Source organism: Dipodomys merriami, unplaced genomic scaffold (assembly GCF_024711535.1).
Source record: "Dipodomys merriami isolate MVZ:Mamm:240054 unplaced genomic scaffold, mDipMer1.0.p SCAF_12, whole genome shotgun sequence".
Taxonomy (NCBI): Eukaryota; Metazoa; Chordata; class Mammalia; order Rodentia; family Heteromyidae; genus Dipodomys; species Dipodomys merriami.
The window spans coordinates 39,730,670-39,843,658 of record NW_027202493.1 but is presented as its reverse complement, the minus strand read 5'-3'; the positions used below and the strand labels follow the sequence as shown (position 1 = coordinate 39,843,658).

The window sequence follows — 112,989 nt, the reverse complement described above, 5'->3', positions numbered from 1 at the left end:
TAAATGGGAAGGGTGGACAGGATGAATTTGGGGAAGTAATGGAGTGAGGTTGGTGAGGGTTCTTCGTATGCTTGTATGGAAACGTCACAAAGAACCCCGCACACACAATGTGTGCTAACAAAAACTTTAAAAAACAGTAAAAATTGCAACCTACAACATGTTGGAAAACAGGGACAGACAAAAGATGGGAGTATGAAGAGCACAGCAGAAGGCGGGCTGTTCAAACATGTGACCGGACAAATAGACCAACAGAACTGGCTTAAATAATTTTTAAGGGGGTATGATAGACGACTTTGCGCCTGAAGGCAAATATGTTCAAATATCCAAGAAAGCCAAAAAGCTATCTAATTTCTGTTCTACTTGGTAGAAGGAAAATATATATCCAAAAGCTAACGGGGTTAATAGATCAGAATGGTGTGGCTTTGGTTTTGTTTGTTTGAAACGTTCCCATTTTCCCAGTGAGTTTGGAATGCACTTAGTGGATAATTTTGCTGTGTGGGGAGATTTTGTTTTGTTTTTGGTCATAAAATGCTAATGGTTATGGTTTGCACCTTCTGAGAACAGAGCAGTTCATGTCTCCTCTGTCAGTTAAGAGACCCTTCTTGGAAGAAAAATAAAGTCATCAAAAGACAAAGGGTATCCTGCTAATCCCAGCACAGTTTGGCAGATTTGGAAACAAAATACCATTAAGAGTCCTAACCAGCCCCACCATGTCTGGAAGTCTGATGGCCTCCGCCTTCTGTCTGCCCTCTACAAAAAGAGTTTATTTGTTGATGTGTTTTCATTTGTTTTCAACAAGCTTACTTCTCTTCTCCCACTACAATGCCCTGTCTCTCCACTCACACATCCATTAAGGTGCCAGGGTCCTGCTGCAGGGGAAAGCACAGGGTGCCCTGGCCTTTGATCTTTGCCCTTTACCCTTGCTCCTGATTGGCAGGTGAATCACAGCTGGGCTCCAGACTTCACGGCTACTTGAACATTTCTGCCAACAGCCAGAGTCTGTGGCATGTCAGGAACTGAAATGAGAAGAGCAGGCCATAAGAAGGGTTTGTGTCCAGAGAAAGTCTCAAAAGCTTCTTACAGAACATGGTGGTGAAAGGCCCTAGGGACAGGCTCTTGTTTGAACAGTAAGTGCAACTAAATGGAAGGAGAGGAGGTTTTCCTCCAGGGCAACCAATCCCCTAATAAACGGCCTGGGTGTCACAGTGTCTAGAGGACCGGGGATTCAGTGGTCCCTTGATGGATGTTATTGGGGACACACGGGTTAGAAAGGTGGGAAAAAGCCGGGCGCCGGTGGCTCACGCCTGTAATCCTAGCTACTCAGGAGGCTGAGATCTGAGGATCGCGGTTCAAAGCCAGCCCGGGCAGGAGAGACCGTGAGACTCCTATCTCCAATAAACCACCAGAAAACCGGAAGTGGCGCTGTAGCTCAAGTGGTAGAGCACTCGCCTTGAGCTGAAGAGCTGAGGGACAGCGCCCAGGCCCAGAGTTCAAGCCCCACGACCGACAAAAAAAAAAAAAAAAAAAAAAAAAGGTGGGAAAAAGACTGGTTTCTTTGTCTTGGGGTCACCAACCTGCTTCTTTGCCCAGGTCTGTCTTGGTTGTAGTAATGTGGCCGCCTTGTACTTAACTCCGATCATAAGGCTGGTTGGACAAGAACCTTTCCAGTAGGCTCTGTAATTGTTAGGGAAGGAAGAGCTGCCCTCAAATGCCCTGAGGCCGACGCAGCTGCACCCTCCCACTCTGCCCCTTCTGACCACTGCTCCCAATTTCTCCTCTCTCAGGCTCCAGCCCAACTAGCCTCCTGACTGTAAGAATCCATCCCAGCCACCCCAGGGGACCATGCGGAGGCCGGCACAAGAGAAAGATGACAAGGTTTATTAGCCGGGCCATGTCTCCCCAGGAAGAGGGAGCAGTAGGGTCTGCCCCTATCCAGGTGGTAGCTCTAGGGCTGGATGGTGAAGTCAGGGAGGAAAGTGGGAGTGGCCAGCTCCCCTGGTGGGAACTGTAGGGGAGGGGGGAGCTCAGGTCTGGGTGGGGCTAGGAGCTACTTGCTTCCATGGAAAGTCAGTGGGAGTGGCTGAGGACCTGAGGTGGGCAGAATGCCAACTCTGACTCTCAGTTACTTGACCTCCTATGAAGGTCCTCTATGACAGCAACGCAAAACCAACACTTCTACTCCCCCAGCACCTCTACACTTCCCAGCACTTTCCATCCCCTTACTCTGATTCCCTCCTCCCATCCCTGCCATGATGCTTACAACCTTCTAGCACATTCTGGATACCTTAAATCCTCTGTGAAGCTCTCTCCATGTAATCCACCAGACATGTTTTCTATATTTGTTTCCATGGAGTATCGCAGTGCTGGGCAGAGGTCTGGACATACGGTAACTGCTCAGTAAATATGTGTGAGGTGAATGGACATGGGGGCGGAGGGAGCCCAGGCGGTGACTGATGAGCATGCTTCATGCTGCTGTTGGGCTGGAGGCAGGACCAGGACCCAAACTTCTTGCTTTGAGATAAGGAAAGTAACGCAGCATTGTTCTAAGGGCATAGGGATGGCTTGTGTGAGCAGCTCTACTCTAATCCCTCTTAGCTCACATATCCACCAAGAACAATCGAAGAAGCTACTTTCATTGTCCTCAGTACAGAAAGGGATGTGGGGAGGTGCCAACACCCATCCAGACTAGGGAGCTGGTAAGCTGGGGTCAGGCCAGGCAGCTGACCATCTGCTTCAGCTGTCTAAACTGGCCACTGTATGAAGCCTGAACTGAGACATACTTTAAATGTAAAAACATACTACACCGCAGAGGCTTAGTTGGGAGGGTGCTGGTAGCTCTCCCCTGTAATCCTAGCTACTTAGAAGGCTGAGATCTGAGGATCAAGGTTCAAGGTCAGCCTGGACAGGAAAGTCCATAAGACGTATCTCTAAATAATTAGCAAAAGACTGGAGATGGAGCTATGGCTCAAGTGGTAGAATGCTAGCCTTGAACACAAAAACTCAGGGACCTTAAGAGTATAGATGCTGAGTTCAAGCCCCAGATTGGAACGCACCCCACCACCCCACACCCCAAAACAAAGTATGGGGAAAAAAGTGAAGAATCTTGATTTGTTTATGGATTACATGAAATAGAATATTTTGAGTATATTGAGTTCAATAAAATACATCACAATAGTCTCTCCCGGCCACCCCCAAGCCCCACCAATACCTCTGTGGCTTCATTTTTTTCCCAGGTGCGATTACCCATAGTCAAAAATATTAAATGGGAATTTCCAAAACTAAATCATATGTCGGCTTGCATTTGTACTCTTTTCTGGGTGGTGTGGTGAAGTCTTGCTGCCTCCTCCTCTCTGGTGCAGGGAGTCAGCCGTTGGTCAGCGTGCCCATGCCGTGCACACAACCCTCCTGTCAGTCACTCCATGGCCAGCTGGTGTCAGGTGGACAGTGATGGGGTGGCAGGGCTTGTGCAGCCCTGACAGAGCAGCCTGACTCGACTTCCCCTTGTTCACCTTCATCTTGTCATGAGTGCACTGAGCGGCTCCTGTCACTGCATGGAGGCTGACTATGACAAAATCTCCAGAGAGTTTTATCAGAGTGTATTCTTATTATAATGTTTTGATTAGAGGAACTTGTACTCTATTTTTACTATGGCATAATGTTTATTATGTGTTTTTAGGATTGGTCTATTTTATTCTTAGTTGTTGCTAATCTCTTACTGCACTTGACTTAAAAAGACATCCGTGTTATAGGCATAGTATAGTACAATAGACACAAGGCTCAGAACTAGCTATGGCTTTTTGGCATCCATCAGGATCTCTCGCTGTATCTTCTGGGCCTGGGTGAGACCACTGTACTGGATTTGTGCTATGCTTTTCTCTTTGAAGTGGACATGTGGGTGCAGACAGTTTTAAATGGCAGGTTGCTCTCATTTCTACTAACTGGGCTGCAGCTGCTGCACGGAGCAACATCATGGAAGCATGGTAGGATCCAGACCTGGGTGGATCCCAGACCCAGGGAACGATTCTTCATTCCCCAGCCCTCCAGGTCATTCATCATGCGCTTTCATCTTGCAAAGTGCTGCTCAGGACCAAGAGTGAGCAGAACTTCTCCTAACAGCCAGATTCAGCTTTGCAGCAACTATGACTTCTGCCCGCAGCTCTCCTCCTGGCTTTTGTGGTATGCAATGAGTTGTAAAATACACACATGCATATGCATTTCTGCCCAGGGGCTATAGTTTGCCTGTCCTAAGTGTAGACCCTCCCCTTTGTGGAGCCTGTCAGGAGAGGACCCCCAGCCCTCCCCTTCCCTTCCCTCTAGAATGTTCACTGAGCTAGACTCCTTTTTCCATCTCCCATTGCATGTTGCAGAGGATCCTGAAATACCCCTCTCCACTCTGCTCCAGGCCAGCCTGGAAGCCATTGTGAATCTTCTAGAACCTGGAAGCCGTTGTGAGCTCTTCCTGTGTCACCTCCACTATCTGGTGAGTCACCGACTAAATGTTGGTTCCATACCTCAACTCCTGTCAAAGTCAGTATTGTCCTCACCTCGCACTATTTTCTTTTTTTTTTTTTTTTTTTTTTTTTTTTTTTGTCGGTCATGGGGCTTGAACTCTGGGCCTGGGCGCTGTCCCTCAGCTCTTCAGCTCAAGGCGAGCGCTCTACCACTTGAGCTACAGCGCCACTTCCGGTTTTCTGGTGGTTTTATTGGAGATAGGAGTCTCACGGTCTCTCCTGCCCGGGCTGGCTTTGAACCGCGATCCTCAGATCTCAGCCTCCTGAGTAGCTAGGATTACAGGCGTGAGCCACCAGCGCCCGGCAACCTCGCACTATTTTCTAACAGTGGGGCAGCCTCCTGCCAGATCTGGAGGCCGACCACCTCTGCCCTTCTCACCTGCCCCAAGAGTGAGCTTACCAAACTCCCCGGGCTCGGGACCTTCTCTGACTACAGGGCCAGCCCTGGGGCCTGGTCCCCCACCTCATCTCCAGGCACACCCTCAGTGCCTTCAGTCACACCCACTCCCCTGGAGTTCCGGAACAGGCTCTAGTATCCCGTGGAAGGCCTCTGTCCATGCTATGGCCTCCACCAGCCATGTTCCTCCCTCCTGGCCTCTCAGAAGGCTGCTCAGCCTCGAATCTTTAACTCTAGCATTGCCTGCTCTTGAGAACCTCGCTGCTGGTTTCCTAAAGCCATCACAACAGAAATACTGCAAACCAGGTGCCTTCATGCAACAGAAATCAATTCAGCTCTTATAGATGGGGGTGGGGCGGGAGGCTCCATCCATAACAGGACATCCCAGCTGGCGGAGCCCTTGCCTTCTCTGTCCCCCAGACCTAGTTTTATAGTATTTGTGATTATGTGCCTGTCACCTATCCTCCGTTCTACCTCCAGTGCTCCTTAAGAAGAGGGACCATGTGTCTTCTGTACATCTTTGTCCATGTGACCTTGAACCTTACGCTATTTGGAACAAGCACCTGACCGAAAAGGCAATAGGAAAGGCTGGCCCTGGAGCCCTGCCGCCGTCACTTCAGATGTGTCCTTCACACCTCTCTGCACTTCTGTCTTCTCTTCTAAAAAGACAGCTGCCGGCCTGGCCTGCCTCATTCAGAGGGCTCCAGTAAGTGATGGAGTCTCTTCAGAGCTACACGTCTCGCTCTCTGTAAAAATAGAGTGGATTTCATCCCAGTTTTCCAACCCAAGATTTGATTTCCTAGTCCTAACAACCTTGCTTTGCTTGCCCCAGCCGCTCTGTCAGGACAAGGCCCCAGCAGGACATCAGGGTATCCCGATGAGAGAAATGTGAGACCCCAGGTCCGCCCACCGTCTGCTGGAGAAAGAGAGAAGGTGCCACCTAGTGGCCTCCTTGTTCTCCCCCCCACACACACACTCGGTCTCTTTCTCCCTCTTTCTTTCTCATTCCTTGTAGCATGTTTATAAGTTTAAAATGTAATTTTAAGGTATGTGAAAAGCATGGAAGATAAAATGTAGTAAACTGAGGGAAAAAAGGATAATAGATTAAGTGCAAAAATACATAACTAGAAGGAAGATAAGAATAAGCAACAGGAATCAAGAAATCACCAAAACCTAATCAGGAATCAACAAAACCTAAAGAACTTTGAAGAGGAAGTGGCGCTGTAGCACAAGTGGTAGAGAGCTAGCCTTGAGCTGAAGAGCTGAGGGACAAGCGCTCAGGCCCAGAGGTCAAGCCCTACAACAGACAAAAGAAAAGAAAAGAAATGTTGGCCGGGCTGAGATCTGAGGATCACGGTTCAAAGCCAGCCCTGGCAGGAAACTCCGTGAGACTCATCTCCAATAAAGCACTAAAAAACCGGAAGTGGTGCTGTGGCTCAAGCAGTAGAATGCTCGCCTTAAGCTGAAGAGCGCAAGGACAGCGCCCAAACCCAGAGAGTTCAAGCCCCATGACCGAAAAAAAAAAAAAAAAAAGAAAAAAAAACTTTGAAGAACTATCATTCTTCAAAGAAATTGATTTAACAAAAACAAAAACTTGGGGCTGGGGAGGTGGCTCAGTGGTAGAGTGCTTGCCTTGCATGCATGAGGCCCTGGGTTCGATTCCTCAGCACCACATAAGCAAAAAGAAAAAAAGCCGGAAGTGGCGCTGTGGCTCAAGTGGTAGAGCGTTACCCTTGAGCTGAAGAACTGAGGGACAGCGCCCAGGCCCAGAGTTCAAGACCTATGACCAGCAAAACAAAACAAAACAAAAAAAACTTGAAGCAAATGGTTCAAGAAAAATAAAATCCAGAAAGCATAAATAATATTAGGTCTAAAAAGAGAGAGGTTACTACGTATAGAGCAGATATTTAAAAGATAAAGAGAGCTGTGAATATAATCCTGACCCTCCATAGAGAAGCTTGAATGACACGATGAAAGCCCTTTGCGTCATCTCAGAGCCGGCCTGGCCAGGAAGGGAGACTGCTTGAGATTCTGGAGGGTATTTGAAGGCAGAGCTAAGAGAATTTCTAGTAGATCTTTAGGAAGAGATTAAAAGCCAGAGGCAGTGGGAAGATGGCCAGACCTTTTCTGACACGGGCAGACTGAGGCTGTGGAGAAAAGGGAGGTTGCTGAGGAGAAGTCGCATCCCCCTTACACCTCTCAGGGGACCATCATGGAAAAGATAGGCCGGCAGTAGTGTTTTCCACTTGTAATCCCTGATGCTTGGGTGGTAGAGATAGGAGAATCATATGCCAAGGCTGGCCCGGACAGTGTTAGAAAGACCCTATCTCTAAAATAATCACATAGGGGCTGGGAAGGTGGCTCAGTGGTAGAGCGCTTGCCTTGCATGCATGAGGCCCTGAGTTCGATTCCTCAGCACCACATAAGCAGAAAGAAAAAAGCCAGAAGTGGCGCTGTGACTCAAGTGGTAGAGTGCTAGCCTTGAGCTGAAGAGCTGAGGGACAGCGCCCAGGCCCAGAGTTCAGGCCCCAAGACCGGACCAAAAAAAAATAAAATAATCACATGCAATAAATAAGAAACATGGCTCAAGTGGGAGATACTGGGTACACACACACACAGAGGCAGAATCCTTTGATGGGGAAGACAGTAGTAGCTGGAGAGAGGGCAGAGCTGTGTGTGAGTGAGTGAGGATAGCTGTGGACAGAGAAGCAAAGTCCACAAGGTCACAATGCCAACCACACCAGATATGGTGAGGAGGCTGAAAATGGAGATCCAAAGCCAGACTGCTCAGCCCTCCCTTCATGGGGGGAGACATCTTCCCTGAGTCTCACATGCAGGGAGAGGGGTCAGATTTCTGTATCTTCCTCCTTTTAGAAAAGCCATGAGCCCTGTCAGGAGGGGCTTCTCCAGACCTATTTAATTTCTCCTTGAGGTCCCTATCCCATACCATGGCACTGGGACCCAGGGCTCTCATTAACATCGGAGTTGACCACATACCAGTCCACACCACGTGGGTGCTGTGGGTGACTGCTGCTGCTAGGGTTGAAGGGGCTTGTCCCTGAACCTCCCTTCCTCTCTTCCAGCCTCTGGCTGGCTGGCTACTTAAAATAAATCAAGGGTCCACTTTGGGCTCTCCCAAAGGAGCAATGGGCTGAGGGTAGGGCGGGATTCGCAGCTGGCCCCACCGGCCTTGTGGTGCTGAGCTGGCTCTGGCCACGCAGGAACCTCATAAATACCAGCAGCTGGCATGTCCTCAGCCAACCCTGAGCCACCTGGCAAGCAGCTGGCGCACCTTCTGGACGAGTGGCAAGGCTCACTGGCCAGGATCCTGGAAGCCCGGCTCTGCCTGCCAAATGCCAGCCCATCTCTGCAGAAAAGCTCCCATTTTTGTCTGCTGTCCTTCCCACCCCTCCCCACTTCCATTCCATCCTTGAGACAAGGTGGTCAGAGCTGGCCCAACCCAAGTGTCTGGAAATGAGGTTCGAACAAGAGTTTTTTTAATCTTCCCCCCCCACACACACTAATGACTATTCTCCATGAGAATTCCATTTCCTCTCTGTAGGAGGCTTTCTGCACAGAGAGGGCGAGAAAGAACTCAGGGACAGCAAAACTATCCTGTTCGCCACATGTCTTCAGACCCTGCCACCCCATGTTCGGTGCCTATTCCAAATTGCTAGAGTCCCTCCTTGCCCACCTCACCTGGCCTGTTCTCAAAGGTTCCATGACTTCTCCTGAACAAGGGCCACACATCCCCTTACCCAGACGGCTATCACTGGCCCCTTCTCCCGGCCTGTTCACCCCCTGTCTTCCTCTCAGCCCCTCCTTACCACCTCCAGCCCCTCAGATCTCTTCTCACTGCCATAGTGCCAGGCAGTTTGCCCTGAATTTTTTTTTTTTTTTTTGGTTGTAGGGCTTGAACTCTGGGCCTGGGCACTGTCCCTCAGTTCTTCAGCTCAAGGCTAGTGCTCTACCACTTGAGCCATGGCACTACTTCTGGTTTTCTGAGTGGTTTAGTGGAGATAAGAGTCTCATACTGCTTTTTTTAATTTAATCTATTTCATATTTAATATCTTTTTGATTGATTGTCTCTCCCAAATCAAAATGTGAGCCTCTTGAGGACTTTGTCAAGTGATACTAGTTTCTAGTACCTTCCACCTCCTTCCCAAGGCAGAGCATTCTACATGCACCTGAGTGCATGCCTGCATGCCCGCATGAATGTACACACATGTGCACACTGGTATTCTAGGTGCCTGGTGAGAAAACTATTCAGAGGAGAAAATCTTGGCAAAAATACATATTCTGATAAAGGACTTGTGCTCTAAGTATACAGAAAATGTTTAAAACCCAACACCCAACTTGCAAATGGGAAAATGATTGGGATACTTGCCCAGAGAAGGTGGACACAAGATGCACAACAAATGTGAAAAGATGCCTCACACCCTGTTAGCAGAGAACTGAAAACTGAACAACAATAAGACAGCATTGCACACTTGGTACGCTGGCCCAAATCCAGAACACTGACCACAGCAAATGCCGGCGAGGGCGTGGAGGACCAGGAACACTCGTCTGCTGTTGGTGGGCATGCAAAGTGACACAGTCCCTTTGGAAAATAGTTTTCTGCTTTCTCATAAAACAAAAAATTCTCCTACCCATAAAGATCCAGCATTTGCACTCCTTGGTACTTACCCAAAGGAGTTGAACACCTACCATCCACACAAAGATCCATGCACAAATGGTTATAGCATCTCTGTTTATAATCACCAGGATGGAGAAGCAACCCAAAGGTCTTTCAATAAGTGAATAGATAAAGCAGGACACACCACACAGTAGAATGTTAGTCAATAATAAAATATGGGTTACAAAGCTGCATTTTTCTAAGAGAAAGAACCCAGCCTGCAAAGACTACATGTTTATGATTCCAGCAAAGTGACATTCTTCAGAAGGTAAAACCAGACCACAAAAAGGTCAGAGTTTGCCACAGTTTAGGTTGGAGAAAGGATCAATAGATGGAACTCAAGGGAAATTTATTCTATTTTATACTTTATTCTATTTTATACTTTTTATTCTGTATACTCTATATTTTAATCTATTCTGTATAAGAAGTAACGATGGATACATTATACATTCATCCAAACCCATAGCACACAATGGACAAATTATAAACCAGAGTGTAAATTACAGACTGTACTTTAAAATAATGTATCAATATTGCTTCATCAGTTGTAACCAATATACTTCCCTAATGCCAGATGTTAATAAGAGTAAATTACTGTATAAAGGGCATTTGTAAGAGCTTTGTACCTTCTGCTCAAGTTTTCTTTTAACCTAAACTTCTCTTTAAACAATTGAGTCATAGCTAGAAAACAAGTTGTCCATTTGAGGTGATTATGTGTCTAATAAGTAACTAATTACAAGTAAATGAGTATAAAACCAGCTGCACTTGCTGTACACCAGACTCACTCTCAGAACCTCACACCTATGACTTTGTTTCAGCCTTACAAGAATTCTGAGGTGTCTCTACATTTTAAGGTGAAGAGTTTGAGGACCAGAGAGTAGCATGGCTGGCTCAGTTCCAAGGTTCAACCTTGTGTGTGTGTATAGTGACAGTATTGGTGTTTGAAAATGAGGGACAGGGTGCTGACAGGGAGCAGGAAAAGGCCAAAGGGGAGAACTTAAAAATCACAGACCATACACTCTGTGAAACTAGACTCCGTGCTGAAAGAAAACCATCTTGGATGGTAGACATCACAGCCAACCTTGAAAGCTGCATCCTGACACAACAAAGCAATTAAATAGTCCTTGAAGAATCACTCTAGCGATTCTAATGTACAATTTCTCTAGTGATTGTAAGCACCCCTCAGAGGGTGCAGAGTGCATCAAGAAAAGCCCATGAACTGCAAATATCCCTTAAGAAGCCCATGCTCCCTCTTGAATGTATACCTCTTCTTTTAATACAACTCTCTCCCAGTTCCTTCTTTTGTCTGGCCTTGGATTTCTTTCTCTGATGGTGACACACACTGGAATCTGTAGGTGGAGATCGCTGTCTGGTCTCTTGGGGACCTTCCCAGCCTTCCCAGGACCTACCCAGGTTGCTCCAATTGTACTGACGCCCGTTCAGCTTCAAGATGGCAGACGTACTGGGTGACATCGGACAGAATTGGACTTTAACCGCGCTCCGACCCCAGAAGTTATTGCAAGGCAAAGTAGCCAGTCCAAGCTGAGGACGGCAGGACAAGAAGGACGGCTAGTCATGGGACCTAAAGCCACAGAGGGCTTTTCCTTCCGGCTCCTCATTCTCTTCCTTGTCTGCTGTGAACATCATCTTTGTGTTAACTTTTTGTCACTGTAAGGAAATACAACAACTTAAAGGAAGATGAGGTCTCCAAAGTACCGGTCCACAGTCGTTGGCCACATTGATTCTGGGCCATTGATGAGCCGAACAATTTGGTAGTGATTTTTCACCTCCTGGCAGACAAGAGCAAAGTGCAACCCTCAAAATACAGTCCTCAAGGGCATTACTCCCCCAGTGATGTACTATAGCTAAATCCACTTTATCAGATTTTCTAGAACCTTCTACAAACAATGCCATCAACTGGGACCCAAGCTTTCAATACAAAGGGGAGACAGTTCATATCCAACACCTAACATCCTTGCCTCGCTTTCTTCATTTGAGAAGACTGTGAGAGTCTGGACCTCTTCTAAATAAACACTTCCATACCATTACACAAGGCATTAAGGATGATTAAACTCTGTCTAAAGGCCAAAGTCCTGGTACATGCTTGTAATCTGGTAATCATGGGAGGAAGGTGCAGGAAGATTAGAGTTCAAGGCCAACTTCTACAGAGTGAGACTTACTATTAAAAAAAGATGGGGAGATGTAACAAGTGGTTTTCTTATCTGAGTGAAATGTGAATGTATACTTCACCCAGAAATTTTAATGTAAAGTGTTACATTTCCCAGAGAAAAGGTGGCTATGTCCTAACCACAGGACTACAATGGGCTACAATGGGGCTTGTCCCACAGATTTGGATTCCTCTTGGTCTGGCTTTGGTCTCCTTGCTGCTCCTAAACTCTCTGAGGATCCATCCTCCAGGGGATAAAGTTCTTTGAGCTGCAGGCTCCATGTCTTCTGTCAATCTCATGCTTTTATCAGACTTTCTGTAAAGTTTCCTATTCCCCTAAAACACTGCTGGTGTGAGGAAGGCTCGCTGCTATGAGGGTCAGTGACCACTAGGGGGAGAGGCCTCCTAGCAGGGCGCTGTCCTCAACCCGGAAGCCTGCTCTGTAAAAGGAGCCCTGCATGACAGAAGGCCGTATGTAGATGAGAAACAGCAGCAGAAACAAGGCTGGTCAACACAGCATTGCTGGAATGTGTGATGTGCACATCCATAAGCGCCTTCCCAGACCAGGTGAGACAAAGCCCCTCAACCCTTTGCTAAAAATCATCTACAAGTCACCATTACCAATAGACCAGCCCCGTGTGTGGTAGAGCATTCCTAGAATCCCAGCAGCTCAAGAAGCTTAGGCAGGGGGACCAGGAGTTCAAAGGCAGCCTGGGTTCCATAGTAAGACCCTATATCAAAAGACTAAAAACAAACAAGCAAAAACCTACCCAACACAGAATAGACCCACCAGAGTATAGTTACTTAGTTGCTTGGTTTCTTTTGTATTTTAGTGAAGATCTTCAGTTGTGTTTTTGTTGTTGTTGTTGTTGTTGTTTTGTGCCAGTACTGGAGCTTGAACTCAGGTGCTGGGAGCCTTCTGTGAGCTCTTTTGCTCTAGGCTGGTGCTCTAACCACTTGAGCCACACCTCCACCTCCAGTTTTTTTTGATGGTTGATTAGACTTTCCTGCCTAGGCTGGCTTCAAACCTCTGTCCTCAGATCTTAGCCTCCATATTAGTTACGAGGACAGGCATGAGTTACCTGCACCCAGCTCAGCTGTATGTTTTTAAACAATTGTTTATCTCCATTCTTCGGGTCTATTAGTATTCTTCTTCTACTAGTATGCAGGCTCAGGCTCTCTCTACTTTAATCACGGCTTAGAGGCTTTCAAGTGCTTTCAGCTGGATGCCAATTACAAATTCTGCCTGCCTGCAGCTGGCTTCCACACTGGCAGCAGATTGAAGTACTGAGTGTAGGGTTAGCCCAGCCAATGGAATACCCAGGGGTCAAGGAGGAACTATCCCAGTATCCCATGGAGTGATGGGGAGAAGTTGGGGAGATTTGAGAGTCATACCTTCCTCTAGCTGTGAGGGGCTTGTGCAGTAAGTGTGCTGGCCCTGGGACTTGAATCCAGGACCTGGGCGCTGTCCCTGAGCTTTTGTGCGCAAGGCTGCTGGCTCTCTGCCTCTTGAGCCACAGCTCTACTTTCTGGCTTTGGATGGTTGGACTTTCCTGTCATGATCCTCACTCAGCTCTCCGCCCTCCCACCCCCCAGTAGCTAGTTTTTCAGGTGTGAGCCACGGGCGCCCGCCTGAGCCTCCCCCCACCTTTAGAGTTACAGTGTTTCGGCCCTGAGAAGTTTTCTAAAAGCAGTCCGCAGCTGAGATCGGCTGCTTCCCCACGGCGAAGCCTTGGCTCTGCTTGATAGGCCCTGCAGTCTGGCCTTAGGACCAACCCTCAGGAGCTGCTTTTTCTCCAGCTGCGGAAACCTGGGGTTGGGACGAGGGTGGGGGTGGGGGGGAAAGGGAGGTGCTGTCCCCCACTCCCCCAGGCCTCCCAGTTCAGGCCGGTTCCCCCCATACCCCCGCAGAGTCCCCGGGGGCCCAGGGGCGCCGCCTCCCCGGAGTTCTAACAAAGGCTGCTGAGGCCGGGCTTCCATGCGCGGCCGCCTTCGGGGCGGGGAAGGGGCGGGGTTTGCCGCCGGCCCAGGTTAAAAGGGAGGCGGAGCGAGCGACTGGGCGAACTCGGCGCAGCTTCCCTCGAGGCTCCGTCCCGGGGCGCAGGAGCGCAGGGGCGATCGGCGCGGAGAGGGGCCGCCGTGGGGAGCCCAGTCCCTGGCCGCCGCGGACTCCTGCCGCCCAGGTAAGAGCGCTTCCCCCGGAGGCCGCGGGGCGACCCGGTGCGTGTCCCGGCCGCCTCCCGTCCCGCGGGGCCGCCGCTGCCCGGCTCGGATTCTTGGGATTCCTGGGGCTTCCTGGGATCCCGGGCTTCGTGCTTAGGAAGCAGTGAGGACGTGAGGCGGACGGCTTCCTCCTCCGACGGGGCGCCCGGCCCGGCCCGGCCTTGATCCTGGGCTGGAAGCTGGGCGCACGGCTTCCAGGGGCGCGCGCGCCCGGAGCGCCCCGGACGCGAGACGGGGCCGCATGGGGTCGCAGGACTGGGAGATGATGTCCCCTTGGCTGTGGTTCCGGTGGTGAGACGGGGATGCGCTCGAGGTGGAGGGAGAGGGGGGACTCCTGGGGAGCAGCACCCCGTAACCCCAGAGCGCACAGCCTGCGACCGGCTTTGGTACCAGGACACTTGTCCCGCCGTTACCCGCACCGGCGAACCCACGGGTGGGTCGTGTGTGCCAGGTCCCCCCACCCCACGAGACCCCCTTGGAGTTGAATCCTACTCTAGTAGAGTGAGCCCCAGGAGCCCACAACTTTCAGGCCCCAAACCACCCCCAGTCCCAGGCAGTATCTGGGGCTCCCCTGCCGTTGCTCGTCGTTGGATCCGTGCTGGGAGAGAAACGGTCTGTCTTGACGGAGACCACAACCCAAGCAAAGCAAGCAACAACTGGAGGGGGGAGGGGGAGAGGGAGTCTGGATGGACAGACAGCTGAGCCTGGAGGGGGACGGGGCTGAGGGAGTTACTCCATGTAGTAGGAAACCACTCACGCTGAGCGCAGGAAAGATCTCCCTCCGCCAGAACATGCCTCAGATTCGTTTTATCCCCCTCACACAGAGATGTTAAAATCAGCCCAATCTTTACTTTTTCCACAAGAGGAAAATGCTTAAGGTCCTGGCTACTGGGATGGGCAGTGTGGATAGAATCCATCTCTGCTTCCTTATTCCCGAGCCTGCCTCTCCCAGGGAATCTCTCATTGATGATGTGTGTGGGCCCTGGGCTTGATCTCAGGCACTTGTTTGTGCTCTTGCTCTGCTTGCTGGCTTCCAGTTGATGTCCTATCAACCACTCCAATCCGGCGTTTTGTTGGTAGATTGGAGATGTAATCCCAAGAACATTTCTGCCCCAACCGGCTTGATCCTCAGATCTCAGCCTCCTGAGGAGCTAGGATTATAGATGTAAGCCCCTGGCACCCCATTTTATTTATGCCATCTTGTGTACTCCACTTACGTGGGATGGAAGATAAAGAATTCATCTCTCTGGTCAGTTCCTGGATGAATACCTGACTCACTGGACAGACCCTGCGTGTGTGTGCATGTATGTGTGTATGTGTGTGTGTGTGTGTGTGTGTGTGCATGTGTGTGTGTGTGTGTGTGTGTTGGTCCTGGGGCTTGAACTCAAGGCCTGGACTTTGGGACTCAAGGCTTGTACTTTATTACTGGAGCCACAGTTCTGTGGCTCTTTTCTGTTTTTGTTGTTGTTGTTAATTGGGCTGCCTGGGCTGTCTTTGAATCTTGAGCCTCAGGCCTCAGTCTCCTGAGTAAGCTAGGATTATCTCCTTTCCTGCCTTGTCTTTCCCCCTTCTCTGTCCCCAGTGTGTGGGATGACCATGACAGAATGCATGCGTCCTTTGGGACCTGCTGGCTCTCGGGGCTTTCCTCAAGTGGACCAGCGCTCAGTGCTCTTCGAGCATGCCTGCATGCATTTGCTTGTCTTCTTGGGACTTTGTGTAACTCTATCTAAGGTCACTTAGCTGTTAGTAGCAAGCCAATAGGAAACTCTGATCTGAAGACAGAGCCTGCATTTGTCCTCACCTATTACCCGCCATGTCAATGCTCCCAAGACACAGTGAGTGTGTCCCTGGGCCCCTTGCCTCACCTCTCACGATGATTTCCCAAGCCCATGCCCTCTGACCTCTGGATGACCGGCTTGGGAAGTGTTGTGTGAGGGAAACATTTTCTGTCCTCTGCACCTGACAATCAGAAAGCTCACCAATATCCTAGAAAATTCTGCACCGTTTATAGAAATTACTTTATCCTGAAAAATTTCCAAATATACACGAAAAGTCGAGCTTTACACAGAATGAATCCTCGATACTTCTCACTGGGTCTTAGCATTTACAACAATGTTTACAAGCAATGTGTTCGTCATCCTCCCCCCACCCCTCGTTGGTCGTGGGGCTTGAACCCTGGGCCTGGGTGCTGTCCTTCAGCCCTTCAGTGCAAGGCAAGTACTCTACCACCACAGCACCACGGCTGGCTTTGAACTGCAATCCTCAGATCTCAGACTCCTGAGTAGCTAGGATTACAGGCCTGAGCCACCGGTGCCCTGCTCCTTTTCCTTTTTTTATTGATGCCTGACACCGTCATGTCACATCTCTATATATTTCAGTGTGACAGCTGAAGGTAGTAAATAATTATGACACCATTATTACACCTAATAAGCAACATTTCTTTGGTCTCACTTTTTACCCAGTGTATATTCTAACGTTTTCCATCTTTCCCCTAAATGTCTTAGAGGTGGAGCTGAATCCTGTTGCATTGTACAATTTCTTTTGGTCTTATTGTTATCTGCTTCTCACCAAGTCCCACCACAGAGCGAAGGGAGCTGAGATGCGCGTTTGTTTTACAGTAAGGATCTTGAAGAGTTGAAATGTTGACTTGCCGCTGATTGACTTGGTGGCTGGTGAGTCAGCTGCTTCCTGAAGAGTCCAACTTGGCTTTGCTCCTTTCTCTGCACTTGCTATCAGAGATGCTTTTGTAACCATTTAGCACTTGACATCAGCAAACTGAAAAAGCAGCTTGTGGCTTTCATCTAAAGTGTTTCATTTTCGTTTTGGTTTTTCTTTTTTTCTTGGTACAAGCAAGGGTTTGAGCTGAGGGCACAGCACTCACGCTGCCCACTAGGCAGGCTCACTTACTACTTCAACCACTGCTCTGGTGATTTTTATGATAGGGTTAGTTATAGTACTGCTGCCCTACTGCCGTTGTTATTGTTGTTGTTATTTTTGCCATGGGCTAGCCTGGACTATGTTCCTCCAATTACACTTCCTGCTGTAGCTGGGATGATGGACAGGCACCGTGGTCTAGGTAGCTGTGATGGGGTCTGAGGAACTTTCTTGCCTTAGACCGGCCTCAATTTGCAATTCTCCCAATCTCAGCCTCCTGAGTAGCTAGAATTTTAGGCATGAGGAGACATTGTGCCCTGCACAGCCAAAAAAAAAAAAAAAAAAAAAAGATCCTATCACTTGAAATACTTTTGGTAATATGGTTAATAACAGTTAATCCCCTGTGCTTGTGGGCTCTGCATTTTCAGCTTTGACTAATCAGGGATGGAATTACTTTTTAAATCTGGAAAGTTCTAAAATTTGCCATGTACTGTGTGCTGTGGTACGTCCATGAGAATGAAGTGATGTGTCGGCATCGTATTAAGTATTGTAAGCAATCTAGGGATGATTTAAAGCGTCAGATGGCACATATGTGGGTTATGTGCCAACACTGCCATTTGTACAAGGGATTTTGGTCTTTGAGGCAGGTCCTGGCCTCAGTCCCTCATAGAGGCTCAGAAACAACTGTGTAATATTATTTGCAAATGGCAATATGTTTGCTCTTTCTTTTTTTCATTGCCAGTATTCATGCCAGACAAGCATAGACAGCTACTCTAGTTGTTACCAATGAGTTGATCAGGGTCCTTGTGTCTACTCAGATGGAAATCATTGAGTAGAGATGGGGAATTCTTCCAATATTAGTAGCCCTGAACTCTTTTTTTTTTTTTTTTTTTTTTGGTCCGGTTGTGGGGCCTGAACTCTGGGCCTAAGCACTGTCCCTCAGCTCTTCAGTTCAAGGTTAGTGCCCTACCACTTGAGCCACAGCACCACTTCCAGCTTTTTTCTTTTTGCTTATGTGGTGCTGAGGAATCGAACCCAGGGCCTCAGGCATGCAAGGCAAGCACTCTACCACTGAGCCAACTTCCCAGCCCCAGCCCTGAACTCTTGAATGCCCTCGGGCTTACAGGCCAGGCTGACAGATTCACAGGCTTATAGCCTCCTAGCTCTTGAGAACTAGATATTTAGCGCTTTAGGGCATAGACGCTGGAGACTTATGACCTGGTAACCAGGCTAGAGGCTGGGTGCTGGGTTCTAACTGCCAGCAGCCCAGCCCTGGGTGGTGATAACATCCTTGGCTCTAATAGCAGTGCGTTTACAGCAGCAGTGAGTGCTAGCGAGTGCTGCAGCTCCTAGATCTTGCGAATTTGGACCCTTGGCCTTTACAGCAGGTGGTGTGGCAGCTCCCAGGAACACTTGCAGAGACCAAGGACTGCAGTCTTCCCGCTCCTGCCTTCTGCACCTGGGCACTTAACCTGTTCTCACCTGCTGTATCCCTCCACCACACTTCAGATTCTGGAACTCTTCAGCCACTGTGAGGTTGACGGCCGCTGCCGCTGTACTGCTGCTGCCCCACTGCCACTGTTGCGTCTGAATGTAGCCACATGAGCTCACTAGACTTGGCATTACAAGGAAAGCTATTTGGGAGAAGCGTTTTGTTGGGCCTAATGCTGAACGCTCATAGACATCACAGGAGGATATCTCTTGCCTGCTTGGCAAAGTGAGCGAAACAGCCTGGTTATATAGCCAGGAGGACAGGTGTGGCATGGTCATGGCATGCAAATAGAGGATTGTATTTGCACCAACCACAGCATGGCTCCCAGTTTCACCAGTTATGGGCTCTGTGTAGGGACCAATCACAGGCCGCCTGGCATGAGGGCTAACAACTAGTCCCACCTTGCACCAGTCACTAGCTCCTAGCACTCCTAAAGAGTGCTCCCTCTCCCATATTACATGAGAATCACTGAAAGCGCGTTGCAGCCTCCCTTCCCTGGAGTGCTGTCTTCCAAGGCTGGAACATGTGTGAAGCATCGTGACTGGAGCAAGGCCTCCTGGAGCAGGATTCATGGCTTCCATTGCAATGGTCCCTACCGCTGGTGTGCTTTCAGAGTAACAGAAAGTGTCCCAGAGGGCTGGGGTGTTGCCATCGGAAAAGGGGCTGCTTGAATGGCAGCCTTTGGGGAAGGCTGATAGTAAAGACTCAGAGCTCAACAAAGCTAACATTCTCAGCAGCTCGAAACAGTGCCTAACAGCACTTAACAACACTTAGCCTCAGCTCCAGTGCCCTAGGGAGACAGGTCTCACTCTGTATGCCCCAGACAACAATTCTCCCTGCCACCCTTCGTGTGGCCAGGATAATGTTAGCCTTATCTTCTGCAAATACAGTGACATTTCCCTACAAAGTGTACACCTCGTGAGAAGGTAACATGCCAACCATTCGTGAACAATTTCATGTGTAGTTTCTTTATAGTGTCTTTATACATGGATCCATGAGTCTTTTCCACTCCTACCCTTGTCCTGATACACCATTGGTGGACATGGCTTTTCGGAGGGCAGGATTCAAAGGTAGTCTTCCAGATACTTTTCTAAAACATTTTGAACTAAATATAAGCATAAAGTTGAATAACATACACTTTTTGCTCCTTTTTTTGGTAGCATAGACTACTATTAAATTCCTTCCTTCCCTCTCGTCCTCCCTCCCTCCTTCTGAACTCTCTCCCATCCCTCCCTTTCCCTCCCCTCCCCTCCCCTCCCCTCCCCTTCCCTTCCCTCCCCTTCCCTTCCCTCCCCTCCCCTCCCCTTCCCTCCCCTCCCCTTCCCTCCCCTTCCCTTCCCTCCCCTCCCCTCCCCTTCCCTCCCCTCCCCTTCCCTCCCCTCCCCTCCCCTCCCCTCCCCTCCCCTCCCCTCCCCTCCCCTCCCCTCCCCTCCCCTCCCCTCCCCTTCCCTTCCCTTCCCTTCCTGCATTTTGCTGGTTAGTTGGAGATGGAATCTTGAAGATGTTTTCTGTGAGGTTGGCTTTGAGCTTTGATCTTCTAGGTCTCCTTTTATAGCTAGATTGCAGATAGGAGTCACCAGCATCTGGCTTAGATTTTTTTGTGTGCTAGCTCTGGGGCTTGAACTCAGGACCTAGTTGTTGTCCCTGAGCTTCTTTTGCTCAAGGCTAGTGCTCTACCACAGTGCCACTTCTGTTTTTGTTCTTAAGTAGTTTACTGGAAATAAGAGTCTCATGGACTTTCCTGTCCAGGCTGGCTTTGAACCGCCATTCCGAGATCTCAACCTCCTGAGTAGCTAGGATTACAAGTGTGAGCCACTGGTGCCTGGCTAGGATTTTTTAAATGCAGCTATGTGAGTCCATGCTTAAGCCCAGAGGAAGTGCTCACAAGGAGCTTGAATGGTATTCTAGACTAGGAAATGGCACATGCAATAGGAGGTGCAACCAAATGCACACCAGCCGGTTGGTGGGTCGGTGAGGAGGTGTGGTTAAAGCTCAGCGTCGCAGGCTGACGTTGGTCCTTGTTATGCTGAAGAGAGCAGAGCCCTCCTATCGCTGGCAGCATGAGCCATGCCATGTCTGCAAACGCGGTGAATACTAGCATGAGTCTGAGAACAAGACCCCGAAGAGACTTAGCACCAATGCTGATCAACACAAAGGTCCTGAGAAAGCCCATCCCCTCAGTAAAGAAGAAGCACTTTCAGGTGAATTCAAGCAAGGCACAAAGCATGATGAAAAGAAAAAACAAAACAAAACAAGAGTTTATTCAGGTGAAAGTGTGGAACGCTGCAAGGTGGCAGGCTCCAGCAAGGCGCCAGAGCCCTGACACCGAGTTTGGCTGGGGTTTTATTCCTGGAAGGGTAAGGGTCGGGCTACCTGCCTCTGGCAAGAATTCTGGTATGCAGGCTGACTGATGTGCATCTGCGCATGCCCACTTCGCTGTGGCCACTTGTGCACCGACTTGTTATAGACATGGAGCAGTCTCCATCCGAGGTCCTGGGCACTGCAGGCCAGAAGGTCACCGTAGGGTTATAGTTCCTGCCCTCTGCCTGTGTGCACTAAGTGATTGGGGTGGGGGGAGCTCTGCCATATAAACCTCTAGGTGATCAGGACTTGGCACTAGCTCATCGGGCCCCAGGAATTTTACCAGCGTCTTTCTTAGCCCTTTTAGGTGAACTTGCTACTAGAGGGTCATTTCTTTGAAGGTCAGGAAAGGCTGTCCTGTGGGCAGATCCATGTCCATTTCCCTGGAAACCCAGGGAGCTTCAGCTTGCTGTGTGCCTCACCTTTAGCCTCTGCAGGGAACGGCCTGGTCAAAACAAAAATTCCACTCAGAGCCAGAGGTGGACTGTGGGGAACCTCGATTAGTCACAACAAATTATGCCGACAAAGGCCTCTTTTGGGAGGCTGAAAAATATTCAGCTTGGTCTGGCTACCTTCTTCCCACCTCATTGTCCTCCGCACATTCCTGCGCTTGACCAGCAGTAGCTGCACTCAGGAAGAATCCTTGGCCAAAGGGACCAGGCAGGCCTGGCCAAGCCTGGTGTCAAAATGTCCATTCTCAGGTGGTCATCCATGTCCCAGACATGTCCCATTCACCCGACAAGGCTCCTGCAAAGGAATATGCTTCCTGTGGCCATGGCAGAGCCCAGGATCCTACTCCATGGTGGGCCTGAGGCCCAGCAGGAATCCCAGAATCCCAAGCAGGAAGGATCCTATGGAGCACCCCGCTCACCCCCAAGTCTGAATCAGGTAGAGATGTCAAGTAGAACGTTCTTTCTGGTGAGAGACTTCTACTGAGCTCCAGGCCCCACTGCCCTGAGCGAGGGCCCCTGGCTGTTCGGAAAGTATCTTTGCTCAGGTGACTTCTACATGGACAGAAGGCCTTGTGGTTAAAGGGGAAGAAATGATTCCCAAGAAAAGGGCTAGAGCGGCCCCAAGGAAAATCTCAGTGCTCAGGCTTTTAGGGAATGGGTTTTTATCATGTTCCTTCTCAGGCAGACCTGACACCACTGTGGGTAAGGCAGTTAACTGATGACAGCTGAGACGTTTTATTTCTTTTCTTTTTTTTTTTTTTTTTTTGGTCGGTCGTGGGGCTTGAACTCTGGGCCTGAGCGCTGTCCCTCAGCTCTTCAGCTCAAGGCTAGCACTCTACCACTTGAGCTACAGCGCCACTTCCGGTTTTCTGGTGGTTTATTGGAGATAGGAGTCTCACGGTCTCTCCTGCCCGGGCTGGCTTTGAACTGCGATCCTCAGATCTCAGCCTCCTGAGTAGCTAGGATTACAGGCGTGAGCCACCAGCGCCCGGCTTGTTTTATTTCTTTTTATGCTATTACTGAGGCTTGAACTCAGGATCTGGGTGCTGTCCCTGAGCTTTTCCCCTCAAGGCAGTAGCGCTCTACCACTTCAGCCACCGTTCCACCTCCAGCTTTTTAGTTGTTCATTGGAGTTAAGTCTCACAGCTTTTCCTTCCTGAGCTGGCTTCAGGCCTGGATCCACAGATCTCAGCCTCCTGAATAAGCAGATTACAGGCGTGAGCCACCAGCACCTGGCTCAATCTTTTTACAACAGTTTGAACAAGTAAATATGTCTTATTTTTCCCTGAAGCAGTTGTATTTTGCATAGATTGTTGCTGTTTTATAGATGAAATACTAAGACTTAGAAAACCAAAGTGCTCCTGAGGTACCTGAGCTAATCAGTGGTTGAAATGAGATTCGATCTCTGTGCCACGTGACTAGAGAAGCCCCAGTCCATGGCACTCCCATCAATGGATAGGTAGCCAGCCTTCCTGCAATTCATGGAGGAAAGATGTACCAACGGGCAGCAAGTCCTAGCTACATGGACAAATCTCTCCCACTCCATTGGGGTGTTCATTAGCTTCAGCTTGCCCCACTTCAGCAGCAACAGGCTTAAACTGTGGGACCACTGTGTCCTCAAACAGATTGAACTGAATGAAAGAATGTGGGCAACCGCCTAGTCACAAACCAGCCTGGTGAGAAAACACATTGGAGACATATTAAGCCCTTTCTGATCTGTGCTAGTCCTAGCCAGCTCCTTGGCAATCCTTTGCTTTTACCCATCTGTCAGCTACCTCTGTCCCTAGGGTGTGGACCCTGGTATTGTCCAGCACAGAAGTGCTCAGGCCTCCCTGGGAGGGGATGTTTCCGTGGAATATTCTCCTAGGTGGGCTTCTTCTTGTGAGACAAATCCCCGCCCCTTTACCCTCCTTCACACACATACAGGCCTGGGAAAAGTTCAGTCTGGCTGTGTGTGTGTGTGTGTGTGTGTGTGTGTGTGTGTGTGTGTGTGTGTGTGTGTGTGTGTGTGTGTGTGTGTGTGTGTGTGTGTGTGTGTGTGTGTGTGTGTGTGTGTGTGTGTGTGTGTGTGTGTGTGTGTGTGTGTGTGTGTACCAGATTCGATCCCATCATTCCATGTTTTGCTAGAAGGAAATCCTTCTACAGTTCACCATGTCTGACAAATTAGTTTTTTGTTTTGTGTTTTCTTTTTGGTCGGTCATAGGGCCTGAACTCTGGACCTGGATGCTGTCCCTCAACTCTTCAGCTCAAGGCTAGTGCTCTATCACTTGAGCCACAGTATCACTTCCAACTTTTTCAGCTTATCCGTGGTACTGAGGAATCGAACCCAGGGCCTCATGAATGCAAAGCAAGCACGTGTGTGTGTGTGTGTGTGTGTGTGTGTGTGTGTGTGTGTGTGTGTGTGTGTGTGTGTGTGTGTGTGTGTACCAGATTCTCTGCCTTCGTCCCCTGTGTTCTGCTGATCCAGTTGGCAGACTCTGTTGCTTGCACTCAAGGTCAAGATTCTGGAATTCCATGTCCTGGGGTGATGCAACTTCACTGGAACAGAGAATCCATCCTCTTATATCTAACCACTCTCCGGACTAAGACACAGATTTGTGTCTCTAAGGTCCTTCCTTTTCTTTTCTTTTCTTTCTCTCCTTTTCTTTCTCTCTCTCTTTCTCTCTTTCTTTCTTTCTTTCTTTCTCTTTCTCTCTTTCTTTGCCAATACAGAGACTTGAACTCAGAGCCAAGGTCTGTCCCCTTTAGCTTCACTGCTAGCTTTTTGCTGCTTAGTTGGTGGTAAGAGTCTCAGGGACTTTTCTGCTCCGGGCTCGCTTTGAACTTCAGTCTTCAGGGCTCAGCCTCCTGAATGCCTAGGATTACAGGCATGAGCCATAGGCACCCAGCTATTGATTTCTTTCGTGAAATAAAAGTCTCTGACCAAGGACGGGCAGATTAGGTTATGGAAAAGACAGAGGCATCTTCCAGATGTCCTCAGCTGGCCAGAAAGGACAACAGGAAACATTCACTCCCAGTCTACTGTGTTCAGGCATCAGAAAAGGCTGGAGACCTGGAGTGCTTCTGGTGGGAGTGGCGGGCCCAGTGTACACAGGCCACACCCAAAGCTGAGGCTTCCACTAGCCCCCTGTTATGCCTGGAAGACTTTTCCTCCTGTGGGTTTGGATAGATGCCAGTGTGGAAATAAAAATCTTACAAAAACAGCCAGGCGCTGGTGGCTCACGCCTGTAATCCTAGCTCCTCAGGAGGCTGAGATCTGAGGATCGCGGTTCAAAGCCAGCCCAGGCAGGAACATCCATGAGACCCTTATCTCCAATAAACCAGTAGAAAACCAGAAGTGGTGCTGTGGCTCAAGCGGTAGAGCACTTGCCTTGAGCTGAAGAGCACGGGGACAGTGCCCTAGCCCAGAGTTCAAGCCCCACGACGACCAAAAAAAAAAAAAATCTTACAAAAACAATAAGAACAAGTAGAAAAGGGCATGAAGACATCCCCAAAGCCAGCAATATGGGCCACAGAAATGCTCTGACTTTCTGGTAACCAGAGTCATAGTAGTTAAGATAAAATACCACTTGGTTATTTTATTTTTAGGCATTTATCTGAAGATGACTCACACTTTCAGTAACAGATATTTCCACTTTTACAATGTGTACAGCTGTGAAAGATGTAGAAAGGTGATTGTGACCAACCTGGTACTGGTGGCTCATGCCTGTAATACCAGCAACTTGGGAGACCTGAGGATTGAAGTACAAAGCCAGCTAGGATAGAAAAGTCCCTGTAACTCTTAATCTTCAATTAACTAACAAAAAGTCAGAAGCAGAACTATAGCTCAAGAAGTAGAGTACCAGCCTTGAATGAAAAGATCAACTGAGATCACCAGGGGCCTGAGTTCAAGCCCTAGTATTGGAACAAAAAAAACGTGATTTGGATAAATCATCTGACCAAATGTTGTATAATCAGAAATGATTAAAGAATGGTCAGTGGATGTATTTTCAATATTCCCTACAACAGAAAAAGCAGTTTATGAAGCAATCTGTAGAAAATGACTCCAATTTTAAAAAGTAAATGTGTACAGAGAAAAGACTGGAAGGCTATTTAATAAGCCTCCAAATGCTAAATTTGATAGTAGTTTCTCCCAAGAATATTATTACAAATTACTTCCTTCCTTTTACCAGTTTGTGATTTTTTTCTGATTTTTATTAACAACTTGGGTAGCTTTTACAATGAAGTAGAGGTAGGGATGAGGAATCATTGAGGCTATGTGTGTGTATGCGTGTGTGTGTGTGTGTGTATATGTGTGTATGTGTGTGTGTCCCCATGTGTCCATGTGTTTGTCCGTCCATCCATCCATCCATCCATCCATCATGGGGCTTGAACTCAGGTCCTGGGAGCTGTCTCTGAGCTTTGTTGCTCAAGGTTAGTGCTGTACCACCTGGAGCCACACCTTCACTTCTGGTTTTTAGGTGGCTAATTGAAGATGAGTCTCATGGACTTTTCTGTTGGGGCTGGCTTTGAACCACGATCCTCATTTGAGTCTGGTATATTACAGTCTCCCCACCCCTCAACACACACACTAGATTTTTGGCAACCTCAGCTTATGACGACGATGATGATGATGATGATGATTATTATTATTATTATTATCATTGTATTGAAGAACAAGGACTGGCAGCATCACTGAATAAGTAGAGTACCTGCTAGCAAGGACAAAAACCTGAGTTCAGACCCCCATACTGCCAAAAGAAGTTTAAGAAAAGTAATGAGTATCTTATATTTTTAAAAAAATTCCCTTTTCCATACAGTACCTGAATTACTGCATTGCTATTGGTGTGCTCTGGGGCCAAGATTATACAAAATAATGGTTATTTGGACAGGAAAAGGATAACCTATCGGTGATAAGATAAGCTAGGAGATACGCAATATCCAACTAAGTAACTAATGGCCATGCCCTTGATAGCGCCCAACACCCGGCAGGAGAGATAAAGGTACGATTCACTTACAGGTACAGAAGACAGAGCTTGGTACCTGAGACAGGAGCACACAATTTCATCATAGAATTGCTGTACAATCCCAAACAGAAATTGTTTCTTTCTAGAAATTTTCAGGTTGACCCCGTGTAACTGAAGCTGCGCATAGGAAGGCATCCCTGTTGATCAGAGGGGATGTCTTATGATGTTAGTGGTTATAAACTATCTGTTTAACTTGGCAATTTTTTATTTTTTTTATTTTTTTGTCAGTCGTGGGGCTTGAACTCTGGGCCTGGGCACTGTCCCTATGCTCTTCAGCTCAAATCGAGTGCTCTACTACTTGAGCCACAGCGCCACTTCTGATTTTCTAGTGGTTTATTGGAGATAAGAGTCTCACAGGGCTGGGAAAGTAGCTTAGTGGTAGAGCAGCTTGCCTTGCATGCCTGAGGCCCAGGGTTCAATTCCTCAGCACCACATAAGCAAAAAGAAAAAAGCCGGAAGTGGCGCTGTAGCTCAAGTGGTAAAGCGCTAGCCCTGAAGAGCTGAGGGACAGCGCCCAGGCCCAGAGTTCAGGCCCCATGACCGGACCTCCCCAAAAAAAGGAAATTGGTGGCCAAGAGGTTTGGGAACACAGAGACTCACGGGACCAGAAGGTTAGGTAGGAAGGGAGATGGACAGGAACATAGACCTAGAAGAACTTTCCATGCTAAGCCAAGGAGGGCGAGATGGCTGAGCATGTTGCCAGGGTCTGTGGCCCAAATCCTTCCCTAATGACCCTCTCCTTCCTCTCAGGACGTGCCTGCTGCTTCTCCTGCCTTGTCCCCCACCTGCTCCGGCCACAGGACAGGGATGGAGAGGCAGCTGGGCCCCCACCTCTGCGTCTGCTTGGCTGTGCTCATCCTCCTGCCCTCCCTGAGCCTAGGACAGTACGAGAGCTGGCCTTACCAGTTCCAGTACCCTGAGTACTTCCAGCAACCGGCCCCCGAGTACCACCAGCCCCAGGTGCCCTCCGACGTGGTCAAGATCCAGGTGCGCCTGGCAGGCCAGAAGAGGAAACACAACGAGGGCCGCGTGGAGGTCTACTATGAGGGCCAGTGGGGGACCGTGTGCGACGATGACTTCTCCATCCACGCCGCCCACGTCGTCTGCCGGGAGCTGGGCTACGTGGAGGCCAAGTCATGGACGGCCAGCTCCTCCTATGGCAAAGGAGAAGGTACATGGCTCTGTGTTCAAGTGCAGGTTTAGGACCAAGTGTGGTCTTGGGCAGGTTAGGCTACAAAGGAAGCTGTCATGGCTGTCGGAATACATTCCTGAGCCATGGAGGAACTGGGAGGGGAGGCCCCTGGCAGAGGTAGAGAGAGCACATCATCCTGACCTTCCAGGACCTGCCAGGGTGAAATGCTCAGGAAGCCAGGATGACTGGTGACCCCATGCAGGGGACTCTATGTTTCCAAGCCACATATCCTGGCCAAGGGCTACGCCAGCATCCCAGGGGAAGTCCTGCCTTAGGCCAGATCCCCAAGGCTGAGCATCTTCCTCCCTCTCACCAGAGCGCCCCACAGGCTGCTGTTCTACCCGTGTGGACGTCCTTGGGTTTGGTTTTGTTGTGTTGTGCCAGTACCAGGGCTTGAACTCAGGGCCTCGTATTCTTGCTTGGCCCTTTTGCTGAAGACCGGTGCTCTACCACTGAGCCATTCTTCCACTTCCAGCGTTAGGCTGATTAATTGGAGATAAGACCTTGACAGATGTGTCTTTCCTTGGCTGGCTTTGAACCCCAATCCTCAGAACTCAGCCTCTTGAGTAACTAAGATTACAGGCATGAGACAATGGTGCCAGCTCGATTTCACTGGAATTCATTGGGGGTTTTTTTGGGAGGGGTGGCGTGAGGGGAGCTTTTTTGTGGGCTAATCCTGGGGCTTGAATTCAAGGTGTGGGTGCTATCTCTGAGTTTCTTTTGCTCAAGATTAGCACTCTACTACTGGTAACTCCACTTCTGGCTTTTTGGTGGTTACTTGCAGATAAGAATCTCATGGACTTTCCTGCCTGGCCTGGCTTTGAACTGCAGTCCTCAGATGTCAGCATCCTGAGTAGCTAGGATTAGAGGTGTGAGCCACTGGTGCCTGGCTGATTCGTTATTTTAACACTAACATATTCTCAGGAACAGAGCTGCTTCAGCTTCCTCACCTTTGATTCGCTTCTTCTTTCCACCCTTGTTAGATTCAAATCAATGTATCCAAAAAGAAAGAGTTGTAAGAGCTTGGAGAAAGGCCCTGAGTTCAAGTCCCAGCAAGTTCATGCATACATGTGGGTGCACACACACACACACACAAACACATAAACACACACATATACTAGGAAAGTTCCAGAGGGAGCCATTGGATCCAAGATGGCTCCACACCCCGCTGTCCCCTATTCTTAATCTTGAACAGCCTCCATAGCCTTGATGGGCCAAGGACTTGACATTCAAGTGGAGTTTCATTTCTGATCTTTCTCTTCCAAGAGGTCTGTTAATTTGCTCACACACTCTTAGTTTGTCAGCGCAGGAAGTCAGTGAAAAGAATAAAATTAAATCTTGCTCCTATTGAATGGCTGCTTTTGTCTCAACGTGAGCCTCATCTTGTGCCCTGAGTGCTGCTCTCCTCGAAGCCAGCTGCATCTCGCTGCCTGGACCCACGCCGCATCCTCATGGGCAGACCTGGAAGATGGCTGTTTAGAAATCTGGGTACTAAGCATGTAAGGAAAAGACAAAGCAGTCCAGCGCTGGTGGCTTACGCCTGTAATCCTAGCTACTCGGGAGGCTGAGATCTGAAGATTGTAGTTCAAAGCCAGCCTGGGGAGCAAAGTCCGTGAGACTCTTAACTCCAATGAATTACTTTGAGCTATGGATCAAAGTGGTAGGGTGCTAGCCTTGAATAAAAGAGCTCAAGGAGAGGCTGGGAAGGTGGCTCAGTGGTAGAGCACTTTCCTTGCATGCTTGAGGCCCTGGGTTCGATTTCTCAGCACCACATAAGAAAAAAAAGTCGGAAGTGGCACTGTGGCTCAAGTGGTAGAGTGCTAGCCTTGAGCTGAAGAGCTGAGGGACAGTGCCCAGGCCCAGAGTTCAAGCCCCAAGACCAGACCCAAAAATAAATAAATAAATAAATAATAAAAAATAAAAGAGCTCAAGGATAGCAACCAGGCCCTGAATTCAACCCCACAGCTGAAAAGAAAAGACAAAGTATTAGTACAAAAAGAGGTCCAAAAAAAAAAGTGTCCCAGGCCAGGAGATATCTTGAACTAAGTACAAATTTTCATATCCACCACCTGTTGGCTGGAGCATATGTAAAAAAAAGGATTATTGGCGGTGGAAGCCATTTTAGGAGAGTGACTCCTTTAGTACTCCAGGACCCTAACTTCACACACTTCTTACCAAGAAGTAAAGCCCACCTCCCAGAGCATCTGTTTTACAGCTTTGCACAGTCCCTTCCCCCTCCCCCTTTTATTGTCACTTTTGGTGCCAGTGTTGTTGGTCCTTGAACTCAGGGCTAGGGGGAAACTGTCCCTTAGCTTTTTTGCTCAATGCAGATGCTCTATTACTTGAGCCATACCTCCACTTCAGGCTTTTTGGTGGTTAACTGGATATAGAACTTCAGGGATATTCCTGCCTAGGCTGGCTGTGAACCAGGGGCCTCAGACGTTAGGATTACTGGCGTGCAGCATCTCTGCAGTCCCTTTAAAGGTTCACTGACCTGCTTCCCGTTCCCTAGCTAACCTCCTTCTGGCACTGGAGCCGAGTAGATGGACTGAGGGAACAGCTTCTTTCCCCCATCTGCCCTCTAGCAGCTCAGCTACAGACCGTGCGGAAGGAGAGGCCCTGCTGGGGAGGTGGAGGTCTCTTCTGTTGCTAGTACTTAGCCAGACAAACATGGGCTTGTTGTAGAAACCAGCTATCGATTTGGGAGCTTGTGTTGCAGGGAAGCCTGACGACTTGGAAACCTGCCCAGATTGAGAAACCAGTTGCAAAACCTCAGCCCAGATGTTTTCAATCAACTCTTTGTTCCCACAATGCTCTGAGATACTCTCCTTTGAGCCCCAACCAGCCAGCAATCGGCACAGACACGATCTAGGCAGGCCTGCAAGGCAGGAGATGGACCCAGGGGCCTCTCTGACCTGTAAGAGCCTTAGCTTCCTGCTTCAGTTTTCTAGCTTCTATCGTGGGAGTGTTTCTATCTGCTCCCCCTATCTCCCTTGCATAGTAGAATCAGTCATTGGTAGACTAAAGAAAGAGAGGGTAAATGCTGTGGGTCCTAAGACTTGCAAACCCTCAGGAAAAGCTTAGCATTTCCTTGAGTTCACCTCCTCATTGCTACCACTTTTGGCCACCTAAGGGCCAGCAAGAAGACTAAGCACCTGCCGTGTGCTATTTCTCCACAGTACCCACCCCTGCAGGTCAAGGGTCACCATGGCCCCCACTTCACTGGTGGGAAAGGGGTTGTCACCAAAGTCACAAGAATAAAAAGTGGTTGACCTAGATTTAACTATAGCTTATACTCCAAGGTCCCGACTCTTTCTACTGCACCACACGACTTCCGGGTGTAAATCTGATTCCTGTCTTCAATGCGCTCTGTCCACCTCCTTCCCCAATCGCATAAGCTCTGGCAGGGGAATCTGGCAGTTCAGGTCTGGAGGCCATGTTTTCCATCGATGGCCACATGTGTCTGCCAAAGGTAGAAGGAAATTCACTTTCCATGTAAAACTCGGGTGTCCGCAAACACCTGAGCTGCACTGACCTTCCTCCGCTCCCTTCAGGGCCCATCTGGCTAGACAACGTCCACTGCTCCGGGAAAGAGGCAACCCTGGCAGCCTGCACCTCCAACGGCTGGGGCGTCACCGACTGCAAGCACTCAGAAGACGTCGGCGTGGTATGCAGTGACAAAAGGATTCCTGGCTTCAAATTCGACAATTCGTTGATCAATCAGATAGAGGCAAGTCAGGCGCTCTTTTCTGCTTGTGCCGGCTATGCAGGTGCTCAGCCGCCAAGCTAAAATCAACTCCCCCTCCCTTTCTTTATGTGAACATTTGTCTTCTTCCATGTAGCACTTGTATAGGTAGGGTATGCTGGCTGCTGTCCCTTAGCTCTTTCCTCCCAGGCTGGCACGCTACCACTTGAGACACAGCTCCACTTCTGTCCTTTTGGTGGTTAGTTGGAGATAAGAGTCTCATGGATTTTCCTGGCTGAGCTGGCTTCGAACCTTGATCCTCAGATCTCAGCCCCCTGAGTAGCTAGGATTACAGTTGTGAGCCACTGGTACCTGGTGAGATGCTTGTCCTTTAAGCTAGGAAAATGTATTCGTCATGAGTTGCCATGTAACAACTTGATCCCAGTTTTATGCCAGAACACACCAACGTTATTATTACCCTCTCACACTGTTCCCCAGGGTCAGGAAGCTGGGACCGCTGAACTGTTTGATCTGTTCAGAATCTCTCATGAAGATGCAGGCAGCCTGTCAGCCGTGGTGGTGATTACTGGGAGCTGACTCGTGTTCTTGTCAGGCCAGGCTTCATGTAGAATAGGCTAGAGCCCTCTGTCCCTCTCTCCATGGTCTCTGCATAGGCTGTGAAGGTCCTTGAGACACCGAGTGAGTGATCCACAGGAGAACGAGAGAGGCAGCCCCAGGTACAAGCCATCAGTCGCTCATAACTTCATCTTGGAAATGATATACCATTATTCCTCAAGGCAGAGGTCACTGGGGGCCCCGTGGGATTCTGACAGCTCCTGGGAAATTGTCCCTAAGTCCAGCTAGAGACCGTAGTCACCTTACAAATGCAGATACTGGGGTCTTCTCCTTGACCTCCTGGGGGAATTACCTGGATTTTGTTGTTGGTGGTGGTGGTGGTCATGGGGCTTGAACTCCGGGCCTGGGCGCTGTCCCTCAGCTTTTCAGCTCAAGGTGTGTGCTCTATCACTTGAACCACAGTGCCACTTCCAGTTTTCTGAGTGGTTTATTGGAGATAAGAGTCTCACGGACTTTCCTGCCTGAGCTGGGTTTGAACCGTGATCCTCAGATCTCAGCTTCCTGAGTAGCTAGGATTACAGGTGTGAGCCCTGACGCCCGGCTATTACCTGGATTTTTTTTTTTTAAAGGTGAAACCATCCCAGATGGTTTGGAGCCCCAGAGAACGTTCTTTCCAGACTGGGGTCCACCGCAGTCTCCAGAGTCCCCAGAACAAAGCATGCACACTGGGGACTGGTCCAGCCTCCAGGAGCATGGGAAGGAGACCGTCCTCTCAGCTGGAGGAATGAGGCCTTACTTCTCGGCCACAGCCTCCAGGGGAGCCACATTCGTGGTAACACAGTCACCTCTTGTGATTGTTGAGGACCCAGCAGAAATGGCCACCCATCACTTCCTAGTTAGGCCTGGCACCACCTTCCTCCCTTCCTTAGTAACTGGGTATTGTTGACAATAGCTTTGTGGAGCTGATGGCATGGTGGTATGGGGTGGGAGGAGAGGAGGGTTGGCTGGTGTAGCCCAATTTCCCAGAACATGCCATAACTACTTGTCACAGCCTTATATGGAATACTTACTAACATCTATCTGCGCATGTCTCATCTCTCCGATGAGATGAGAAGGAAGGTTCTGGAAGGCAGGGCCTACATCTTAATCATCACCATATCCAAGAGATAAGCAATTCTAGAAACTTCGTGGATATACTATCTCCAACTCCTAGATTTTCCTCTTCCGAGAAATCATTTTTCTCCCAGAAATAAATATTAGACTGAACAGTGGTAAGAAATAGCAAGTCCTCCCTTCACAGTGTCACCTACCTAAGGGGACACTCAGCAAGCGCATTGACAATGGTGTTCAGGATAATCCTTGTAGAGCACCAGGATCCTTGGCATAAGAAAGGTGTTACTAGTTAAAGGAAGATAGGCTAAATGCCAGTACCTTTAGAGTTGAAAAATAGATGAAGATTCATCTACCACTAGAAAAACAAAATATTTCTGACAAAGGCTACTTCTTGAGCATCTACTCTGAACCAGTTTCAGTGCTTAGCAACTGAATAGAAATGAAGATAGGCTCCATCACATGCAGAGCCTCAAGGGAGTAGAAAAGGCCTAGACAGTCTGAAAAGAAGTTTGTGAGAACTTTCTTTCTTTCTTTCTTCTTTTTATTTTTTATTTTTGTCTGTGATGGGCTTGAACTCATGGCCTAGGCACTGTCCTGAGCTCTTTTGTTCAGGCTAGAACTCTACAACTTTGAGCTACAGCACCATTTCCGGATTTCTGGTGGCTAATTGGAGATAAGAGTCTCATTGATCTTCCTGCTCAGACTGGCTTTGAACGTCAGTTCTCAGATCTCAGCTTCCTGAGTAGCTAGGATTACAGGCATGAGCCACCAGTGCCCAGCTTTTGTGCAAACTTCCTTGTTCTTGCAAGGACTGAGTTCCTAATAGGAAAGAGAGGCACTTGCCTTTACCCTGAGCACTTTTGAGGGCCAGTTGTACACACCATGGTCTGGGACAGCAGTTAGGAAGGAAGCATGGCCCTTAGGCCTGGGAAGATGTGACCTGTGCGCGGGGAAGGCTGGAGGCTCACACCAAGGCCACGTGGACAGGTCCTAATGAATTTACAGTAACCCTGGAGAAGAAGCAGTCTTTCCCATCAAGCTAAAATGTCTCCATCTTGTAACCAGTCACCACTGGATACTGATGTTTCCTGGTACGGATCTTTCCTGGAATGAGTTGCTTCTTGACTTCAATTGTAACTATCTGTGTGGATTGTGACGAGCCAGTCATGTCAGGTATATAAATCTTTGTCACAGGAGTTAACGAATAGATGCCAGTTCTCAGCCAGCCATGTTGAGAAGAAAGTGCATCTTTGCCTCCAAAAGGACAGCTTCTCCCTACCTCCCCCCAGGAGGGTCCTTTTACTGATGTTCCTAATGTTCTTGTGTTACTTCATCATCCTGGTAACACGTTGTAGAAAATTGTGACCTGACTTCTTAGCAGCAAGAAGGGATGACCTCACCCCCTTTAGTTTAGGATAAAAACCGAGCAGACCACGCCACCCCGTGTGCCTGCCTCGCCCTGGGGAGAGTGGCACCCTTCTGTGCATGCTCAACCAAACCTCCGCTGTCTCTTGTGCGCCTATTCATTTTCTGACACCACAGGGTCATTGTGTGTTCCCAACAACCCAGTGAGCTCTGGGGCACAGATCTGGTTTGGAGGGCTGAGTGACCTCTGCACACTTCATGTTTTCCTAGAAGCTCTGTTTCTAGAAGCTCCTTTTTTTTTTTCCCCTGCCACACAGGCAGGAGACCAGGAGCCAAGATAGGGCTTCCTGATACAGACACAGACGGAACTTGCGGCGGTGGGGCCATCCCCTGGGACCTGCCTTGAGTGTCTATTGAAAGGAGGTTATTACAGACCTGGCCTGATGGGGAGTCCCCCCTCCCCGCCCCTCCAGAGGATGTTTGTGGGTTGCTGAGGACTTTCTCCAAAATACCTCATGGAATGCCTGTGTTGGTTGTTGAAGTCATTGGAATCATTTTTTGTTGACTAAAGACATAGCCCCATTTAAAATTGTTGTGGACAAGAAGAAGCAACGTAGCTTTGACGGACCTGTAGTTAAGTGGTGTCATAGAAGGCTGAGTAATGTAACCCCAGGAGAAAGGGTGACTAATTTACTATTCACCCCGCAGATGGTCTCTAATGACATGCCCATAACTCCATGACCATCTACCCACCATGTGTCAAGAATTGATTGGAAGCCAGGTGCCAGTGGCTCATGCCTATAATCCTAGCTATGCTGGAGGCTGAGATCTGAGGATCACAGTTAGATTCCAGCCCAGGCACGAAAGTTGTGATACTCTTATCTTCAACTAAGCTGGAAGGGTTAATCAAGGGTTAATTAATTAGTTAATCAAGAGTTAAGGCATTTGATTGACAGCATCCAGTTTGGATCTATATATTCAGAACCATTCAAGCATGAAGGGTGGTCAAAAGGGAAGTGTCCCTTACTGCTCTCTCTGGCCTGTGACCCAGCTGTAAACCCATGGTCTAATGGAGGTGATAGAACATTCCTATCTCTTCCCACTCCTTCCTTACAGAGTGTGTCTGAGCTCTGTGACCTTCATCCTCCTTGACCTCTGGAGGTCAGGGAGAGCTCACAGACTTGTAGATGGCCATACAGGCTAGTGCTTCCCCAGAGTGTACTAGAAATCTCCAAGCAGAGACTGAAAGAAAACTGTAAGTGTGGACTAAATGCGTCCTCTCTCTGGTGGGTACCTACGGAGCATGAGTCCCCGAGTGTGACTGATGGAATTTCACTTAGTACTCCACAGTGCTACAGAACCTCAATGATTTCCTCTCTAGAGGCCAGAGAGTGTGCTTTATTCTAACCAATGACCACAGGATTGTTTCCCCCTAGGAATTATTTTTTTTCTTTTTGACCATCGTAAGATTTGAACTGAGGGCTTTGTATTTGCGAGGCCTCCTTTGAACCATGCCCTTTTTGCATTAAGGAGTTTTTAGATAGGGTCTCTGGTTGATTACTTCTACCTGCGCGTCCCTCTAGCTTGAGATGAACGCATGTGCCACCATACCCAACACAATTTACCCACCACTTCCAGGTCCTCATTCCCAGGCCCAGTTGAAGGCCTGGGTTCCAGTTCCTCAGAGGCTGAGCCCTGCAGCTAGCTAGCTGTGTGTCCAGAGAGGCCAGCCCCGCTGAGGCCTCCAGTCACGGCGCTGCAGACAGACCTTTGGATACATCTAGGGAAAAATGAGTCTTGATTCAATTATCAAAAGTTTTTTTTAAAAAAGAGGTAGGCAGGAACAAATAATGAAATGTATAATACAGATCGTTTATTAAACTTAGAAACCAGAGCTTCCACCAACCCCTCCCTGCCCCGGCTGTACCTTAGAGCCTTTTAAACCCAGAGGCTTTGTTTCCTGTCTGGGGGCGTGTGAACCAGCTGGGAAAAGCATTAGATAAGGACCGATGACAAACGCAGATGGCCTTCGAAGCAAACCTGCTTGCTGGCAGGGTTACACGTGGCCATGTAAGGGCCACAGCAACAGATTCTTGGTGTCACCCTTCCCCGACTGTCCTCCCACTCACTTCTTAAACGTTCTTTGGCAAAAAGCTGTTGGAAAACGGATTGGAAACCCCAGGCTGGGAGATTTCCACGTGGCTCATCTCTGACTGACCTCCGCGTGTCGGCTTCTCCTGTACTACTGCACACACCCCAGGAGGCCAGAGGGGCCAAGCCGAAGTGAATGAGGACAGAGCCGGGGCAGGCCATGTATGCCCAGCAGCTGGGGCAGGCCATGTATGCTCAGCAGCCGGGGCAGGCCATGAATGCCCAGCAGCCGGGGCAGGCCATGAATGCCCAGCAGCCGGGGCAGGCCCAGCAGTGGGGAGAACTGGGCACCCCTGCCCACCTTCCACACTTTTACATTCTTCTAGAAGGATGTTGCAACCTGAAAAAAGACTCTTTTTTTCCTTTCACCTCAGGACTGAGGCTGCTTTAATTTTTTCTTTTTAATTCCACAAGTCCAGGTTTTTATGACTAGCAGTCAGCTGCCAAATGTTTCAGCCTTCTTGGCCCATAATCTGGTGGCATCAGGAAGCGATCTTGAGAGAGAATTCTAGAAACTGAGCCCTTCTCATTATCTTTTCCCCAGGCACAGAGGAGGCCGGTGTGTCAGGCTGTTAGTGGGAGGTGGAGGAAAGAAAGGGGGTCTGCCTTCTTCCCTCTGCAACGTAGAGAGTGCTGCTCTCCCTAAGCCCCCTCCCATGGGGCCTCCTCTCCCCTGGCTACTGCAGGATAGCTGGACACCTTTCCTCTGGTAGGAAGAGATGTCATCACCCAAACTGGATCTCAGTGTCTGAAAAGCAGAAGGGTGTCTGTGAACAAATACTAGAAATCTCGTGCACATCCTAGCAAATTCAGAAATTTGGTTCCTTTCGAAGCCAGCCTCAGACCATGATCCTCCTATCTAGCCTCCCAGGTCACTGAAATTATACACGTATATCACCACACCTGGCTGAGAAGAGAATAGAGCTAGATCAGAGGGAGGTGTGCACAGTGGAAATGGAACTGAACTGGTGGGAGAAAGCTTCTCCTTGCTTGGGGTGACAGCCCCATTCCGTAGGACAGGCTAGTGACATGACTATCACAGGCTAGTAGTGTCCAACCTGGCTCTGCTATGGGTCCCCGTGGAGCCAATGCAAGGATCCGTCATTGATTTACTCAGGGTTTTTGCTTTGTTGGGGTTTTTTGGTACTGATACTGGGACTTGAACTCAGAGCTTAGATGCTGTTCTTTAGCTTTTTGATTGTTGTTGGTTTGCTCAAGTTTGGCATTCTACCACTTGAGCCACATCTTCATTTCTGGCTTTTTTGCTAGTTAATTGGAGATAAGAATCTCACAGGCTTTCCTGCCCAGGCTGGCTTTGAACTGAGATTCTCAGATCTCAGCCTCCTGGGTAGCTGGGATTACAGGTGTGAGCCACCAGCACATAGCTTCACTGGAACTGTAGCTGATCGTTTGATCCTATGTTGGACACAAGGATAAGAGGATTAGTGAAATGGACAGTCTTGCCCTCCTGACCTTACTGTCTTGCTGTGGAGAAAGATGATCTCAAGATGCACGGCTTTGCTGCCATGGTGATGGCTGTGGGGAGAGGTCTTGTGTGGTAGATGGTCCGGCCCCCTGGGCTTTGCCTGATCTATGGCCTCAACACCCAGCCAGGGTCCAGAGCTGCTGCTGCTTCTGCTGCAGGCTAGGGAGGCTGGTCGCTGAGCAGGCATGGAGCTGGCTTCCTGCCCAGAGCAGGATCCTCCCACTCTCCTCTGTTACCTACCCAAGTGCATCCAGATTGGAAAATGCAACCAGGAGCCTTTGATTTTTCCATCACCATTGCAAAGCTCCTGGTTTCTAAGAGGAAGTCCAGACAGACACAGCGCTTCCCTCTGGTGATGTCAGCATGACCTCAGCTCTCCACACCACCCCACTCCACCCCCTCTCCAGCCAGGCAACAGAAGTTACAGAAATGGAGCCAGACATGGTAAAAATACATGCCTGTGATCCAGTACTTAGGAAGCAAGAGGATTGTGAGTTCGAGGCCAGCCTAGGCTACATAGCCAGATCCTGTCTCAAAAATCCAAAACAATTGCAACAACAAAATCTCCAAGGCCTTATTATCCTAGATGCTCATGCTACTCATCCTAGTGGCTCATCTTAGTTACTCAGGAGGCATAACTTTGAAACTAGCCTGGGCAGACAAATCCAAGAGACTCATCTCTTAGTAGCCAGGAAAAAGCCCGAAGTGGAGGTATGGCTCCTGAGGTAGAATACCAGCCAGCAAGAATATGATGCCTTGAGTTCAGTGTCAGCACAAAAGAAAAAAAAATCACTGAAATGCCTTCCTTTCTTCCCCTTCGTCCATCTGTCTCATCAATCTTAAGGCAGGCTCTTAAACTATGAATTCTGATTTTCTGGTTACAGTGTGGCACATCCACACTGCTCACAGACAATACCCATCTTGCATCTAACCTGGGCGGAGGAGCAGATCATTATCTAATCCAACCCCTTAGCTGCCTTTTTTTTAAGAACAGAGACTTGAACTCAGGGCCTTGTATATGCAGATTGTATGCTCACAGCTGGTACTCTACCACATGCTCATGCATCCAGCCTAGAGTTTTGCTGGTTAATTGAAGATCCCTATCTCAACCAATAAACTAGATATAGTGGTACACACCTGCATCTCAGCTCTGAGGCAGAAATAGTGGTCCAGTAATATATCGGAACCCATTGGCATCAGAGAATGGCAGCCTGCTATATGAGCAAAGTGTACAGGTGCTTCTAACTGGTGGCACATTTTACTAACCTGGCAGGATAATGATGTGCCTTCCACCCCAGCCTCAATCCCAGATTGCTTTCTCAGTGGGAGGGCCTGGGCTGCTAGTAAATTATGACTTCTCTAACAGAGAGGAGGAGAAAGGAGATTGGCCTTGCCAGCATGCCTTAGAGAGGTGATTTACTTGACATAGAGCTTCTAGGAACCACAGGAAATAGACACCAGGGGCCTCTTTCTTCCTTGCTTTCCTTCTCCTCGCTTATTCCTTGATGAAATCTCCAGCTGGACTTTCCAAAGAGGTGATGGAATTTACAAGTCACTGGCAGATGCTACACATCTTGAACCACATCCATTCAGATGTAACTCAGGGAGTCTGGGTCCGAGTGCTCCCTCCTGTCAGCCCTTCTTTCCCAAGCCCATGAACCGCAGCAGCACAGGGCCCTGGCCCAATGCTCCGCGGGTTTTCTTGCTGGCAGTGGGCGCTGATCCCTCCCAGGGCTTCAGTGGAGCGCTGGGATAGGATGAGACCTTTGGAAGACAAGACCGGGGGGGACTTCATTCTGAGCTAGTGAATCTTCCAGAGAGCCCTGCATTCAAAACAACAACCGTGCTTCTCTGTTGACCTTTCAGATCTTCTCTTTCAGAGCTAAACTTCTGGGGGAAAAAAAAAAGCAAATCTAAGTCCTTGTGGTTAGGGAAGGATTCCACAGCAGTGAAGTAGGAGCGAGGCCGTGCGTGTGTGCATGTGGCTTCTAACCAGGACATCTGCCAGCAGCTGGGGGAGCTGGGAGCTTGCACGTGGGCGGGATGCGTGCCACCCCACCGAGGCTTTTCTGCTGCCTCTTGTGGGCCCCAGTTCAAAATGGGCAGGAGCCCCAGCTCAGTGCTTTTACAGACACGGCCCCCTCTGCCTCACAGCTCCAGGGGGTGTGGCCTAGGACTTTCATCCATGGTGGGAGGCAGGACCCCAAAGGGGCCACCCAGAAGTTGAGACCCAGGCCCCACCCCTTATGAGTCACCTTCAATGCCAGGCCCCGCACAGGACAGCCTCATATCCATGAGGAGGAAGGCTGCTCAGTGCTCAGCCGCAGCCTGGACCACAGACATGGAGTTAACCTGCTGATTGGCTATCAGAACTTTAACAAGCTATGAAACCTCACCACGTTCTCTAGTGTTTTCACTAGCCACCTCCTAGGTTGTCCTGGAAATGGACATTGAGTTCTAGGCACAGGGCCTGGTATGCACTTGATTGGCATTTGATAAGTGGGAGTCACACTTAACAGGTGGCAGATGTAGGCAAGCAGCCTGCCAGGGTCCATGGAGAAGTGAGATGGTGATTTTGCTGAATGAAGGAATGAATTCAAGCCCTATAGAACAGGAAGGATTTGGTTCCATCAAAGGACAAGAGGACACCTCCCATCTTGGTGGAACCAAGGCAAATGCTGTTCTGAATTCCTAAGGCATTGGAGAGAGCACGTCTCTTTCCCTCTCCTCCATCCTGATACACAGACACCTATACCCTCAGACACTCATGCCACATCACACACACCACCACCACCATCATCATCAGAGCCACTGATGTAGACCCACCCAAACCACCTCACTCTGCCCACGATCATGCACACAGACGCATGCCAACACTGGTACATAAATGCACATACACATGGATTCACAACAGACACACACACAGATAGAGCCACACACACACCACCATGCACACCACAAGCATGAACGGGCTGGTGATCCCTGGGCTACATCGCCTGAAACCCAGGCACAGGTCTTCCAAGGAGACCTGTCCATCAAGAAGAGCGCCTTCTGGCAGATGTGTCTACGTACTCTGGCTTCAGGCCCTGTGGTTGGCACAGCTCTTCCCTGGGGCGTCTGCTAGGCTCTTGAGCTGGTCTTCCTCTTCCTATAGGACAGCACTAGGGTCACATTTCCCACCCCAAAGCCCGTGCCTCTGCACAAAGCCAGGAGAGAGTTCTGTGAATGGAATGAGGTCAGCCCTGCCTGCCAGGGACTGGCACTCGACAGTCCTCTCCTCCCGGCATGACTCATGCCACCTTGGGATGCCAGCAGTCTCCCGCAGTGGAGAGAGGCAGGAGGAGGCTGGACTGTGGGCTCATCCTTGCCCACGTGTCTCCGTGGCACAGGTCCTGTGGCCTGGTGAGGACTGTATAGGCTCCAGGACCCCGGGCTGGAACACATAATCCTGCCCCTGGCGGCTTTCCTTCCGCTCCGCGTGGAAGGGAGCCAGTGCCAAATGCCATCATTTCTAGGTCACATTCTTTCCACCGCCTCGCAAGGAGCAGGGCCTGGCTTTGGACCCTAAGCCGACAGGAGGAGACATGAATCCCTGGGCACCCAAATAATGGTGCTGTTCAATTTCGTGGCTCATTTGCATCCTGGCTGGACAAGCTCAGGACAGTTGGGTCACTGAGTTCCTCTTTCCAGCCTCGGTCTTCCTCAGTCCCTCTCTCCGTCTCTGCCTTGCCAATGGTGCGTCTCACGCTGTACCCCAGGGTGGCCTGGCAGAGCAAATTACAGTCGAGGACAACCATTGCATTATGCTGCCCAAGGGTTAAGAAAGAGGACACGCATCCAGGGGCTTGGCGTGGGGCTAGGTCCCAGCCAGCACTCAGAGCCAGGGAGGTCAGGGGTCTGTGTGGGCAGAAGGCCTGCGGGCTTCCGTAAGTCACCGTGGTAGGACAGATTAGGCGGGTGTTTTAGAGAGAGCTCCTTGGTTACTGGCCCTGTGGTAGGAAGGGACAGAGACTCAACTAAGGACAATCGTAAGAGCTGGCCATGACCTGACTGATGGAGGTGGGGCTGAGACAATTGGGAGGAGCTTCCTTAGGATTGAGGGAGAGATGTGGCCTGCCTCTGAGAAGCATAAGAAAGTGTCCGTGGCCCTCTGGGGAGCCCCCTCCCAGCTCCTCTCATCTACCATGGCCTCTGGAGACCCCACTCTTTCTGCCCTATCCCCTGGGACTCCGGCATTAGTGGGAGGCCGGGACATTGCGGCTCCGTGTAGAGAAGGTGCCTTCCTCTTCCCCCTCCTCCAACCTTCTCCCCTGCCTTCCAGATTGATCTGCCCATGAACCCCCTTCACAGCCCTGACCCCATTCTCCACTCCAGTTGGCCCAGAAACACAAGTAGGGTAGACTTCCCCCAGGCTAAGAAGCATTCCATATGATGCCTTGACATGGCCAAGTAATATTCCAACTTAAGTAGGTTCCTTAATAGGATAGAGAGGAGCTGAAGGTCCTCACGTCCATGCTGACTGCTCCAGTCGCCTCCCCCCAATCCCTTCTCTAGGTCTTGCAGCCACGTTGCTTCCCACACATTGCACTTTATGACCATGGTATGGGCTTTGTGCCATTGGAAACACCTGTGCCCTCTCCAGGCCTTGAAACAGAAAGACATCAGAGCTCTGGCCACTGGTACCTGGGAAAGGACTTGGTGCTTAGGGCCTCCCCCGGAGGAGATTAAGGATATAATGCTCTTTCTCCTCCTCCTCCCCCTCCTTCTCCCTCTCCGGCTCCTTCCCTTCAACCCCCCCTCCCTCTCCTTTTCCCCCCTCCCTCTTTCCTTCCCTCCCTCTCCTTCCCTCCCCCGCACCTCTGTCTTTGTGTTGTTCCTTGGGCTTGAATTCAGGGCCTAGACTCTGAGTGTTTTTTGTTCATGGATAGCACTCTACTGCTTCAGCTACAGCTTGTCTTCCAGCTTTAGGTTAATGAGTTGGAGATGAGAATCTCCTGGACTTTGCTGTCTGGGCTGGCTTGGAACCACAGTCCTACGATCTCAGCTTCCTGAGTAGCTAGGATGACAGGCATGAGCCACAAGCGCATGGCCATAACCCATCACTCGCATGCCTTCTCCTTCCCAGAGCCTGAACATCCAGGTGGAGGACATCCGAATCCGCCCCGTCCTCTCAGCCTTCCGCCATCGCTCCCCGGTGACAGAGGGCTACGTGGAGGTGAAGGAAGGCAAGACCTGGAAGCAGATTTGCGACAAGGACTGGACCGCCAAGAACTCCCACGTGGTCTGTGGCATGTTTGGCTTCCCTGGGGAGAAGATGTATAACACCAAAGCCTACAAGTAAGAGAGCTGTGCCGGGATTGGGGAAGGGTCCTGTGTGCTTTATCCTCCCTGCATTGACAGGTCAGCCCTGCGAAGGGCTGTCCTTTGTCTGTCACAGCAGGCTGGCATCCTTCCAGGAATTCAGCCCTGACAGCGGAGTGGGTACACAGTCCAGGAAGGCGTAGCTCTGACAGCCAGCCCCCCAGAGCAGGGACTGTGGCGTCGGGCCTCTGACAGCACTGGGATCCAAAGGCAGGGGACCGTTCGGATGGGCAGAGTGGATTTGTCACCCACCCTGGAAGGATCTAGAAGGCACAGATTTCACCCTAATTGTGAGGAGAGCTCGTGTCCTCACAGAGCTCTGCTCTTAAAGGTCACACTTCACAGTGTGAGTGGCAACTGGAAAATCTCACTGCAGTGGTAGTAATCTTGGGGTGCCAGGGCCAAGACAGGATGTCAGACAACCCAAGGTATGAGGGTGTGGTTCACGGAAGGTCAGCAGGGTGAAACGCAGCCATCAGAATCATCTGACTTCTGCAGAACTCATCTTTGGCTGGTTGAGTATGGTGCTCCTGGAATGAAAGGCCTTATATAATAAATACTTTTTTTTTTTTTGGTTGGTTATGGGTCTTGAACAGAGGACCTGGGCACTGTCCCTGAGCTCTTTTGTTCAAAGCCAGTGTTCTACCACTTTGAGCTACAGCCCCACTTCTAGTTTTCTAGTGGTTAATTGGAGACAAGAGTCTCAGACTTTCCTGATTAGGCTGGCTTTGAACTGGGAATCCTCAGATCTCAGCCTCCTGAGTAGCTAGGATTACAGGTGTGAGCCACTAGTGTCCCGCTCTTACAAGAACTTCTTGATCTGCCATACGTCAATCATACATCAAGCAAACAAGTCATAACCACAGCTTGTCACAGGAGGCTGAGATCTGAAGATTGCTGTTTGAAGCCAGCCCAGGCAATCAATTGCCAGATTTGAGCCACTTTGCAAACACAGAACTCCAGAATGAAAGGGAGACCCGATCCCCTTGAGCGAGGACCTGGGTACCCTGCCAAAAACTTGTACTGTTTTGTTTCTCCCAGCCTTCCCTTGAGGGGTGCTTTATCAGTGGAAAGGACAGAATAATTAGACCTTGTGGGCACTACTGGTCACGGGCTCTGAAATGACACCGCTGCAGCCCAACACATTGCTGTCTCCCTATAGTTCAAAGGGGGACTTGAAGAGTTTTAGCTGAAGTCTAACTCATGTAGAACTAATGGATCTCCAAAAACCTGATCCTGTGATCTCCCCAGATCTGGAGAACATAGTTGGAACAGACATACTCAGCAGCTGGCAAAGTTGCACAAAATCTGGCTTTTCCCCAGCCAGGGAGAGCTGCTAGACTTCTCAACTTAAGCTTAATGTAATCATTCCAGCTCCCTTCCTGCTCTGGCTCAGCGGGTCTCCAGCCTGGCTGAAGGCTTCCCCCAGATCTAGCCATCCTTTCAATCTCCAAGGCCTGGGAAGGGCTGCCCTGGACACACCCACACCCCCCCCCCCATACCCCTCCACACAACATGCACGTACACACCTCATCTCTGTAATCCTGGGGTCAGGGCCTGGCCTATCCAGCCAGTGAATGGAATGAATCACACCCCGCTGAGGGTCTTGGGTATTGCATTCCTGGAGGCTGATGTAAGATGGAATCCTGCGGTTTGGGGCAGCTCTGTGTGCTTCGGCCCTCCCCTTACCCATTAAGAGCTCAGCACATCTGTTTCTGGAGCGGCTGGGAAGTCTGACAGCTGGATACAGGAGGTTCCTGAGGGCCCCTGGGCCCCTGCTGATGTGGTGCTGGGGATCCCCCCACCCCGTGTGTGTGGGAGGAAGCCAAGGGAACTAGCCGTGCCGGAAGTGGGGAGTGGGGCAGTTCTGGAATTCATAGCCGTCCTGTGGACTTCTCCACTCTGTGATGTCACTGTGGTATGCTCACATCCTGAATGCTTCCAGCATACTGGATGGAACTGTCACCGTTAGTCCTCAAAGTTAAGGCAGGGTGATGGTGATGTCTGTAGGGTTTGTCCTTCCTCTGGGTTTACATTGCATTTGCTGTGAGACAAAGCAGTTCCCAGGGCACTCCATCCGCAGGTGGCCGCTCCCCGGGTCAGCCTGGGTCAGCCTGCGGGAGCCTGCCAGAGGCTCTTCCACAGGAGGCTGCCCTGATTGCCCCTGGCGTTTCCTGTGTCCCGCCAAGCAGCCAGACAGCATCAGAGGATGGGGTATCTCCACCCCCAGGCCTCCTCCTTCCCAACCCCGCCATCCTTCAAGGCCTAAAGAGAGCCTAGGCTTGCTTGGATGAAGTTTCCTCATCACTCCCGCTGCAGGACCCCTCTCCGTGTGTGTGTGTGTGTGTGTGTGTGTGTGTGTGTGTGTGTGTGTGTGTGTGTGTGTGTGTGTGTGTGTGTGTGTGTGTGTGTGTGTGTGTGTGTGTGTGTGTGTGTGTGTGTGTGTGTGTGTGTGTGTGCTCACGCTTGTGTCCTACGTCTTGAACTTAGGATCTGGTGCTGTCCCTGAGCTTTTTTTGCTCAAGGCTGGCACTCTACTACTTCCACAGCTATATTTCCAGCCTTTTAGGTAATTAATTGGAAATAAAAGTCTCATTGGAGCCTGGTACTGGTGGCTCACACCTGTAATCCTAGCTACTCAAGAGGCTGAGACTGGAGGATCATGGTTCAAGACCAGCCCAGGCAGGAAAGTCCATGAGACTCTTATCTCCAATTAACAACTCAGAAAACTGTAAGTGGCTCAGTGGCACAAGAGGTAGAGTGCTAGCCTTGGGCTGAAGACCTGAGGGACAGTGCCCAAGCCCAGCAAGCCCCAGGACTGACAAAAAAAAAGTCTCATGACATACACACACACACACACACACACACGTGTCCTGGCACCTCGCTTTTGAACTTCCCAGCCATTGCATCTATGAACTTCCCAGCCATTGCATCTATGAACTAAATAAACCTTCTCTTGTTTATAAATTATCCCAGTCTGTGATATCCTGCTGTAGTAGCAGAAAACAGGCTAATACACCTAACCATCTAACGAAGCAGATATTTGGACTATGTCTGCTTTGGGCCCAAGGATATTGAGTCTGTTGACTAGTATGTTATTGTCAGTTTGTTATTGTTTGGCAGGGGTGGTGGGGATGGGGGGTTCTTTGTCTTACCTTAACCCATATTCTGCCTCCAAATGAAAAACACAGGGAAAGGAACTGTGTTTGTATGTAGCAGTTCTAGGCTGAGGGACTGAGACAGTGACCTCACTCATTTTCACAGCTGCATATGTGATAAGCTTTGTGGTTTCTGTCACTGTGCAAATCATGCTTGGACTCCGCAGATGGGCTCACCTAAGACCAGTGTACATTTATTCTGTGCGGCACTGGAAGAGGGCGTCACTGTCGACCTGGACTGAAGCAGGGCTGTGTGCTGGGGGCTGTGGGTGCCCAGTGTCATAAGGGAGTGGGTGGGTACCAGGATGCCTGCTCACCCCCCATCTCCCCCTCCCCTGGCAGAGCATTCGCCTCCAGGAGGAGGAAAACACGCTACTGGCAGTTCTCCATGAACTGCACGGGCACGGAGGCCCACATCTCCAGCTGCAAGCTGGGGCCCCCTGTGTCACGCGACCCTGTAAAGAACACCTCCTGCGAAAACGGGCAGCCCGCCGTGGTCAGTTGCGTGCCTGGCCAGGTCTTCAGCCCCGAGGGACCCTCCAGATTCCGGAAAGCCTACAAGCCAGAGGTGAGGATGGGGCTGGGAGGATGGCCGCCTGCAGGGCTGCGGGGGTCCAAGGAACCCATCAGAGAGGGCGAGAAGAGCCGGGCCCAGCCAGGACCACCATGGCGGAGGCTGCTGTACGGATCAGACCCCTCTCTGCAAGGAAGCCACTTTGTTTCCAGACGCATGCGACTCATTTCACCACAGGGGGGATGACAATTGCCAAAGCTTCAAGCTTCCACCAAGATAGAAAGCCTGCCCTTCCCATGCCCAAGTCCTCCGTCCCCCTGTGAGCATAAGCCCAGTGGTGCCTGTGTCACAGCATGGGGGCGGGCACAGAGACTTGGCGTCCTCCATTATCTCCTCCATGATCCCACTGGTTCCTCAGGACAAGTGAATTGTCTCAGCCATGGAGGGTTGACCCACTCGCTGACTTCATTCTTTCCTTTTCTTCTTTCTTTTCTCTTTCTCCTTTTCTTCTTTTTAACCACATTAAGGTTTGGACTCAGGATCTCGTTCGTGCTAGCCACATGCTCGGTACTTTTTTTGGCTGTATTGTTCAGGTGATCTTAGGTTTTGTTCCAGCCCTGCCTCCCAGCCTCGGATCCCTCCTTCCTCTGCTTTGCGAGGATCACAGATGTACACCACCATACTCAACTTGTTGGTTAAGATGAGGGCTTGCTAACTTTCCCCCCTAGCCTGAGCCTTCAACTGAGATCCTCTAGATCCATGTCTCCTGAGTAGTGAGATGACAGGTTGGAAGTGCCAGCTTTTCATTTTTCTTTTTCTTTTTTTTTTTATTGTGAAAATACCGCAGAGAGGGGTTATAATTAGATGGGCAAGATAATGAGCACATTTCTTATCAAGCATTGTTGCCTCCTCCTTTGTTTCTCCTTCCCATCCCTTCCCATCTCCCCCCCCACCTACCCCCCCCCAGCTTTTCATTTTTCTACTCTTCTTTTTTTATATATCCACTCAATTGTCTGTTTTTGAAACTGCCTGGGGAGGGGGGGTGCTATACCAGTAGGTGGGAACACCCCTCAGAAGGAAGAGAGGAAGTGTGGATGGTGACTGTTGATCAGGGTTGAGGCAGTCCAGATACCATCACGTGGGCATGGTGAGTTCCAAGCCAGAGGCAGGAGAGAGCAGCCGAGCGAGCCTCACCAGGAGAGAGGGAGCGTGTGAAGGTGGACGCAGGCAGTGGGCTGGCTTCTCCCCGACCTTCATCTATGTCCCATACCATCCTCCCCCTCCCCTCCTGCCCTCTAATCTCTAACCCATCTTAGCAGAGGTGTGCTAGGATAGCTGTCCTCGCAGAGATGGGAACTCAGGCAGGGGTGAGAGCATTCTGGGAGCACAGCCCAGGTGTGGGCCTGTTTGGAATGACCTGCTGACCTCCAGGCACTTCCGGAAGGCAGTGGATGGAATGTCCTCATCTCCTGAGGGGCTTCCCTGGGCAGTGCCATTTCCCCGCCCCTCCCCTCACTTGCCCCTGCCCCATCTGGCAGGCGCGTCCCTCCCTCCCCCAGCCTGTGTCACCCAGAGTGCCAGATCCTACTGTTTTGGAACTCCTCTGCTGTGTGGTTTCAAGCGAAGTGATCAGATTCATACCAAACCAGTGACCACCACGGGAAGCTGACATCACATTTTCCCTGGTTTCCGTTTCCCTGCAGGGATGGCTGGCTGGCTGCCCGGCCACTGCGGGGGCCAGGCTGGGGCTGGGGGAGTTATCTGATACTTCTGCCTCCATCCGTCTGGGGGCCTTGGAGGGGCCCCCACATCCCTTCCACAGCTTGGGAAAGGAGATGGGGGAGGTCACAGTGCTGCGGAAGATGGGCTGAAGCCAGCACTGTTAATCACCGCGTTCTATCTTCTTTCTCTCTCTTTTTTTTTCTTTCCTTTTCCTTCTTCCTCTCTTTTGGTTTCTTTGTGGGGGGCTCAGGCTGAGGTTTGAACTCAGGGCCTCACATTTGCTACTCAGCCGCTCTACCACTTAAGCCATGCCTCTAGTCTTTGTTCTTTTTTTTTTTTTTTAAATAAAATGTTCCTGAAGGCACTGGCTGGCTTACACACTGTACTTAAAAACAAAACAAACCAACTCCCCTTCTGGCGGTGTGCCCTCACCCTGCCAGGCCAGCCCTGGGGTGCTGTCAGTGGGGGCCAGACGCTTGTGTGATGTCCTGTGCCTGCCCTCCTCCATCTCCAGGTGGCTGGTGAATGTGATTGGTTGGAACCAACCACCTCCAGCCAATCCCACCTGGTCCGGGACACCTGTGGGGAGCAGAGGGAGCTGTAGGAAGTCATGGGTCAGGAAAGAACACAGACTCCAGCCTGATATAAAAGCTATGACAGTCAACACAGTAGGTGTCGGACATAACAGAGACTCAAAGACGTCTGAGCTTCCCCAGTGCACGCACGTGCACAGAAACTGATATAAACCAGAGTGGATGCATGCAGCCTCCAAGACACAATCCGCAGGGTCTTGTGTTATTGCAGAAGCTCCGTGAACCCTGGAGACATTTCAGGTCTTCTTTTGGAGAATCGGGGCTGATTAGGACTAGAATGAAGACCAGGAAGCATCTGGGCAGATGTGGGTCTTTACTAGGCAAGGTCCGGTCCCCTGGCACAGGAATAGGTCTGGTTTTCTTGGCAAGTTCCACGTGCCAGCAAGTTCCAGTGTGCCAGGGCACACTGCACCATCCTGGAGATCTCTGCTGTGAGCAGCATAGGATTGTGGTTCATTTGGGATCTGCAGGCCTGTGGGGCAGACGCCCTTGAAGCTCAGGTGCTGGAAGCTGTGGGTCCAGCAGATGGTGAGAGCCAGGAGCCAGGCATGAGCTGGGAGATGACTTGATTATAGAGTCCCTGATGGGCTCTTCGGTGGTCCCAGCAAGCAGTCCATAGGAGAGCTGCCCAGGGGCCTTATGGGAGAGCAGACTTCAGTGTGAGCCCCTTCCTTCTGTCTCTCCCATCCCCCTGCCCCAAATCCAGCATTGTGTCAGCTTCTAGACTGGGGAGCTAGCCTGTCGAAGCGCAGGGGAAGGAGGGACCACAGGACACACGCTGCTTCTGTACTCAGAACTATATGTCTCTTTCCAGCAACCCCTGGTGCGGCTTAGAGGTGGTGCCCAGGTCGGGGAGGGCCGCGTGGAGGTGCTCAAGAACGGAGAGTGGGGGACTGTCTGTGATGACAAGTGGGACCTAGTGTCCGCCAGCGTGGTCTGCAGAGAGCTGGGCTTTGGGACTGCCAAAGAAGCCATCACTGGCTCCCGGCTGGGGCAAGGTAAGGAATGGAATGGCTGCGGGTTGAGCTGCTTTTCTTCATGGGAAGATACGGCTCGGGGACCTAGTGCCATAGTGACAGTGACCTTTGGGTTCATCGTGCTCTGCTCCCCGCTTCCGCAATGGGCCCTCCATTAAGGAACCCCAGCTTCTCACCAGTCAGAGCGAGAAGGGGGCGTAGAGAGCACTGAGCCCCCATTTTATGGATTTGAAAGCTGAGGCCCAGAGAAGGACACATGACAAGGCGAGATGACCGACCAGCAGTAGGTGACAGCACCCAGCACTCCCACCGCCCCTCCTCACCCCACACTCACCGGCCCCACCAGCAAAGCCAGAGTCCCGGGCTCCCATAGGAAAGCACCGGAGCCCACTAGACCTGAGCTGTGCTGGACACAAATGCACTTGATGGCCTCTTCCTTTTGCACTCTGATGCAGCCCTGCATCTACTGCCTGCCCCCCACACACACACACACCACAGAGCGAGCCCTGGTTTTTGTTGTGTCCTGACTGAACCTTTCATCTGAGCAAAGAATACTTCTGCAGAGAAGGGAGGTGGGAGGGGTCTACTTAGAGCCATGCTGCTGTTTCAAGATGATCCAGAACAGATTGCCTCCACTCCCGCATGAATCCTGGGACCAAGCAACCCCGTGAGTACTCAGCCCTCCCCTGGAGAGCTGTGTTTGAACAGGGTCATTCCCTGGTATCTGTTCAAAGCCAACCACTAGCCCATAAGCAGCTACAGGTGGAAAGGGTGGGGAAGGAGGAGTTTGGGGCTCAGATAAGGGTGGGGTATTCCATGCTGTCAGATGTGGGTCCATCACCCCACAGAAAGGAGTGCCTTAAGATCATTGATCGCAGTCTGGGAAAATAATAATCCTCACTTGCCACCATAACCCCTGATTTCCTTGTGGGACACTCTGCAGTCCTGTATTGAACCCCTTAACCCCCAGCTCAGTTAACACTCAGCTGGGTGCCAGTGGCTCCCACCTGTAATCCTGGTTACTCAGGAGGCTGAGATCTAAGCATTTCAGAGCTCAACAAATAGCCCAGGCAATAAAATCCAAGAGACTCATCTCCAATTAACCACCAAAAACCCAGAAGTGAAGCTATGGCTCAAATGGTAAAGCGAAAAAGCTGAGGGAGGACTAAGAATGTGGCTTAGTGGTAGAGTGCTTGCCTAGCATGCATGAAGTCCTGGGTTCAATTTCTCAGCACCACATAAACAGAAAAAGCTGGAAGTGGTGCTGTGGCTCAAGTGGTAGTGCTAGCTTTGATCCAAAGAAGTAAAGAAGTTCAGGGACAGTGACCAGGCCCTGAGTTCAAGCCACAGGACTGGCAAAAAAGAAAAGAAAAAGCTAAGGGATAGCATCCAGGCCCCAAGTTCAAGCCTCATACAAGAAAAGAACGCACAGCATTCCCACGCTAGCAGTAGAATGTGGAGCTCATCTGTCCAGAGTCATCTGCTTGTTTTCTGCAGCATGCCCTGTGTCTAACAGCTTGTCCATGCCTCCCAAGGCTGTAAGGAGGCTCCGTGGGCTAGGGACAGTCCTGAGTCATAGATACAACTACAGACAGGACCTCAATCCTCTCATCCATCAGATGAGGGATGGAAGCTCAGGAGAACATATCCAATAGTTGATAGAAAGAAAGACTGAAGCCCTAAGTCTTAGAGTTAGGGCTTCTTGGCCCAGTTTTGTTCATAATTGAGCCTCACTCAACTTTCATTCTCCAGTCTTCAAATGGCGGGAACATGCACTGGGGCAGACATCAGCAGCACACTGGGCCACCTGACAGCTTCCAATATGCTCAGTGCCGTTAGTCTTTCTTCTTAGTCCTAGTGAGTAAGTCAAGGTCCCTGGGGCCAGTCTTCCCACAGTCCACTGGTGGTTGACCCCTTTGTGGGTTTTTACTCTCCCAAGGCCTACAAGGGCCAATCATTCTGCAGGATAAACAAGCAGTGAATGACAAGAACATTCCATCAGTCAAGGGCGGTGCTATGTGACCTAATTGTTCCACTGCCTCAGCAGCCAGAGTTTACCAAGAGCTGGGAGATTTTGCTCCTGGGAGAAATGGCCTTGGGGAAATTTTTGATGCTGGCCATGCAAACAGTAGTGATGATTTGCCATCTCTTGCTGTACTGGGTGGGCAACTCCAGGCGACAGAATGGGAAAAGTATCCCTGGCAATGTGAAGTTCAGGGTCAGTCTCTTGTTCCTGGCTGTGGCTTACAGACCACACCCAGGGTAGAGGCCGAATCGAGTCATCTGAGTCCTCATCTTGGCCCAGCTTCCTGCAATCCTCTGGACCTGGGTTTCTCTACTGTAAAACAAGGTGTCTGGAAGGGTGGTGTGGGTGAGGCTCTGGCTCCAGCTGTGCAGCATAGATTTTAGTCACAGAAGCTCTGCCTCTGCACTTGAGGACTCCCGCTATCAGGGCTGCAACTCTGTGTTGCTATATCCACCTCTCTCCAAGACTCAACTACATGACAAGAACTGTCTGTCACCTCATGTCCTGGAAGTTTGTGCCCTGCACACAGTGCTCTCGAGATGTTCGTGTCATAAAGAATGAATGAGTGAATGGACATATTCCAGTTAAGTCGGGTCCACTGAAAAAACACTTGGTGGTGAAGTTCCAGTGCTCCAAAACAGCACTGTCCAATAGAAATGGACAGGAGGCATGGCTTAGGTGGTAGAGTGCCCGCTGTGAGTGAAAAAGCTGAGCAAGTATGAGAGGCTCTGAGTTCAAGACCTCGTATTAGCCGGGCGCTGGTGGCTCACGCCTGTAATCCTAGCTACTCAGGAGGCTGAGATCTGAGGATAGTGGTTCAAAGCCAGCCCGGGCAGGAGAGACCGTGAGACTCCTATCTCCAATAAAACCACCAGAAAACCGGAAGTGGCGCTGTAGCTCAAGTGGTAGAGCGCTCGCCTTGAGCTGAAGAGCTGAGGGACAGCGCCCAGGCCCAGAGTTCAAGCCCCACGACTGACAAAAAAAAAAAAAAAAAAAGACCTCGTACTAGCACGAAAAAGAAAAAAGAAATATGGCACATACCACATATGTAATTTTAAATGTTTTAGTAATCACATAAAAATATAAGGGAAATCTTGCCCATATAATTGTAACCCCTCTGTACAGTATTTTCACAATAAAAAATAAAAATTTTAAAAAATATATAAGGGAAGAGCCGAGCACCGGTGGCTCACACCTGTAATCCTAGCTACTCAGGAGGCTGAGATCTGAGGATCATAGTTCAAAGCCAGCCTGGGCAGAAAAGTCCGTGAGACTCTTATCTCCAATTCAATTAACTACCAGAAAACCGGAAGTAGTACTATGGCTCAAGTGATAAAGCGCTCAGCTTGAGCTGAAGAGCGCAGGGATAGCGGCCAAGCCCGGAGTTCAAGCCCCATGACCGACAAAAAAAAAAAATACAAAGGAAGGGATTGGGGATTTAGCTCAGTGGTTTCTTTGTGTTAAGACCTGGCATCTCTAAGTCATTGTTGCTATTACAATACTTTGACAAGCCTGGAGACACTGGATCTGGGACATTCTGACTAGTCAGAGGGGTGTGTGATCTGAGCACCTATTTCTTTTCTTTTCTTTTTTTTAATTAGTCATGGGGCTTGAACTCTAGGCCTGAGAGCTGACCCTGAGCTCTTCAGCTCAAGGCGAGTGCTCTACCAGTTGAACTACAGCACCACTTCTGGTTTTCTAGTGGTTAATTGAGATTAGAGTCTCATGGACTTTCCTGCTGGCTTTGAACCGTAATCCTCAGATCTCAGCTTCCTGAGTAGCTAGGATTACAGGCGTGAGCCACCAGTGCCTGGCCTGAGCACCTATTTCTTGTAACATCTTTCTCTTTTTGGTCATTCGTGCGTTTTCTTGCTCAAGTCTAACACTGCCACTTTGAGACACAGTGCCACTTCTGGTTTTCTACTGGTTAATTGGAGATAAGAGTCTCATGGATTTTTCTGCCCAGGCTTTGAACCACAAAATTCCTCATCTCTCAGCCTCCTGAGTAGCAGAATTTACAGGCGTGAGCTGCCCAAACCCAGCTTCTTGTAACTTTTATGGGCTGTCTTCAAGCAGAAGAATTGATGTAGCAAGAATTCTTGCAATTGCACATCTGGGACAAGATCAGAGAAATTGTTCCAGTACATATTGTAATTAATCAAGAACAGGTCATGTGGCAGAGTGGGGGAGGATTGGGGGAAGGGGAAATATGTTGTGCTTTATTTAATAGTGTTCAGTCTTGCAGTACTCGTAGTTTTCTATCTTTACCCCTGATTCTGGCTTGCTTTGATTTCCACGTCACTTTCCCTGTTCTAACCAAAAAGCTCTTCAGGGCCTGCCTTATCTACTTTTCAGTTCCCAACAGCTAGCACTGGGGCTGACAGGTAACAGGTGCACAGTGGATTCCTCTGTGTGGACACTATGTGAGCATTTGCGTCTGCCAGGCACTGGCGGGGAATATACAGGGTCTCTTCCCTTACTGATCATTTAGACCTGGAAAGACAGACATTCAACAATACAGGCCAGTGTAAAGCAGAGCATTGCTGGATGAGGGGCTACAGGAGGGAGTCTACTGTGAAGTGTGGTGGGGGCCAGAAGTCTTCTGGAAGGAGGTAAGGCCAACTGGGAGTCAGCTGGCTCCCCAGGGGAGGCAGAGTGGCCTGGTAGATGGAGGGCTGGGTCCATGGAGGATCCACAGAGCCTGGTGTGGGAAGTGGAGGAATAGACTGCTTAAATTCAAGTGGGGGGCCACTGGTGCTTGTGGAGTCTGCGCACTTCTCCCTAAGGTCAATGAGAAGCCACTGGGGAATTTCCCAATGAAGAGTAACAGGATCCAACCATCCAATCCAACATGTATTTAAACCTCTCTGGGGTCGCTGTGTGGTGAAGAGATGGGGCTGTGCCTGAGGCTGTTGGAATAGCCCAAGGCCACAGGCTGTCATAGAGCATGTCGATTATAGGGCTGTGGACTGTCACTGTGGTAGCACAGAGGAGAAACAAAGCATCCAGATTTGGAGGAGTGAGCAGAACGTGATGGGTGGGTTGTGCCGATGGAGGAGGTAAAGAAGGGGAAGCCAGAGTTGACCTCTGGGCTCTGGCAACCGCTGGGTGGTTGGAGGGTACCATTTATTTCCTGGAATGGGAAGGGCTGGCAGAGAAGCAAGCTGGGGAAGATGACAGAGAGGACAAAAAACAAAAACCAGGCGACCCTAGCCTGACGTTTGTCCCGATGGGAGGAAATTAACAGGCCTGAGACACAAAACCAGTGTGAATGGTTATGAAGAGGATGAAAAGGAGAGTGACTGATGAATGGGGTTCTACGGTTTCTCAACACTGAGAATGAACCTCATGCTACTTTAAAATGGCTAACTCTTGTTACTTGTCTTTTACCATTATAAAAATGAGAGCAGGTTTAGAGTGTGAAGGATAGGACCCCCAACAAGGAGGTGTTGAGCAGACCAGAAGGGCAAAGAGTTAGTGGCAGAACAGAGTCCAAGATGATGTGGGTTAGTGTACCCCAAAACACCTGCAAAGGATTGACATGGCCCAGCGGAAGCCGCTTTTGAAAGCTAAGCAGACTGGAAGTGGCTCAGCCTGGATCCTTCTCCCCCAGCTGTGGAAAGCGCTCTCTCGTTAGCCCAGCATCAGCAACAGGAGCTTCCCTCCCTTGGCACTAAGGGCCACCTCTGGGTGTCTCCCACCTGCCTCTCTCCACTGCCTACCCTGGCCAGTGATGTCCACCGGGAGGCATGGTTGGGATTGGCCAACACAGCACCGGCAGGAACTGGGGGTGAGCAGAGGCACCGGGCCATTTAACTGTCTCCGAGCCCTGCTGTTATTCGCCCTCTGTGAACTTCCTACGTTCTGTCTATATACCTCTCTCTCACAAATCCCCTTCTCTGACTCCAGCCATCCACTTCATATAAACCCCGTTTTCTGTAGGGACCCTCATAAATGCTTGGGGAATTGAACTTGGGAACTTAGCTGTCCAACTTGTCCAACCCCTTCATTAATGTGAAAAAGCCAATGTTCCGTGAGCGCCAGTGACCTGACTAAAGTTACAGAACCTTCTCTGCTCTTACAGCAGGAGTGAGTCGATCCTCAAACAATTAGCAATCATCTCTTCAGAGAGAAGAGGCCCGGGCTCCTGAGCAGTCTCTAAGAGGCAGTTAGGAGAGCTCTGAGGTTGGAAGAAGCAGGTCCAGGACTTTCTTACTGGTTTTAGAAATGTCTCGTCAGATGCTTTTACAGTGTATGCTTCTCTTCCTTCCCCTCTGCCAGGGATCGGACCCATCCACCTCAACGAGGTCCAGTGCACAGGGACTGAGAAGTCCATCATAGACTGCAAACTCAACACCGAGTCACAGGGCTGCAACCATGAGGAAGATGCTGGCGTGAGATGCAACATCCCCATCATGGGCTTCCAGAAGAAGGTGAGGAGGGACAGCCAGTGCCCAGAAGGGGCTGCGCTGTGGAAACCCTAGATCATATAGACCAAGTAGCCTTGCTTTGGAGAATTCTTCAGGAGGCTCTGAGATAATCCAGTAAGGGCTCAAGGTCCACTTCTATCTCTGTTACTACCATTTGTCCCCTAGCATTTGAAAATGTGACGAATGACAAGACATAGGAACAAACACCGCCTCCATAGTGGCCGAGGATGGCGTATCCAGCTGGAGCTGTGTGCTGGCTGCTCTGGGCATGTACATATAGTACAATGGGAAGTCTGTCCCTTCTACAAGGGACTCATGCATGGTTCACCATACCTGCGATGCCCTTGGCATGCGCCCTTCCAAGGACTGAGAGAATCCACACAGATAGCAGGCCTGCATGGGCCACCAGTGTGAACACTGTACAGAGAGCACTGAGCAAGCAGAGACAATGCTAATGGGATCAACAGCATTGTAACCAGGGTCACAGCCCCCTATGCCAGCGGTAGGGTCTCTGAAGCCTGCCCTGTGTCTCTTGCAGTGGGTGGTCTTGTCCTTAGAGGTAGCCAGTGGGATGAATTCCTCCTTGTCATGCAGAAGGTCTATCCCATGCCATTCACCTGCCCAGAAAATCCTGCTTAACACTCCTCTCCAGTGCTTCGAATGATCAGGTCCCATGCACCATCTGGTACAGAGCTGGCATACTGGTTATGCTTATTTAAACAATGGGCAGGGGCTGGGAAGGTGGCTCAGTGGTAGAGCGCTTGCCTTGCATGCATGAGGCCCTGGGTTTGATTCCCCCAGCACCACATAAGCAAAAAGAAAAAAGCCAGAAGTGGCTTTTTTTTAATGAGCTATGGCTCATGAGCTGAAGGGCTGAGGGACAGCATCCAGGCCGAGTTCAGCCCCATGACCAGACCCCCCGCCCCCCAAAAAAGCGGGCAAATGCAGACACATCAGGCTGCAGGATGCTTCTCCAGGTGGTGCTCTGCTTGGAGGGCATTCTTCACTTGTACCTGGGTCCTCTCCCAGATGCCTTTCTGGGAGATGTACCTCTGGGTGGCTGCAGGTACACCAGCCAAGGCAGACACAGAGCATCAAACAGTGTCAGCAACAGCACTGAGCAGTCGCCAGTCAGTGAGAGCTGCCAGAACGAACTAGCACAATTTGGGGCTCCCTCCTGGAGGTTAGAGATCCAAGTCAAGGCATTGGCACGATTGGTTTCTCCCAAGGCCTCTGGGCCTCTGGGCCTCTGGCTTGTGCATAGCCACCTCTTTTTTTGTTGTTTGTTTGTGCTTAAACTCAGAGCCTCGCACTCTTGTTTAGCTTTTACTCTGAAGGCTGGCACTTTACTACTTGAGCCACAGCTCCACTTCCGGCTTTTTGTTGGTAAGTTGGAGATAACAGTCTCTCTGATTTGTCTGTCCAGACTGGCTCCAAATGGGGATTCTCAGATCTCAGCCTGCTGAGGAGCTAGGATCACAGGCGTGAGCTGCTGGGGTGCAGGCTGGTCCTCGGTGTCCTCATAGGACCTCCCCTCCGCATCGCTGGGTTCCTAGTGTCTTCCTTATAAGGACAGCAGTCCTGTTGGAGAAGAGCCTGCCCATATGATCTCATGGGACCTTAATTACCTTCTTAAAGGCCCCTTCTCCAAATACAGTCACATGTTTGAAGTGAGGCAGGGGATACAGTCAGGCCTCACAGTCACCAACTAGATGATTTATTCATCCCTGGGAGTCATCCGCCTCCTTCCAGCCCCCATTCAGTGTGAAACCTCTACTGAGTGGCAAGTTAACACTTAAGCACTGCAGACTTGGGTTTCTTTTGTCCCAGCCAGAGCCAACCCTGGTTTCCTTCCTTACTGGGAGACTGAGCAGAGTCACAGCAAGAGGCTCTCTCTACAAGCTGTGCGGGGGGGGGAAGGGGGGGTTCAGCTGATTTGCAGCTCTTTCAGTTTACCCTGAATTGTGGCTTGGCCTTGTATGGTGTGTGCTGGGATGTCTCCTTTTCCTTACACATTAACATCTAGGTCAAATTTCCTTCCTCCCATCCCACTGCCTCCCAAGCCAGGCATGAGACTATTTTTGGAATAAACCCAGATCGCTTTCCGCAGAAACTCACCCTCACAGGGAAGGCTGGGGTCACACACGGCGTGGGATTGGGGGAAGATCCTGTGACAATGGGAGGTTTGAGTGCACATTGGAAAACCAAGGACCTGGATTCACAACCTCATCAAGTCATTTTGCCGAGTATGATCCTAGCTACTCAGGAGGCTGAGATCTCAGGATCACGGTTCAAAGCCAGCTTGGGCAAGAAAAATCCATGAGATTCTTTGTTGTTTTTTGCCAGTCGTAGAAGTTGAATTAAGTTGAGTCAGCTTTCATATCCCCTTTTTCCAAGAAATGCAGATTTGTTTACATCCTGTTTCCAGAAAGAAAATGCTGTTCAAAATTGGCAAATTATAAATAAATTTGCATGTACTTTGTTTATTCTTTGAACATTTAATTACACCGTGATTTTCATTCATTATAGTACTACTACCTCCTCTGTGTTTAAGGAATGTCAATGACTTTTTTATTTTTATTTATTTATTTAGTTTAGTTTATTTTTTTGTCAGTCATGGGGCTTGAACTCTGGGCCTGGGCTGTCCCTCAGCTCTTCAGCTCAAGGCGAGCGCTCTACCACTTGAGCTACAGCGCCGCTTCCGGTTTTCTGGTGGTTTATTGGAGATAGGAGTCTCACGGTCTCTCCTGCCCGGGCTGGCTTTGAACCACTATCCTCAGATCTCAGCCTCCTAAGTAGCTAGGATTACAGGCATGAGCCACCAGCGCCTGGCAGAGATTCTTAATCTCCAAGTAACCACCAAAAAGCCAAAGTGGAGCTATGGCTCCACCAGCTTTGAGCAAAAAAAAACGTCAAGTGAGAACAAGGTCTTGAGTTCAAGCCCCAGTAGCTGCACAAAAACAAAAAAGCCATAGTGCAGACTACAAATGTATAGTTTTCCCTGCTCATGTTCAAAGATTGGCTGCCAGTATTTCACGCCTACCTTTAAAACTCCAAACTGCTGTCGCTAAGAACCAAAGGGACGGGAGAAGGCTGTCATAGGTGGCATGGAGAAGGCCAGGCCTTCCCGGCCTGCTCATTGGGTGATGCTGGACACGGTGCAGTCCACCCCAAGGCCTGGCTGACCCCGAGACCTTTTGGACTTCCACTGTGGCTGGTGAGGTCAGCTTGCAGAGGGCTCAGCCCAAAGCTAACATGAGCTAAGGCCTATAGTGTCCGTCACTATGCCCCCTGTACCTGTCTGACCTGGATATCCAGTCTCACCCTGTCCACAAGGAGGCTGGCCAGGGGAGTGGAGAGGGATGGAGGCCAGAGGCTGGCTGACTGTGCCTTGTCAAGGCAGCTGCCATTGCAGACATTAGAGATGGCTTTTATGAGGGATAAAATCAGGAGCCATGGTGAACGAGGCCCAAGGCCAGGGCCTAGCCTGGCAACCCAATCCAGGCCCCAACTCTGGCTCGGCACTGCCTGGCTTTGCGAGATGCTTTGGATGGAGGTGAGGTAATAAAAATGCTTCCCTTAGCTGTCCAGGGGCTGACCATAGTGGGCAGGCTCACATCCACCAGGGCCTTCCACAGGATGAGGATGCAGTGTCTCATCTGAGCAGAGTGTGTTGTGCGCCGTACCATGAGGAATGCCCAGAGCGGGCACCATGCAGAGAACACACACCTAATCTAGCAGCCCTTGGGAAGTGCCGCCATAACCCATGGAATCCATATGCAGAAGAGGGAGGGGAAGCTGGGCACTGGTGGCTCACACCTATAATCCTAGCTACCCAGGAGGCTGAGACGTGAGGATCACGGTTCAAAGCTAGCCCAGGTAGAAAATTCCATGAGAGTCTTATTTTCAATAAATTGCTCAGGAAAAGCCGAAAGTGGCACTGTGGCTCATGTGGTAGAGTGCTAGCCTTGCGCAAAATAAGCTCAGGGATAGTGCCCAGGCCCTGAGTTCAAGCCCCAGGACCAGCAAAAAAAATAAAAAAGAAGAGGTGTGTAGTGGTAAGCTATCCAGGTGGGGCCTCCCCATCATGCCATGCGGGCCTGCTGCTGCCACACAGGGGGCTTTGCAAGGGTGGCTGTGGTGGTCGGTACGGTGGGGACCTGCCTTCTGTCCTGCTGACCACACTCTCCCTGCCGTCCACAGCTGCGCCTGAACGGGGGCCGCAATCCCTACGAGGGCCGAGTGGAGGTGCTGGCGGAGAGGAACGGGTCCCTGGTGTGGGGGACGGTGTGTGGCGAGAACTGGGGTATTGTGGAAGCCATGGTGGTCTGCCGGCAGCTGGGCCTGGGATTCGCCAGCAGTGCCTTCCAGGTGAGGAGCGGGGTCCTCAGAGCCAGGCCTGCCCCCTTCCAACCTGTCTTCCCCTATCAGCCCTCAGCCCTGTCTAGCCACAGGGGCAGAATGAACCCAGGCCACTCACTGAAGTAGGAGGAGGCCTCCCTTTGGCCTCAGTCCCTGGGGCAGGTCTCTTCCACCTCCATCTTAAACAACAGAAGGAACTGAGTGTCCCTGTCTACAGTCCACGCGGGTCAGGAGAGCAGGGCACTCGCTCATTCTTCGTGGCGGCTGTGAGATCACAGCTGGCGTGCCTCGGCTATCTCCACCTGGGAAGTGAGATCCTGAGCAACGCTTTGGGTTTATTGTGAAGTTGTCCGTTGACACGTTACGTGAAAGTGATGATTCAGTGTGACTTACTGCCCGTGCTTTTGCTGGTTTCTCCAGGAGACCTGGTATTGGCACGGAAACGTCGCAAACCAAGTGGTCATGAGTGGGGTGAAGTGTTCAGGAACGGAGCTGTCCCTGGCCCATTGTCGCCATGATGAGGATGTGGTCTGCCCCCAGGGTGGGGTGCAGTACGGCGCAGGAGTTGCCTGCTCAGAAAGTAAGTTCCTCCTCTCTTTCTTCCCTCCCACCCTCTGGAGGAATCCAGAGAGCTGGTAGTTATTCTTCCCAAGGCTCTGAGCCCTCAGCATCCATTCTGGCTAAGTAAAAAGAACTAGGGGCAAAAGACATAATTGAGCCTCGTGCTCCAACCACAGGACCTTGGTTGATGACATGGAGAGAAAACAGAAGGGATGTCTGGGAGCCTTGGGTTCAAAACACAGGACCACTGTTGACTATTTCAGTAAGCTCAGAATCCTGGGGCTGAGGGTTTCCTGTTCATGCAGGTAAGTGGGGAAGACCGCCCTTCTGCTGAGGTTCAGGATGCAGATAAAGGGCACACTGGGCGCTCTGGTGGGTGGGCGCCCCTCCTTCCAACTTGCCCCGTGGATCATTTAGTTCCTGTTTTCACACCAAGCCAGCTTGGTGTAACTCCCTGGGGCCCTGGAAATGGGGACTTTGGAAGGGCATAGAACATCTTGTCGCAGCTCAGGAAGAGAGCTCAGAGAGCCCAACTCTGTCCTCCTCACACAAAACTACTTCTGCCATGCAGCCAGGATCTGGCCCTACCTCATCCGCTGACTTTGAGCATCTTAGCTAACCCCTGGGGTCTGTGCTTGCTGCCATTCCTAGACATTGGAAATCAAGGCAACAATGAGTCTGTGCCAGATGCAGTCATCCCCCTGGCACCTGGGAAGATGGAAGCCACGCCTGAGCTAGTGGGTCCCCCCCGCCCCTCAGTCCCGCTTAGCCTTGCTCGGCATTCTGCAATCCCTGCAAAGCAGGACTGAGAACCTGGGCAGGTCACAAGCCATCACTTCCTATGGGAGAAGAGCGATGAGGAGGTCACGGCCCTTACGACTCCCCTGGAGGAAAGTGTCCAACAGAGCCGTGGTCACACCTCTTCCAGGGCTGTGTCTACATCCTTTCACTTACGCTTACAATATCCCATCATTTCCAGAAGGAATTCAAGGCACTCAAGGAGCCTAACCATGTTGGACATCAGGCGATCAAGTTAGTGTTCCCTGGCAGGTCCTAGCAGTTGAATGCAGACCATGTGATGTTAAGCTATTTCTATGCCCAAGGGGGCCCAAATGGAGACCCCTCTGTGCCAGTTCCAACTAGCAGATTCCATGCAGTGTTGTTACCTCACAATCTTTTAATACCACTATGGAGTGAGGAATGGGTTAGCCAACAGACATGATTAAACCAAAGATTTCTCCCTCCAAACTCCACCTTGTTCTATAGGTTCCGATTGGTCCGTTGATACCTTAAGGGAGTTAATGGGGAATATAAAGAAGAGGGTAGATTCCAAGGGGTGTGTAACAAGGAATCAGGAAGTGTTAAGGTAAGCAGTCCAGGATACGGAGAGTCACAGAGGCAAGTGCACACAGGTACTCCCCCCGTCTGTGTCAGGATTACTGCAGAAGCAGAGACACGCAGAGCCCCGTGTCTTTACTGAGACGTAGGGTAGACAACACACAACCAGGGTTTTCCACTGGCATCATTCACACAACCGTCCATGGTCCCAAAGGGCTCCAGGGCTCCCACACCTCTGCTTAGCTCAGTACTGGTAGCAGTGCTATATGTGAGTACACACCAGGACACAGAAAACACAGAGCAGAGTCATGCCACACACCCCCAAAAAATCTGTGCATGTGAGCAGGAAGGCGGCCAGGCATGTCCTCGAAGGGAAACAGTTGTCAGCAGAAAAAAGTCTCCTGACTCCCCCCTGTCTTCCATCCCTCCTCCCCACCCCAGCTGGATTCTTGTTGGTGGATTTTCTTCCCGGAGGCGGCTTCTCCATCAGATGTGGGGCAACTCAGTGTTTACTGAGAACCAAGGTGGCTGTGGGGGAGGGGGGAGGACAGGTGAGTCACCGCCCCCTCCCCCATGTCCCCGTGAAGTCTGGATGCTCACCTGAGACATTTACACATAACTTGCCAGCCAACCAAAGAAGGCAGGATCAGTAGTGAAGCAGTTCTGGAGAACATTGTTACGAATTGAAGTGTTCCAGAAACACACCATGGAGGACCCTGTATAGAAGAAAACCTATGACTCATCCTGTCAGGAAGCTAAGCCTTCTGCTACCATGGCTCGGTATACATGGACTAGATCTGTTGGCCATTCTTTTAGCCCCTGCTACGTGCACTGCACTAACTAAAGAATTCAAGCCTTTTTAAAAAGTTAGGTGCCTCAGCAGAGCCTTAAAAATCAACATTCAGCCCCTTTCTCCCAGCAGTTTCACTAGCAGAAACTTATTCTAAAGAAAAGAATACTCAGGTATGGTGCTGCATGCCTGTAATCCCTGCACTGGGGAGACTGAGACAGGAGGATCTTGAGTTTGAGGCCAGCTTTGGCCTCATAGTGAGACCTTGGCTCCAAAAAAACAAAACAAAAAGTACCTCAAGTTCACATACATGAATTTGCCCTGGAATGTTTATCACAGATTTGTCCTTAGCTGAAAAATTAAAGCCACCAATATATATATGTAAACAACAGGCAAGGTAGAGCCATGAATGAAATATAATGTAGCCACAGATGAATATATAGGATATACTTCAACCATCAAGATTTGTTTTAGTGCTGGGAAGGTGGCTCAGTGGTAGAGCGCTTGCCTTGCATGCATGAGGCCCTGGGTTCGATTCCTCAGCACCACATAAGCAAAAAGAAAAAAAGCCGGACGTGGTGTTGTGGCTCAAGTGGTAGAGCACTGAGAGCTGAGGGACAGTGCCCAGGCCCAGAGTTCAGGCCCCACGGCCGGACCAAAAAAAAAAAAAGATTTGTTTTAATGGTAAGAAGTACAGCTCAGGTAGTAGAGCACCTGCCAGGTATGAAGCCCTGAATTCAGATCTCAATACTGCCACATACACACACACACACACACACACACACACACACACAAAGTGTCTTAAGGTAAACAATATTAGCAGACTATATATCTAAACATTGTACATGATAGGAAATGTATCATTTGCAAAAGAATCACTGGAGGGTGCGCTGTTCTCTCTCCCATCAGTAACGTGGATCTTCATTTTGTCTTGTGGAAACTAAAGCCACTTGAAAGTGGAGAGTGCTAGGCACCAGTGCTCATGCCTGTAATCCTAGGTACTCAGGAAACTTAGTCTAAGGATGAAGGTTCAAAGCCAGCCCAGGCAGGAAAGTCTGTAAGACTCTTATCTCCATTTAGCCAGCAAAAAAGCTGGAAGTGGAGCTGTGGCTCAAGTAGTAGAGCACTAGCCTTATGTGAAAAAGCTAAGGAACAGCAGCCAGGCCCTGAGTTCAAGCCGCAGTACCAGCACACATACGTAAAAGCTTCTGTGTGCCCATCTCCCAGACCCAACACTGTCAGTGTGTTGCCCACCATCCCTGCTGACTGAAGAGGGTGGGGGGAGCCACCTGGGGTCATTGTCAACAAAGAAGGTAACCGTGGGGTTCCCTTGAGCCAATTCTAGAAGGAGGAGGTGGGCAGGGCCAGTCTGGAGTCCTAGGTAGAACTGGGCGAGAAGTCCCCATCTTACTGATCATCCTTCTCCCCAGCTGCCCCAGACCTGGTCCTCAACGCGGAGATCGTGCAGCAGACCGCCTACCTGGAGGACCGGCCCATGTTCATGCTGCAGTGTGCCATGGAGGAGAACTGCTTGGCGGCCTCGGCGGTGAACACCAACCCCACCACCGGCTACCGCCGCCTGCTGCGCTTCTCTTCCCAGATCCACAACAACGGCCAGTCGGACTTCCGCCCCAAGAACGGCCGCCATGCCTGGATCTGGCATGACTGCCACAGGTAGGCCCTCCCTCCAGCTGCTCCCCCGCCCCCCGTGTCCTGAGGGACAGGGTGTCAGAATGGCCAGGGTCACCTAGAGAGGACAGAGGCGCCACACTGGCCTTCTACACTTCCAGAAGCCATTCTCTGCCGCAGCTGGGGGTGACACTCTTTCCCCCCTTCCCTGAGGCCCTGACTCCGGTGATTTGGACTCTGGGATTCTGGCGGTGGGACACACCACGCCTAGAGCTGGGCCCTCAGGGGCCCTCAGAGGTGGCCGGGTGCTCACACAGCAGCCTTGTGCTCTGCAGGAGACTGGGGATCTGTATTCGTTGCTGTGGGGTCCATGTAGAAATATACTTAGCCATTTGTGTTTAAATATCTCTAGGAAACAGGGTATGTGGGTAGGGCCTAGGATCATCAAACCTGGCCTCTAACCAGCTCTGTGGTATTGGACCCACTAGGCCACGTGATCTGGGGTCTCTAGTGTCCCTTTTAGCTCATCTGTCTACAGGGAAATTCTACAGCCAGCCCGAGCTTCGGTGACACCCACCGTGCACCTTAGCCACACCCTAACCACTTTGAAGACAGAGTCCTTCTGTTTCAAGAGAAAGGGCTTCCTGGTTGCTAATGGCTCAGGCCTATAATCCTCGTTACTCAGGAAGCTGAGACCTAGCACATTCAAAACCAGCTGGTTCAAAACCAGCCCAGGTAGAACAGTCCCCAAGAATCTATCTCTAGTGAGCCAACAAAATGCCAGACTGGAAGAGTGGCTGGGGTGGCACCACACACACACACACCCTATGCTAGCAATTAGAGGTGCTGGTTGGTTTGCCTTTCAAACAACTGACTGTATATTGTGAGAGTACCAGTGGCCCAAGAGTCTGAAGCACATCCATCTTGAGGATATCAATCAAAGGAAAATTAAAAGTCACGATCATCTAGGTGTCTGGTTTCCTTTAGAGGACATGTCTGGATGCCAGGGGCAGCAGGCTGACCGTGCCTGTGTCTATGAGTGGAAGGTAATTGCATCTCAGCCCTGCATATGGCGGCCCACCCAGAGATTACATGGTAGGAATGTCCAGGACCCATATGCTTACTCTGCTCTCCTCTAAGAATAGCCACGTGGTGACATCATGGTGGTGTCCTGGAGCCCCCCCCCTTTTTCTGTGGTCGTTTTCCTTTGCTTATAGATGCTCCCATCCAATGGGAGGGAAAGGGAGAGGAGGAGAGGAGAGGAAGGATATGCTGTCCAAGGCTGCCCTTCCTGGTCTCTAACTCCAAAACTGGTCCTGGGACCATACAGCACACAAACTCTCTCTCTCTCTCTCTCTCTCTCTCTCTCTCTCTCTCTCTCTCTCTCTCTCTCTCTCTCTCTCTCTCTCTCTCTCTCTGTCTCTCTCTCCCCCCCTCTCTCTCCCCCCCCCTCCCTCTCTCCCTCCTTCTCCTGTGCCTTCTCTGGGGTCTTTGAGAAGCCCTTCCAACAAGGTGCCTGGCTTCAGGTTCTGTGGGATTCCTGTGGGAGGCTAATCAATTAACCATCATAAAATCAGAAGTGGCGCTGGAGCTCAAAGGGGTAGAGTGCTAGTGTTGAGTGAAAAGGCTCAGGGACAGAGCTCAGGCCCTGAGTTCAAGCCCCACAACGGACAGAACATGTCTGTGCTTTTTGTTGTAGCCTCAGTGAAGTTGGGATGGTTTTTCCTCTCATTCATATTCATTCAGTCAGGGCTTCCTGAGCCAAGCTGGGAAGCCCTGACCAAAAAACAAAATAGTATCTCTAGAATAGTTAACAGCCCATGTCAGCAGGTTTGCAGACATGCTCTGTGAAAGCCTCTCTCTCTCTTTCTCTCTTTCTCTTTTTCTCTTTTTCACACACACACACACACACACACACACACACACACACACACACACACACACAGTGTACTTGGAAGTTTCTTTATCAACTAGGCATAGAGGAAAATACCCAGAGCTGTTCTCTCACATGCATTGCTTCCTGGCTTGAAAACCTTCGTGCATCCTGGGACCTCAGAGAATCGGGCCACACCTGCTCCACACTGGCTGCCCTGTCTCAGCATGACGGGGCCAGACAGAGCTGAACACTGGTGCAGACCCAGAGATCCAGAGCAGTTGTCCAGCCATGTTCAGGGACCCAGCCCTCTGCTCCCTGAGGAGGCTGGGGTGGAATGCAGGGTAGGGAGCTGGACTTTACTTTCAGGGGATCTGGCCCCAGCATAGGGGACAGCTCCCCCCCAGGTTAGAGGCGGCAGCCCCTGACAACACATCATCCCAGAGGCCCAGAGCCCACAGACACCAAGATGGTGGCTTTGTTCCTGCCAGGAGGGGGGGGGGGGGTGGCGGGGGAAGCCTGGGACCTGAGGGCAGCTGGATGGAACCCACAGGAGGGGCTGAAAAATACCCCCGAAGTGAGAACAGGGTGTTGTCCCAAACGCAGTCTGGTGGCATGGTCCATTCACTCCAGCAAAATCCTTTCCCTTTGTGATGGCTCTTCCTCCAGCATCTAGCCGCTCTTAGTGTTGAGGAATTTCTTCCCAAGCCTGCACTTCCCCATCACCACCCTGGGTCTAACTAAGCTCCCGAAGGGCCCTCTCCCACCCACCTTCCCTGTGCTCTGTATTTCTGGGATGCGGGGGGGGGGGGGGGGGGGGGGCGTGGCTCTGGGCTCTACCTGGAGATGGAGGGGGAAGTCCATGTACACAGGACAGGTAAAGCAGAGATGCCCCGGGACAGAAGCCACAAACACCAGGAGGCCTAAACCAGCTGGCAGGCTCCCATCCAGCGTTCACAGGGGAAAAACTGAAGCAAGAGAAGACTGAGGTCAGGTCTGCAGGAGGCCCAGCAGGGTGGTTTGGGAGTGGTGGGGGTGCAAGGGGGGGAGAGGTCACCTCACAACAGCCTGTCTGTGGCTCTGTCTGAACTCTGTTTAGACAACGGAACATAAACCTACTCCTCTTCAGTCTTTCCAGCCAGCCGGCGTGGTCACACAGGCCCCTCTCTGAGGGAGCAGACATTTTTTAGGCAGTGAGTCAGACCTCATGTCTCACTAGGCTCCTGCAGCAGCCAAAATAGACACTCCCTAAGTCATCCCTTGAACTGGCACAACATGTGCATTGTGAAGTGCATCCCGCTTCACCCAGAAACACCGGAGACCTGGGGAAGCCCAGCTCAGCCATGTCTGATGTTATTTGTAGCCCAAGCAAACTCAGGAGGAAGGGAAAAGAGCCTCTCATTTCCTCTGGAAACCCCATCCCTTCCATCCCCCATTTCCCTCAGCCCTCTGCGCGCACGCAGGGGCTGCCACCTGAGGCAGTAAAGAGAAAGCCAGCGGGTCACACCACCCCAAGGCGTATGAAATACACAGGTGGGTGCTTGAGGGGTCCAGAGCCCCCTCCCCACCTTGCCAGCCTCGCGGTCTCTCTTATTCTATCCTTACACCACTGACAGGCAGCAGGGTTCTCATTCCGATGGAAGGAAACAAGGCCCCCAAAGCGCCACCCATCTTCTGTGCTCCTGTAACTGTAGATGTGGGGATGGCTGGCTGCGGGGCCTGATGCACACGTGTCAGGCTGGGAGAGAGGGAACTACGCCCGCCTGCTGCCTCCAGCCTCAGCTCAACCCTCAGCCGCCCTTGTTTATTCCCAGGCTAAAACCTCGCTTTCCAAGACTGCATCTGTTCTCAATTCTTTCCAAGTGTAGACACAGACATAGAGTAAACCATCAGCCAAGGGGGTCAGTGGCCTGCGTGCACAGCCCCTCCCCCGGCTCCCTCCCAGGATCCCAGGGATACCCTTCCCACACTGCCATCCATCTCCCTACTTCTTCCAGAGGCCTTCCTAGATCCCCCCCCCCCCGCCCTTGCTTGACTTGCCCATTGCAAAGGGCACTGTCTCGCTCACCCCCTCAGGGATTGAAGGCCCAGGCTGCTACCTTGGGGTCTCAAGTGCTCCCCGATCACTAGGATTTCAGAGGTGACCTAATCTCATTAACTTTTATTTCCCCTTTGTTCCCCTTTCCCCGCTTACTCTCTCTTCTTTCTTCTACATTCCCACTTTAAAATGTCTTCAAAAGACTGGATGTGATTTTGAAAATTAATCTACCGTGTCAGTCAATCTCACGTTACTACAACAAAATACCCAAGGCAGCCAGCTTAGGGAAGGTTTACTTAGATCACAGTTGTGATGGTTCAAAGCCACCTAGGCTCAGTTCTGGTAAGGGAACATCAGGGTGAGAATGTGTGCCGAAGGGAACGCCCACAACTCAAGCCAGAAAGCAGAGAAAGAGACTGGGGTGTCCAGTCCCTCTTGGTGGCTGGCGCTCAGTCCCCATGGCTTAAGAACTTCCCACAGGCTCTACCTCCCTAGGATTCTATCACCTCTCAACAGCGCCACCCTGAGGACTAGGCTGGTAACGCGTGCACCCCTGGAGTATCACTTATCATAGCACAGTAGAAAGGTGGCGACGGAATATTCCAGGCGGCACTCAAGAGGCCCTCCCTTGTTAAACAACAGCTTAAGTGGCCGAGCTTGCTGACTGCCAGGCTTCACTAGGACTCGCCACACTCCCTCAGCTGATGACTTGGCGAGGTCAGGGGTTGTCCAGTGCCAGAACACAGAAACTTCTCCAGAGCATCACTCTGGCCTTCCTTCTGCTTTATCCTCTCCCGGCCGCGGCCTCCTGTCCTGTGCTGACCTCCAGTGTGTCTCGCCCCCAGGCACTACCACAGCATGGAAGTGTTCACCCACTACGACCTGCTCAACCTCAACGGCACCAAGGTGGCCGAGGGCCATAAGGCCAGCTTCTGCCTGGAGGACACCGAGTGCGAAGGAGGTATCTTTCCTGGTGTGGAGAGAGCTTGGGGGCTTCGGAGGCGCCTCTGTCCATGCGGGACCTTCATCCACCTGCCGCTGGGGCCTCTGGGGCCTCAGCTGGAGCTGGGCGTGGACCCTGCTCTAATGTCACCTGTCCCCCAGAATTGTGCAGATGGGCACAGGGAGGGACAGGTGGCCTTCTGGTAAAGTTCAGTCCCTTGGGCCTGCTGCACACCCTCCTACTCTGCCTGCCAGACCTTTCTTCCTGGGTGTCTGTCCCCACTTCCCCTCTACTAGGCGATAACTCTTCAAGGCCAAGTCCAGAAGACCCCTGTGCTGTTCCCCACCCAGGCAGAGGCAGCACTCTGTGCCCACACCTAGCAGGTCACTGTACCTGCACTCTGATCACCTGCTGGTATACTGTCACCTTGATGCCCCTGGGGACCTTCCAGGAGACAGGCGCCATTCACACTCTTCCACTGCCTAGCAAAGCACCAGGCACACGGCTTCTCCACTGAAGCGTGATATGCCACCACGTCACCCGCAGAGGCTCTGGGCCCCACTCGGGTGCAGATGACCTGTCAGGGCCTACGAGACCAGTCAGAAGGAGCCATGCTCCAGTGCTGACACTAGAGAGGAGGTAACCCCACATCAAACAGTGAACCCCAAGATGTCCCAGATAAGCATGCCTTTCATCTCCAGGCTGAGGGTGTCAGAAAGGCCAGGATGGGCTGGAGGAGTCAGGGAGGGCCTGAGCAGAGGAGGCTTTGAGCCAGGCTGCCTTGGGAAGGGGAGCGTGTGGGGTGGACTTGAGCGAGGGGTCCCATTGAAATGAGACATCAGAAACCACACACTGCGAGCCGGGCGCTGGTGGCTCACGCCTGTAATCCTAGCTACTCAGGAGGCTGAGATCTGAGGATCGCAGTTCAAAGCCAGCCCGGGCAGGAAAGACTGTGAGACTCCTATCTCCAATAAACCACCAGAAAACCGGAAGTGGTGCTGTAGCTCAAGTGGTAGAGTGCTTGCCTTGAGCTGAAGAGCTGAGGGACAGCGTCCAGGCCCAGAGTTCAAGCCCCACGACCGACAAAAAAAAAAAAAAAGAAAAGAAACCACACACTGCGGACAGGATGCAGGGCCCAGACAAGGCAGCAGTGGGGTCCAGGGGGAGGAAGGGAGGGAGGTGAGGCTGGGGACCAGGTTGTGTGCTCACGGCCCCTCGGTCCCCACCTGCAGACATCCAGAAGAGTTACGAGTGTGCCAACTTTGGCGAGCAGGGCATCACCATGGGCTGCTGGGACATGTACCGCCATGACATCGACTGCCAGTGGGTGGACATCACCGACGTGCCTCCCGGAGATTACCTATTCCAGGTGAGTGGGCAGAGAAGGGACCAGGCTCTGTCACCAAGGCAGGGGGAAGCAGAGAAACAGGTGTGTGGAGACCAGGCTGTCCAAAGGCAGGTCCCATATCCCAGGGCCTCCATGTGCATCCACTAACCTAAGAAAGCAGGGCCTGTGGGCCTGAGAACTAGGAAGAGTGGGGGACCTGTGAGGACCCCTAATGCCGAGACATCGGCCCACGGTTCATATCTGGTGCCTGTGAATTCAAACACCTGCAGTCCTCAGACCCAGTTCCATGGACTTTGAGGTGGCCTGTGCCCTGGCCTCCTTTTGAGCTTCTCCCCCTCCCACCCCAAATCCCACAGCGCCCTCACCCTGCCTGGCTGTGTGCTGTCGGGCTGGAAGCAGTCTCATCAACCTCACTGCAGAAGAGCCATCCTCACACAAAGAAACGACTCTATAGTCAGGCGCCTCTAATCCTAGCTACTCAGGAGGCTGAGATCTGAGGATCATGGTTCGAAGCCAGCCTGGGCAGGAAAGTCCGTTAGGCTCTTATCTCCAATTAACCACTAGAAAACCAGAAGTGGTGCTGTAGCTCAAAGTGGTAGAGCACTAGCCTTGAGTAGAAGAGTTCAGGGACAGTGCTCAGGTCCTGAGTTCAAGCCCCACAACTGGCATAAAGAAGAAGGAAGAAGGAAGGGAGTGAGGGAGGGAGGAAAAGGGAAGGGAAGGGAAGGAAAGGGAGGGGAAGGGAAGGGGAAGAAAAGGAAGGAAGGAAGGAAGGAAGGAAGGAAGGAAGGAAGGAAGGAAGGAAGGAAGGAAGGAAATGACTAGTGCTTCCCAGGCCTTGCATTTATCCTGACTAGGGGGTGACCAGCTCTGAGGAAAAGCCAGAGGGCCTTGGTCTGGCGCCCTCTGCAAACAGTGGCATGCTGGGCCAGGGCCCGCTGGGCATAGGAGACCCGAGACTATGCTGCTGTCTCCTCTTTGGGCTCATGGCTGCGGAAGCTTCATTTCACACAACCCCACCCGTCTCCGTTCTGAGCTTGCCCTGAAGGGTGGCAAAGCTGGTAACCAGAAATATGCTACTCTGTCTCAAAAGCTTTCCCAAAGGGGCACGGAGCCAGCCCGAGGTCTGGCCCACAGCCCCTGCCTCAGACTCTGCAGGAGAGTCAACACCTGCAGAGAGTGACCGCAGGGCGCGCATGCGCTGGCAGAGAAGGCTGGGAATGAGACAGTGGAGTGCTGGCCACCCGCGAGCAGGGCCACAGCCTCAGGGAGACCCGGGAAAGCCCAGTGCGTGCCTCCTGGGTTCCCAGGGCAGTGCGCACGTAGCGCAGCCTGGTGCTTTCTGTTGGCGGTTTGCTGTCGCTTCACAGGTGTGGTACACCAGGGTGAGGGTGGCCAGGAATGGGGTCTGCAGCCCTCTCCCTTGATGCCTCGCAGGTCGTCATCAACCCCAACTACGAGGTCCCAGAGTCTGATTTCTCCAACAACATCATGAAGTGCCGGACCCGCTATGATGGCTACCGCATCTGGATGTACAACTGCCACATCGGTGAGCCCGCCCGCCCCGCCCGGCCCTCTCTGGAGCTGAGGAGCTGGGGGGGAAGCTCTAGAACAGTCGGAGATGCTGAAGGCTTGGGTGGAGGCTGGGCTGTCTCAGCCGGCTGAGGTCAGGGAGAGAGGAGAGTGCGGGATGGACAGCCCAGCGGGAGCAGACCCTCACTGAAGAGCAGGAGCTAAGACTGCCACTGGGGCAGTGCGCGGGCTCAGTGTCAGGCTTTCCTGTCACAGGTTAAGAGTGACTCACTTCGAGTCCCCAGCAGAGGCTTTTCTGCAGATTAAACCACCTAGGGAAGAAAAGGGAAAGAATTTTCTCCTCTGCAGGAAAAGAACAGAGCTCCGTCTTGGAGATGGTGAAAGTTCAGAGGCATGCATATGGGCGTTTGGCAGGCATCTGCTGTGCCTGGCCTCCAGCCGGCTTCGGCCTGGTCCTGCCCTGGTGGGGCCTCTGCGCCAGGCCCAGCAGAGGCCAACACCCCAGCTCTGCGAGACCCAGGCATCTCTAACTCTCCACTCCTCCAACTCCCGCTCTGCAGGTGGCTCGTTCAGTGAGGAGACGGAACAAAAGTTTGAGCAGTTCAGTGGACTCTTGAATAACCAGCTGTCCACACAGTGAAGAAGCCTCAGGGTACTCTCCTGCCTTCAAGTCATGCTGCATCTCCTCCCCTCCCCTCTGCAGACTGACCACCTCGACTCCACCCTTCCCACACTAACAGGCCAATGGCCACGCCCCATGAGGGCGCCGGGCCCCATCCCAACCTGGCTCAGGAGGAGGGGCTCTGGCTCACCAGGTGCTGCTCCCCAACTTCCAGAGTCTGGGATTGGGGAGCCCTCAGGGGGCAGAGCTTGTCCACAGGGCTGTGGGAGCAATGCTGGAAGCCAAGCCTGCCCAGGACCCCACATACACCCAGGCCATTGTCAGCTTACCCCACAGTCCCTTCCTGAGTCGAACGTGGCAGGCAGGGCACAGATGGGCCATTCTGTTCAGAGATCCCATGTTGCAAATGAGGCAATCAGTCTCAGAGGTGGTCAAGCTGAATCCCATTTCTCATCCTTTTAGGTCACTACTGACCAACTTGAAGAGCTAGACTTCTTTCCAATGAAACAACCGCCTCTATCCAAGTCAGCTCTAGTCACTGCTTCTAAGCAGTATCTCCCCTTCCTTCTCCCCAGGGCACGCCTGCATCCATGTACACAGCCAGGCCTTGTGTGTATTATGCTTTCCTTATACAGATATACTGTGGTAGCTCGCTCTTCGTAGCTGTGACAAATACTTGACAGAAAGTTTAAAAGGATTCTCATCGTAAACCTGGCAAAAAGCAGCCACAGTAGCTAGCCATGCCACACAGCCTGAACGCTAGGCTGCTTCCATATCTCTTCTGCCATAATTAGTCCATCACCTTTAAACCCAACCTCCCACAAAATCTCAGGGCATGGAAAAGATGTACACAAGTTCTTTGCCAGAATCTAACAGAAGTGGCACCTAGGCCAGCTTCCAATAGAGTCCTGTTCCCTCGTGAGCAGTCTTCTCTGTCGCATTTCTGCTCTTCTGAGCACTTACAGAATTGCCCACTCAGCTCTGCTGACAGCGCCCTGCCTTCCTCTAGCTCACTTCTCCACCCTTTCTCAAATTCCCACCACAAACTAGTTCCAAAGGCTTCTCCAAAACCAGACTGTCAGGTGGTCACAGCCATGACCCCACTTCTCTGGTGCCAATCTTCTGTCACAAATACTTAAGGGAAACAACTCAAAAGCAGAAAGGGTTTCTTTTAGCTCACAGTTTCCGAGGTTTAATCCATGGTCAGCTGGCTGTGAGTTCGGGCCTGTGGTGAACCAGAGCGTGATGGCAGGCAACGTGAGGTAGAGCAAAGCAGCTGGCCTCGTGCAGACAGGAGACTCTTTGTCCATTCCAGCCAGGCCCCCAGCCTGTAAGATGGTGCTGCCCACATTCAGGTGCTTTCCTGTGTTCAGTCCTCTGGACCACTCTCCCCCACACACACCGTGCACACACACCCAGATGTGTGCTTTACTAATCTCCTAGGTACTTCTCGATCCAACAAGTGGACATTCAAATTAACCACCGCCTGAAGTGTGGCTCAACTCTAACAGTGCCTGCCTAGCAAGCAAGGCCTTACCTGCCTAGGCTCTGAGTTCAAGCCTCATTAAATCAAAGGAAAAAAGGAAAAAAAAAAAGTTTAACCTCCACACCTAAAGTTTTATTTAAACACATTAAGATAAGCAACAATAGCTAATAGAATAAAACAACTGTAACAGTATACTGTAATAAATGTTACCTGAATGTGGTCTCTATCAAAATAACCTACTTCATTTTTTTCATTTAAAGGAAGCCCCTTACGGCTTCTCTTTGGCACATGTGAGTCGTCAGTACTCTTGTATTTTGTGGCTATTAGCAAGCAAAGTAAGAGTTACTTGAACACTAGATTCTGGTAACTGGGGTGTGAGGAGGGGGTAAGCGTACACCAAATGGATACATCAAAGGCACAGCAAGATGGCGCAAGATCGCATCAGCTACCCGCCACCCTGCAGACTGTCTCTAGATAACAGAAGTAACTGGGAAAGTGAGCTGTCAGCTAAGGGAGAACTTGTCACACTGCCTTGTTTTGGAGTAGGTGAGCTCACAGAAGTGCTTCGCTCCACACCCTCTTACTTTTCAGGATATTAGTATGGTCTCAGTCTCTGAAACACAATGTCATTTAAAAGTATTTACCACTGGGCAACTGGGCCTTTAAAAAATACAGCGGAAAAGGAAATCCAGCCCACCTGTGACAATGACTCCCGATTGTTCTAGTTCTGTGGGTGAATGATTCGGGGTGCTATGGCTCAGCCGGGTGATAAGGATGCCCATGGGACTTGTCACACACATTCTTACCTCTCGACTGCAGACTGATTCAGTATATACATACACACCTCGGGTGCATGTGAACACTATGCCTGGGCCCTGCGTTTCCATGTCCCTACAGGCCAGTGTGGCTTCAGGCTCCTCCAGTACAGACTACAAAGGAGGAAGTCCAGCTGAGAAGCAGTCCAGGGAAGTCATAAAAAATCCACAAAGATGTAAGCATGACTTTTTAACCAAGACCTTTCTTGAATTCCTGCTGCTTTACACTGAAACTTAGCAGAGACACTGTATATCAGGACCAGATGGGACAGCCAAATTTGGCCACAAGGCCCAAAGAGAGGGGTACATACCTACAGAGCAGCAACAGTGGGGGCGTCAGCCCACCCCTGCCCCTCAGACTCCAGTGCTCCCACCTGTGTAAAGGGGCATGCTGCAGTCCCCAAGACAGGTCTCTGTGCCTCCCACTCACCAGCCAAGCCAGAGAAGAGGGCTTCCACGGAAGCCCTCACACGAGAGGCAGACTCGGTCTAGAATCAGCTCTTCTGCTAGGCTTTTTCCTGTTGACTTCTGCAAGAAGCCCTGCAGTGAGCCACCCCAATAAGTAACAATGCAATCAGCCCAGAGCCTTGGTACCTGGCTCTGAAGGCCAGAGGAAAAGGGGCACAGAGCACGCGCCCCCAGACAGGGGAGCCTTACACACAAGCCGGAAAAGCCCAGCTAGGACTGTCCACACCAGTCTCCTAGAGTGAGCTGGTCTTCACTAGCTGAAGGCCCCAATGGGAAAATGGGACAGCACCCCCTAGTGTTCCTCCACAGACCAGCACGTTTCGAAGCAATCATAGGACAACTTTAAAGCTTTTATTTTGTTCTCAATTTCTGGGACTAAAACAACTGAAGCCTACTAGGCCCCAGCGGGGAGGTCCAGCGGTGGCAACGCACTGTCCTGTGTCTGTAAAAGGCTTTTGGTGTTGGAACCTCAGCTCTTCCGGATGGCCGGGTGTGGGGCCTCAGTGGGGAGGAAGACCTGGGTCAGCAGGCAGTTCTTTCTTTCTGTGTTGGAGCCCCAGGGCCTGGGCCACCAGCCTCCGGGCCACTGCCGTATCTGTCTGTGGCCTCTCCTTCATCAGGCGCAGGAGCTCTGAAAGGAAGGCCCCACAGAAGGGGCCCTGGGTTCAGGCTCTGGCTGCCTTTCCTCCAAGAGGAGTAGCAGCCTTGGAAGCCAAGGTCATCTAATTGGGAGTGGGGGGGTGATACAGGGTATTCATTGCTCCCAAGAGGCCTGGGACAAAGGCCACGCCACCATCCACAACACTTGATGGCCTTAGCAGGCCTCCCTCCCCCAGGCCTGTCTCGCTGGCCGCCACTTTGCAGTCGTGGAAAGCTGGCCTCTAAACACCCCACTGTGCTTTGGAAAAAAGAGGAAAGGCAGGAAGCACCATCTCTGCGCCACCTTTGCTCTGCCCGTTTGGCTCTGGTGGAGCTTTGTTTACTTTCACGCAAGCCTCAGGCTTCCCAGTCAACTCCTCCCACTTTACAGAGGAAGGAAGAGATGGACTCCCACTAAGTCACTGGCCCAAGGTGAGCGGGACGGACAGCAGGGATCCCGACCAAGGCTGACCCCAGAGCCTGAGCACTTCACAATCACGCAGAGCAGGAAGGCCGGCCATACTTTTCCTGAGTGATGCCCAGAGGAGGCTGTGACACAGGGCGACCCCACACAGAGCTGCCAGTTACAGCCACTGGCCACACACACGCACGCACACACGTGCACACGCGCACACACCCTCCCCACCCACGACAAGCACACTCTTACTTGGCCTCTGCAAGGCTTTGAGCTTGGACTGCTTGCTCCCCTGCGTGAGCGGCCGGATCTTAAGCATGGGGAACTCCTTGGTCAGGGCCTCGGTAGCTGAAAAAAGAAAGCATTAGTGAAATGGTCCACCCGTCTGTGTGAGGCTCCTTGGGGTCACCCAAACTGACGCCACCATTCCATACACCCAATCCCAGTGTGGGCAGGTGCTCTGCCCAGGCTGTGGAAGAGAACAGCCTCGGCTCTTTTGATGCCCCGGAGCTGCGCAGACTGCTGTGGGCGGGGCCCCCCAGCCCGCTCAGGCGCTCAGGTGATGCAGTGGGGATCTCTCTCGAGTCAGGAGGGCAGGCTCTGCTGTCACGGCCTGATCACCCTTGCTCTGCCTTCCTTCCTTGGGCTCTTCTCAGGGGCTGGAAGCCCCACCCTGCTGCTTTGCTCAATGCAAACAGCCACCTGTTCCCTGGGTCTCCTAGACCCAGGCCACGCAGTGCAAGCTGCTCCTGGGTTATGTGGTGAGGTCTTATTTATAAATACTTCCAGCTGGAGACATGGCTCATTCTAGAAGGCCTGCCTAGAAAGCCAAAGCCTTGAGTTCTTTCCAGAAAGCTGTAGCAAGACTATGGATCTGGCTGGCTGGGACTGGGGCGCTCTGGCTTGGCTCAGTGGGGACTTCCCTGGCACATTGACACAGTCTACCCGGAAAACCTGGGTGTCACCCCCTACCCTATCAGTGATCAGAGGGCTGAGCCTCACCTGAGTCCAGGCAGGGGAAGATGCCGAGCGCGTGAGTGTTGTCCACCCATTGAATCTTGAACCCCTTCTCCCTGTGTGGGGGGAAAAGAGGCAGGGTGACCAAAATCCCCGGGGATCCCTAAGCAAGTTCCCTCCTACCTCTGACCCTCCAACAAGTTAGGGAAGGAGTCAGGTGTAGGCCGCAAGCGTTCTCAAGACAATCCAGTTCGCTTCAGAAAGAAAAAGGCCAGGAGGGTCTCCGGTGTCTAGACAAGAAAAATCTCACAGAGCACGAGGCCAGTGAGGAAGGCTCTCCTCTGTCAAGTCGCAGCAGGGTTGGGGGTGGGCTCTGAGGCTGGGGGCCAATGGGCTTGGGGGGAGTGGGCAGAGGACAGGACCAAAAACAAGCATACCCTCCTAAGAAAGTCTCTGTGTTCTGTGCCTAGGAGAGAGTGGAAGCAGCCGTAGCCTGCTGGCACTGCTCTCCGGACAGCGCCTCGAGCTCAGGCATGGAACGCACAAGGGAGGACCGCATAGGAAGCCCACGCAGGCGGGCGTGGCTGGCAATGCACACCTAGAATCCCAGCTACTCAGGGCACTGATCTTGAGGTTTTGCAGTTAGTGAGACACTATCTTCGTATCTTCATATCCCTCTCTATCCTTTAAAAACAAAAGAAAAAAAGAAAGAAAAGGGAAAAAAAAAGCCGGACACCACTGGCTCACATGTAATCCTAGCTACTCAGGAGACTGAGATCTGATCATCACAGTTTGAAGCCAGCTCAGGAAGGGAAGTTTGTGAGGCTCTTATCTCCAATAAACTATCAGAAAATGCTAGAAGTGGTGCTATGGCTCAAGTGGTTAATTTGCTAGCCTTAAGGAAAAGCAGCTCAGGGACAGAGCCCAGGACCAGAGTTCAAGCCCCAGGACTGGAGGGGAGGGGGAGAATATCCCATGCAGGAAAGTAGAGAAGTGGAAAAGAGAAAATTTAAAAGAAAAGGAAGAAAAGAGGTTGGAAGCAAAAAAAAAATCCCGTGTCTGAATATGGCCTCCAAACTGCCAGTTCCCAACCAATTCCTCCACACAGAAGACACACTCCCGTGTCTGCTGCAGACCCACTGAACAGCTGGTGGGGGTGTGCAGGGGAGGCACGTGGGCTTCGGTGTCCAGAGGGCCTGGGGGTCCCCACAAATGTGTGAGCACACAGGGGGCAGCCTGGGGAAGGAAAGAACCTCCAGGAAACCACTGGGATTCCTCCCCCAGCCACATACAGGCCACAGGCAGAACTCGCGGAGTACAGAGAGCACCAGCCGCAGCCGAGCTCACAGGAGCACAGGCAGGACCTGCCGCAGTCTGCAGGCCCAGCGCGGGAGCACAGGCAGCATTCACCTTCTGCCTTTTAAATGAGTCAGCCCTGGGGAGGGACGGGCAAGCATCCTGCTGTCCTTGCTCCTCTCCAAAGAGAAAGTGGCCCACCTCACCCCACTATCCTGGGTACTCACTGGAACTCAGAAAATGTGGCCAGCAGGTCCTCGGTCTTGAGTGCTGGCTCAAAATCATAGATCTCTACCACGTGGGCCAGATCCTTCTCCCCGGGCAGCTCTTCCACGAAGGAGGTTGTGTCCACATAGATCTTCTCAATCTGAATCTCCTTCTCAGTCAGGTTGGCTGTGATCTGGGAGTAATCAGATCCTTTGGCAAGGATATCCTCTGACACACAGGGCCCCAAAACAGCTACAAAACTTCTCAGACAGCTCAGAGAGGGGCTCTCTGGCAGGGCTAGAACAGTCAGGATGGTCCCAAACTGAGCCAGAATGGTCAGGACATGGGAGTTTTAGAGGAAGGCACTGAGTTCTACAGGTGCCCGACATCTGTACAAACACATGGGTCCACATATCCTTTCAAGATTGGGAAACTGAGGGACAAAAAAGTACTCAAACTGTCAATCAGCACTGGTCTAGCCCAGTTATGAAAGCCCACACTTGTCATCCCAGTACTCAGCAGACTGAGGCAGGAGGATCTTGAGTTCGAGGACACCCTGGGCTACATAATAAGTTAGAGACTGGCCTCTGCTATCTAGAGCAAGAGTCTATCTCAAAAACATAAATTTTAAATTTTCTTTCTTAAGCAATCAAAGATGCCCACCTCCCCACTTAACCCACAGCTAGCCTCGAGGACAGACACGTGATTCCAAGGGAATGTAAGACTCAGATCCAGGCAAAAAGGGACTCTTCCATAGCAGATGGCAAAATACTTGCAGAGGGGCTGGGACGGTGGCTCAGTGGTAAGAGTGCTTGCCTTGCATGCATGAGGCCCTGGGTTCGATTCCTCAGCACCATATAGGCAGAAAAGGATGGAAGTGGCACTGTGGCTCAAGTGGTAGAGCGCTAGCCTTGAGCTGAAGAGCTGAGGGACAGCGCCCAGGCCCAGTTCAGGCTCCATGATCGACCAAAAAAAATAAAATAAAATAAAAATACTTGCAGATACTTTCCTGTGAAGCTGTGTCAACTTCCTTTTTTTTTTTGGGGGGGGGGCAGTCCTGGGGCTTAAACTCAGGGCCTGGGCAGCACTGTCCCTGAGCTGCTTTTTGCTCAAGGCTAGCACTGTACTTTCAGCTTTTTCGGTTTATGCAGTACTGATCAGTAGGAATTGAACCCAGGACTTCATGCACGCTAGGCAAGCATTCTACCACTAAGCCACCTTCCCAGCCCCATCTTTTTTTTTCTAATTAAATGAGGAAACTGAAACTGAAGAAAGCAAATGACTTGCTCAGGGTCAAGCAGCTCCTGAGATGTTGCCCTGGGACCTCAATCCATTCCTTTTCCCGTGTTCCCTATGGACGCCACACACTCCCCACCCTCCACCCCAAAACCCTTTGTGCCCATCCACCTGTGGCCACACCCACCTCACCTCCGCCCTCCCTTTTCTGGGCTCAAGAGCCTCATCACCTCCTGCAGCAGCTCACTGTAATCATCATCGGAACAGCTGCCAGGCTCCTGGTCCTCCTTCATCTCTCCATCCTCCTTTGCCTCCTGGGCCTCCACATCCTCAGCCTCCTTCACCTCCTTGGTCTCCTTCACCATCTCGATCTCCTTTACCTCCTCCTCTTTTTTCACCTCTTCCTTCACCACCTCCTCTTCCTCCTGCTCCTCCTCCTCCTCCTCCTTTCTGTTCAGCAGGCTCTGCTCCAGCTGACTCCCCTTGTCTTCCTCCAAGGCTGGCTGCAGGTGGAACCCAAGCTGTGTGGCCATTTCCACCCCAAGGGACTCAGGGCCATGCTCCGTTCCTGGGGGACTGGCAGGCTCTGGGAGCTCCAGGTCCTTCTCAGGACCTCGGTCTGGGCTCTTCAGGTCCTCTGCTCCTTCAGCTGTTGACATGGGGAGTCCCTGATCAGTGTCAGGGACTCCAGCACCAGCACCTGCAGGCTCTCCTGAGACTCCATGCACGGGGGCCTCTCGCGTGAGCTCTGGGGTTGAGGAAGCTGCCTGTTCTTGCTTGCGTAGCACCCGGGGGACGTACAAAGGCTGGTCTGGCTTGCGCCCACGATGCCATCGGCCGGCCCGTGCGCCTCGCGGACCGGCAGCTGCTCCCTGGTTTGAGGTGGGCCTTGGACCACGGTACTTGTTGGGGTGGGAGGTGGGAGGGTGGCAGGGGCCATGGGACCCATCTGGACAGGGTACCCTGGAGCAGGAACAGAGGCAGGTCATCAGAGCATGGTTGGGCTCGCAGGGAAATGGCTTACTGGGGCAACAGATGTGATGCTCAAGTCTGCAGAATGCCAGCCCAAAACCCAAATGACCCTGACAGCAGGCACTGGTGGCTCACACCTGTAGCCCTAGCTACTCAGGAGGTGGGGATCTGAGGATTCAAAGCCAACCTGGGCAGGAAAGTCCATGAGACACTTATCTCCAATTAACCAGCAAAAAGCCAGAAGTGGAACTGTGACTTAAGTGGTAGAGCACTAGCCTTGTGCAAAACAACTCAAAGACAGTTCCCAGGCCTTGACTGCAAGCCCAGCAACAGCATACATACACACACACACACACACACACACACACACACACACACACACACACACACACACACACACACACACACACACACACACACACACACACACACACACACGTCCCTTACAAAAGCATTGGTCAGGTGAGAAAAGCACTTCTGCAAGCCCAAAGAGGCAGCTCGGCTTGAAGCACTTAAGTCAATTAAAGCACTGAATCTAGTTACATATGAGGCTATTTGGCATTTTAGAAACTTCTCGGGGGAAAAAAATGTCACTTTTAATTTTTATACCTGTATTGTGGCTTGAACTCTGGGACTCGCATTTCACTTGGTTTTTTTTTTCAATCTACAATGAGCACTTCAGCCACAGCTCTACTTCTAGTTTTCCGCTGGGTCAAACTGGGATCCTCAGATCTCAGCCTCCCAAGTAGTTACTATTACAGCTACTGGTGAGCCGCCAGTGCCTAGCAGAACCATGGGGCTTTAAGCATGATTAAGCCACCAAGCTAAGATGCTCATCCTGTAAGACCACACAGCAACAGTCACGTGACCACAGACCAGCAGCTGCTTGTCCAATGCCACACAGGAGAGAAAAAGTGAGACACTTCCCCCACCCCACCAACACTTCACTATGCTCTCCCCACCCCGTTTTGGTCTGACAAGACCAGCTGAAATCGCCAGGTAAAATCCACCAGCCCTGTACATCTGTATCACTGCCAAAGCTAAACAATGAGCTGACTTGGAAATGGGCTGGGAATGGGGGGGGGGGGGGGGAAATAAAGGAGCTCTAGTCCTTGGTGCCTAACAAGCTAACCACCTGGGGACTATTCAGCTGGCCCAACCACACAAAAAACACACCGCCAGGAAGACACACACACCTGATGTCCAGGTGGCAGATGACCGTCCTCCTCCTCCAGCCTTCCCCAACAGAGAAGCTGCTCAAGAGATCAAAACTCTCGGCTGTTCTGTGGATCAGGTACCGCAAGCGACTGGACAATGGCGGGAAAAGAAGAACCCTGGGAAGGGACCAGAAACAGGGCTTAGTAGGGGGCTGCTCATCCAACTCCTGGGGCCTCCCCACCGAGGCCCATCCCCAGGAAAATGGCAGCTTAACTCCTTCTGCCCCCGTGGGTCCCGGCCTAAACACACCAAGTTAATCTCAGGGAGCTCTAGGTCCGCATCCCCAGCCCTGAGCGCCCGCCCCTTCCCATCCTGGGGTGACAGAATGACAGAAAGACATGGCTAGAGGAGGGCTGGCAGGCGTTAAGGCTAGAGCCGGGGGCATCTGCCAGCCAGTTACCTGGGGGCAGCAGACCGCTGCCCTCCTCGGACTCCAATTCACATACTTAGACAGCTGCCTCTGCAGCAGGAAGCGGTCCAGCTCCTCCTGGACCCGGTGGACAAAGTCATTCTCGGCCGAGGAGAGGAAGACACCGTCCAAGCAGAGAAGGGCCAGCGTGACAGGTGGGAGAGCCTGCAGCGGAGGGGCAGGGGCCGGGATCAGAGCCCTGCGCTCGCCGCCGCCCCTCTCCCGGCCCCGACGTCGGGCCCCGGAGACGCCGGGGTCTCCCGGCACATCCGGGGACAGGACGCCCCCCCCCCCCCCGCCGCATCCCAGGACAAGGCGGGGTCTCCCCGCCAGGCCGCGGCTTCAGGCCCGGCCCCGCTTCGCGCGGCGCCCGCCGCCCCGGAGCTCTCCCCAGGCCTGCTCCGAAACACCCCATCACCCTCCCGACCTGGGATCCAGGGCACCCAAGCCGGGCCCCCCAACGCCCCCAACACACACACAGCTCTCCCGCCCGCCGCACTCACCGCGGCCGCGCTACGCGTCGCCACCGCCGTCAGGGTCCTCAGGGGGCCTGCGCGACCCCCTCGCCGGCGGAAACGCAGGTCTCGGCGGGGCCGCGGCGCCACCGCGCGGCTCGGAGGAGGAACTGCACCCGCGGTGGAGGGGGCGTGTCCCTGACACACTCACACAAACATTACTGGCTTCTCCCACGGCGTCCCCACCGGGTATTGAATTGGAGGGGGGATCGAGAGCCAGAAAGTTGGAATGATGAATCCCAAACTTGTACCTACAGTAAGTTCTAGATCTGTGCTTTGAGCAAATGTGATCTAGTATCAATTAAGCTCACGCACTTCGAGCACCTGCTAGGTGCTAGGTAGTGGCAGCCCTATAATGTGTTTATTTTGGGTTCCCCTCCCCAGATACGCACCGAGGGATAAGGAGAAAGAAAGTTCTCAGCAATGGGCAATCCAGAACCCTGTGCCCATCTCTGGACAGACAGAGATGTAAAGAACGGTAGTACGCTCCAGGGCAAGGCACTGGCAAAGTGCGCTCACCCTGTGGGCAGCTGGGCTGAGCAGCCATTACCCGGGTTATTTGTTGTCCCGCCCCCTTTGAAATAACCAGCAGGGCGGGGATAATCAGCGTGGCCCTGTGGCCTGACCTGCTGGAGGGGGCGGGGCGTCAGGCCAGCCTCACCACGCCACAGACCTGGCCACCCGAGGGGGCGTGGCATCGGCAGGCTGACGTCACCGCCCGCGGGGGCGGGGCATGCCGCCGAAACGGGGAGGAGCACAGCCTACAGATATAGGCTGTGTGCGTTGCCAGTCTGGAGGAGTCCAGGAAAGGAGAGGAGGGAAGGAAAGGGAAGACGGAGAGTCCTAAGAGGAGGGTGGGGGGGAGACAGCAGGAGTGGAGGGAGAAGCTGGAGGGAAAAGCCTGCTGGAGGAGAGCAAGGCAGGCCTGAGGAGGGCAGGGCAGGCCTAATAGAGAGGCCTGTGGAGAGGCGCCTCCCAGAGCAGAGCGGGGCAGGCCTGTGGAGAGTGGAGAGGCCTGCGGAAAAGGAAAAGCCTTCCCCTTTGGAGCTTTGGAGGTCTGAGGTTTGGAGGTTTGCAGACCGACTAATAAAGGTCGGGGGGTCAGAGCTGTCCATTGGAGGCTTGGTAGTCGAGGCTGCTCTTGGTTCTGGGTATCTAGCCCAGGACAAGGTAGTCACAGGACCCCTTTCTGGTGTAAATAAAATTTTTGTTATCTTTAACTGTGCCTCGATGGATTGTCTCCCTCTCTGGAGATCATAAGTCTTTCAGAAATCATTCCAGTACCCTTCCTAATTGAAACTTGAAATTGAAACTTGTTACTAGCCTGTGGGCTGGCTGCTGTAATCTAGAAGGCTATAAAGTTGGACTCCTGCTACCTGAAAAGTGTTTTTAGAAAAAGACTAAACTAAAAATCAAAAAACCTGTATTATAAAATGGTCACCAATGGTGCAAGTCTGTAATCCTAGCTGCTCAGGAGGCAGAGATCTAAGGATCATGGTTCAAAGCCATCCCAGACAGGAAAGTCTGTGAGACGCTTATCTCCAATTAAACACCAAAAAAAAAAAAAAAAAAAAAAAAAAGCTGGAAGTGAAGTACGGCTCAAGTGGTAGAGCACCAGGATTGAGCACAAAAGCTCACAGACAGTGTCTGGCCTCTGAGTTCAAGACCCAGTACTGAAAAAAATTTTTTTTCAAATAAAAAAGTGTTTGTGGCTCCAGGTAAGGCTATCATGATCCTCTCCTTATCTCACTGACAGCAGGGATGAAGGACTGACTGTCCAGTACATAGGGAACTAAGCAGACCCAAGGCCTCCCTCCTACAAGTCATCTTCCCACACCAAAGCCAAGGCTGCTGGGTTCTACCCCTTCTGGATGTAGAACTGTAACTTGTTTGCTCAAGTTATGGGTTTTGTTTTTGTTTTTGTTTTTTGAGATAGCAGCGCATACTATTCTCTTTTTGCCTGGCAAAGTTAATACTAATTCACTCCCCTTTCTCCAAAACCTCTTTTTGTGATTTTTGGCATTGTGATAGAATTTCCAGTACCCAAAACACTATACTATGTTCAATGAGGAAACACTAAATATAAGTACATGTTAAACTGGGGATGGCACAGGGGTCTGCTAATGTCTTTTATTTTATTTTTTGGCTGGTCGTGGGGCTTGAACTCTGGGCTTAGGCGCTGTCCCTGCGCTCTTCAGCTCAAGGCGAGCGCTCTACCGCTTGAGCCACAGCGCCACTGGGTCTGCTAATGTCTGTCATTACAAAAGCCAATTGGCAAAAGGTAATAAAAGTGGGAAGTTCAGAAATTTGATGAGCTCAAATTATCACTGATTCTATAGAATTATCACTGTTTTTTAACCTAGAAAATCAAGAAACTTTTTTTTTTTTGTCGGTCGTGAGGCTTGAACTCTGGGCTTGGGCGCTGTCCCTTAGCTCTTCAGCCCAAGGCTAGCACTCTACCACTTGAGCCACAGTGCCACTTCCAGTTTTCTAGTGGTTTATTGGAGATAAGAGTCTCACAGAGGGCTGGGAAGGTGGCTCAGTGGTAGAGCACTTGCCTTGCATGCTCGAGGCCCTGGGTTCGATTCCTCAGTACCACATAAGAAAAAAGCCGGAAGTGATGCTGTGGCTCAAGTGGTAGAGCACTAGCCTTGAGCTGAAGAGCTGAGGGACAGTGCCCAGGCCCAGAGTTCAGGCCCCACAACCGGACCCAAAAAAAAAAAAATGTCTCACAGACTTTCCTGCCCGAGCTGGCTTTGAACCATGATCCTCAGATCTCAGCCTCCTGAGTAGCTAGGATGACAGGCGTGAGCCAGGGGTGCCCGGCTCAAGAAACTCTTTTAAGCAAGTTCTATTTCCCAGGGGCAGAAGGTAGAGGGTAAGACTGAGGAAAAGCAAGACTAGAAAGGTATGGGAAAGAGAACACTGGGAAAGGTCGAGGGGCCTGAATGAGAAGGGAAAGAGAAACCCACCCTTTCTTGCTCTACTTGATTCACTAACAAGTGTGCTTTTATTCCCCCAAATCCCGGAACACCACAGTCTTAGCCTTGTCTGAGTTCTAGACCTTTTTGTTGTTGTTGTTGTTGGTCATGGGTCTTGAACTCTGGTCCTGGGCACGGTCCCTCAGCTCTTCAGCTCAAAGTGAACACTCTACCACTTAAGCCACAGAGCCACTTCTGGTTTTCTGGTGGTTAATTGGAGGTAAAAGTCTCACTTTCTTTCCTGCCCGGGTTGGCTTTGAATGAAGATCCTCAGATCTCAGCCTCCTGAGTAGCTAGGATTACAGGCGTGAGCCACAAGCACCTGGCTCCCTGAGCTTTTTTGTTTTGTTTTGTTTTTTGTTTTTGTTTCTTTTTTTTGGGGGGGGGGTCCGGTCGTGGGGCCTGAACTCTGGGCCTGGGCGCTGTCCCTCAGCTCTTCAGCTCAAGGCTAGCACTCTACCACTTGAGCCACAGCGCCACTTTTGGCTTTTTTCTTTTTGCTTATGTGGTGCTGAGGAATCGAACCCAGGACCTCATGCATGCAAGGCAAGTGCTCTACCACTGAGCCACCTTCCCAGCCCCTCCCTGAGCTTTTTTGCTTCAGGCTAGTTACTAGCACTTTTGTTTTTAAAAAACAAAAACAGAAAGATAAGAGAGCTGAGTGTTATAGTTACACTCACCTGCAACCTCAACACTCAGGAGGCTAAGGCAGGAGGAGTTCAAGCCTGAGTTCAAGCCCCCATTTCAGAGAGAGACAGACAGAGCTACTGAGATACAGATAAACTATAACAAGGTTTATGGGTTTTTCTCCTGGTCTCACAAACAGTAATGTTGGGCTCCGGTGACCCATGCCTAGCTACTCAGGAGGTTAGGATATGAGGATTGTGGTTTGAAGCCAGTCCCAGCAGGAAAGTCTGTGAGACTTTCATCTCCAATTAAACAGCAAAAATGCCAGAAGTAGAGTTGTGGCTTAAGTGGCAGAGTGCTAGCCTTGAGTCAAAAAGCTCAGAGATAGTGCCTAGGCCCTGAGTACATGTGCACACACATACACATACTTCTAAGTCATATGTATGGGGTTAGATAAGATTCACACTGTAGCATATATCTTAGTCTGTTCGGGCTGCTGTAATAAAATACCACTGAGGCGTGCCTTAGGAGCAGCAAGCCTTTATTGCTCAGTTTCAAAGTCTGGAAAATCCAAGAACAAGGCTAGGCAGGGGTTTGTGTGTCTGGTGAGGTTCCATTTCCTGGTTCACAAGCGGCACCTTCTAGCTGCATCTTCAAATAGTTGGAAAAGGTAAAGAGGGCCCTTCTTTTCTAATACCACCAATCGGCGCCTGAGACAATGCCTCACCTCCCCATGATTCATTACAATAGCTGGACGTTAAGAATCTTGATCTTAGACCCATTTTTGTTGTTTTTCTTCACAAGTCATTGTACTCACCTGTCCCTAAGTGGTTGCTAATTTATATGCCCTGATTCTACACAGCCCATTTCAGGGAGCTGGCTTTAGTTCTTCTGTTCTTAAGTTCTGGGTTTTCATCCCTTGAGATTCCTTCTCTTAGGAACTTGGTTGTGCATTACTGAAAACCCCCACAAGTGCAGCCATGAGACGCAGTCTCAGAACTTTCTTTTCCAGCCTCCCCTGCCTCCACGCCCTCGTTAGCTGTCCACAAAAGGGATTTTTGTTGGTTTTATTTCATTGGTTGGAAACAGAAGTCTCTCAACTTTCCTAACCAGCCTGGCTTCAAACTGGGATTCTCAGATCTCAGCCTTCTGGGTGGGATTACAGGCATGAACCACCGAGACTCCAACGCAGTCTACTTTTATAGATTAACTGTACATTAAACTAGGAATGTGCAAATGTCCCTTCCTGAGCACTCCCCATCCTAAGTTATAGGAGGGCACTCCTAGAAGGGTGCGACCACAAAATCTAGACACAAGTCCTTGCAGTCATCAGAGGAAGAGTATCAAGAGGCTACATTTTGAAACACTGGACAAGTGTGTGTTGTCCATCCTTTTACCTGGGACCCACATGCTTTTCTTTGAAAAATCACCTAAGAGGGCTGGGAATGTGGCTTAGTGGTAGAGTGCTTACCTAGCATGCATGAAGCCCTGGGTTCGATTCCTCAGTACGACATAAACAGAAAAAGCCAGAAGTGGCTGTGGCTCAAGTGGTAGAGTGCTAGCCTTGAGCAAAAGCTCAGGGACAGTGCTCCAGCCCTGAGTTCAAGCCCAGGACTGGCAAAAAACAAAAACAAAAAACAAATCCCTAAGAGTGTCTCTGTGATGATTTGGTAGTACTGGGGTTTGAACTTAGGGCCCCACACTCAAAACCCAGGTGTTGAAGCTTGCTTCCCTTAAAGCAGTGTTCAGAGGTGGCTCTCCAGGGGGTCTGGATCACAAGGGCTCAGATCCCATCAAAGGACTAACCTGAGGAGAACAAGGTGCACCGCAGCCCAGAAGGGAGACAGAAGCCCTGTGAGAAGCTGCTGCCACACGCAGAGCTGACCCAACAGGGATGGATTAGTGACCGCCTTTCCTGCCGTCAGCCCATCTATCCGGCTGCTCCACCTTCTCCGGAAGCCTGAGGTGGAAGAGCCACAGTATGAAAACATGTGTGTATGTCGGGGGCGGGGGGAGGGGGGGGTGGGGGGGGTGGGGGGGTGGGGGTGGGGAAGAACCCTAAAGAAGAGACACAGACAAGCAGTAGAGTTTTCTCTTTTAATTATTCACCAGATAAAAAAGAAAAAATAGTGATTGTTTCTCTTCACCCCCAACATTTCTGTGTACCAAGGTCGAGTGGAGAGATTCGTACATTGATTTGTGCCCACAGCCTGGGGCAGAGTCCTCTGGTCTGCTCCGCACCACTTCCGGTGAGAGGTGGACAAAGGACGCCAGGCAGAGTCCTTGTCCCTGGGCAGCCGAGTGGCAGTGTGGCTGGCATCTTTCTTCTCCACATTGCAGGAACCTTCAGACCCTCTCCCGCCCGCCCGTTATATCCCCCCATTCCTATCCAGAAGGGGGAAGATGTGCCTGTGGCAGGCAAGAGCAAGTGCATAGCAGGGCCCAAGGAAGCCCACAGCGGGCCGGGAAGGCGGCCTCAACTGCTGGCTCCTATTGCACATTCTGGCTCCGATCCCCCGCCCTGAGCAAGGCTATGCAGTGACATGCTGGCCAGCTTCACACAGGGAGCCTGTCGGTGTGTGCCCTGCTCAAGAAGGGGAGGTGTGGTATTGTGTGGCTTGCTCTGGAAACAAAAAAAATATATATGTATATTAAGTTATTCCATGAGAGGAGCCGGGCAAGAAAAATGTTATGTCTTTAAAACAGTATGTTTTGGACATGTTGAAGCCCAGGGGTTACCTGGGCTCCCTCCCTGCCCCAGCTCAAGAGGCCAAGATTAATCCTTTCCCCCACTAGTAGATCTGCTTCTGGGTAAGAAGGAAGAGAGAAAGAGGCTGCACAGGACCACCACGAGAGCCCTCTCCCAAGTCTTGTGGCCAGGGACACTCAGTGCTGACCGCTTTTTCTACACATGTGAAAAAATATGACAAGCAACCCTTATAGAAAAATCTGGTACACTGTATGTTTCTCCATGGATGTAGCAGCTGTGAAGTCCCTCAAGTAAAACGCATGTTACTCATTCTTCTCTTTGCCAATGGCAAGAGTGGGACAGGAGTGAGTTGCTTTCCTGGCATTACAGACAGAACAGATCGCTCTTACAATGCCTGGGGGTGGAGGGCAGGCGTTGATGTGGCAAAGCAGTAAACCTTCCACCTGCACTGGTGGGAACAAAGCTGGTGGGTGAAGACAAACCTGAGCCCATGGCAAGAACGCAGGCGATGCGAGACGACAGGGCGAACACAGAACGGTATAAACGGTGGCACTAGAAGATGGGAAGGCAGGTCCAGGATGCCAGACGGGAGCACGCCTTAGCAGCATCGCTTCCAAAAGTGTACCTGCCCAGTCGGGAGTGGCGGCATCCAGATACATCCAAGCGGTTCTCCTTCCATCTCTTCCAACAAATTCTGAGTGTTTCTCATTTAAATAACTATGTACACACACGAGCTGTCTCTTGTACATGAGGTCCTTCACTTGAGGTCCTCTAATGGCTTCAGAGAGCTGGTTCCAATTGCCTTTTTGGAGATTTACTGCTTGGGGCCAGACCTGCAAGAGGAAATGACGATACGAGGCAGGATGATAAGAGATCGAGTCTTCATAGAAATAACAACCCCTTTGTCCTCGGTACCCAGGCAAACTGAGTGCTTGGGCAGGAGCCCATTCATTCGGTGCCTGGCTCCTCTGTCAGCCAGAGGCCCACATGCTGTCTGGCCACCCGGGAAAACAGCTCCATACCTCCTTCTGATAAGGACAGTTTCTCAAGTTCAGCTTCAAGTTCGGCATCCGAGATCCTAGGGCTAGGCACACTGTTGGTATAGAGCGTCTCGTGGGGGCTGCTGGGCAGGTCCAGAGGATCTTTGGTGGTGTCCTGGAGGAGGATGTCCAACTCCTTCTCCAGTTCCTCACTGTCAAAATCTATGAAAAAGATGGCATGCATTAACTCTACGGAGTGAGTGCACAAATGAGTCCAAACAGGGGTTATCCACACGGGCCCAGCTTAGCAGCTGCCTAGGCCTCCCTGTGGTTAGAGCCATGGGAGTCGGGAGGCAGAGGGCACCTCCGGGTAAATAAATATATGCTGCTGCCCCCACAAACCGGGTGCCCTGCCCCTTGATGAAGAGGAAGTGCCGATGAGTAGCTCGTAAATCAACCCCCAAGTTTCTCCCGCAGGTGCGCCCCACAGCCAGTCCGTGATCAAACCGGGCACAGCACAGGAAAGGAGAGGAGGAGTTGTAACCTTGTCAATACACCTGAACAGTACGGCAGGAAGGGGAGGGAAAAGAAGGGGAGGGACCCACCTAAACCGTTGGTTACCCCACCAGCTAGAGTCTGAGAAACTTCATCCTGGGTGTCACAGAGCTGGAAGACAAACACAAAGCGTTGAACTGGGGATAGCAGCCCCAGCACACAAAGACCTGAGAAGCAAGGAAAACTTCTTCAAGTTCACAAAGTTATCAGTTAGTCTGGGGAAAGTGGACTGTGAAAGAACCAAATGTGTCCTCCTTGGTTTCCTTCTGCGCATGTCCCTCCCAGCATCTGGACCTGTCCTCCCCTCCTGCCCTCCCCCCTGCCCTCTCCTACCTCCTGGATCTGGTCTACAAGGCTCTCCGCCTTCTCCACCGTGATATCCTTCATGGAGAGCTTCAGCGCCCCCACCCCAGCTTGGTAGGCATTGAAAACCTAAAGGGAAGTCAGGTTATCAGAGCACTCCACAAACATCTGGCAAAATACACACAGTATTGCTACATCTCAGAAAGAGGTTTTCGTTTTGTTTTGCCCACTCAAGGTTGATTTGCCTCACCAAAAGAAGTTTGAGGCCAAACTTTCAGACTGGGAAGGTAAAAGCCCCCACCCCCACCCAGGAAGAACCCAGGCATCTATCTACAGGAGGGGAGAGCAGCAAGTGGTGGGGCTGGGGAAGGGGGCAAGGGAGGCGCGGCTACCATCTGGTCTGTCTGGGAGGCGTAGATTCGATCCAGGATGCCTTGTACAGTGTCCAGCTTGGCATGCAGGGCCTCGATGCGCTTCTCCGTTCGTTGCTTGGCCTTGAGAGACCTCAGTGCCTAGGGGACAGGGGAAATTGAGGCCAGGAGCAGACAGGGTAGCCCACAAGGCAGGAGGAAGACAGCAAGACTGCCCCTGGACTTCTCTCTCATTTGTAAAGAGCTGTGAAGCCCTCTCCTCATGAGCACCAAGCAGGCTGCTTTGAACGACCAGGCCCCTCTCCCTGCCAGCCGAGGACAGCACTGTACAACTGGACATGAGGTGGGCAGGACTCACCAACTGCTTCTTTCCTGCTCGGCATGCCCGCCGGGCTTCTTCTTTACACCTGGGAAACAAAGGACGGAGAGGCGGATTATGTCCCAGGATGGGGTGGCAAGGGCGTGACAGTGCCTGAGAGCAGACCTAGGGAAGGTGGTTTCTAAGGGGAAGATCAAGGCTAAAGTCGAGCATCAAGGCCTAGTACAGGCTTGGGCCATCTGCCTGTGGTGAGGCATGCTAACCAAGGGAGCTGTGCCAGCCTTGACCAACACTGGCTGAACAGACACTGGTACGCAAGAGCATAAAGAAGGTACTAGCCAATGAAATCTCTGGAGGGAGAATTGAGTCATAATTTTTCTCCATTACGGCAATTTGTGTTTTTCAGAGTTTCTGCAGTGAGCAGTTCGTACTGTGGTAATAGTAAACACATTGTTTTTTATTTTTCTGCAGTGCTGGGAACTGAACCAAGGGACTTGAGCATTCTAGGCAAGCGGTCTGAAGCTAAGCTTTTTTACTTCTGATAGAACCCCAGACACCCATGCTTGGCTGGGGGGACGGGAGGAGTTACCTCTCAGCTTCCTGGGACAGGGACTCGACCTTGCGTGAGAGAAGCTGCTCGCTCTGCATCAGCTGGTAGACGCCAACATCCACGTCGTTGACAGGAGACACCTTGGCATGCGGGCCCCGGGCAAACTTCACAATCTGGAAACAGAGACAAATGACTGCTGCCCCGCTACACAGGCTGACACATCTGCAAGCAGGGGCGGGCAAGTGGGTGCTGGCTGAACAAAGCACTGTACCCCTACCTTCTCCCCGTTCTGCTCCAGGACCGTGACTCTCTTCTCCTTCTGCAGCTGAAGCAATACCAGGTAGAAGGTCCTCTCGTCTGGGCAGGAGTTGGCACACAGGGTACTCAGCTCTGACAGGGCCACCACAGGGTGGGAGGACAGGGGCGAGTTCTGGTACAGACGGTACACCTCCTCGGCCTTTTCCTACAGGACAAAGTAGGGCTCCCAAGATGCAATGCACTTCAGAACAAGGATCACACAAAGCTAGAGCCTGGGAGCACCTACCCCATCAGGCCTACGTGGAAGCTTTTTGAAAAGGAAAGAGGCTGTGGATTTTGTTTTGTGCTGCCTCTGGGGCTTGAATTTGGAGCCTGGGCGCTGTCTCTGAGCTTTTATACTTAAGGCTAGCACTCTACCACTTGAGCCACTGTTCCACTTCCAACTTTCTAGGAAGTAAGAATCTCATGGAAAGCTAGGAACCAGTAGTTCATGCCTGCAATTTTAGCTACTCAGGAGGCTGAGATCCGAGCATCCCAAGCAGGAAAGTCCTTGTGCCAATTAACCACAGAAAACCAGAAGTGGCGCTATGGCTCAAAGTAGTAGAGCACTAACCTTGAGTGAAAAAGTTTAGGGACAGTGTCTAGGCCCCAATTTCATGCCCCATGACTAACTAACTAATAAATAAGAATCTCATGCATTTTCTTGCCTGGGATGGTTTCAAACTGAGATTCTCAGATCTCAGCCTCAGGTGTCACCAAAGGGTGACACCTAATTCCCTACCCCCTGCTAACCATCCTAGTCTCTCCAACCTCATACCATTTGGCAATATCACAGAAGTGAATGTTACTGAGTCTAGAGAGGTTTGAGAAAAGTATATGGTCAAAAGGAGGGATGGGGCTAGTGGGAAGAATAAGAAATAGACTGGAAACAATTCCCATGACCAAGAAATGTTTCCTGAGGTAGGCATGCCAATTCTCCATCTATAGGGAAGGAAACCTGGAGAAGTGGAGGTTTCTTAAAAAACAAAACCAGCCAGGCACCGGTAGTTCATACCTATAGCTTCAGGAGGAGTTCAGGAAGTATCCAGGTCTCTTCAAAAGATATTGTCAGCAAGCCTGGTATCAGTGGCTCATGCCTGTAACCTTAGCTACTCAGGAGGCTGAGATCTGAGGATTGTGGTTCAAAGCCAGCCCCAGCAGGAAAGAAAGTCCATCAGACTCTTATCTCCAATTAATCACCAGAAAACCAGAAGTGGTGCTGTGGCTCAAAGTGGTAGAGCACTAGTCTTGAGCTGAAGAGCTCAGGGACAGTGTCCAGGACCAGAGTTCAAGCCCCATGACCAACAAAAAAATTTTTTAAAAACAAGTGGAGAGTTGTGGGTGTAACTGTGAGCAGTAAGTGGAGGGCCACTTCTGCACTATGGGTGAACCTGAGCATGTGTGAGCATGCATGTGTCCCGTGGCAGGGAAGGGGGCATGAGGAAGGCCCCCCTACACTAGTGTGTAATATAATACATCAGACTTTGTTCTGCAGAGGGCAGATTGCCAGAGGCACTGCTATGTCTGGGTTAACAGAGAGCCAGCCGACCTTGGAAAACATGGAATAAAGAGTTAGGATTAGAGGCAATCCAGAGAGAGAAAAGGTGGAATCCAGCAAAAGTGAAGGGCCAAGTTCAAAACTCAGTACTGCTGAAACAATAGCAAAACTTCTCCCCCGGGAAAACCTGGTAGCTCCTAGTCATTGCAAACAGCATCAAAGGAGAAAGAAGAAAAGCTTCTGACTTGAAGGACAGGTGACTGTGATGCTGTACTTAGTGTGCAAATGTGGGAAGGAGGGCCTACCTGAAAAGAAAGAGGAAACATTCCGCCTTGGAAATGTTATTTCGGGATGCCTACGCAGTACCGAAGGAAATATGTACAGTAGACAATCAGTGGTGTACCCCTGTAATCCTAGTTACTCAGAAGCAGGAGTAGGTAGTTCATGGTTCAAAGCCAGTCCAGGCAATATTAGTATGAACTTATCTCAAAAAAGGGACAGGGGCCAGGTACCAGTGGCTCATACCTGTAATTCTAGCTACTCACAAGGCTGAGATCTTAAGACTGCAGTTCCAAGCCAGCCTGGGCAGAAAAATATAAGAATCTTATCTCCAAATAATTATCAAAAAGCTGGAGGTGGAGCTATAACTCAAGTATTAGTGTTCTGGCCTTGAGCAAAAAAAAGTTCAGGGACAGTGCCTAGGCCCTGAGTTCAAGCCCCAGGAATGGCACAGAAACAAAACAAAAGAACAAAACAACAATTTAAAAAAAAACCTACTGAAGGCAAAGCACTTTTAAACTCAGCCTAGAACAGACTCTTGGCTCTGGGGCCTCTCTCCACAGAGTCTACTTTTTCACATTCAATAAACTTGTTGCTTTACTATAAAAAGTAACTCAGCCTATCATTAATCCCTACAATTGCAAGTCATCAACTGTTCTTCACAAGTCCTGGATAAAGGGTCACCCGTGAAATGTAGAAATAAGAGATACATAATGCTACACAGTACAGTGGAAGATTGATCAGGCAAAGGCAGCTATTAACTGTTACTGTAAGAACAGACAGTCCTTTCCCAAGAACGTGTGCGGAGCCTCCCACAGCCACAGCCACACCTGCCCTCCTGCACACCTACCTTCAGCAGCTCCAGGGCCACCAGCACCTCCTCGGCCGGAACCTTGTTATCCCCTAGCATGTTAGAAAGAGTCCACTTGAGGGGCTTCAGCAGGAAGACACCGACCCCCCAGGAGATCCAGCTGCTGTCTACACTGGCCATGAAGTCCGATTCTCTTTGCAGCTCCCCTCGGCTGCAGGATGAGGAGGAGAAAGGCATGTAGGAGCATTTAATGCAATGGCCCACTCCAGGCCCCACCTGCTCCTCCCCCTCAGAGGTGTTTGATCAGCTTTGTAATGTCCGTTGGCTAGGCATCTGTTCTGCACCAGCTACAGAGGTGGCACCATTTATATTCCAGCTCTAAGCCTCACCACCACTCTGCACAATACATGCATGGTGTCATCAGCATGTCAACTAGTGGGGAGACTAGGGCCCAGTAGAATCTATGATTAATCTGTCTCTGAACACAAGCCTAGTACTAAGACGACAGACTCCAGACACATAGGCGGCTCCGTGGAACCTGTGCTGAGGTTTCCTTTTACAAATGAAGCTGGAAACAATCAAATAAAAATAACAGAAATTGCTTGGTATGGTGACACATGCTTCCAATTCCAGCACTGGAGGTTGAGACAGGAGAGTGTGAGTATAAGGCTAGCCGGGACTACATAGTGAGTGAGTTCTAGGCCAGTCCAGGCTACATAGCAAGACCCTGTGTCAAAGAAAATTACAACAATGGATGGCCAGCAAGTACAAAACCGAATGAAGAACACAAGGATGACCAGAGCAGAGTATTGCCTGGTACTGATTATAGCGGAGGCTACATCTACTACTGAGGCAGTCACAATATTAAGGGATCTATAAAGAGGATCATCATATCCTCACACTACATCACCACCACTTTATAACTGGTTGACTAAAGCTTAAAGATGTACCTTCTAGGGCTGGAACCTTATCTCTCCAGGGCCACATAACTTAGCAAATGGAAGAGCCAAGATTTGAGCCCAGCTGTGTGGCCCTCAGGCAAAGCTGTTAACTACTCTGTTATCTACCCACAGAGAAAGAGCTCCCTGGGGACTAGTCAAGTACCCGGAAGTGTAAGTAGAGAGCACTCAGGAGGAGAGGCGTGGCGGTGTTGAAGGGCTGCATTAGAAGTGGTAGCTGACAGTCTCTGTAATAAGGAGGGTCATTTGGTCACTGACTTCCTTCAGCACCTATGTCTCCTGTTCTCTACTTTCTACATGAAGTAAAACTTTTTCTCCAGTATACTTTCTCAGAAAGAATTTCAGAAAGGCTTGTATGTCAAAGTCACTCAACAGAAGGTATGAGGAACAGACCTAGAGAAGAGTGACCACTTAATGTGAAAGAATAGCAAGCTTAAAGCACTTGCCTTGACTTTCTCCTTCATGCACTAAAGGAAGCACCAGGCTGGGCCGGTTTGGGTGTGATACGTTCATTATGAAGTACAAGTCATTTAGAATCCAGAAACCAGGGGGTCCAGACCCAAGGATACAGCTAACTGTCGACAGCACGGGATCTCTCTGAAAGTCAGCCCCCTTCTCTGCTGAGGAAAACTATTATCTTGCCATACAACTGCTGAGAGGTCAGATGGACTGGGATGTGCAAAGTGCCCTCATACATTGAAGTTTTGTATACATCCACTAGGTCGCAATGCCACCTCCTCAAGCACCTCAAAACCACGTGGTCGCCTAAAGATCTTTTCAGGAACCCTAGGTAAGACCTCATCCTGTTTAGGCCCTTTCTGTTCCAAACAGCCTCCATCTAGGGAAAGCCAGATGCATCGCCTGAGCCAGGGTTAGCTCTCTTGTGGCTCTCTTCCTTATGAATACTCTTTCTAGCTCTGATCCTTAGTCCAAAGTACCCATCTCGTTGATCTGCTCTAGGAGTGGTCCAAAAATGTGGAGGCCCTTATAACTACATAACCCTAACACATACCTACACAAGATATATGCTACAGTAACTGCATAACGGGATTCCAGTCCAGACAAGTACATCCTGGCCACCTTTCGCCTGCCACCCCTTAATGGGACTGTGCCAGACGCCACCCCCAATGACCACCCCTCCGGCCCCTAGCTCTCCCAGCAGGCATAGCCCGATCTCCTCCACCGCCCACTGAACCACCCCGCGCGCCCCGGGGGAGCCGCCCCGCCCCGCCCCACTCCGCCCCGCCCCACTCCGCCGCCCCCGGCCCCAGCCCGGCCCGACCCCGGCCCCGGCCCGCCCCTCACCGCAGCAGGTCCTGCAACACCGTGGCCAGCCCCAGAGGGACGCTGCCCTTGCGCTGAAAGGCCTCCTGCAAGTCCCGGAGACGCAGGCGCACCACCCCCTGGCGGCGGCTGTGGCTCAGCACCAACGGCGCCCAGAAGCCCATCTTGCTGTCCCAGTCGGTGCTGTTCACCTCGCGACTCCTCTTGAAAGCGGAGAACAGGAAGGACATGCGCTCCTCATCCTCGTCCCACTCGGGGGGCAGGAGGGCCGCCGGGTCTCCCCCGGCCGGGGCCTCGGCCTCCCGCTCCGGGGACCACATCGGGAACCCCCAAGCCCCGCCAAGGGTGCGAACACAACCCCGGCCCTGGGCCCTTTCCGTTCCTGGTCCCTCCCGGCTTCCGTTCTTAGACTCCCTCCTCTTCTGTCATCACGTCACCGCCGCCCGCAGCGCGAAATAAGTCCCGCGAGTCCTCAAGGCGCAGGCGTGGCGCTGCCTCCCCAGTACCAAGAGGCAGGATGATGACGTAAGTGCCAGAGAGTTCCAGTGCGCTTGCGCAGGCCCCTCCTCCACAGCCTTTGTGAGGCAAGCTGGACTCTGCGCGTGCGCGACCTGACCTGCGGCGTTGGGCGCGCGCGCGGTGACCGAGCTTTTCCCGCCGCCGGGGCCTTGGCACCGCACAGGTGCATCACGGCCCTAGGGCCGTGGTTTACGCTCCTGGCCCAGCCGTTCTGCTGCTTTGTGCCTTTAAACTTCCAAGGTACCTTCTCGCCGTGTCGTCGGCTTAGTGGACTCTGAGCCTAGGGCTTGTGTTTAAGGATACTTGGCTCCTACCCCCCACCCGCACCCCATCCCCGCCCTTCCGTCCCGACCCCGGCTCTCCCCTGGGTAGATGTGTTTCACTGAACCTGTAAGACACAGCCCAGCTCCAATCCTAAGTCCTGACCCCACTCCTGGATGGCAGTTTAGAAGACTGGGTTCTGTCTCCGGTTCCTGCCCCACTTCCTGCCCCCTGGGGTAGGATCGCCGCAGCGACTCGGGTCTTGCTGAAGAAGATGTTGGCACTGGAGGCTGGAAAGGTGGCTCAGTGGTAGAGTGCCTGCCTTGCATGCATGAGGCCCTGGGTTCCATTCCTCAGGACCACTATAAGCAGAAAAAGCCAGAAGTGGTGCTGTGGCTCAAGTGCTAGAGCGCTAGAGCTGAGGGACAGTGTCCAAGCCCAGAGTTCAGGCCCCACGACCGACAAAAAAAAAAAAGATATTAACACCAAAAGGTGTATGAATTAGAGCTTGCCTTTCAATTGTGAGAATGTGTGTTCACCTGCAGGTTAAAAGTATCACCAAGGACTTTTTGAAGAGCAATGAATCTATATTCTGTATTGAAAATACTTGGTTCTCTCCAGTGCTGGTGTGTGTGTGTGTGTGTCTGTAAGCCCATACTGGAATTTGAACTCAAGGCCTCATGCTCTTGGCTTTTTTGCTCAAGATTAGCCTTTTGATCCACACCTCCCGTTCTGTCTTTTTTGCCAATTAATTACTGGTAAGAGTCTCACCAACTTTTCCACCCTCAGCTGAGATTACAGGCATGAGCTACCGGTGTTTAGCTGGTTTTCTTTTTAACAACCACTGGAAAAGTGAAAGGACTGCTCTAGCATGGTGGTTCAACTATAATTCCAGGGCTGGGAATGTGGCTCAGTAGTAGAGTGCTTGCCACGCATGCATGAAACCCTGGGTTTGATTCCTCAGTACCACATACACAGAAAAAGTCAGAAGTAGTGCTGTGGCTCAGGAGGTAGAGTGCTAGCCTTAAGCAAAAGAAGCACAGGGACAGTTCAAGCCCAGGACTGGCAAAAACAAAACAAAGAAAACCACATATAATTCCAATACTGAAGAGACAGAGGCAGAGGGATGAAGTTTGAGGACAGCTAGAACCACATTGTCACACCCTGTTTCACAAAACAAACCAACTTGCCCGTAAAAGAAAGTGGGTAAAGGAATTTCCTTGTTACTTTCAGTTTAAATAACAGTATCTGTGCTTAAAAACTGGTCTTTATGGCACCACTCACTGGCTGTGTGACCACAATCAACTTGTAACCTTTTCAAGACTAGTACTGTATTTCCTAATATGTACTGTGTGGTTTACTAGATGCTATCACCCATTCATTTGAATAAGCATTTGAGGGTGAAGGAATCTGATTAATTTTAATTCCCTACGCTTGTGCAGGATTTCTCAATGCTCTTCTCCAAGCACTTTGATGATCAATATTTTATTTAATACAGCAACCTTTAGCTAGAAGTGGGAAAAGAATTTGTCATCAACAGATACTGTGAATGACCTCTATGAAAAAATACTATTACAGCGGGTGCTGGTGGCTCGTGCCTGTAATCCTAGCTACTCAGGAGGGTGAGATCTGAGGATCACGGTTAAAAGTTAACCCACGCAGGAAAGTCCCTGAGACTCTTATTTCCAATAAACCACTCAGAAAACCTGAAGTGGCGCTGTGCCCAGGCCCAGAGTTCAAGCCCCACTACCAACAACAGCAACAAAAAAAGAAATGCTATTACAGATGTGTCTTGTTTGTGGTCCCATGAACCACAATGGTGGTGTTTAGTGAGACTAAATGCTGAAATAACCCAAAATCAACTTATCATTGATGACAGGACATGACCTCACTTTTTTATTCTTACAAGATTTAGAAATAGGGCTAGAGAGATGGCTTAGTGGTAGAGTGCTTCCCTAGTATGCATGAAGCCCTGGGTTTGATTCTCCAGTACCACATAAACAAAAAGCTGGAAGTGGCGCCATGGCTTAAGTGGTAGGGTGTTAGCCTTGAGCAAAAAAAAGCTTAGGGACAATGCCCAAGCCCTGAGTTCAAGCCCCAGGAGTGGCCAAAGAAAAATTAGAAATAGTGTCTATTTCTTAGAAATGTCTTGTTTTTTAAGTAAACACACTATGCCATGCAGATTTACTACACAAGTTCACTTTTTCCCAGAATTATATTTAATAAGGAAAAACCTACACTGCAGTGTCTTCCTCAAATTGTCTGTTGTATATTAATGACCGATAGTACTAAAGTCCATACTAACTTAGCTTTTTATTTATTTTTTTATTTATTTTTTGGGGCTGGTCGTGGGACCTAAACTCTGGGCCTGGGTGCTCTCCCTCAGCTCTTCAGCTCAAGGCTAGTGCAATACCATTTGAGCCAGAGTGCAACTTCCGGCTTTTTTCTTTTTTCTTTTTTGCTTATGTGGTGCTGAGGAATCAAACCCAGGACCTCACGCATGCAAGGCATACACTGAGCCACCTTCCCAGCCCCAGCTTTTTATTATTTTGTATGCATTGCACGCCTTGTTTTTGAAGAATCTGAGGATCCTTTGTCACATTCTCACATTCAATATCGGGAATTGTGACTTTTGTACACATTGGACCTAAGCAATCCAAAAAATGTACAACTACTCTTTTATCCTTCATTCAAATTAATTTTTATTTGTTCTACCGTAGGTGATTTTTTTTTTTTTTTTTGGTCAGTTGCAGGGCTTGAACTTGGCCTGGGCGCTGTCCCTCAGCTCTTCAGCTCAAGGCTAGCGCGCTATCACTTGAGCCACAGCACCACTTTAGTTTTCTGAGTGTTTTATTGCAGATAAGAGTCTCATGGACTTTCCTGCCCTGGCTGGCTTTGAACCATGATCCTCAGATCTCAGCTTCCTGAGTAGCTAGGATTACAGGCATGAGCCACCACTACCCAGCTACCTTAGATGAATTTAAGGAAGCATCAGATATTTTATGAAATACTAAGTTCAAAACTTACATTGGGACTGGGAAGGTAGCTCAGTGGTAGAGCGCTTGCCTTGCATGTATGAGGCCCTGGGTTAGATTCCTCAGCACCACATAAGCAGAAAAATAAAAGCCAGAAGTGGTGCAGTGGCTCAAGTGGTAGAGTGCTAGCCTTGAGCTGAAGAGCTGAGGGATAGCACCCAGGCCCAGAGTTCAGGCCCCACAACCGGACCCAAAAAATAAAATAAAATAAAACTTACGTTGGTAACTTGAGAAATGAAGTATTTAGTCATATTAAACTTAAGACTTTCTGAAAGTAGAATCATGGTGAGTTGCTTTGAAAGGTATGACATCTCAGCCTTCTTAGGTAAAGAGGCTTTTTATTAAAGTAATACAAAGAAAAAGGAGACAAATAGAATAAAATCAGCCTATTTGCAACACAATTTCAAATTTAGGATGGTACAGTTTGTCAGTGTGTTTACATTGTCTGTTCTTTATCTAGATTATGAAAGCAAGCACTTTTTTAGTTGAAGTAATTCTATACTGGTTAAAAAAAAAAACAGAATGCCGTTATTGTGGGAAATCTTTTTTTTTTTTTTCTGTGCCAGTGCTAGGGCTTGATCTCAGGACCTGGACACTGTCCCTTCATTTTTTCCACTCAAAGCTGGTGCTGTACCACTCCAGACACACCTTCACTTCTGGCTTGGTTCTAGTTAATTGGGCAGGAAAGCCTGTGAGAACTCTTTATCTCCAATTAAATACTAAAAAGCCAGATTGTAGAGTTGTGTCTTGCGCAGTGGAGCTCTAGTCTTGAGCATAAAAAGGTTTGACTTCAAACCACAGGACCTGCACACACACTCAGCCTCCTGAGTAGCTAGGATTACAGGCATGAGCCACCCCTGCCCACCAATCCTGTGAAATTCTTTCTCCAATAAACTACTCAGAAAAAGCCTGAAGTGGCTCTGTGGCTCAAGTGGTAGAGTGACAGCCTTGAGCACAAAGAAGCTAAGGGACTGTGCCCAGGCCCTGAGTTCAAGCCCTAGGACTGGCAAACAAAAGATGGGGGGTGGGGAGAAGAGCTGTGCTTGTGGAGCCAGGCATATTCAAACTCATGGAGACTCCCAGAGAGCAAAATTTCAACTCAGGGTACTGAGATGGTGGCACAAGGGCCATGTCAGCCCCTTCTTGACACCATCCCAGAAAAGGATTTGTGTACTAGTCAGGTAAAAAGTCTAAAGGGAGGGGTAGTGCACACACACATGTCCATGCTGGGGCTTGAACTCGGGATCTTGTACTCTTTGCCTGGCTTTTTCTGCCCAAGGCTAGCACTCCACTACTTGAGCCATACTTCTGCTTTAGCTTTTTCATGCTTCACTGAAGATAAGTTTTTCAGTGATTTTCCCTGTCTGTGCTCATTTTGAATAGCAATCCTCAGATGTCAGTCTCCTGAATAGCTAAGGATTACAGTGTAAGCCATCAGCACCTGGCAGAAGTGGACTTTTTCATTGTCAAAGTAGGCTAGAGATAAGACATATTAGCAAAAACATAAAAACCACTTTGTCGGGCTGGGAAGTTGGCTCAGTGGTAGAGCATTTGCCTTGCATGCCTGAGACCCTGGGTTCGATTCCTCAGCACCACATAAGCAAAAAGAAAAAAGCCGGAAGTGGCTCTGTGGCTCAAGTGGTAGAGCTCTAGCCTTGAGCTGAAGAGCTGAGGGACAGCGCTCAGGCCCCACGACCGGACCCAAAAAAAAAAAAAACCCACTTTGTCATGAGCAAAAGCACAATTTACCAGAATAACATTGTTAGGTTTATGAAAAGAGGTAGCTGAGTAAGAACAGCACCACGCCCGTGGTATTCAGGTAAGGGGTAGGTTTATTCATCCTTCTGGCTGGCACCAGGCTATGGCCCTCCACGTGGGTGGGAAAGGCCTGGGAAAGAGAGAGCTGGGAAAGAGAGAGAGAGAGTGAGAGAGAGAGAGAGAGAGAGAGAGAGAGAGAGAGAGAGAGAGAGAGAGAGAGAGAGAGAGAGAGAGAGAGAGAACTGTGAAAGAGCTGAGAAGGAAAGAGCTGAGAGAGAACATCTGGCCAGGGCTAGGCCTTATCTAGGGTATGGGTGGAGAAAGGTGTGGCCACAACTAATCAGACATGACCTCAACCGATGCAGATGTGACCTCTTCCAGTTGTGCCAGTTGCCTAGGTAATGCAAGCACTGGGTGGAGACTTCTCACCATCCAGGAGCAGACCTTACACCCAGGAACTAGGTAAAGGTAATAATAAAGATGCACTGCACACATAAATTGTCATGTGAATTCAAACCCCTTTGTACAACTAAAGAAAAAGCATTTCAACAATGTCTTCCCCTCCCTTTCCCCACCCCGGTTGGTCATAGGACCTGGGTGCTGTCCCTGAGCTTTTTTGTTCAAGGCTATCCCTCTACCACTTTGAGCCAAGGCAACCCTTCTGGTTTTCAGGTGGTTAATTGGAGCTATGAGTCTCCTGAAGTTTCCTGCCTAAGGTGGCTTTGAACTGTGATCCTCAGATCTCAGCCTTCTGAGTAGCTAGGATTACAGGTGTGAGCCAGCACCCTGGCAAGTTTCAATAATTTTGAGGACCAATGAATAGAACAACTAGCCAAAAAGATTTAGAAAATAACCAATGAAATAGTAGATTATGAGAAAAAACCCTTCACTTAGTATACGTTTATGTAAAGGATGTTCTATCTTTTTTGTGCCTGCACTGTCCCTTAACTGGACACTAGAGCACTCCCACTTGAGCCACACAGCCACTTCCATCCTTTCCACCTCCCTGGAGATAGTTTCAGGGACTGGTGTGGCTTTGAATCACAATCCTCAAATCTCAGTCTCTTGAGAACCAAGATTACAGTTATGAGTCACTGGCACCTGACCACGACATCTACTTATAGACCAAAAACCTTCATAGAGACATATGTACCCCAAATAAAAATATCACCTCTAAGTCTAGGTGGTGATATTGGTCAATTCTATAAAACATGTATGAAACACATATTACTGATTTTATACAACTCTCCAGAAAAGTTTAATAGAAACCAGTGTAGTCATTAATATATGAGCTATACAGAGACATTACAGAAGAAAATCGTAGGCAATGTCTGGTGAATATAGATATGAAATAGAAAGTAATACCAGCTGGGTGGTGGTGGCTGATGCCTGTAATGCTAGCTACTCAGGAGACTGAGATCTGAGAATTGTGGTTTGAAGGCCCCTGGGGCAGGAAAGCCCATGAGACTCTTATCTCCAGCTAACCACCAAAAAAAGTAAGTGGAGCTGTGGCTCAAGTGATAGAGCACTGTCTTTGAGCAAAAAAGCTCAGGGACAGCATCCAGTCCCTGAGTTTAAGCCCCAAGATCACAGAAGTAAAAAGAGAGTAGAAGGAACCAAGGAAGACAGGCAGGCAGGCCACCCAAATCACACCCAGAAATACATGAGAAAGCCGGGCGCTGGTGGCTCCCGCCTGTAATCCTAGCTACTCAGGAGGCTGAGATCTGAGGATCGCAGTTCAAAGCCAGCCCGGGCAGTAAAGACCATGAGACTCCTATCTCCAATAAACCACCAGAAAACTGGAAGTGGCGCTGTAGGTCAAGTGGGAGAGCGCTCGCCTTGAGCTGAAGAGCTGAGGGACAGCGCCCAGGCCTAGAGCTCAAGCCCCACGACCGACAAAAAAAAAAAAAAAAAGAAATACATGAGAAAGTAATCATCGTGACAAGTGAAATATAGCCTAAGAATTCAGTTAACATTTGAAAGTCAAATTTATTTTATTAGCACAGAAAAGGAAAGCCCATACAATGTTTTGACAAATTTCAGCCAGCTTTCCTGGTCAGAATTCTTAGTAAACTAGAAATGAAACTAGAAATTTGATCTGATAATGCTTTCTTGAAGAAAAATACATGAACATTGTATCCAACTGTAATAGGATATTTTCCTTCTAAGGTCAGGAGTCAGGTAAACATTTAACCATCTTAATTTATTAACGTGCTCAGAGAAAACAAACTGTTGTTACTTAAGAAATCATAGTGCATACAAAATCTTAAACAATATACAAAATAACTAGAAATAATATAAACAAGATAAAAAAGTGTACTAAACTCCATTGTGTTTCTGTAAAGCAGTGACACTTTGAAAATAAATCTGTCAATTCTACTAAACCAAAAATATTTAGGAATGCTTTTACAAGACCTGCAAGATGCAAACATCTGCAAAAACATCCTGAAGATTAAGTAAAGAGAATCTACATAAATCCATTTGATGATCTGGAAGACTCAAGATGGTGAAGATGTTAATTCCTCCCAATGATTTCTACATTGCACACAAGCCCTATTAAAAATCTCAGCAGGACCAGGTGCTGGTAATTCGCACCTATAATCCCAACCACTCAGAAGGCTGAGATCTGAGGATTGCAGTTAGATAACCAGTCCAGCAGGGAAGCCTAAGAGACTGCCAAAAACTAGAAGAGAACCAGTTTTGAGGGGAAAAACTAAAATTAACACTGAGTTCCAGCCCTGGTACTGGCACTGTATAAAAGATCCAGGAGGCTTTTACAAGGTGAACATTTTATTACAAATAAAATGTGTATGGAAATACAAACCACAGGAAAGGAAGCCCCTAACTGCCTAGGCTTCAGTAAGGTGGGGGGTGGGGTGGAGGAGTAAGTTTTGGTTTTTTTCAATAGTGTTAGAAGACCGGGGTAATAGGTTTGAAGAAAAATATGCACCATAACCCGGTCCACTCTGGACATGTGGACACGAGGACCTGAGACCGGTGCCGGGCATCCCTTCCTGGACCTGCCTCCCACCGCTGAATAACCACCCTCGGTCCCCTCCTCGGCTGTCCAGGCTTTCCCCGCAGCTGCCCTGCCCAAGTCCACCAGCGATCTCACCGTGGGGGGATGCAAGGTCCAGTGGTAGGGCGCCTGCAAACCCCGGTACCACCGAAATAATAATAAAATAGGGAGAAAGAAATCCATCCAAAAGGCAAGGTCCCTGGGGCTTGCCTGAAACCCAGGAGCATGGTGACGTTTACCTGGCACCGAAACCCAACGACAGGACGCGAGCCACGGGGCACGGGTGGGCCAGGGCTGCAGGGAGACCCTCACTTCAGCCTCGCCCCTCCTGCCTTCGGCTTGTCTGCCTGTCCTTCCGCTCCCTGTGGTAGCTGAAAGCAGAAGTTGAGATGAGGCAGAAAGGAGTGGGTGTGTAGAAGAGGAAGCCAGGAGGTTCAGAGAGTTTTTGTTTGGTGTGTGTGTGCGTGTGTGTGTGTGTGTGTGTGTGCGCGCGCGTAAGCACGCGTGCACCTGCCAGTAAGATAAGTGTTCTTAATTGCCTTTTTTTTTCCTGCTCAAAATCTGGTGCTCTACCACTTGTTTGGTGTGTGTGTGTGTGTGTGTGTGTGTGTGTGTGTGTGTGTGTGTGTGTGTGTGTGTGTGTGTGTGTGTGTGTGTGTGTGTGTATGTGTGTGTAAGCACGCGTGCACCTGCCAGTAAGATAAGTGTTCTTAATTGCCTTTTTTTTTCCTGCTCAAAATCTGGTGCTCTACCACTTGAGCCACAGATCCATGTTAGGACCAGGTTAAATTAAGCAGGTAGACCAAGGAAGAACGGAATTTGACTGGGATAATGAAGTCTCAGGACCTAAGTGCAAACTTGAGAAAGAGGAACAAAATTGCGGCTTGACCTTTGCCAAGAATTGCAAAGTGAGTAAAAACAGGACCGACAGTCTGCAAGGCTGACCACCAACGTTCCAACGTTTTTCTGTGTGATTATGGTTGCTCAGCAAATATACCAAAACATGGAACTTGACCCTTTGCAGTCAGCTTTGATTGATAAGAATAAGGCCAAACTTGAAAGGAAGGATCTCCCTTTGGAAGAAAACCACCTCCAGGTTAGTCAAAAACCCGGAGATAAAGGCTTTTTTGGATTGTCCAGGAATCAATCGACAGTAGGACTCCAAAAGCACTGATGAGTTGTAGCTTAAAATTTTCTTTGAGCAAAAGAATAAAGCACTGACGCGTCAGGACCATGCCCAAGGATCTTAGGGCAAGGCCTTGGGTGCCAGCCTGCACCAGCTGCTAAGCATTTTTGGCTGGAAGGGGAGAGGACTTAAATCTGCACAGTTGGGGTCTTTGTCCATTTTGGCCAATGGTCACTCCGAATGTTTTCACAATTTCCACCAGGGCCTTCTGCCTAGGGACTCTTGACAGGAAGCTTGGGGAACAGAACAAAAGATGGGAATGAAGCATTTAGTTAGTAACGGAAGCAGAGTTACAGTTCCATTTACAACCACAAAAAGTTACAAAAGCATTCATTATTGATAAGCAGAGGCTTCTAATTGTTACATGGCCTAAGTACCTAAATCAAATATTATATCTTCAATTTTCATACAACAATAGCTTGAGTAAATCAGGGGGTTAAACACCAGGTTCCTGAGATTCTATAACAGAAAAACTAGGAAGGATTTAGGAGTATGTTCTGGTCAATGTCAGCCAAACCCCAAACTAGGAACAAAGGGAACATCTAGGATGAGAACTATGCATTAATTAATTATTAAAATTGTAATCACCATTTATAAAATCCTTCTGCTTTGTTTTTTGTTTTTGGTCCGGTTGTTTTGAACTCTGGGCCTGGGCGCTGTCCCTCAGCTCTTCAGCTCAAGGCTAGCGCTCAACCACTTGAGCCACAGTGCCACTTCCGGCTTTTTTCTTTTTTTGCTTAAATGGTGCTGAGGAATCGAACCCAGAGCCTCAGGCATGCAAGGCAAGCGCTCTACCACTGAGCCATCTTCCCAGCCCCATAAAATCGTTCTGCTTTGTAACTTGCTTTCTTCCTGATTTTGAAATTACCACTGTCCTCCTGTAAGAGGCCTCTGTGGATTTTGCCTTTATATTCCCTGACCTATTTGAGTTTGGGGCTGCTCTTTGTCCCCCGAAATGACAGAGTGGTCCCTGTACATGAGAAATAAAATATCCTAGCTTCATTGTGTCTGGATCTCATTCTGGTATTCAGGAAACCTTCTGGATAAAACAATCCACTTCTGGGATTTTGCTGGTTGATCAGAGATAAGTCTTCTAGACTTAACTGGCCAGGCTGACATCAAATCACGAGGCTCAGATTCAGTTTCCTGAGTAGCTGTGATTACAAGTATAATAATTTTAAGGACATGGCTTAAAAATGACTTTTTAAAATTGTCACTATGAAGGTGCTGTACAGAGAGGGGTTACAATTACATACGCAGTTCATCTAACCCTAAAGAGTCGGATTGGATGGGTGCCCATTCCATAGGAGGGGCCGAGTGGCCCATCCTTGTTTTGTCCCTTTTCCCTGCAGATAGACACTGGAAACATGATGGTAAAAATTACTGATGTGGTGATCTGATTAGTATTGCCAAAACTGCCCCTTGGATGTGTTAAAATTAAGACCATAAAAAGAGGGTTAAAAAGTTTATTTGCATAATGTGACTTGCTTTTAATGATGTTTTACAATTCGGATGTGTTTAAAAGTTATAAAGGTGTTAAGTCTAGCTTCTTGGTACAGTTATGATGATTGTAATTTTTGCATTAAGGAAAAATTGTTATTTGAGTTTAAAATTTTTAGTGTGTATCTGTTTTAAAACAAGCAGCCAAGAGACAATGAGTACACTTAGCCTCAAGATTTTAAGGGATTTTTTCAGAACATTTCAGCAAATGAAACTAAAGTATAAAGTATTAAAAGAGATTAATAAAAGGCTTTAAGAGATTAGGAATGGATTTTTGGATATGAAATTTAAAAGGAAAATTGTTTTTAATACTTGCCTCAAAGTGCACAAATTAAAAATTAGGATTACCAAAAGAATTGCTATTCCAGTTTGCTCTTATAGGTTTTTTTTTTTTTTTTTAACAGTTTCCAGCACGCCCAGAGCAAAGCACAGAGGATTCTTACAAGTTTGTCAGATGTAACTTTGGCTCTTAATAAGCTTCAAGTAAGAGCATGCTTAAAAGCTACTTCTATGTTGACCACCTTGTTGCTTTTAATTGGAGTAAAGCGGCCTTTTTAGAAGACTCATTGATCTGCAAACTGGTTCTAAGCCAGCCTGGGCAGAAAAAGGTACCTGTGAGACTGTCACCTCTAATCAGCCAGCAGAGTGCTGAAAGAGCAAGCAGAGTTGCTTTGGGACTCAAAGTGGCAGAGTGCTAGCCTTGAGCTGTAGAGCTGAGGGACAGCACTCAGGGCCCGAGTTCAAGTCCAGCGACCAGCTAAGGGAAATGCCAATGAGGCATTTATCTCAGTGTAGAGAAGACACTCCCCAGGACAAGAGCAGTAAAGGAGCATCCAGAGGCAGTAAGCCACTGCTTGGATGGCAGAAATGTCAGATCCTAGAGTCATTTCTGTGTGGCCCTTCAAAAATTGGTCAGAGCCAGGAGGTCATAGGAAGATAGTTTGTAAGCATGCCTAATGTCCATGACTATCTACCTTGTAAGGGACAGGAACTTGCCAGTCCTCTGTGATAGTAGTAAAAAGCTAATGTTATAAAATTTGGAGGATAGTTTAAATCTCAACCCCTTTATGTGCCAAAAGCTCTAATTGGCAGTAACTTTTGAGCGGACACCAGCTACATGAAATTCGTCTGCTCAGGAAAAACGTTTGTAAACCTGAGAGTGTGTTTCTACTGATATCTTCCTGAAGGTCTACATAGGTAACTTAGGCATTGTTAGGGTCACTAGAGATTGCATTCTAAAGTCATCCAGAAAGATGCTTTTACAAACCAGAGTGCTAAACAAGCTACACTGCTGTAGTCAGAGAAAAGTTCTGTGCAGTTGTAAAAAGTTAAAATATTGTTCTTAATGACATCTAATACATCTAACCCTGATAACCTCTTTGTAAAATAGAGTAAGGTTATAAGTTCCTGGCTAGGTAGGATCAACACCCCTGAAGTCAGCTTGAAGAAGTTACAGAAGATGGACCTTCACCCATCAACCCCCTTTAAGATCAAGAGTCCAGAGTCAGTTTTGGAAAAATGAGGCAAAATAGATAAAAAATAATTAATAGTGTTAACAGGTGTGCAAGTGTGGAGACTGCATCTGTCAGAGATAGTGACAAGACTAAGCTTTCTGTGTTTATTTACAAAAATATCTGGTTAGAAAGAAAGTTGTTATTTTGGTAAGTTGTCCAGGGCTATTGTCTAAACGGTCCTAAAAATCAATGGGGCCACAGCCTGCCAAGCCTAGGTAATGTATCCTTAACCAGTCTGTGTAGAAATTTGCAGCCCAGCACCAGGTGTGACAGTTCCTTGGGGCCACTGAGAAAGTTCAATGACAGTCTGACAATCACCTGAAGGAAATCTACATCTTCACACAGACCAGCTCCATCCACGTCCACCAGTGGTAAAAGTAGACTGAACTCCTGCCTCATTCCATCACCTAAGACTGCTTCCCAGTTGAAAGCTGCTAAAGCTAAGATCTTGTGGGACATTCTTTTGGGTGATATCCAGAAACCCTCTCTATTCCCACAGTGGATACTGGGGGCAAGGATATCACTGGCTTGCTTACCTTAGGGACTTCAGTGCATAGTGACTGGAAATCTACTCTATAGTCGCAGCCTAGTTTGGCTCAGGTAATAACCTGAGTGTGTTATCAAGCAGGTAGTACCTTTGGGCCTTATTTGCTTAATAAAACTAGATTGGGGACCACACTCATGTTACACAGTACTTACAAATACTCTTCCGTGCATGTTTCTGGCTCAGGAGTATGATATTCCCAAGATTGAGAATATGAATAAAACAGAGGGGGGGAATGAGAGAACAAGGTAACTCTATCTTGCTCAGGCGACATTTTATGTTTAACTTTCTGCCTTTGTCCTAAGCCCTGTTGACCAAGATGTTTCTGAGAAGTGTCATTGTGCTGAGAGGTATTATTATGTGTTGAAATTGACCAGAACCTGTACAAATTACCACAACTACCCCCCCAAACAGATGGCCCATCCCATTCTGTAACTCCTTGCTGACACTAACTGCCCTGGAATGTTACTAGTCCTAGCCCTGAGCCAATCAGATTTGTATTCACATGCAATTCTGTTTGAACACCTGAATAATGTATCTTTTTGTCACTTTGTGGTTTTTGCCTTTATAAACCCCACTGAAATGCTTCTGGGGGTCTCCTCCCTGACCCTCTGCTGTGTTAGAGTGTATGGGACGTGGCGGAGCCTAGGCTTGTTCTGAATAAACCTTGCGTTTTGCAGTTCGAGTGTCTGAGTCTCTGGTGGTCTTTGAGGAGTGGGCACTTCACATCAATTTAAAAGACTTAATTGGCTCATACTAATTGTCCAAGAGGGGTTTTCATTTTTATATTTCTATACAGTCACACTGTAGGGGGGAGGGGCAGTGAGATTATTCAGTCCGCAGTGAAAATGTGAAAGATTTTACTGAGCAAGTGCCAGGACCACACCTGGAGTTGGGATTCTAGGAAACAGCCCCCAGTGCCAGCCCACAGGGGCTTTTAAGCATTTGGGGC

The 112,989-nt window shown here is 50.3% G+C and overlaps 3 protein-coding genes across 4 annotated transcripts; 1 reads left to right on the top strand and 2 right to left on the bottom strand.

Annotated features, from left to right (window-relative positions):
* The first annotated feature begins 13,830 nt into the window (after nucleotides 1-13,830).
* Loxl2 (lysyl oxidase like 2) lies at nucleotides 13,831-75,222 on the top strand. The gene is made up of 14 exons (XM_070016659.1): nucleotides 13,831-13,933; nucleotides 26,909-27,329; nucleotides 30,905-31,080; nucleotides 42,852-43,063; nucleotides 46,588-46,813; nucleotides 49,889-50,072; nucleotides 56,359-56,510; nucleotides 60,711-60,878; nucleotides 61,290-61,449; nucleotides 64,989-65,232; nucleotides 69,944-70,059; nucleotides 71,274-71,410; nucleotides 72,827-72,938; nucleotides 73,483-75,222. Exons 2-14 carry the CDS (start codon nucleotides 26,966-26,968, stop codon nucleotides 73,560-73,562), a joined length of 2,331 nt encoding a protein of 776 aa, XP_069872760.1. The 5' UTR covers nucleotides 13,831-13,933; nucleotides 26,909-26,965; the 3' UTR covers nucleotides 73,563-75,222.
* A 1,423-nt stretch (nucleotides 75,223-76,645) lies between these two features.
* Nucleotides 76,646-91,144, bottom strand: R3hcc1 (R3H domain and coiled-coil containing 1). Its single transcript, XM_070015923.1, has 11 exons — nucleotides 91,121-91,144; nucleotides 90,978-91,047; nucleotides 84,839-85,020; nucleotides 84,166-84,315; nucleotides 83,700-83,827; nucleotides 83,232-83,369; nucleotides 81,294-82,026; nucleotides 79,848-80,020; nucleotides 78,370-78,440; nucleotides 77,620-77,715; nucleotides 76,646-76,944 (listed from the first exon to the last, which is right to left on the bottom strand). Exons 1-11 carry the CDS (start codon nucleotides 91,142-91,144, stop codon nucleotides 76,814-76,816), a joined length of 1,896 nt encoding a protein of 631 aa, XP_069872024.1. The 3' UTR covers nucleotides 76,646-76,813.
* Nucleotides 90,899-99,126, bottom strand: Chmp7 (charged multivesicular body protein 7). Of its 2 annotated transcripts, none has more exons than XM_070016657.1 (10): nucleotides 98,723-99,126; nucleotides 96,498-96,669; nucleotides 93,851-94,036; nucleotides 93,613-93,746; nucleotides 93,063-93,111; nucleotides 92,726-92,845; nucleotides 92,364-92,462; nucleotides 92,081-92,141; nucleotides 91,518-91,697; nucleotides 90,899-91,328 (listed from the first exon to the last, which is right to left on the bottom strand). In XM_070016657.1, the coding sequence occupies exons 1-10, from the start codon at nucleotides 99,019-99,021 to the stop codon at nucleotides 91,276-91,278; spliced, it is 1,353 nt and encodes a 450-aa protein (XP_069872758.1). In that variant the 5' UTR covers nucleotides 99,022-99,126; the 3' UTR covers nucleotides 90,899-91,275. The 2 variants fall into 2 exon arrangements, with proteins under 2 accessions (XP_069872758.1, XP_069872759.1); XM_070016658.1 differs by having other exon boundaries at nucleotides 91,186-91,328; nucleotides 98,893-99,057.
* Nucleotides 99,127-112,989: the final 13,863 nt, after the last annotated feature.

Coding starts and splice junctions, on each gene's coding strand:
- Loxl2 (XM_070016659.1), top strand. CDS start 26,966: ATGGAGAGGCAGCTGGGCCCCCACCTCTGCGTCTGCTTGGCTGTGCTC. Junction 31,081..42,851: donor CGTTGATCAATCAGATAGAG/GCAAGTCAGGCG, acceptor TCTCCTTCCCAG/AGCCTGAACATCCAGGTGGA. Junction 70,060..71,273: donor GGACACCGAGTGCGAAGGAG/GTATCTTTCCTG, acceptor CCCCACCTGCAG/ACATCCAGAAGAGTTACGAG.
- R3hcc1 (XM_070015923.1), bottom strand. CDS start 91,144: ATGCCGCCACTCCCGACTGGGCAG. Junction 84,316..84,838: donor GTGGCCAGGTCTGTGGCGTG/GTGAGGCTGGCC, acceptor TGAGTGTGTCAG/GGACACGCCCCCTCCACCGC. Junction 76,945..77,619: donor CAAAGCCTTGCAGAGGCCAA/GTAAGAGTGTGC, acceptor CCTTCCTTTCAG/AGCTCCTGCGCCTGATGAAG.
- Chmp7 (XM_070016657.1), bottom strand. CDS start 99,021: ATGTGGTCCCCGGAGCGGGAGGCCGAGGCCCCGGCCGGGGGAGACCCG. Junction 93,747..93,850: donor TGGAGCAGAACGGGGAGAAG/GTAGGGGTACAG, acceptor CTCTGTTTCCAG/ATTGTGAAGTTTGCCCGGGG. Junction 93,112..93,612: donor CTGTCCCAGGAAGCTGAGAG/GTAACTCCTCCC, acceptor TTTGTTTCCCAG/GTGTAAAGAAGAAGCCCGGC.